Source organism: Syzygium oleosum, unplaced genomic scaffold (assembly GCF_021117445.2).
Source record: "Syzygium oleosum isolate NSW1041296 unplaced genomic scaffold, Sole_v2.1 Sole_v2.17, whole genome shotgun sequence".
Lineage (NCBI taxonomy): Eukaryota > Viridiplantae > Streptophyta > Magnoliopsida > Myrtales > Myrtaceae > Syzygium > Syzygium oleosum.
In genome coordinates this window covers 1498335-1642513 of record NW_026607501.1, presented here as the reverse complement: position 1 = coordinate 1642513, position 144179 = coordinate 1498335, and the positions used below count along the sequence as shown (strand labels likewise).

The following is a 144179-nucleotide window of genomic DNA, read 5'->3' as shown; positions in this document are numbered from 1 at the left end:
TGCAAGAAAGTGTTTTAGTAATATAAATTTTTATAAAAATCATAAGAAACAAGTTTACCTAGATTAAATTAAATATGGAAGTCTTCCAGTAATAAGGGTCGGGTCGGGTATGAGTTTGGATAGATATGTGACGAGAAATTTACGTTACAAATAAATAGATCATAAACGGGTTAATGGATCAATTTGGATCGGACAATTTATGACCCAATCTAAATTTGATCCGACACATTTATTTGACGGATCTACTTGGGTGGATCTCGATTCACCACCATTCTCTATTCTTCTATATCAATCATTCATGTTTTCTCAGGTCCATCCAAGAGGACCCCCCAGATAAGCTAAGCTCGCAAAATCAAAGACAACAATAATGAGCCAAAACAACGTTATCAGGTTATTAATGAAGTGCCAAACATGGAGACCCCACCAGCTATAAGCAAAAAAGGAGAAAAATCGGGGTTGTTTTGTCAATTTCGCAGTAGGTTGGTCCTCAACATGAGCTAAAGGGTCTATGACAAGGCTGTCTTTGTCCTAATACTGTGCGCTTACGTCAGGACAAAACCATAAGCTAGAGATCACGCCATATTCAAAGGCAGAAAAGTCTATACGAATGAATGGCTAGTCGAAGCTACGACCTGACAGATGGTATGCGGCCGAATTTGAATGATACACGGACCATGGGAAAAAAAAAAAAAGCTATCAAAGTGATCGGATTGATAAGGCAATCGAAATTGGTGACTATAATCACAATCATTTGCATGAAATTATAGAGATCCAAGTGGATGACTATGGATATAGCTTTCTTAGGCTATACAGTTCAGGTGATGAAAACTTCATAAAACGTTAACATAGATAAATTTATGGAAACTTGTGTCATTGCTAAACAGTTCAAGTGGATGACCGGCGTCATCACCCTCTTTTTTAGCTAGATTCCACCCAAGGTTGGTGCAATTGATTGTGGGTTTGGGATTTTCAGTTTGGGAATCAAAAGTCACACGTTAAATCCAACCACTAGCGTGCAAATTATCTCGAGTCATGGCAACTTGCAAAAGATGAAGGTCTAAACTTAATCGATTTATGTGATTTACAGGGTGTTTCATAGGTTTTCAAGTAGCTAGATCTCTCTAACCATGTCTTTGGATTGTAAAAAATAAACATTAATGCAGCAACAATTTCTAGATATTTTCATTAGGAGTTAGCCTTCTCCTAACCTTAAAACCTGCCTTGTCCCGAAAGCCATGGATCTTATATCGCATCACTATCGACTGAGTCAAAAAGGCTAATTAGGATAATCGATTGAATTATCATAGGAGCCTTCATCTAGAGAACTATATTTCGAATGAATTGAATTTTCTACAAACAATAGAGCGTGACAAAAGTTATACATTTTAACCCCTATAAGTGTATATTTATTGTTATATATGTTTCCTTTTGATCTTTGTTTTATTATTGTTATTATTGTTAGACATTGTAATGAATTAACATCCTCACTGTTTAATAATATGTTATAAGAAATCGTTAATCGTTTCTTTAATTGATTATATTTTTGAGAAAAAAGGGTTTGTCTAACATGGTAGGTGGTAAGAAGCAAGTATGAAGAAAGTATGAACAAGAGTGCCTGCCCCCCCTCTAAACTTTATGAAATACCAATCGCGCCAATACCAAAATCAAACATTTTTTAGTACTGCTAATTTCTGAAGACACTAAAAATAAACTTAAACAATTTGTGCATCAGAGACGACAACATCATCACGGAGCACACTGATTGGGGCACATCCACTAAAGTGGCCTTTGAACGTGACCTACTACCGGCTTAGGGGCATTTTCTACTCAAATGAGTGTGCCTAGAATGGGCTTTCGATCTCTAAAAGGATATACTATAACTATTCGATCTCGATCAAATGACTTTGGATCTCTTTCTACATCTTGAGTATCCGTATCAGGATATAGAACTCAATATCGATCCATCTTAAACTTGAACAAGTGCTCCATAGCTTCAACCACTATTGCTTCTAGCCAACATTGGCTGTGGATCACGCCCATCATCGTAAGGGCCTCTTGGTATGGACATAGAGCGTTAGTCCTGGTGACGGCTCTTTAGGACGCGTATGATAATCATTATATTTATCTGTTTTCCTATTTTTCTATTTCCGAGAACATGTTTGAAACAAAAATCCATTTGGTAACGCAATTTCATTATTCTATTACTGGAATAAATTTTTAGTCCAAAAATAGGTTTGGAATAGAAATGACAAGCAAAAATTTTCTACTTTTCAATTTATGAAACAAAAAGAGAAATAAAAACTCTTTTCATCGCTCACCCTTGCCTCCCGCCACTTGCTGTCAGCCCCCTGCCCATCGCCACCCCCCGCCGACCACCTATCAACCGTTGCCTCCCGCCAACCAACTGTTGCTGAACACCGCCACTGCCAGCCGCCGCCACCCGTCGATGAACGAAAAAGAGCATAAGAGGGAAAAATTTTACGTCATTATCAAATGAATTTCTGTTCCGAGAAGAGAAATTTTGTGTCATTATCAAACGCGTATTTTTGTTCAAAAACTCGTTCATGGAATAAAAACAAAAAAATCTATTCCTGAAACATAATGATTATCATTCGTCTCATCAACTAACCAAGTTAAGGGAATTGAAAGGGATGTTATTAGTAATGGATTGGTCCCTTCTGATCTAGTCGGATAAGCCAGACTTTACAAGACACGAATCTGGCCTTAAGGGCCAGACAAGGCCCCATTGAATTTAAACACAAATAGCTAGACAAATTTATAAGTACACTTTTCTTCATAATATATACATATATATTTATATTTATTTAATTACACTTCTGATACACTGATTAACATTAGTAGACAAGAAAATTGCATTGACACACCTAAAAAAATTTTCAGTGATTGGGTGGCCGTGAATGACGTCCAATCTCTCGTGGAGATTTGAGAAAAAACAAGTCTTGGTGGCTACTAAATTTGCCGCCAAAGCCTTTAATAATCCATGCTAAAGCCAAATCCTCGTCAAATGATTTAGTTTTTTTTTCCTGGGAACGAAATGAATCTAGTTAACGAAGAAAGAACTAAAATCCTTTCATAAACTAGGACAAAGGGGCGATATATCTGACAGTAGTTGCAATCAGTGACCTCGACAATGCAAGGATGACAAAGTGACTGGAGAGTGACCGTCACTTCGTCTGTAAGCAACTAACGTAATTTTTTTATGCGGAAAAAAAAATACGAAAAAACAGGATATTGCATTTTCATGATTTTTACAATAAAAAGGGATTAAGAAATACATTTATCCATAATGTTGCCCTTGAAGATAATTGTTATAGAAACAGACGAAATGTAGAAATCTGATATCTCTCATTTAACCCAATTTTCTCTTTACGTATCTTATCTGATGGAGGATAAAATATAACGTTCGTTCTCTCGCAGGTGGAGAGAGGACCAAACTCTATTTATATGGGCTATCAATAGGTGCCTGTTCATCAAAGCACATTCCATTTCGTAAGAGTCACACCTCTTCGTAGTCAATATGGTTATTATAGCATAATAATTATTAAACCATTGATTTAATAACATCATGTGGGCCACAATTATTCTTACATTCTCCCATTTGGACCATATGACATTCCTTTCATGGTTTAATAAAGACCATAATGTGCACAACATCATTATGCTAAAACCTTTCTTGAATTGGTTATCACATGATGATCACAATTAAGTAAAGAAACTAATGCGAGTCATAACGAGTGTATGTCATCAATCGACATAGGCCTTTCTATGTACTACAACTATAACTCTTTACTTAACATGATCCATAAATGATAAGTACAGTAATGGTCCGTCTATAATGTCTCCGTTAGAGATTATCTTGTTATACATTCATCTATTTCCATCATGTATACTAAATATAAAAAAGGAAATATCAAAAACACATAATTGAGATCAGAGTGTCAACTAAATAAACTTAATGCACTCATAATACAATCATTAATGACGTCCAATAATGCCCATCCTTTCAACATGTTCTTTAAATGTTTTGGGCGGCAGTCCTTTTGTTAAGGGATCTGCAATCATAAGATTGGTGCTAGTGTGCTCAATTGACACTCTTTGTTTCTGAACTTCTTCTTTAACGAACAAGTATTTGATCTTCATATGTTTAGTACCCTTAGAATACTTGCCGTTCTTATAATAGAAAACTGCTGAAGAGTTACCACAATAAATTTTCAGCGGCCTGGCAATACTGTTAACAATCACAAACCCTGAAATAAAGTTCCGCAGCCATAACTCATGAATAGTGGCCTCAAAGCATGCCACAAACTCATCCTCCATAATGGACGTACCAATACCTAATTGCTTTGCACTTTTCCATGAAATTGCCCCCCAGACAAAAGATACAAGTAACAAAAAGTTGATTTTCTTGTATCAATACATTCAACTAACTAAATCTGAATATTCAATCACCTCAATATGATTAGATCTTTTATAATTGAGCATATGATTCTTCGTTCCATGCAAGCAGAGAACTTTCTTTGCAGCTTTCCAGTGATCTAATCCTGGGTTACTTTGATACCTGCCCAACATTCCGAAAGCAAAACTGATGTCTGGTATGGTGCAAGTTTGAGCATACATTAAGCTCCCAACAACGGATGCATAAGGAATACTTTTCATTTGTTCTTGTTCCAATTCACTTTTCGGACATTGCATAAGGCTAAATTTGTCACCTTTCTGAATTGGAACTGCTCCTGCTGAACATTTATTCATATTGAATCTCTCTAAAATTTTATTAATATAGGCTTTTTGAGACAACTCTAACAATCTTTATGATCTATTACGGAATATTTTTATTCCTATCACACATGTTGCATCACCCATATCTTTCATTTCAAAATTCTTAGGGAGAAATTTCTTGGTTTCATGTAACAAACCAAGATCATTGGTAGCAAGCAAAAGGTCATCAACATACAAAACTAGAAAAATAAAGTTGCTCCCACTGACCTTCATGTGTATACACCGATCAACAGTGTTTTCCTTAAATCCGAAAGAAGTTATGGTATCATTAAACTTAAGATACCATTGCCGGGAAGCTTGTTTAAGTCCATATATTGACTTCTTTAACTTACACACCATGTGTTCCTTTTCTTTAACTGAAAAGCCCTCGAATTGATCCATATAAACTTCTTCCTCTAAATTCCCATTAAGAAAGACAGTTTTGACATCCATTTGGTATAACTCTAAATCGTAATAAGCCACCAAAGTCATAATGATTCTAAGTGAGTCTTTCTTAGAGACTGGTGAAAAGGTCTCCTTATTGTCAATGCCTGCTTTCTGAGTAAAACCTTTAGGAACAAGTCTGACTTTATATCGTTCGATATTACCTGTTGAGTCACGCTCGGTCTTAAAGACCCATTTACAACCGACCTTTTTGCATCCTTCAGGCAATTCAACGAGATTCCAGACTTGATTTTGATCCATAGATTTTAACTCTTCTTTCATGGCATTGAACCATTAAGTAGAATCTTCACATTCCATGGCTTGTGAAAATGAACCTGGATCATTACCAATTCCTAAGTCAATTTCTGACTCTTGTAGATAAACCACATAGTCATTAGAAATAGCCGACCTCCTTTCTCTTTGAGATCTTTTTAATGCTATTTCTTGTGGCTCAACTACTATAGGTTCAATATTGACATTTTCATTATGGAATATTTGATCATTTATTTGTTGTTCTTGATTATTTTTGGGTTGAACTATAATATTAGGAACAAAAACTTTAGAAGTTTTGGGTAGAGGAACTTCCACCCTAACTTCTTGAATGTAAACATCATGCATTCTTTCACTCCCGCTAATGTCAACATTTTCATTGAACCTAGCATTTCCATATTCAACAATTCTTGTACTATGATTAGGACAATAAAATTTATACCATTTGGATTTCTCTGCATAACTAATGAAGTAACCGTTGGTCGTTCTTAAATCAATTTCTTTTCATGTGGATTGTAAATTCACATTCTGCTGAACAACCCTTAAACATGCAGGTGTCGTAAATTAGGTGTCACGTCCCGACCCGGAATCACGATTGATGCTTAATGACCGAACATGACCTGAACGGAACCGTGACTCACAAAAATGTATTAGTGCGTCTCGTTTATTTTAATCAAATGCGAACGCGGAAGCAAATAAACATAAACGAGACAACACGAGTGAGATAAGCAAACATCGCACATTATATTTACATGATATGTGCTTATTTTTGTCAAGCCCTTCTCTCGGGCCCTTACAAGCCACACTTATATTTTACATGCCCATTTCAAGGGTGATTTCGCAAAAGCCAACTATCGAACAACAAAACTTTGGCTTGGGCTCCTAGCTTCATTATGGCTTCTCGTTCCTCCCGCTCCTCCCGCTCCTCGTCCGTTTGGCCATCTCACACCCCACCCCTAGTTTTCCTTGGAGCCGACCCGTCCATGCCGGTGAATGGACCGTTGAACCCGCGCAGGGGTCCAACCCATTCTCCGTTAGCTAAGCGGTACCAAGCCACGTACGGGTGAGGGACCAACTCCTCTCGACCCTCATCTACCATCACATACGTGGTGATTCTACGATAGGCTCGGTCTTCGCGGGCATCAATGACTGTGAGTAGCTCCGCTCTCATCTCGATGGGATTTCCGAACCGGGTTGGGGGAGATGCCATGCTACAGACCTGAAAAGAGAAAAAATAACGGGGAGTGAGTCGGGGAGACTCAATAAGTGAAAACACTAATATCAAGCAAGGACGAGACAATCGCCGTTCACATAAGTCGGCTCTTACCGTACCGGCATCAATGGCAAATTAATAGCAAAGTTCATGTTACGAAACAACAAAACAAACATCAAACATGATTGGCACACGTGAGCATCACTTGTCAATAAGAACAAGCTATAATCGACCAAGAAACCAAGAAACAGGCCAAGCAAATCATGCTACAACGTATCACAACTTCCTTTCCCGATATTAGGGAATTCACTTACTCAACAAACAACTATAACACGAGCTACTAAAGTAAGAAAGTGGTTGGTGGCTTGGCTTGAGCACGAAAAGAGCTTGAGTTCGGGAAAAACAAGGTTTCGGTGGTTCTCGAGTGTGACTTTCTAGGGAAGAAGAAGGTTGGCTTGAGTGTGTTTGGGCATTAATGAGGAAGCAAGAGGGCAAAAATAGAAGATGATGGCTGGTTCTTATGGGGGAGCTTCTCATGTGAGGGCTTCTTGCTCCCATTTTAAAGACAAGCAAGCTTGGAGAAGAAGCCAAGCTTTAAGTGCATTAATGCACTAGGACCAAAAGCAACGATGCATGGCAATTAAGGGTTTTCAATGTGATCTTAGCCCTTGGCCTCTCTCTCTCTCTCTCTCTCTCTCTCTCAGTTCTTCCTTTTTCCTTTTGGCCGAATGGCTTTCTCGTCTTCCTCCTTCACTTGGCCGATTGTCCCTTGGCTTGTGCCCATAATTGGTGGCCATTGAGTCATCAACCTGCCTTTAATGCATGGCACAACTCAGCTTGGTCAGCAATTATTGAAGGGACACCTAAGGAGGGGTCCAATTATGATGGCCTTAAATGGCCTTAAATGAAGCCTTTGATCAAGTCAACAAATTTGTCTTCTTTTCGTCTGCAAATTCTGAACCATGAGGGAGCTCTGGAACATGCTAGTTCATTCCCAACTACTTAGGCCAATCGGTTTACACAAAATCGGCTAATCGACACTACAATCATAACCCCGCATCACCCTTGTTCGCCTTATTTTCCGAGGGTTGTCCACATTTGGTGTACCCGTTCAACCTGAGGTTCGGTGTGAGAATGTCCTCAAAATTCACCTAACACAACCAAACCAAGGTCCAAGCAAAATGGAATAAACCCAAGCTAACCGAATGGCTGGGCATATGGCCGGGTCTGACTGGGCGCGTGGCCTAGTGCACTACCCTGCCACACGGGCACGCGACTCGGCCACACGAGCACAGGGCCGGGTACATGGCCGGGCCGCACGGGCACTGCGCCGGGTTGCACGGACTGCATGGGCGACATGCCGGGCACCATGCCGGCTGCACGTGCAACGTGCCGAGCACCATGCCGGCCATACGAGCGACGTGCCGAGCACCACGCCTGGTCACACAAGCGAGGGATTGGTTGATGGCCAAGCATGCGCAATGGCTTAGGAATGGCACGATATACGGCTCATGGCCATATGTCTTGGGCATGGGACTGGATCGGAACCGGACCTTACAGGTACAACGCCTGGAACAAGAGTCAGGCACAATGACCGGCACACGACCGGGCACGTAGCCGGTCCGTGGCCTAGCTGACGGGCACAATGGCCAATCACGTCCGGGCACACGGCCTGGCCGGCACGGTTGGCACATGGTCTAGTCCGTGGCCAAGCCATTGGGCTCATGGCCTGGCACATGGCTCGTCCATGGCCTACCTAACTTGGCACAATGATTCGTGGCCGATTCGCGATCGGTCCACGTTCGAGTATCAACAACTCGTGGTCGACCCTCGGTTGTCATGTGACCTTGTGGACATTCAGTGCTCCGGAATTAACTCATGGTCATCCGCGACTGATACATGGCCGTGCGGTATCACCCGCGACCGACACATGCCGACACCGAACTGATCCATAGCTATCACGGACCATTCCACTAACAGCCCTTATGGTCGAAAGGTCAATCCACAATCATATTACTCTAATCATGTTGCGAAATCAGGGAGTCGTTCCACTATCGATCCCTATGCCAATTCATGGACAATCTTTCGATCGAACCATGAACAACCCTCAGTACACTCGTTCCGACTAAATTGTCCGTTCCATTATCGACTCTCGGCTCTTAGGCCCAAAATCGGGGATGCCACATTAGGTTTCCTTCCCATCCACAGTTCAATGGGAGTCTTTGGAACTGCCTTACTAGGAACCCTATTTAATAAATACATAGAAGTCTTTAATGCATACATCCACAATGATAAGGGTAGAGATGAATAACTCATCATACTCCTAACCATTTTCATTAAAATACGATTACGCCTTTCTGCTACACTATTTTTGTTGTGATGTACTTAGCATTGTGTATTGAACACAAATACCATGTCTTTCAAGGAATTTAGCAAATGGACAAGACATTGTCCTGATTCATCATACTTTCCATAATATTTACCACTTCTATTTGACCTTACTATTTTCACTTTTTTATCTAATTGCCTCTCAACCTCTTTAATATACACCTCAAGTGCATTTAGTGATTAAGATTTATCTTGCAATAGATAAATATAACCAGAACCTGAAAAATCGTCAATAAAGGTGATTAAATAACTTTCTCCACCAAAAGATGGAATATCAAAAGAACCACAAATATCAGTATATATAATTTCAAGAAGCTCCGTGCTTCTTGTGGCACCTTTCTTAGTGTGTTTTGTTTGTTTACCTTTAATACAATCAATACACACTCCAAGATCAGTAAAATCCAAATTTGGAAGAATTTCATTCTTCAATAATCTTTGCATTCTTTCTTTAGATATGTAATCTAAACGTTTATGCCACAAGTAAGCAAAATTCTCATCCACTAAACTATCTTTAGTGCTATTAAGGTCTTAGCAAAAGCATTATCAAGTTTAAACTTTTAGAGACCATCACATAAGATTCAAGTTTCAATAACATTATTATTCTTATATAAACTGAAAGATCCATAATCAAACTTAAAAGAGAATCTTACTACATCAAGTTTTGGCAAAGAAACTAAATTGTAGGAGAATGTAGGTACATAAAGGGTTCAAAACAAATCCAAATAATACACAGTATCTAAGGATCAAACGATAAGTGCCAATACCTTCAATTGGAGCTTTGTTTCTATTCCTCATAAACACATAATTCTCATTTGGCTTTAAGGTTTGGATCGAAAGAAATCCCTACATCATATTTGAAACATGAGTGGTGGCACCAAAATCAATCCACCAAGTATTATGAGAAACTTCAATAAAGTTTGATTCGAAACATACTAAAACACAATGTTTACCTTTCTTTTCGAACCAAGCTTTACGCTTGAGGCAATCTTTCTTCTTGTCTCCAATTTTACTACAAAAGTGACACTTAAGAAGATTGTGTTCCTTCTTATGGATTTGAGAAGCCTTTGAAGAGTCATTCAGGTTGTGTAAACCTTTCTTGCTCCTTCCACCTCTCCTCCCGGAATTCTTTTCAGCTTCTTCATGACTTAGGAGATGAACAGAATAAGCCTTTTAATTCTTTATCCTTGTTTCCTCTTGAACAAGCATACTGGTCAATTCGTTTACATTCCACTTGTCCTTTATAGTGTTGTAATTAATTTGAAATGGCCATTATTATTCATGAGGCAAGGAATTAAGTATGAACTATACTAAAAAGTACTCATCCACGTTTATTCCCAAAGTCCTTAATTTTGCCGCTAAGTTTGTCATCTCAAGTACATGTTCATGCATGGTACGCGAACCATCGTATTTCATGGTGGTAAAGTACTCATCAATGTACCAGCAAGTGACTTATCAGCAATTTGAGAATGCTCTTCCACAACTTTTATAAATTCCTTAGCACTATCAGTTTTGGGAAGAGTGGTCTTTAAGTTGTTTGCAACTGTCATTCGCATAAACATTAAGCTTAATCTATTCGATATTTTCCAAGCTTTATGGAAAGACTTCTCATTATCGCTGCTGTCATTAGTAATAGCAGTTGGTTTCTCAACTTGAAGTGCTAATTCAAGATCCTAGACATCTAAGTGAAACTGGACTTGTTCACTCCAATCGGGGAAATTCATTCCATTGAACAAAGGAATAGACGAAGCATGCTAATGAAGAGAAATAGGTACATATACTTTAAATATGCAAGAATATATTCATACATTAATACTTTGAGAATATCACATTATCAAATTCAAATTAAATAATACATGTACATCATAGTTCTCCTTTGGGTGATCCTATGATATACAAACATACAATAAACCATAATGATGCTAATAAATTTTATTTGGTAATTATAAATACACCTCATTAAAATTTATTTGATATCTTTGGATATACAAATAAATCTAACAAGACATATTAATTACCAACTATTACGTTCATGAATTATAAGAAATTGATTAACCTTTGGGTCAATCCCTAAGTTCTTATAATAAATGAACTTCAATATACCCATGACACTAATAAGGATATGTAATATATCAATTTCTGTCATAGCATCAATTAGTCATGAGTAATTGAATGAAACATTATACAATTTCAAAAAATTCAATACATTATGGTTCGGCCACTTTGGTGACTAACAAACCACTCATAATTGAATTCTTGAAATTGTAAAACACAATAATTTTTTTATTAACAAACATTCAGCAAATTGTATGCCGAGGGCAAAACCGTAAATTAATGGGCAAAACTGTAAAATCAGAATTCTTTAGGGAGGAGGGCAAAACCGTAAATTCATCAGCCAGTGGTAAAATGAGCCTGATCCTTCCACGCACGCGCATCACGCACCTGCAACCGCAAAGCGCGCGTGGCTTCCACGCGCCTTCTTCATTGCGCCCATTCGCCAATTTTTTTGCCCCGTTCCGTCGCGCCTTCCATCATTTAATCTCCTCCAACAGCCCATCTTCGACCAAATAAATGAGTGGGTTTTGGAGACCAAGTCAGCGCAACCACACAGGTCCAAGATTCAGCGAAATGAATTAAAACAAGAAATCATTTCAACAACTTTGGCAAATAACAAAAAGACCAAAATCATTTGACGAATCCAAAACCCATAAACCATAATCGGAAAATCATGAGATCCTAAATCACGTTCTAATACCAATTGTAAGCAATTAATGTAATTCTTTTATGCGGAAAAAAAAATTCTGAAAAACCAGGATCGTACATCTTCATGATTTTCATAATAAGAGGGATTAAGACATACCTTTATCCATAGCGTTGGCCTTGAAGATAATTGTTGTAGAAATAGACGAAACGTAGAAATTTGATTTCTCTCCCTTAACCCACTTTTATCTTTACTTATCTTATCTGATGGAGGATAAAATACAATGTTCGTTCTCACGCAGGTGGAGAGACGACCAGACTCTATTTATATGGGCTATCAATAGGTGCCTTCCATTAAAGGACATTCCATTTCGTAAGAATCACACCTCTTCGTAGCCAATATGGTTATTATAGCATAATAATTATTAAACTATTAATTTAATAACATCATGTGGACCACAATTATTCTTACATCATCCCTTTCCGTTTACTCGGTGAGTATCCGAAACCAAAGGATTGTACCAATTCAAGAAATTGCCGGCTTGGTGCCCTATCATTTGTTGGAAACCATTGGACGAAAATATTCATTCTGAGTGGCAAATAGCGTTGTTTTCGTTGAAAGAAAGTCTCGGGTGATCGTGGTGCATGTGAGCCCAAGTCAAATGCATCCTTAGATCATGTCGGTGTCGTATGGGAGCAATCTCACACAATGGTGTAGATATTGTGTATAAAAGTTTGCGCTTGTCAAAACGGCGGAGGAGAGAATGCATAGTCATAAACCATCTTATTAAAACTTCAAAGTCAAGACAAATCACAATGGAGTTTTTGGTTCTCTGCATATAATTTATTGTAAGCACTTAATTCATCTTGATAAACCCTTTAGGGTTAGGGCCTAGTACCCAAAAAAACCTCCAACTTTAACTTTTGTCTCAATTCTACCTTTTGTCTCATAAAAAACCTCCAACTTTAGATCATCTCCCAATTCTACTCTAAACTTGTTTTTGTCCCGTAAAAAACACTCAACTTTAGGTCCAGTTCCAATTCTACCGTAAACTTTTTTTTTGTCTAGTAAAAAGCCCTCAACTTTAGGTACATTACTAATTTTATCCTAAACTTTTTTATCTCATAAAAAAATTTCAACTTTAGGTCAAGTTTCAATTTCACTCTAATTTTTTTGTCTCATAAAAGATCTCCATTAACCGTCCGTCAAAATCGCCCCTAGTGATTTTGCGCTTGTCGATCTCTTGTGCTTTGGAATGTTCCGTCTCTCGCAGTGAGAGAGTGCTCGGGATGCTCAAACAGCTTGTGCTTGAGAGTTTTCTATCTCTCGGTTGTTAACGAGAAATTTTGGACGGAGGTTTAATAGGGGAAAATTTGTAACTTAAGTAAAAGTTTATGGTTTTTTATGAGACTGTAAAAATTTTAAGGTAAAATTGAGACTAGACGATAAAATTGGGACAAAACCTAAAGTTGTGGGCTTTTCATGGGACAAAAAAAAGTTTAGGATAAAATTGGGACATGACTTAAAGTTGAGGATTTTTTATGGGATAAAAAAAAGTTTATGGTAAAATTGGGACTGGATCTAAAGTTGGAGGTTTTTTATGAGACAAAAAGTAAAATTGAGATAAACGTTAAAGTTGGAGATTTTTTAGGGTATTAAGCCTTAGGGTTAACACAGTTTTGTTGGGGTATTGAATGATTTCCAACTTAAGAATTAGAGTCATCCATTCGAATCCCATCAATTACGCGCAAATTACTCTAAGTTATGGTCACTTGCACAAACCAATGATTTGGACTTAACCCGTTCATATGACCAACGGGGTATCTCATGGACTTCCAGTATGCCAGATTTCCATGCCCATATCCCTGAATTATAAAATAAGTCAAATATAGAATAGCCATTAGATAGTAAAACTCACAAGCCTCCACCAATCTCTCACTTTTTGCCCTAAGATTGCACGCCCACTATCTCTTGTTCTCGATCCAATTAAAAACCCTTCTAACTCTATTTCCACCCACTTTACGTCGGAATAAACAGGAGGCCTTCGGATACGACCACTTCGAGTCCCTTTCAAGTTATTATCATGAAGGGAACGTACCCATGCTTTTCCATTAAGATATTGACTCACTCCTCCACTATCTTTTTGACAAATTTTGGCATCTTCACCACAAAAAATATTAGGAAAAAAGAAATTGTACTTTGCTATTTTTTCCCCTTAGTGACGTTCAAAAAGCACAATAAAGACAGGCTTGAAAATTTTTCCAAAGTGTGTCTCATCCTATAATACCTTGAGAACATGTGTCATAGAACAGCAGCATCCACTACCAGCTGAATGCATTATCAAAAGGTTTTCCCGTCAATTGTATTAACCATCAGTCTTGTTCCAAGTGTGATGTTTGCTATTCATTGGATAATATTTAGGTTTATACTTGAAAAAGCAATACGTTAACCAATGCTAACTTTGAATTGACTGTTCAATGTTAAAACATGAAAATTAAAGAGTGTAAGAATTATGTTTGTTTCACTAGGGTCAAGCCAACTCTGAATACCCATATATGGGGGTAAACAATTGAGGATGGATCTTACTTAAGTATAACATCACAAGTCCTGAATCATTTGCTATGGGATTTGAAATGTTGCAAACTCTCCCACTTAAACCAATGACACTCTTGTTAGTGTTACCCTTTCGCCCAGCGATACTATCCATATTCAAAGTGTGGCTGATCCATTCTTACCCATCCACTATTTTAAAAGCTTGCAAGAAGCCGCACCTTGTTTAAGCTCTATTGTTGTAGTAGCTCTCTTGCAACGATCACTCTTCTCCCTTGTCGGATTGGATATACCTAGTAAGTCCACAAACTACACCTATTGGAGGTGGTCTTGCTTTGATACATTATGAACAACCCGACTCCTTCCACATGGGTCAACCCCACCAAACAAAGTGCTTTGAGAGAGGTTATAAATGAAATGAGAGAGAAATGCACTTACATTGAGTCAAAGTGAGTGAGTTAGAGCCCCTATAGCTAAATTTGTTTACCAAAGGGAAATGTTTGAAAGCATATCCCTAATGATGGAAAGCTAAGGAAAATGATGCAAAACATAAGAATAATGATCGAAATTAATAAAATGCCGGTAATCGCAATATGGACCAAGAACTGCATGAATTAACCCTGTGATTGACCCAGTGCTGCATAGGCCCGAGCTGGCCAGGGGCGGCCCAATGCCTATGGCTTGATCACACAATGGGCACACGCAACCCAACCGGCGTCCATACCTCGACTAGAAAAAAGTTGTGACTTCCATGTGACAGTCGCTTGTTGGTGGTGCCGCCACTATCGACGGTCAATAATTTATCTCTAACAAAACTAATTTTATGTACTTTAAAAAGTGACCCCAACTTTGATCTCTCATAACTCTTTTGTTCAATTTCTTATTGACGCCATTACAGAAAGCTCGTGACATAAACTTCGTAAAAATAAAGCTTGATCTTTTAAAAATTAATGAGATCGTGAATTTTCAAGAATCTGGCCAAATAAATGTTTGTGATAATGTCATGCTTAATTATGAAAATTTAGATAATCACAGCTGTGAGGCACTAATATTATACTAATCATTATACTTTTTTTTGTCAAATGCTAATCATTGTACTTTGAATGATTTTTAATGCAATAAACAATTATGTATGACATATGTATTATTACATGAAACATATGTATCATTACATCAATCGCTTACTTATAATTCAATATTTTACTAATTAAGCATACTATATGTGGTTATGTCAAAATAATTATAATTGGGGTATCCTTAGATAAGTGATATAAGTTAATTAAATTACAACTGATCTAAATTTAACGTATATTTATCGAAATCTAATGTTTGTAGAGTGAACAGGAGGAAATAGACTATGGACTCATGGGATCGTTATTACAGCTGGGCTGTAATAGGGATTATGAAGTAATAGTTATTATCGCAAGCAAATATTAGAACATACAGAGAATCTCTAATAAACTTAAAAGTGCAATAACCATAACTATAATCAAACCTGCGGTTGGATTGATAGGAAAGGTAAGATCATTTCCTCGAGCTTTGATGATTAACCAATAGGAGTCCCAAAAATTTGTTCCAAAGGGATAAAAATCACTCCCATTGTAGTCCATCAAACCTTTTCCGCTGGACTCCAATTTTGTCAAACGTCTCCCATCACCAAGCTATCCTCATATCTCAACAGAGGTGACGCGGACACCAGCGATTGCCAAGTCAATGTGGGCCCCAACCTGCGGGCCCCACTGGCTTGAATGATTAGGATGCCAATGGGATCATTCCTTAGTTGGGTGTGAATCTTGATTTACCACCACCATAATCTATTATAATTTATATTGTTAATACCACGAAAAAATTTAAATTGATACATCTGTAACTAATTTTTTGACCAAAACTGGAACGCATGTAATAAATCTATCATGAACTAATTTTTTGATCAACAAAAACCCCAAACTGATAGACTTTTGACAAATTTACTATTCGTTAAATTGGATAAATATCACGAAAAATCACAAATTGATAAACCTATGACAAACAAAGGGGTAAAACTCTAAACTGGTACAATTATCAACTGTCACGCGTTATCCAACTCAGCGAATTAACGGTAAAATTTAACGGAAACTAACAAAGAGTAAATTTGTCACAAGTGTACCAATTTGTGATTTTTTATAATAAAAAAATTAGTTTAGGGTAAATTCGTCATAAATATACCAGTTTAAAATTTTTCGTAGTATTAACCCTAATTTATAATCCTATGTATTACTCAACGGACATGATGATGTGGACACAAGCAAGTGCCAAGTCAATGTGGGCCCCAGCCGAGGGCCCGACGGGATTGAATGATTAGGGTGCCATTAGGTCGTTCCTTGGGTGGATCTTTATTCTTCCACATCACTCAATACATGTCTCTTAGGACCTTGCGAGAGGACACCTAAGATAAGCTAAGCTCGCACGATGAAGACATGAATAATGAGCCAAAATAACATTATCAGATCATTAATGAAGTGCCAAACATGGAGACCCCACCACCTATATGCAAAACGCAAAAAATCGGGGTTGTTTTGTCAATTTTTCGTAGTAGGTTTGCCCTTAACACGAGCTATGGGGTCTACCACAAGGTTGTCTTTGTCCTAATAATGTGTGCTTACGTCTAAGACAAAACCCTAGGCTATAGATCACGCCCTATTCTAATTTTGGGATTTAGGCGCAAATTATTTATGTGATCGAAAGTTTGACGTTACTTCGAGTCACGTATCTCCACGTACATTTCGATGAATGACTTATGGAAGTTACGACCTGACTGATGATGTAATATTGAGTTGAACAGTATCAAGTAAAAAGTCAAGCTAAAGTTGAGTGGTGTGCCGCCGAAGTTAAATGATGCACGGACCATGAAGAAAAAGTTATCGACGCATCGGCTTGTTGAATGGGAAGAGATTGATCGAACGGAAAGCACAATCAAAATTGGTGACTATAGTCGCAGTTATTTACATGAAATTATAAAGAACCAAGCGGATGACTATGGATACTGCTTTCCTAAGCTATAGAGATTAACTGATAGGAACCTCATTTAACATTTAGATAGGTAAATATATGGAAACTTGTTTCATTGTAACATAAGGCATGGTTTTAAGACCCTCATCATCACCCCTTTTTTTAGCAAGATTCCAATAACACGGTAGGTAACCCCAAGGTCGATGCAGTTGATTGTGGCATTGGGGATTTTTAGTTTGAGAATCGAAGGTCACATGTTCGATTCAATCAACTGGGTGCAAATTACTTTGTGTTATGGCTACCTGCAAAAGATAAATGCCTGGACTTAACCGGCTTATAGAACTTGCAGGGTATTTCATGGATTTTCAATTAGCCGAGTCTCTTTGATCGTGTCTTTGGATAATAAAAGAAAAACATTAATACAGCAGCAATTTATATACATTTTCATTAAGAGTTCTCCCGACCTTAAAACCCGCCTTGTCCCGGAAGCCACGGATCTTTATGTTGCATCACCATCGAGTGAGTCAAAAAGGCTACTTAGGATTATCGCTTGAATTATCATAGGAGCCTTCCTCTCTTAGAACTATTTTTCAGATGAATTGGATTTTCTATAAACGATAAAGAAAGAGAAAAATTATACATAAAAAACCCTTTAAACGTATATGTTTCTTATATGTTTCTCCTTAACTTTTTTATTATTGTTAGTACTACTGTTATATGTTGTAATGAATTAACGTCCTCATTGTTTAACAATATGCCATACAACATTGTTGATCATTTTTTTTAATAGCTTAAATCTTTGAGAAAAGGGGTTTGTCTAACATGGTATTAAAGCACCTGTCAAGAATTTGGATCATGGCAATTCCTCTCATAAGGCATGCAATCGAGTCGAGTCAAATCGACACAAGGCCAGACTTGAGCTCGACTTTACTCGTAAACTTGAAGCTTAAACTTGATCGAGAACTTTTTTCCCGCTCAAACTCGACTTGATACACAAACCCTACTTACTCAAACTCATCTCGATCTTAAGCGATTAAAACTCAAATTCTCTATTTTTTCTTGCACGATTGAACTCGACTCGATTCGAAATACTCACACTCTCCCTTTGTGCTCGTGTTTAAAAAAAAAAAGATTGAAGAATGACAGTGTAATTACATAATTAAAGGTGATATTACAAGTAGATTTTACATTATATGTCACCATAATTAGAAAAAAAATAATTTTAATAAAAATATCCAACTAGTCTCGTGAGCCGATCGAGTCAAGTATTTTAGGCTCGAACTTGACTCGACAAGCTACTCGAGCTTGAAAAAAAATCTAGCCGATCTTCGGTACGTGACTAGTCGAACTCGAGTAGCTTGACTCGCTTGCACCTCTACCTCTCATGTTGCTACTCCCTGTAGTCATATTATTTTGCTTGTTTTTCTATTCACAGTTGTTTGCTTGATGCGTTTATGTGCACATCTTGTATTTTTATGTGTGAGAATTAGCTTACATGTGCAAGAGAACGTTGAGTAATATGTTATATAAATGGTAGCTCGCTCCCGAGTAACTTAATTTTGTGGGCAAAATCAGTTAGTCTAACATTCACAACCAAGGTTACATTTGCTAATCGACTTAATCATGTTGAGATTAGTGGAAATCACAACGTTTAGGTCAAGGGACGATATAAGTTCGATATGGCGAACCGAGAAATATATCTTTAAAATAAATGTCCATAATCAATATGGCAAGGTGAATTTTATGCCATCTAGCACCGACCAAGCTCCTTGATCCACCATTTCTTGAGACTAAGGAATTAGTAATGAACATTTTTTTTTCTGGGGTCTAATCTCAAGAGGTTGCGTCTTATAAGAATCGAACGTGATGTGAGAGAAAACTTAGCTACATCACTAACCTAAAATTTACATGACATCCAGCTATAGACGATCGTTCAAGTTGTTTCATGTACCACGAAAACTTGATAATAATGGAAAACGTCTTGCAAAGATCAATCTTCATTTGGTTCCATGACAAGAAATCTTCCAACAGATTTCCATTCCAAATACGAAACGAGATTTCCCGTTTAAGTTGTTTGGATTGCATAAAATTTTGGTCTTCAAAGAGAAGATACTAGTCATCCATGACAACAACCTGCTATCATCAGTCGACGTCGACTGGCTGCCGGCAACAAAGTTCGGCATCCAGCGATTGACAGCAGAATTCAGCAGCCGGAGACCAGTGGTGGTGGAGGCTAGCAGCCGACGGTGATAGTGAGAGGCGACGACGCCTGTCAGTGGTGAAATCGAGCTTTTGAAAGTTAGGTGGTTATAGAAACGTGGAATGGGATCTCAATCCTAACTATAGTTAGCTATCGGATTCACATTTTTTGAGGAATTTTATACCACGTGGAATCCAAATCAGTATTTTGAATCTTCCCCGAACATGAAAATTGTGGGAATTGAAATCCTATGTCTCGAGAAACCCGGTTCCGTATCGAACCAAACGACCCTTAAAAGCCATAATCTTTGCTTCGAAGAATTCCGATCGGTCCAATAAATCAGTCCCTAAGTGGGGAACATGATCCACGACTTAGCATGAGCAACAATCATCATCTCTTTGAAACTCCACGGGGCCAAGATCTATTTCGCTTTTGATCTTCTGCAAGTCGGGCCAAATCCAGGGAGAAGCAAAAGAGCAACTTCTATCATACGAACTTCCAAAAAACAAAAAAGGATTAATAACACGAAAAATTTCTGTGACAAATTTACTCCAAATTAATATTTTGACCATTAAAACCTCGATCCGGTACACGTATGATAAATTTACCCAAAACTAATTTTTTGATTACTAAAAACCTCTAAACCGGTATACTTATGATAAATTTACCCTACGTTAAATTGGATTTATACCATAAAAAAATCACAAATGGGTATACCTGTGACAAACGGAGGGTAAAACCCCACACTTGTATACCTGTCAAGTGTCTCGTGTCATCAAACTCAGAAATTTGATGGTAAAATTTATCGAAAATTAACGGAGGGTAAATTTGTCACGAGTTTACTAATTTGAGGGTTTTTTTTGGTCAAAAAATTAGCTTTGGATAAATTTATTGCAGGTGTATCAATTTAGAATTTTTCGTGGTATTAACCAAAAAAAAAAAATACAAACTTCCACAAACGTACGCTTTTGGAATTATTGTATTTTCCATCATCCTCTTAACTAGCCAAACAGTACCTCCCCCTTGGCCTATGTGTGGAAAAATATTAAACCTAAAGTCAATGCAACTTATTCCGCTTGTCCAAAGCAAGTGAAAATTATTGAAAGCTATTCAATACAGGACGATGGCCCTGACTTTGCGTGTACATCCTAGAGGCTAGCAATTATTGAATGCATCGACATTTATAAAACTTCGAAGCAAACTTTTATTAATAAAAATCGAAACAGATTGAAATTGACTTTCACGTGTTACTTTTTATTTTGATTTAGATTTTGCGGCTTACGCACTTTTGACCTTTTTGAAATCCGCGACACTGAAAACTTTTACTAGATACAAATATTGAAACTTTTGAGGAAGCGATCCTGGCTTGGAGGAGCAATCCCTTGCGACGAGGCGATGTTGGCTAGGCAATTTCGGTGTAAAATCTACAATTTTCTGAATTTTTTCGACTTCTTTATGTTTATAAAACAATTTCAAGAAAACACATACTTGCTTACTAGACCGAAACTAAACTGTTTCGTTTGGTTCTAATCGATTGGTCAAATAACTACAATCATACTCTAAAAAAGTAAGGTCGGTTCGAGTTTTGCCGGCCCATCGTCACTTTTACACATAAGTAATGTGTAATTAGAGACACATTTGACGGTTCGAAAACATAATCGCAAAAGAGGCCGTGCAAAATAAGGGGCATTGTGCTACGAGAGATTATAGGGCAAGATAGAATCCGGACTAAGTTCCCGGTTATTCCCATGCATCGTTTCGAATCATCGATGGCTAATCACCGGCGGCAAAACTGGGAGAACAACTCGCTCGGATCAAACCCGAGAGACGTCAAGTCAACAAACCGAATCATTTCAATTTGACAATCGTACTATATCGACATAGCGATCGGTCAATCATATCACGTCAATCGTATAACCCAGATGCATAAAATACCTTTCCTTTGGATTGGATCTGATCCGACTTTTTTCGAGTTCCGTATGCTTCTTTTCTAGAACTACCCGCCCCCTTAATAATAGACTTGTCCCATCAAAGCTAAGCTCACATAGGATTACTTCTTAATCACCATGTATTAATCGTCAATCTTCACATTATTACATTACACCATCATTTTTAAAAGAAGATTTTTTTTTTGCGGTGTTACATAACACGTGAGGACAAAAAAGGATGTCTCCATCAATCGGTCAGGCTTTTTGCCTAGGGACCTTTTTATTGCTCTCGGGATCCCCAGAGAGACCACGATCGTTCATCATGCCCGTCCCCCTTTATTACTTATTAACTCCGGCTGGGGCCCCCCATCGAGAAACCGCCGGTACCGATCGCGCGAGGGCACTTTGGTAAATTCACGTCGACGGGGACGGGGACGGCGACGGTGACGTGGCGTTCCTTTCCTTTTCTTGCACTTCGATTACGGGGGGCAATAATTCAGGGGCAAGTAGCGAGCGGGGGGAGATAACGACGCGACACGGGACTAGGAAAAACCGAGTGGGGCCCCGCACGGAGGGGGGCTTAGGTAGGCGTGGGGCCCAGTTGTTCGGACCCAAGGAATCCCTCTCTTTGGGAAAAAAAAAAGTGTTACCTTTTTCTTTCGTAGGTGGGAGTAAGAAAGCAATTTCTCATACGGAAGTCAAACAGTGAATTTTTTTCGGCCTTTCGTACTCTTGTTTTAAGGATAAATACATTGAAAATTCCAAAACTTATCACGAAAATATAATTGAATCTTAAAATTAAAAAAAAATGTAATCAAGTCCTAAAATTTATTGCGAAAGTGCAATTGAGTCCTAAAATTTTTAAAGAGTGCAATAAAAAATAGGACTTGATTATACCAATTTGACATGTTTCGGGACTTGATTGTACTTTTTGAAATTTTAGATTTCAATTGCATTTTAATGACAATTTTTAGAAATTTTAATACACTTATCCCTTTGTTTTTATGAAAAATGGGTAGTTTTTCCATCGGTTGATGATTTGATATAATATTATCATGCGTTTGATAGGGTTGTTACTCTCTCTCTCTTTTTTCCCCCTTTTTACTTGTCAAATAGTTTAAGAACTTGGACTTTATTTAATTATGTAACTTAGAGTATTTCCTATACATATCAACATTTACATGTAGAGCCGTGTAAGGTTTTTTTTAAATATTTTTTTGGGACTCGAAATGTGTTTTGATATCCAAATTTATAGAGAAAAGTAGTAATGACATTTTTAAGTCGAACCAAACAGGCACTTGACCCTTTCACTAAAGCACTAGAATGTCTCGAGGACAGCATGAAAAGCGATAAGAGAAATGAGATCGCTCTCAATCAAATTAATTATCATGCTCGTAGTCCTAGCTTACGCCCTCGCTCATGGATGATCCAATGCTAATTATCTTTGCCCACAAATTGTATGTAATCAAAATGCCCGAGAGCTAACTATCGAGATTTTAGTACACGACCCTCGTGAATACGATATACTTCAATGATAGTTTACTAAAACAATTTACCAGTAACAATAGTACAAGAGAAAATAAGAATACAAAGGATGGGAGTAGGGAACTGAAGAGTTTTTCAAACATTGTTCAGTTTGGGAGAATGAGACGCTCCATTATGATTGATACAATAATTACGCCAAAACAAAAGAAATAAGAATAATGCTTTTTTTTCACAAAAAATAAAATAAAATGTCCCAGGACCAGTTAGGTGTGCGTACAAAGGCCAAGAAGTTACGAACTTCACCCTTAATATATTCGGATCGTCGAACTTCACCCTTAATATATTCGGATCGTGACATTCGGGTACATCGGGTACATCTCTCTCTCTCTCTCTCTCTCTCTCTCTCTCTCTCTCTCTCTCTCTCTCTCTCTCTCTCTCTCTCTCTCTCTCTCTGCATCTAAGTCTCCGAGTGTATCGAGGTTGTGATATATAAATTACATTGCACGTCTTCATCTCAGAGTCAAAATACGTTAGATCAGTACTGTCGAAGTACCTAACAATATTGAATCACATGGCGTACAACCATTCCGCTATCTTTTTTTTTTCCATTTTCCCGATGAAAAGAAATAACCACTTACCAAAAACACCGACCTCGGTTTATCATTTATCAAGTACGAAAATCCTGATTTTGGGTATTTCCAATTTTTGGATTAAACTAATAGATCCACCCTTTATGCATTTCACCTTTTCTGTCCAACTTGTACTTATTTCACTCATAAAAAAAATCGCATGACTTTTTTTTTATCATAATATATATTAAATTGCGTATAGCGTAGGGGTTAGTACTTTTCTTTTTTCATTTTTTAAGTATTTGATGGGATGCAATTTGGGGTGTGTTGTGATGACGTGGAGGAAGTTGCCAGAGGGAGTCGTTGGGGGCGCAGCATAAGAGGATGGTCCGTCCGTGATCCCCTCCTCCCCACCCACTTCCCGCTTCGCTTTCCGGTACGAAGCCGGTGGGCCCCACACCCAACACCCCCGCGGCTTCCAATCATCGCCCTCCCTCCCTTGCTCTTCCCGCGGACCATCGCTCACCTGATCATCGCCCCCCCAGCCGAGCCGAGCCGAGCCGAGCCCTGCTCCGGGGCAGCGGCGGCTAGGCTCGGGCGTTTCGCACGGGGCTCAGAAAGCCTGTGGCGACCGATCGGCGCACCGGTTGTTGTACGGGGGGGACTGCAAATCTTGTCAGAGGCCCCGTGCGTCTTTTTTCTTTTTGTTATAGTTCTGCGTTTCATTTCGTGCCTTCGGAACACGTTTCCATCCTCTTTCGCAAGATCACTTTCGTCTGTGTATCCAAAGCCACCAAAAGCTTTTTCAGTCACGACGCGACCGGGATCCCTCCCTCGTTCCCGTCTTCGATCTCTGTCATCTCGTGCGGACATGCTTCCCCGGGGCTCCTCCCGGCACGCCGGCGGAATTACCGTGGCGGGTGGACGGACCGAGCAGTCGAGACCCAAACGAACATATCGTGATGCACGTGGACCGACGATTACAGGGTAGCCCCAGTCGGTTATCTCTTCCCACTAATCATGATCAGATGCGCCCTTGTTGGAGTAAACTTTCCCTCTCCCCGTCTTCCTATCATTGGGCACTTTCTTTCGATGGACGCGTCGTATGAATGCTGAGTTTTCCGAATTGACGTGGTCGATTGTTTTCTTTTCAATGTAATTGATCGTATGTTTCGTTGATCAATGCATCCTGCTCTGTTTTTAACACTCGCAGCAAGTGGGGAAGGAAAGCATTCCTGCCGTATCTTTTGCTCCCTCAAGTCTCAATCATTCTTAAAGATTATTATGGGTTATCCGTCATAGGATGGTAAAAAAAAACCATCGCCGCTCGATTACTTCGCTAAGTCGGACTTAATTTTATATAAAAGGATACGAGAGTAATATAGAGGGCAGATAATAAAGTTTGAAAGTCGGCTTCATTTATATAGTGTCGGTTTTGGTGAACAATTATAAGATGTGATGCCATACTTGTACAAAATTTGTCTTGCTCAATTTGAGGACATTATAATTTGAAAGTAGATATTATCAAACCTGTAATTTACACAGGGAAAACGACACAAATTATCCCTGAACTTTCATCTAATGTGCAATGTAGTACAAAAAGTCAATTTAGTTCCCGTACTTCATGAAAATATTCAATATTGTCCCTAAATTTAAATGAATGGAAGTACCATATTAAAAATTTTCATATAGTTTAAGGATTAAATTGAACACGTACCAAAAAGTTCGGGGACCAAACTTAACAAATTAAAATTTCATGGGTTATATTGTACCTTAAGTCAAAATTTAAGAACCGTTTGTTTTATTATCCTATTTAATTATGCAAATGGAAATACAAAAATTTGTCACGTCAAGATGTTTGTGGGCATTATTAGCCATCGCCCGTCTGCTCCCACAGAAGCTCCTCGTTTTCTTGTTTCGTCTTGGTAAGACAACGACGTGAACAGAACTGCCATTTTTAGAGAGAGAGAGAGAAAGAGAGAGAAGAGAGAGAGAGAGCGGTTTCGATCAGATGCCCACTGATTCCCATGCACGCGGAGTAGTTTATAATATCCGCCTCTCAGCACCAGCACCAGATATCCCATCCCCGAGCCGCTCTCCCTCCTCCTCCTCCTCCTCCTCCCCTCCTCTCCCCCACACCACCTCGCTTTCTCTGCAGCAATTCCTCCTCCAGCCGTGGCCCCTTGGGTCTTGGGATGAAGTAGAACAGACACTGCCCCCAGTAGATAGAGAGAGAGAGAGAGCAAGAGGGTCTTCTGCAAGTATCCCACTAGAGTGTTGAAAAACAGGGCAAAGAAAGGAAGAAGATTCTGTGTGTGTTTGTGTTTGTGTGTGTGTGTGTGTGTGTGTGTGTGTGGGTGAGAGAGAGAGAGAGAGAGAGAGGCTGGTTCATTAGCCATTTTGGGCTGCATTAATTCTTGATTGGAGAGTGGTTTGTCTGCATCTAGAGGCTTTCGAAACTTTGTGATGATAGAGAAACCATTCTCCTTACCGGAATAGAAATATTTTTGCCACAAGAGAGAGAGAGAGAGGGGGGGAGGGGGCGAGAAACGACGAAAACGTAACAAAGAGGGGAAACGTAAGAGGCTGAACCAGAGGCGGAGCTAAAATACAAAGCTTTCTTTGGTTCTGCTGTCCTGATAATTGATGATGGCCTCCTGAGGGCCTCTCTCTGCATGTCCCTTCTGAGATCAGTTGGATTCTTCTTCTTTCATGAGAAACCTGAGCTAGAACACTTGGGGGGGAAGAGGAGATAGAGCGAGAAAACCGGCGAAAAAGTCGAGCCTTTGAGCTTCCGTTTCTCTTGGGTTTGCTCTGTTTCTGGAGATGGAGGTAGGAGAAATCTAGCAGAGAGAGAGAGAGAGAGAGAGGAACTTCAACTTCATGGGCTCTTCCTCTGCGTAATTTTCTTGATTCTCTGGTGCTCAAAGAATGGCCTCTTTGACTGTACTATTGATAACCCCCCTCTCGTCCTTCATTCTCTGACACTAAACTTGAAAAAGAAGTAAAAGCCACGAACTGTCTGCAATTTGGTGGAGCATAAAGGCGATCCTGCTTGTGCCCATTTGAATTCACGGCTGTTCTTGCCTGAAATCTACAAATCTTTTCAGGTCTCTCTCTCTCTCTCTCTCTCGCCAAATATCTTTTTTCAATCCTTCTTTTTCATTTATAATTATGTGAGGGTCTTTGTTTCTTGGTGTTTCATCTTTGCAGATTGATCTGTTGTTGGGGCCGTATACACAGAGAGAACAGATTTTTCTCAAAGAGAAGCTTCTTTAATGGCGGAACTTAGTTCTTTCTCTTTACCATCTCCCAGAAATAATTACAAGAAAGTCACCGGATCATCTTTTTTCAGCTTGCCAAGGCTATTCACTAGCTTCACTAGCTTCACTGTGAAGGGGTTCTCTGAAACCGACACTGCGATTAGTCCTACTTCAATTCTTGACAGCAAACCATTCTCATTCTCGACCATCAGAAACTCCTTCTGGTCTGATAACACCAGCACTTCGTCTTCTTCACCCCGAAACACAGACACAGAGCACAAGCGCTCTTACTGGGAAAAGAAGAAGATAGAATCAGTAGGAATTGGCCTAGGCATTGTTGATGCTCTGAAAGACGAGAGCTTTGACCCGAAGCAGCCTAAACCCGAGGCCCGGCCTGTCGTCATCTTCGGATCGAAGCTCAAGATCCAAGTCCCTTCCCTGCCATTCTCTGTCCCTCCCAACCCCGAGTCGGCGAGCCCAAGGTCTCCACCCAATTTTGGGATCAAATCGAGGAATTCCCAGCTTGGTTTTGCATCACCACGCATTTCGCGGTCCCCAGATACGAAATCCCGTTCCGGGTCATCCTCCAATTCGCGTGGCCTGGGTGTGCCCGGCTCGCCCCAGATTTTGAGTGCCAGTGAGATGGAGCTGTCGGAGGACTACACTTGCGTGATCTCCCATGGCCCGAACCCGAAGACAACGCATATATTCGACGATTGCATTGTCGAGAGCCGCTGTGGTGTTTTTGGGGATGCCTCTGATTTGAAGGAGAATGGATTTTTGAGTGATGAGCAGAGTAGTGGTTCTTTGTCACAGAGTTTTCTTAGCTTCTGTTGCACCTGCAAGAAGAATCTTGGGCAGGGAAGTGACATTTATATGTACAGGTTAGTTCAAACTTTCAAGTTCTGCAATTTTGTTGGGGCATCATTTTGAGTGATTTTTGAGTGTGATCTATTGAATTTGAGCACTTTTTGGACACTTTTGGGATGAATGTGGAAAGAGAGCACGTGCAACTGAGAATCCCTTTCCAAATATGGTAACCAAGTTTACTTCATGTAGCTTCTATAATTGAAAATTCTTGTGATTCTGAAACCTTTTTAATAAGAAAATAAAGTTTCCTGCCACATGAATTTGAATTTTCCCTAATCCTGTCATACAAGAAGAAGCTGAGACTTTCAATTGCAACTTTGATCACTGCAGTTCTATTAGATTCACCTCTGGTAGGAAAATGGATCAATAGATACAAGTTCATGTTGTGATTCTAGCTCTATTTTATTGTTTTTTTATTATTATCATAAGATGGTTTGCTCAATACCTAGGATTTCATATCACTTTGCTCTGGTACCTCATTCTGGTCACAATTATTTGTATAGAGTGATTCGATGAACCAAAAAAAGGCATATCAATTCGTTTGCACCATTTATCTCCGAATCTTTTAGCTCATAGAGATTTGCATTTTCACCATTTTCAGGGGAGAGAAAGCTTTCTGTAGTGGAGAGTGCCGGTACCAGGAGATTCTCTTGGAAGAGGGGATGGGAAAATCAGAACCAGATGAATATGGCTTTTCTTGATATTGAGTGATAATCACCTTGCTTCAAAACAGAGCCTAGAAGAAACCAGCTTCACAAGGATAGATTAATCATTCTTAACATAATCTTTAGAGGCAGAGAGAGAGAGAGAGAGAGAGAGAGAGAGAGAGAGAGAGAGAGAGAGATAGACTGAACTTTCTATTGTATTGAATGGGTTGATGCTTGATATTCTAGCCTTCGGGGCTGTTTCTGCTACTGCTGCTTCTCTTAGCAATCTTTTTTGCTTTCATTTCCCATTTTTCTCTACTCATGATTTTTCTTGTACAATTGATTTCAATGAAGTGATGATTTAGGAGATTGCTAATCTGGTGCTTTGGTCCAAAACGCTTTTCTTGTTTGCATAGTGGTGCTCATAATGATGATAGGGTGACTGAAATTTTCCCCATTATCTTCCCCCAGAATAATTTATTGCTGCAAATCATCTTCTGGGCACATAAGGACAGATTACACCATTTGACGCAGAATCTTGCAGTTCTTTTTCCTTGCCTGTGAGGCTGTGATCCACCTCTGATCATACCCCACTTTGACAAGTTTTTGTCCCCTTCCATCAATTTAGTATTAGTCTAATGCAAGTTGGATGATCTTGATGGTAGCTCATTGATGCACGAATGATTGTTTGTTGTATTATTAGTATTATTATATGGTTGGAATCTTGAGGGGCTATTTCTTTTCAATTTTCTCAGGTACTCCCGTATTGAAAACCCCACCATTTGGTAAAATATGTTTTAAGTCCGTCACCATATTGTGATGCTGTACATTCTTCGAATTCTGCAACAAAGTATTATTCAATTTCAAAATGCTGCTCGAATCTGACCCAGTCCATTGTCATAGTAGAGCTACCCTACAAGCTCGATGATTAGTTTGAAGCTGGGGAAGAAAACGATTTGAGTTCTCTTTTGCATGTTTAGACAAAGTGAAAAGAAAAGTATATTCAATCACAAAATTTGGTGATTATCATTTAAGGAAAAAAATGGGGAGTAAGGTGTACTAATGATTGTAGCATTAGGCAAATATAGATCATCACATTCTTACTTCTTCTCTTTTTTTTGAATAATTTATGACACAAGTATGGAAATCCATATGCTTAGAGACCCATGGACATCTTGCAAGCCCTATGAACTAGTTTAATACAGACCTTTGATCTATGCATGTGGCCCTTATCTAGAGCCATTAAAAAGCAGTTGATGGGATTCGAATGAATGACCTTCAATTCTTGAGTTGGAAATCCCCCAACGTCCCAACAAACCATACCAATCCCGTGAGATCATTACACTCACTAACTTGAAAATATCAACTCTAAATTAACATAATCACTATTCAAATTAGTTCAAAATTATATGCTAGAGGCTAAGCATGCACTATGCGAGTGAATGAAGGGAGGAGATTATCATGTGTTAAAAGTATTGGTGGTTATTAAAGGAAGTGGATGAAGGGGTGCTTAATGAAAGATTACATGTGATCTAGTTGGTATTTCAGTATCTTGAAGATTAGTTGTGTCATTTCGGGCTTTTGCCCAGATTTACTTTCCCAAAAAAGGTGAAAACATTATTTTCTTATCCAATTGTTTTGAGGAAATATATGAACTGATAATACTTTGTTCAGATCAAGTTTTATCTTCCTTGTGATCCATATATTATACCATACAACATTCTAATAGAAAAAGACACTATCCCAAAAGGTTTTGGGCAATTTGATGCATATTGTGAAAGTTATGGTGTGATGACATAAAATAAACTTTGAGAAGGAAATCATTTGAAGAGATTAATTTTCAACGGACAATCTATATTTCTTCCTCATGTCTTTATTTCTAGGCAAGCTTTTCAATCATACTGAACGTGAGAAAGTTGGTAAGTTTTTCTTTTCATCTAAAAGCAAGTTGAGAATTTCTTGCTATAAGTAATAAGCAACTCCAAAATGATTCAATCACAAATATAAAAAATGTACTGAAAAACAAAGTAAAAGCCCCAGATTTTACCTTTAATTCCATGGCTTTGCTCATCGCCATCATCATTAATCAGTACAATTTGAATCACGCTGTCAATTGTATGGGAGAATTATCCACTTGAAGAATAACATATGGCATGAAATTAATACGAGAAAACTAAATCCGACCCCCCCAAAAAAAAAACATTAGAAAACTAAAGAATCTGGAAACGAACGATCAATTACTCCTGAATAAAAATTATCTTTCATGCATAATAAATAACTATAAGAGCTATCAGACAAACAAAATTACATGCATACCCACCCAATAGCAACCAAAAATGAACAAACAAGACAAGAATCGAGATACTTCACTTTCCTACTCTTAGAAATTAGTGACCTTTCGATGTTTTTTTTTTCCCGCTGAATGCTGAATAAATGTTATGATCATGTTAAGCCACAAATGAGGGAGAAACCTAATCACTGGTGATTGTGATTTATTGGTACAGGCTGATATTTTACAAAAGTGAAGTCACGAGATTGAAATCATTTATGACGGTAGTGCGTGTATCTCGTTATGTGCGATTGGTTCCATGCCTTTGGCATCCTCGTGGAGTTAAACTGTGACAGGACTTGCCTACTTCCAAAGAATGGATCGTGGGTGTTGCTGAATGACGACCTTCTTGGGATAAAAAGCATCTCATAAAAGACATTGCTTCGAATGTTGTCAAGAGATGGAGCCGGTATTTGTTGACACCTGAATTTTAGTCAACAATTCAAACTTTCATCATTATAAAAAGGTACAAAAGATAAAGAATAACAAGACAATGACAAAAACAAATAAATAAGTAATGAACAAATCAGCAAATAAAAAGAGGGCTTAATTTGGTCTTAGTCTGGTTTACGCAGCCCACGAAAGCTATCCTCAGAGCAGTCCGGCCCAAATCCACCAACATCAGAAATGGTCCACTGAATATAGAAGAACCCACCACATAAATAAGCCCAAAAAATCAAGCCCATAAACTCATAACTGCAGACCACCCTTGGCCCATCAAACGAGCTCAGCCCCCAACCCCCTCTCTCTCTATCTCTTGCTCTCTCAAGATGATCGACGCGGACGTAAAGTGCACTAGAAGTTTTAAGAGTAATTGAGTTTTAAAACTTTAAAAAAAAATGTAATCCAGTCTTTAAACTTGTTACAAAACTGCAATTGAGTTCCAAAACTTTTAAAAAAGGGAAAAAACCACCAAAAACCCCAAACTTTGCCATCTGTGACACATTTACCCCGAACTTTTTTTTGTGACACCAAAAACCCCGAGCTTTGCTTTTTGTGACACATTTACCCCAATGTATTTAGTCCATGGGCATTTTCGTCTTTTCTCGCTTTTCTTTTTTTTTTTTTTTTTTTCCTTCCGTGAGGGGGCCTCGCCGGCGTCGGCGAGGTTCGCCATCGCTGGGCGAGCGAGGGCGGCCCTCGCCCGACTCGAGCGAGGTCGACCCTCGCCGGCGTCGGGCGAGGGTCGACCTCGCTCGAGCCGGGCGAGGGCCGCCCTCGCTGGGCGAGCGAGGGCGGCCGCCGACCCGGCGAGGGTCGACCTCGCCCGAGCGGGTGAGGGCCGCCCTCGCTCGCCCAGGCGAGGGCGAGCCTCGCCCGACTCAGGCGAGGCCGACCCTCGCCGGAAAGGAAAAAAAAGAAACAAAAAAGAAAAAGCAGAAAAGACGAAAATGCCCATGGACTAAATACATTGGGGTAAATATGTCACAAAAAGCAAAGTTCGGGGTTTTTGGTGTCACAAAAAAAAGTTCGGGGTAAATGTGTCACAGATGACAAAGTTTGGGGTTTTTAGTGGTTTTTTCCCTTTAAAAAATGCAATCAAATTCTAAAACTTTCAAAAAGTGCAAACAAATCGTAAAATTTCTCAAATTGGTCCAATCAAATCCTTCAATTGATTGCACTTTTTGAAAATTTTAGGACTCCATTGCGTTTTCAAAAAATTTTAGGACTCGATTGTACTTTTTAAAAATTTTAGGATTCAATTGTACTTTTGCGATTGAGGCTTTTAATGCGGTAAGGATTTTAGAAGGCTGAGTCACGCACATGCTCGAAACGGAATCCGTTTTGCACTCTCAACAGAATCTGTTTTGGGCTCGCAACAGCCAACAGGATGGTTGCTCTCTCTTTCACGAAGCTCTCCTTTAATTCTCTCTCTCTCTCTGATCTGTGATCTCTACCTCGATGGAAGCTAAGCCGATCGAAGCTTCATCATTCATACACACATGACCGCCTTCGTTGTTCGCCATCTCCGACCATCGACGGCTACCGTCGAGCTTCCATTGACAGCCACCTCAAAGCTCGGCCACCACGTCCAGAAAAAAGAAAAAGGCGAAGGCGAACTAATCTATGCCCTGCGATCCGCTAGGTACGTTTTTCTGTTTAAGTTTTATCGTGATTAGCTTTCGATGTCAGTGAAGCTTGTAGGAAATAAACAGGAAGGGGAGAGTTTCCATTGTTCTGAAGATACGCACGCATGTTTAACATGATTACTTAGGCAGTGCTCATGGAATGCAATGATTTATGGGTGTTAGAATGGGAGATGTCAGCTGAAATTGTCTGCTATGAGTTACGTGGGAAGTAAAGATGGATTCCGCGACTGGATATAATCTCCTCGTTATTTTTGCTTAGTTTGATGCGGTATTTGACTGGAACCATGATTCATCTATACGTCATTAAGCATGGGCAGAAACTTAGAATTGTTTGCAGATAATGTTCTCTAACAAACAAACATGCATGCCAAGTTCAGCAACTCAGGAGATGCCTATTTGAGCGTGTGGTAATAAAAGATGTAGTCTCGTGGTACTCAATCGTTGCCACATGTGAACAGAACAATGATCCAATTACTTCATGATTGTTATCTGAAGAGACATAGAGCAATTGGACAGTAATTAGATTAGTTTCGAGTTTTGCTCAACTAAATTATTCGCGGGGTGGCAAGTCTCTTCATCATTTCACTCCGAGCAACAGCTGGCTTTCAAAAGACTCGATACTTGGGAATGCAGTAGTGGACATGCTGTGCTCAGAATAGTCCTGTAAATGCAGCAAATTCAAGCATAAACTGATGTGGGGGAGAAAATTGGCCTGAAGGAGACTATGATGGAAGATCAAGAAAATAGAGAGAGAGGATGCATGGATCCAATGTACGACTAAATGGAGGGCTCTCGGGTAGATTAAGTGCATGTGTCAAATGGTGGACTGGATCACGAAGACAATAATAGAATTGAAAATGGAATACAAGAATAACCTCAAATATGAGTATAGAAAATAGAATGTGAAGGTGCTAAACCTTCCACTTAAATATCTGGGCTAGAACATTTGGGTCACGGACAGCTTTTGCATCTTCATTGCTGTCTCCTTCCTCTAGCCTCTGCAAAGCTGCTCGAAGAGCCTGCAACTCACATTTTTCGTGGGAAAATCGGACATCCTTATGCTTTCTAGGTTTTGTTTTAGCAATGCTCGATAAAAATGATGGTGGCCTGTGAATTACGATTATTTATGAGCTACATAGCGAGTAGATAAAGTTAAAAAGTGATAGAACGAATATATTACTTTACTAGAGTCTAGTTAGAGAGAAGGAAGTAGCTCGACCTTAACCAACATAAGAGGTGTGAAGTTTCTGGTTCGATAGGACCAGAAAGGGAAAGTGTGACCGGAGTCGCCAACTACACTCTTTGTTGTGTGACATTAGGATATCCTAATTCAAATAGTTTGAGTCGGGATTTTGGGCTAAAATGCCATTTTCCTTCGTAGCCATCCATTTCAATCCTGGCATTTTTTAAAAAAGACCGAGAAATTTTCTTACATCGGATCTCCCTTCTTGAATTAACCCTCAAAGATGGCAAAAAGTATAGGAGCTCCTTTTTCCATTTTCACAATGCCACTATTAAGCAAATCGAGGTTGACTGGTTGTCCATCTAGGTTAGTATTGAACAGGGTATCTTTTTACTACTTGTGAAAGCATTCCTTCCTTTGCTCATTCACTCAGCTGAAGATTATTGTAATTCATAGGCCCCTCATTTTTAGCAAGCATTGCTTAAAACAAAACCTAGAAAGCAGAAGAATGTCCGATTTTCCAACGGAAAATGTGAGGTGAAAGCTCTTCGAGCAGCTTTACAAGGCTAGAGGAAGGAGACAGCAATGAAGATGCAAAAGCTGTATGTGACCCAGATCTTCTAACCCAGATAATTAAGTGGAAGGTTCAGCATCTTCACATTTTAGTTCTATACTCATATATGCGGTTATTCTTGTATTGTATTTTCAATTCGAGATGTGGTCTCTTTCTAATGTCTGGTGTAATTTGCACTGCTGCTTGATTGAAACAATGCTTTCCGACTGCACTCATGTTTTTCACTTAAGTGGAAAGAATAAGTAGGCTTTTAAGTTATCGAAAGCTTTGGTTCTATTTGTGGCCTAATGTGAGCTCGGACTGTAGATTAAGCTTCTTACCTTTGATCTGTTCCTTTATTTTTTAGCATTGCTGGCATTTCATTTCATTTTGTTTTACTTTATTTATTTATACTCGATGTCAAAAACTTAGACTCATCCTTCCCTGAGCTCCATAAGTATGAGGGCCAATGTAACCGTGAGTACATCCTGTATATCAGCAGCCATCCTCTCTTCGCCCTTTTCCCCTCTCTCTGTAGCTAAGCATCATTTTCTGTTTTGTAAGGTAATGTGACCCCGGTGAACCACTCTTTGCTGATGACAAGAACTAGATTCACCTGATTCTACAAGGACTTTTAAGTATCTTCTTACAATCCTGGAAATTCCCATGGAAAGGCGGCACCTTGCCTTGAGAAACACCCAGAGCTTGTCCGCGCTTCCGTATGTTAGATGCTGATCGTGACTAACTTGTAAATCAAGGCGAAAAGAGCGCAGTTAATTGTGAAAATGATCCGTCGTTGGTCAAATTGAAGTATTTTGGCAAGAAAATCAATCTCACCATCAGAATTCCTCCTTGGAACAAGACCAGACCTTCAATGAGCGCCTCAATCGCATCCAAATCGTACAGTTTGGGATAGTAAAAACCGTAGAATCTTACTCATCTATCCTTAGACAAGAATCCAACAATTTACAAAGCAAACACTTTAGTAGTCACTAGTCATTCAGGCAGATGTTAAAGTCCACATTTATAAACAAAGAAAGGTCCACATTAATGATGTGCAAAAGCCCAATACTACTTGGTATTATTGATTACTGCAATACAAAAACACTGATTAGGCTAGCATGTCTATGCTATGCCCAATATTTTTCAAGTTGGAACAATTGGATTGGTTTCTGTTCCATTATAAGTTAGATGTATGATGACAGAGGCTCCCTATAGCTACGATCACTAATTGGTTCTACTGTATTTTCAATGTAAAGACCAGAATCCGATAAGTTCAATTAGTGCAAGAACAATAACAAGCTAACTTAAAAAGTAATAGAATTCATAAGGTGGAGAAAAATGAGTAAAACTTACCAGATGATTGAATTGAAAAATGAGTAAAACTTACCAGATGATTGAATGGCTCCTCAAGCAAAACTTTGTGAGGTTTCTTGAAAGTTATTTTGGTAAATGCAACTCTGCTTTTTTGACCACCTATTTATATGGTCAAAGCACCATGTTATATGTGCAATAACATCCAAAACGCCTCGAAGGAAGTACACAGTGAACCACAATTCAGATTACAAACTAACTAACCTCTAATAGAGCTTCACAATGTCATACGAAAATTGCTTCAACAAAAAATTTACACGTGCAACAATAGCAGAGAGGGAGGAGATGTATCAGACAAGATACACATTTGTTGAAGCGCAAGATTTCCAGTTCCACCAGAGAAACCCGAGTGAGCTCGAAGCATTTGTTCTGGAACTACCTGCACACTGGTACTTTAAAGAACTGAATAGATTTGCCCCATTAATCAATGCTGACAATGCAAAAGCAGAGGTAGGCAGCATATCGTTACAATCTCAACCAAACAAGCATAAGTATATTGGCTAGAAATTTCTAGCAAGCAGTAAGTAATAGTTCCTAACCCCCCTGAGATCAAGACCTAAATGGAAGGTGTCAATGCTGTCATGAATTGGAGTTGTATCAAAAGCTTGGAACCATGAGCTGCCCCAGAATTTTATCTCAGATCGACTGCTTAATACTACGAAGAATCATCATCAACAAAAAGAAGGTTCACGATTCTAAATAAAAATACAAAAAAAAACTGCATCCCCTTTCTTCACAATCACATCACAGCTTCCACATAACTAATCACATTTTTAGATTTTGAAAAAGATTATTCTTATTTTTTTGTTAAATTGCAAAAAATGACACAAAACATTGATAGCATTAGCCCTACCTCAACAGTGTTCACAAGTGATCCTTCCAAGAGATTTTGCCAATGCATATTACAATGGTATCTGCAAAACAACTGGAGTGAATGAGCTAGGGCACAAGAAAAAGTTGTTAGGAAGAGAACATGCAAAAAAACGCTGAAAATGCAGAAAAATATGATTGTAGAACACTATGATTCTCCGTGATTCTCATGCAAAGCATAGTGCATTTTCATTCGCAATTTGTTTTGGCATCAAGCAGAGTTCAACATAGTCATCAATATAAAGGCAGCATTGTGAGTAATTCGTCCTTCACTGTATTGTGCATCGAAACATAGCCCATCCAACCCAACGTGGACACCTACCCAAAGGTCAATCTGTGACCATCAGTGGTTGGTTTTTGGAAATTCATGGGAAAAATCTCCATGGGGAAACTCAGTTTGTATTAAGCATCGAATTGAGGGAGCAGAATCGAAATTGATGCCTTCAAAACCGAAAACTTACCCGAACCCAAGCAAGGCGAATGAGAGGGATTTCTTGGATGAGGGGCCAATAGTCGCCAGTGATTTCTGAGCATCGATCTTCCAGAATCTCGCATCCATATATGTACAATTGTTGGAGGGAGGGAGGGAGGCCATCCTCTGGCAAGTACCTCAGCTTCGGGCAATCTTCAATGGATAACATTCGGAGAGAGGAAAGATGGTTGTGAAGACCGCTTGCTAGTCTTTCCACGTTCCTCATATTTTTCACCGCAAGAGTGATTAGAGAGGAAGGAAAGAGAAGACTCCACGCATCCTCATCCTCCTCAGAAGGAAACCACGCCTTCTCTCCCTCCCCTCCCATGCAAAAGTCAATTAGTAGAAATTGGAGGGTTGTGAGCAGATGTAAGCCCCATTCTCTTATTGGCTGCTTTAGATTTACGCACCTTGATATCTTAAGCTGCTTCAAATTGGGAGGCAAACCACCTGTGGGGAAGCATTTGATATTTTGGCAATTCTCAATGTGTACCTCCTCGAGGGATGTTAGATGAAGCCACTGATTTGGTAGAGACTTTATATTCGGACAATTATCAATCATAAGCCACGACAAGGTGATGGGAAGGGGAGGGAAGTCATCTATTTCCAATGCTGGACAGCATGATATATTCAAACGAGTGAGATGGGAGAGCGTGTGAAGGTATCGTGGTAGGCTTTCCAGATTTGTACAATTATCAATAGTCAAAAACGTCAACGATTCTACGGTGATCTCTTCCAGTGACTTCACTCCCTCGCACTTCCTAATTATAAGTGTCCTCAGAGCAGCAAGTTGATGCATCAGGTTATTTCCGGTGGAGTCATGTGAAGCGATGGTTAATCCCATGAGTTTTGGACACTTCTCAATTAACAAATCTTTGAGGATGTGCATCTTGCTGGGAAGCTTTTCTAAACTCGTGCATTCCCTCAGTTCCATTGTTTCAAGATTGGAAGGCAGCTCTATCTCTCCTTCTTCGGCCACAAAAGACGTGAATTGAGGACAACTTTGGATCGCTAATTCCCGGAGGCAAGTAAGATTTCGTGTTTCATTTCCATCTCGCCACAAGTATGTTAGCTTGTCACACCTTCCTATATGAAGCTCATTTAGGTTGACCAAGCAGCTCATAAACTCATGATTAAAGCAAACAAGCTCTGCAAGATTTTGAACTCTGAGAATGATTAAAGAAGTTAGGTTGACCAAGAACTTTAAGATCTCCTCGTGACAATCCTCAAGGTATAACTCGCGGAGAGATGGAAGACAAACCACACTGGTTGAGTTATTCAAACGCGGGCATGAATGAATTTCAAGCTTTATGAGACGATCAAGTTGACAAGGCAATGTCTTGACCAACGAAGGACAACTCCGGACAATAAGATGTAGAAGACAGGAGAATGGGAAATCTTCTTCTGGGCCGCCGACACAACGAGACCAATCTTTCCATGCCAACATCTCTTCAAATTTCAAAGTTGTTAAGGATGAAAATGGCCTTTTACCTCCGTAAAATTCAGAGCCTATCGTTCTTACCGCATGCAGACCTTTAAGAGATAATTCCTTAAGTGATGGTAGTTGTCCAAGTGGGGGTAGCAATATAACATTAGGACATCCCCACAAGCTCAAAGACACTATCTTAGAATAGGATGGACCATCAAACCATGACGGGAATATTGCACCACCATAACACGAGATAGTGAGATTTTCAAGATTAGTGTGAGGTTGCAGAGAGTGAAGCACCTGTGCTTCATGCTTATCATTCCGCAGATTTCCAAAATCTTCACTCCAATGCAAAAATAAGTTACTAAGGCCTTGCTTTCCAAACAAATTAGCATCAACAGCATCTCTAACTTCTTCTACCTTTTGCAATTCTGATATAAATAATTCTCCTTGAAGATGTGGCAAGTTCTTTAACTCCTTTAACCGTGACCGTTTCTCCAGTCCTACCACAAACTTGGACAAGATCATGAGATTTTTCAATTTACCGATACTCAATGGCATATCTTTTAAACTCCATGTATCTCTAATGTCAAGAAACTCTAAGCTGACCATTTCTGTGATCTCTTGAGGCAACATAGAAAGCTTTTGACAACCTCTCAATATCAAAGCCTGTAATTTGTGCAAGGCAACAATTGACTTGGGTAGCTGTTTGATATTAGTGTATGAGAAATTGAGATATCGAAGATGTTTTAAATCACCGACACAATTCGGTACCTCTGTCATGGAACAATGACATAACGAGAACACCCTTAAGTACTTCAATTTTGTTAGCAAGTCATGTAGCACTTTGTTGGAAATGTGGAATTTGTCGTCCCAACTAAATCTATCATGCAATAGCATAAAATTTCTTAGTACCTTCATGCCCTCATATGCTTTCAAGCTTTTTGATGTAGCAAATTGTTGTGAGATGAATGATGCATAACGAGCTTTCTTAAGAGATGCATCATCTTCATTATTGGCCAACCGAGACTCCCCTGAGCTAAAGCATGTCCCGCCTGCAATTGACTTTGCTAGATCATTCAAAAGATCATGCATAAAAAACTTAGATGCGTTGACACTTGATTGTTGAAGAAATGATCTGGATACTAACTCATCAAAGTAATTTCGTCCTAATCTCAAGTTATTTTTCTTTGCTTTTTGTCCGTCTAAAAAGCCCTCCGCTATCCATAAGAGTACTAGCTCATCCCTCTCAATTTCGTAATCCTTGGGAAACACTGCACAATAAACAAAACATCTCTTCAAATAAGAAGGAAGATGGATATAGCTCAATTTCAAAGCCGGAAAAACTTCATCATTTTGTCTCGTTAGAAGATCCCACATTCCATTATGTAAGATATCTTCCCATTCATTGGGATTCTTTTTATTACGTAGGAGACCACCTAATGCCTTCACTGCCAATGGTGAACCTTTACATTTTTCAGATATTTTCTTGCCAATTTTTTCAAGATCTGGGTGCCTATCAAAATTTTTTGCTCCAAGAGCATGAAAGGCTAATAAGCTTAAGCAATTATCAACGGACAACTCCTTCAAAGGATACGGCGAAGCTCCTATTATGGAAACAACCAAATGGTTGCGAGTTGTGACGATGAGCTTGCTTCCCCTAGCCCCCGCTTCAAATGGCTTTAAGAGGGTAATCCATTCTCCATACTTTTCATTCCAAACATCGTCTAAAACCACAAGAAACTTCTTTCCCGATAGATAGTACTTCAACTTAACTTGAAGCCAATTAAGATCTTTCTCCTCACAAGACAACTCGGTGATCGACTGCAAAACAGTCTTTGTTATGTCGAGAACATCAAAAACATCCGAAACACAAATCCATGCTCTACTCTCAAAGCAATTGCTCACATTGGCATCATTATATATTCGCTGAGCCAAGGCCGTCTTTCCAACACCACCCATCCCAACTATGGGGACTATGCTCAGTGTGGCATCAGAATTTTCGGCTTCACCCATCAATAATTTGAGTATCTCCGCTTCTTCCTTCTCCCTGCCGAAAAATTGAGTCTCCGGTAGACAAGTGCTGTTGAGCCTTTTGTTGTTGTAGTCAGTTCTGCCCATTGGGTTTGATGTCAAGCTTAGATAAGCCTTCCTGGCGACAATATCCTCCAACCTATCATCGATCTTCTGTACCTCTGTTTCAGACACGAGCAAGCGTGGGTTAGAATTTGATCAGGAAGATTTATGTTGGCTAAATAAATGAAACTTCACCTAACCTCTGCTTGTGCTAAATTCTGCCTTCAACTTGGCCTGAGCAGCTCTGATCGCGAACTCATCGAGCAAGTCTTCCATGTCATAGGCCAAGTCCCTAACATCGTCCAGCCATAGCTTCACTAGACGGTTACCGCTCAGTTGCCTGTCCTCTGCATCATCCAGTACCGCATCGATTGTGTCCAGCATCTTCTTCCACTCATTGAGACGGTCCGTGTTGATTCCAGAGAAGGGCGGTGCTCTGTCCCTTTGTGCATAGTTCACTCCTAGAGAAGCCAATTTGTCGAACAGGACTTGAAAGAAGGAAGTCAAGACGGAACCAAAAACGATTTCTCCAATGGCCATGGGTGAATCAATCACTCTAGACAACAAGGAAGGTTATGGTGAAGCAAAACGATAATGAACTAATGGAGAGAGAGAGAGAACTATGAAGTCTAGGAAGACCAAGACTTTTGAGGATGCTTTCTGTCCACAAGTCTTTCCACCATCAAATATCTATTCATGTAAATAAACCATAAACTCAGGAAGACCAAACTTTACTAGACATCATGTACTTTATGGTCTAGAAAGTGAAGCAAAAATGAAAAGGAGCTAATGGGAAGGAAAGTTCAATAAAATCCAGGACCATGACTTTGCAGGACGCAAATTGGTTTGGTGCTTCATTTTTCACGGTGAGGAAGAGAACACTGCTGAGAGGGGGGACGAGCGCTAGGTTCGGAGGTTCACGGTGTCTGCGTGTGAACTCAGCTACGGCAATTCGTGGCCACTGCTTGCAACGACAACAAGACAATTTTGATGGAGCTACGACTAGAATAGGTTCGTTGGCGATGGGCAGATCAAAGATGGCGTTGTGGAATAATCAACATCCTACCATTGGCGGTCAAGAAGAAAAATCAAAGTTTGGCTTCCAGGTCTCAGTCAACTTGGTTAATAAAGAAGGAAGAGAAACTGGCCGTGAATCATTCAAGTTGAGGCTGCAAGCTGTCACTTCTAGAAAACAAGTGTTTTTTTTTCTGGTCAAACTAGAAAAAAAGTTGACAAGTCGACTTGCCTTAGCCAAACCTTCCCTCCATTAGAAAACGAGTTGGCCTACTTGTTCCGAGTGAGTGTGCAATTCACGTAAAAGCCAAACCTTTCCACTATTATTACTCGAAGTGAAATAGCGTCATGCCTTGTATGTGCTAATTATTGTTATTCAGGAGAAGTCACAATTATGCACAATCGAAAGCATATTACCCAAATGATTTGCGACTTGAATTTGAATTGTATAATGAATTTGAAGCTAGAAATCTATATCCGAGGGCTCGAAATTATGTCAAGCTCCATCATTACATGGTTATCGTGGCAGCAGAATTCTGAAACTGCGATCTCTTGCCAACATATGCCTCCCGACAGCTCCTCGAGCATTAGGAGCCAAAATCGCGTCGAAGGATCACCGCTAAGTGGATGACTATAGCAACTTATACGACCATGAATGCCAATATTGCAGAGAGCAGCAGCAGAGCCAGAGAAGACAATCTGGTTCCTAGAGGACAGAACAATCCAACCGGCTCAAGTGATTTCAACATCAACCCAATATTGAGACAGATTCAATCAATTTGATAAGATGTTTGTTAGGAGTGCGCAGTAGAAGTCTGATACCTTCATCCAAGGAGATCACCAAGAGGGGGCTCAAGTTCGAGTCCATCAACATATCAAGTGGACCCACCTTCATTCAAAAGTTTAAGCCAATGAGTTATGGGCCAACTAAGATATATTAACTTCTCAATACCACACTGATTTTCCGATGAGTTCTCCGATGTGGGACTTTTCTAACATAATTCACACGTATATTTCAACAATCTCCCCCTCAAGTGTGAGCTTAGTGTTAGGTATGCTCTCCCTTAATTCAAGTATCTTTCTACACCAACATATCTCAAGTTGAATCTCCACATCATTGTAATGCATCTGTAACTATGCACAACTATCTCGCGTCACTAGACTAACTGTCCATGGTCACTTCTCGCTAGACCAACCGTGATGATAATTTCCACCCGAAACAAACGTCGATCATGAAATTTCTTTGTTGAGATATTTGCCAAACACTTGAACAGATTGGAGGCCCACCAATCAACTGTCGGCTCTCATACCATTTGTTAGGAGCATGCAGCAGAAGCCCGATATCTTCACTCGGGGAGATCACCAAGAAGGAGCTCAAGTCCGAGCTCGTCAACAAATCCAGTTGGATCCACCTTCACTCAAAAGCTTAAGCCAATGAGTTATTGGCTAACTAGGATATATTAACTGCTCAACACCACATCAATTCTCCTATGTGGGACTTCTTTAACACAACTCACATGTGTATTTCAACAATGTTGAATTTTTATTGCCTTCGTAATATTTGGTAAAATATAAATGTCTATAGTAAATGCAAAGGCAATCAGAGTCTGCTGCAACCCTCCCAAGCAGGACAAGCGAGTTTAAGGGCTTGTCGAACAGGAACATGCAATCCCTATAATTGAGGTGCTCACTCTTCTTCGGCGAGGGCTCTCCCAAACCCTAACCGCACAAGATGTTGAGAAATAAACTGAATCGGAGTCGTCACTAGCTTATTGGAATCGGCTAGGAGCCGATGGGAGAACATTCTACTTCCCACAAGCTAGAGATCCTAAGTTAAAGGATTTGATTACACTAATTACCTACCAGGTTGTTCATGCGGTATTTATCAAATTATGGATCCTAAGTATTCTCCATTATGTGTCCATATATGCTTGTTTGATTGAGATTGACTTGAAAGTGTAATCTACTCGTTGGATAAAGCTAAAGAAATCAAGTCACGAAATCAATATAATGAAAACAACATAACACATCAAAATGATAATAAAGAAGAGTAAAAATAAAGTGTGGAAAGTAAATCCGATACGAGATGCCTTATTATTAAATTCCGGGACATGAACCAGTGAGCTAATTTTCAAAATCAAGTCAGAGTCTAATTTCGGCTAAGGAGAATTGCCCATGGTTTCACTAATGATATTAAAGATGAAAACATCCAACGAACTAAAGTAATACTAACATAAAAGCAAATAATATTTTTTTATCTTATCATCATCATCATCATCATCATTATTGTTTTTTTTAATATATAATATATATTTTTTATTTATTTTTTCTTTTCTCCTTCCTCGGTCCCTTTCCAGGACCCACGTTTCTGCGAATTCCCGGCCATCAGACGCACGACCACGGCTTTGCCGAGTTGCACAGAGCATGGATGGAGAAATAGGAACACCACCGAGAGATCCACACAACCACCACTTGAAATCGACTCCAAGCCAATGTTATGTCCCCGGCGTCCCCCACAAATCGCCTAAGGAAAACACGAAACATAGAACAAATAAAACCAGGTTCAGTAACGCTCTTGGTAACTATGATATTGTTGACACCTTATTTTTGTTGTTAAATAAATAAAATGGTTAATACGACGAAAAATCCCAAACTGGTATATTTATGATAAATTTATCCAAAATTAATTTTTTGACCACAAAAAATCTCAAATTGGTACACCTGTGATAAATTCACCCCAAAATAAATTTTTCACCACAAAAAACCCAAACTGGTACAATTGTGCAAATTTACCCTCCGTTAAATTGAATTAATATAAAATATAATCACAAACTAGTACACCTGTGAAAAACGGAAAGTACAACCCTAAACTAGTATATTCGTTAACTGCCACGTGTCATTTAACTTAGCAATTTAACAATAAAATTTGACGGAAACTAACGGAAGGTAAATTTATCACAGGTGTACCAATTCAGGATTTTAGTTTGGGGTAAATTTATCATAGGTGTATCAGTTTTGGATTTTTCGTGATATTATCCCTAAATAAAAATAAAAATAACAAAAAATACAATAAAAAACAAAAGCACAAAAAAATAGCACAACAATAACTTTTTGTATTTATTTCTTCCTCATGTCATTATTTTCAACAGACAATCTATATATCTTCCTCATGTCTTTATTTCTAGGCAAGCTTTTCATATCATACAAAATGTGAGAAAGTTGGATGTTTTGTTTTATTTTATTTTATTTTAATGAATAACTAATTCATTTACGATCCATTTATTGATATATGGGTTAAGAAATGAATTTATGATCTATTTTGACAGGTCTAGTACTTATATAAAAAAAAATACAAAAATGCGAGAGAGGAGAAACCGAGAGAGAACGAGGTAACGTGGCTTCGAAAGGATTGACTGAGTCAACACACGCTCGCAAAAGAATCCGGTTTGCACTCGCAACAGAGTCTGTTTTGCACTCGTAACGGGATGGGCCGGAAGGTTATTCGTTCGGCTCTTCCGGGAGAAAAGAAAAAGCGAAACAAACTCTCTCTCCATGAGAAACTCTCTTTGCTCACTCATCCTCTCTCTCTGTTTCACGAAGCTCTTCACCAATTCTCTCACTCTGATCTGTGATCTCTACCTCGACGGAAGCAAGCCGATTGAAGCTTCATCATTCATACACACAAGACGGCCTTTGCCGTCTCCGAACATCAACAGCCGCCATCGAGCTTCCATTGACAGCCACCTCGAAGCTTGGCCGCCGCTAGGTACGGTTTTCTGTTATTCGGTAAAGCTCGATCAACGCGAGTGAGCAGGAGAGTGTCCTATCTTTACAGAGATAGTGTCACACCCCGAACACAACCAAAACGGGATCATAATACGGCCGTTTAAAAGGACGCAGCCTCAACTTACACAAAACCTGAATAACATCAGAGCTTTCTAAAACCATCAAAAGGTTGTATACAAATCCAACAAAAAGCTATTCCAATAGCTCAATGTCACTATGTACAACATACCCAAAATCCCACAATAAAAAGGAAATCCTTCGACTAACGCCCGCTCACGCCTTACTTGCGATCAGCAGAAGAACCTGAAAGGTATATAAGATAAGGGGTGAGCTACCACGGCTCAGTGAGTAACATATTTCTTCTAAGCGGATCGAATAATCACTATGCAATAGAATCAAAAATATCACAGCCCATAACTTAAACTCAATGTACAATATAGCCAAAAATATCTCAAAGGTATAATAATTTGTCAATAAAAATCATTCGTATCAGATTACTCAATCAAAACTCACTTAACACAATAGCCAATCATCAATGGTCTATCCATTGACTAATCTCATCACATAACACGTTGATGGTTCATCCATCAACCAATCTCATGCTCGTCATCAAACTATGGTCAAGTTTAACGCCGTGACAAAGGCGACCAAGTTTACCCCTCTTGGCAAGGTCTACCACTTATTATAAGCCGGCGGTTCGGCCCAGAAGGATATCCTGACGGTATGCATACTCCCCCCTCAACGGGTTCTCAACATAGGAATACGAGCAGCAGCAACTTATAACTAAATCCAGAAATCCATAATCAACACCAATAAATCCATTTCATAAAACATTTCGCAACAAGAATAGCCCTCGGCTAATCCTCTTCACAAAACCTTTAATATAAGCATTCACAAAGCTTCATTTCAATAACGTCATAAGACTTTTCAATTCATTTCACAATCGACAAAATGTAGTAAATGATTGATCCAATTTATGCAGAAAACATGCTCCGCTATATTAAAAATTATATCTCATTATCAAAACATGAATTTGTAAATTCATAGAAGATATAATGTCCTCACCTGGTAATCCACAACTAACCCATATGTGTTACTCGAGCCGACGGTTCCAAAATCGTATCAAACAGTCGGAAAAAGAATCAAAACCGAGTAATACTTCCCCCTAACGCGTGACTCGAATAAGCTAAGGCTAACTAGCCAATAATCTGACACCCACGTGCCTACGATGGCTTGCTCAATGGAAAAAAAATCTAATGCCAACCACAACGAACAACTCGCGCGCCAAATTTCCACGCGCCATAAATTCCTCCACTGGACTCCGTTTTGCACGCTCTTATAGTCAAAACGAAGCTCATCTAGCATACTATGGATGTCCCAACACAGCCAACCCAAACAACAGCCCAAAAACGACAATAAAAGCCCTGGAAAGTACTGTTCACGAAATTCCAGATTATGCTCTCAACTTGAAAATTTGATTCCGGACAAACCGTAACTCCAAATCGATATCCGTCAAAACACACGGCCCCACAACACCATAATCTTTCATTTTCATGGATATTTAAGGTTTGACAATCTAAAAACTTGGACTACGCAGCTCAAATCTACATAACTCTTATTTCCAAGCCCTAATCGAAAAATTACTCTGATAGGACTAACGATGTTGCGAGTACTTACTAGTCGTTGCGTTACGTAGTCGGAACGGCTCGGCGAGGACCCCCGCACACAAACCCTCCCTTTCACTTTTTCCCTTTCTCCTCTCCTTTTTCCTTTTCTTTTCCTCTGTTTTTTTTCTTCTGTCCTCCCGTGAGCAGCCGCTGCTTTCTTCCTTTTATCTTCACTTTTTAACTCTTTTTTTTTTTTTTAATCCTCCTTCAGCCTAAGTCTTTTGACCTGGTCAAAAGAAGAGGCAAATGTTACAGATAGATATCATTGCCGTCCTCTCCCACATGTTGTTTTCTCTCTTTTTCGCAAGTGCTCTGCAGATTCAATTAGCATGTCAATCTGAGATAAGTAGATCGTGTTAAGTTTAACATGATTAACATGTCAATCTGAGACAAAGGCTCATGGAATGCAATGGTTTCTGGGTGTTAGAATGGGAGATGTGGCTGAAATTGTCTGCTATGAGTTCCGTGGGAAGTAAAGATTGATTTCGTAACTGTCTATAATCTACTCGTTATTTTTGCTTAGTTTGATGAGGTATTTGACTGGAACCATAATTCATCTATACATCATTAAGCATGGGCATAAAGTTAGATTTGTTTGCAGATAATGTTCTCTAACAAACAAACATGCATGCCAAGTTCAGTAACTCAGGAGATGCCTATTTGAGTGTGTGGTAATAAAAGATGGAGTCTCGTGGAACTCAATCGTTGTCGAATATGAACAGAACAATGATCCAATTACTTCATGATTGTTACGTGAAGAGACATAGAGCAATTGGACAGTAATTAGATTAGTTTTAAGTTTTGCTCAACCAAATTATTGGCAGGGTGGCAAGTCTCTTCGTCATTTCACTCCGAGCAAGAGTTGGCTTTCAAAAGACTCAATACTTGGAAATGCAGCGGTGGACATGTTGCGCTCAGAATAGTCATGTAAGTGAAGCAAATTCAAGCATAAACTGATGTGGGGGAGCAAATTGGCATGGAGGAGATTAAGATGGAAGATCAACAAAATAGAGAGAGGATGCGTGGATCCAATGTGTGACTAAATGTAGGGGTGTAGGGTAGATTAAGTGCACGTGTCAAATGGTGGACTGGATCACGAAGACAATAATAGAACTGAAATTAGAATACAATAATAACCTCAAATATGAGTATAGAAATGGAATGTGAAGGTGTTGAACTTTCCACTTAAATATCTGGGTTAGAACATCTGGGTCACGGACAGCTTTTGCATCTTCATTGCTGTCTCCTTCCTCCAGCCTCTGCAAAGCTGCTCGAAGAGCTTGCACCTTACATTTTCCGTGGGAAGATCGGACATCCTTTCTCTTTCTAGGTTTTGTTTTGAGTCGTGCTCGAAAAAAATGAGGGTGGTCTGTGAATTACGATTATTTACGAGCTAAATAGCGAGTAGATAAAGTTAAAAAGTAATAGAACGAATATAATACTTTACTAGAGTCGAGTTAGAGAGAAGGAAGTAGCTCGACCTTAACCAACGTAAGAGGTATGAAGTTTCTGGTTCGATAGGACCAGGAAGGGAAAGTGTAGACCGGAGTCGCCAACTGCACTCTTTATTGCGTGACATTAGGATATCCTAATTCAAATCTTTTGAGTCAGGATTTTGGGCTAAAATGCCTTTTTCCTTCGTAGCCGTCCATTTCAATCGTGCCATTTTTAAAAAAGACCAGGAAAATTTTCTGACATCCGATCTCCCTTTGTGAATTAAACCTCAAAGATGGCAAAGAGTGTAGGAGATCCTTTTTCCATTTTCACACTGCCGGGAATTGAGATTGACTGGTTGTCCATCTAGGTGAGTATTGAACATTGTATCTTTCTACCACTTGTGAAAGCATTCCTTCCTCAGCTCATTCACTCAGCTTGGTAGCGGCAAATAATCGTAATTCACAGGCCATCCTTATTTTTAGCTAGCATTGCTTAAAACAAAACCTAGAAAGTGGAAGGATGTCTGATTTTCCTGCGGAAAATGTGAGGTGCAAGCTCTTCGAGCAGCTTTGCAGAGGCCAGAGGAAGGAGACAGAAATAAAGATGGAAAAGCTGTATGTGACCTAGATATTCTAACCTAGATAATTAAGTGGAAGATTCAGCACCTTCACATTCTATTTTCTATACTCATATTTGAGGTTATTCTTGTATTCTATTTTCAATTTGAGATGTGGTCTCTCTCTCTAATGTCTGGTGTAATTTGCACTGCTGCTTGATTGAAACATTGCTTTCCGGATGTACTCGTGTTTTTCACTTAAGTGGAAAGAATAACCAGACTTTTAAGTTATCAAAAGCATTGGTTCTATTTGTGGCCTAATGTGAGCTCAGACCGTAGATTAAGCTTCTTACCTTTGATCTGTTCCTTTATTTTTTAGCATTGCTTGCATTTCATCTTTATTTGTTTTACTTTATTTATTTATACTCGATGTCAAAAACTTATCCTTCCATGACCTCCAATCAAGTTTAAATCTCACATCTGCACCTTGTAAAAAAGTAGAGACATATTTATTATTCACAAAAGATGATTATCCAGTAAGATATTCAATTCAAATTTCTTTGGAAAATTTTAACGAATACCTGTCGGGCTAATTATAGCAACTACTACCAATACATATAACTACGATTCTAGCCATCTCCATATAATCAATCTCATAAAACAAATTGCTCGCCCGTCAGTGCAACAGCAATCTGTGGTAAGATTTTTCTCTCCTCATTATGCAAGAAAGATCAAATGCCACTCAATAGAAGAATCACCAGCTTATACCTTTGTCTCAAGTATATGCACATCATGCTAATAATCTTCCGGAAGAAAACACAGTGGAATTTTATAATGTCCTCACCATCCACACCTAGAGCAAGCAAATAAGATGATGTAAATGCCCTTAATTAGCATATGATTTGGATTCTCAGTAAGAGCTGCCAACCACCAATTCTAAGAACCTTCTTAGTCTGTAAATAGACGAAACACAAAGTCATATAGCTAAGGAAACCAGGGAAAAACTTCAAAGATATCGTGTTGCATCATTTAATTTATCTCCATCGTGCTCCCTATGTTTAGAAATGATAAAGCGCATGACGAACCATAAACAGCATTGGTGGTAAAGAAAACAAAATCCCACCAGAATCAAGCTAGATAGAATAGGCAAGTTCGAAAAGAAGGGAACTTCAAATCGATGAAGTCGACAGAGAGGCTAAAACCAATTCCCAAGTCACTCTGCAAATGCTAGTTTTCGCTCCTGAAACAGATTTAGTTGAGCAATATCCCAGCCAAAAAAGAAACGGGTATCGAAATCACAAATCCAGCGAACCTCTTGAAATCGGTTCGACAACTCAAAAAGCACAACGAAAGGGGCTTGGCTAGTTAGGCAGACGATGTCAAGCTGGCATCAAGCAGCTTTATATCCACTCATCAACTGAACTGGATGATCCTATCCAAATTTCTCCGAAGTAGGACGCCTAATGGCTAAAATGAGGACTCATCTCTCGAACTAGTTCTTCTTCGACTCAATTCATCGACAAAAAAACAGCAGGCAATCAACGAACAAAGTGATATTACCAACAAAAATTTAACGAGAAGAAACCGTGTTGCCTCGAGAATCAACAGCATCCAATCAGAATTTGCTGGAGCTCGATCTGATTGAACCTCTGAACCACAATTATCTTACACCAAGATAAGGCAACCGGCTGTGTAAGTAAGGCCAAAAGAAAAAACTACATGGAGCAACAACTGATCCATTACTAATCAAGAAAAGGGGCAAAGCAACTAAATAGCGAAACATTCAACTAAATCGAATAAGTCCATTGTAAGAAATAAATGAACTGACATTAGGCAGTAGTGGAGCTTCACCGATTTGTCATCTATGGTGTGACAAATTCAGGATGAACAACTTACTTAATCGTAAATGGTAAAACCATCTGGAAAGTCATGTAAAAATTGATTTACACGGGCAAAGTTCAGAGCAAATTCTTTGCTACCTTTTGCAAAGAAAACATACACCGAGTCTTGTAGACATACAGCTTGACGAGTCCTTTGTCCCTTCCTTAACCTCTACTTCTTGAAGGGAAAAATAACGAAACCTAATTTGGAGTTAGTTCTTACTTCACTCAAACGAACCGAACTGACCTTCATTTTCTCTTTCGTTTGACATGCTTATCTTATATAAGTCTTAAACAAGTTGAAGTGTGTTTAAGTATGGTCAAGTTTGTCTTAGTTTAGTGAGTTCAACATGGCGTCAAACTAATCAATCAAAAGATTTTATACATAATAACGAAAAAGAAAATCATTTGAGTGGTGATCTCACTCATGTAAATCAAGGAATCACCACTATATCTGGTGGCAACTTCCTGTAACAGCAAATTAGAGGGACTGTTTTTTTTTTTGGCTTAAAATAGTTCATCTCAGACTCCTGTGTCCATACTATTTTCGTACTTCGACTTTTCAAATTAAAAAGTTTTTTTATTTGATTTTCTGATTGACCAAAGTAATTTCCTCTGACAAGCTTTTTTTACCACTCTAAATAGTGAAAAACGAAAATAACAATTTTCGATTAAAATATTTTTCTGCAAACAAACAAAATCCTAGAAGAACTTTTCAAAACTCAGTCATAAAAATAATGCAGGGTCACATCCCTCCGGATTTTACTTATATTACAGATCATCCTCTTAGAACCAGAACTTTTTACGAATTTATTTAAGCCTCAACCATATAGTTACTATGAGTCTATGCAAGCACGGTATAACTTTTTAAATCAGAAACATTTTGATCATTCATGTTTCTTCTTCTTTGATAAAAATTTTCAGAAAACGAGTCCTATTTGGTTCCAAGACTGGTTTAATCTAATTTGGTCCAGGATCTCATATTTTCCCTCCATAGGTTTCAAATGGATACAATTACTTCTCTCGAAATATTCAAGAACCTCTTCATCTTCACATGTTAGATCTTGTTCAGTAGACCGTGGCATGCTCTATTCTTGAAAGACAATTAGAAAATTAAATGGTGGTCAAAATTTGCCCCTCCATTTGCAAATGAAGAGGCGTTTATGGTTCGCTGCAAATCCCACTTGGGTCAAAGTCGCAGACTACCAGAACAAACTCAATTATTCCTTAACAAAACTCAACATCAAGCTCCACTTGCAGCCGCTCCAGATCAAAAGTCTCTGCTAAAAGTAGTTCGGGAGACAATGTCTCAAGCAGGGTCTGACGATGTAGAAAACAGTTTTGCTCCTCAAGATCAAGATGATTGTTATGGCATAAACCTCATGAAGCAAGCAATAATTTTATCATGTAACAGAAGTGTCCGATAATAGAATTCATGCAACAGTATTCCTCAATGTTGTATATCATGAAGCCATAGTAGCAAGTTTCCTCCTTGGATCAAATTTCCTTCATCTGCTCAAACTCAAACTCAAGATATATCTTTAACATGTGAGGTCACGAGATCGAAACCATTTGCGATGGTAATGCATACATCTCGTTGCGTCAGAATGGTTCTGGACCTTTGGCACCTTGATGGGGTAATTGTGATGGGGCTTGCCTACTTCAATGAATTGGTCATGAGTGGTGCTAAGTGACGACTTTCTCGGAATAAGAATATCTCATTGCAGACACAAATCCTCAAAGCAACATCCAGATGGTAGCCACGGCTATCGATCCTCCCTCCCTCCCTTCCCCCTCCTGCACAGGAAATATAATATGTAGGTCTGCTAAAAATGTTGTCAAGAGATGGAGTAGGTATTTGAATAAAAGAAAGATAAACTTTAACCTTTGATCAGGCAACCAGCTTGTGAATGGGTTTTGACCAGCAGGGCTCATCAAAATCTAGCTGTCACATTCGCATATTCAAGCCTCTGTTTTCAGTAGCGTTCGTTCATCTGCACCATAGCAGTTGGAAGAAAGAAAGCTTCTTATTTCGATTATTGACCTGAGCATGTTAAAAGGATATTATCTAACAAATCCAGGCATTTATACAGAATTTCATTATAGTACTTTTTGGCTAGGCAAGGCCTACATTATAGCTAGTAAAAGCAATTCTGTACTTAGAGTTGAATATAGAGTTTAGTTGACTGTGATAATATTTTCATAATTAATTCTCCCGAACAGTGCCAAAGAATGAAAATAGGGAAAATATATTCATACAGCTTTATCAAAAAATAGATTGTCTTACAAAATAATTTACTGTGCTAAAATGGTTCTTTCGCAAATGATTAAATCATTTTACTGTGCATGGGAAAGCTGACTTCTGCGGCGATAGAGTATCAAACTTCCAGGGACACATCAAATGGACTTATTGCTAGGACAAAATGTGCAAAGAATCATAAATTATACCAGGACTGCAATCCCATCTCAGTTCTTAAGCTATTGCAAATGATACTGCATGCTCAATGTGAAAAACTTGGACTCATCCTTCCACGAGCCCTTATCAAGTATATATGACAAACGAGGGCCAGTGTGACTGTGAGTCTGACCTGTATATCAGCAACAATCCTCTCTTCGTCCTTTTTCGCTTTCTCTATGTAGCTGAGCCTCATTTTCTGTTTTGTAAGGTAATGTGAACCCATCAAACCACTCTCTCTTGATGTCAATAACTAGATGCACCTTATTCAAGGAAAACTGAAGCACCTTCCTATAGTCCTGGAAATTCCCGTGGAAAGGCGCCACCTTGCCTTGAGAAACCAGCCAGACCTCATCTGAGCTTCCAGCCATTAGATGCTCATCGTGACTAACCTGCAAATCATGGCGAAAAGAGGGCTGTTATCTGTGAAAATGATCCATCATTGGTCAAATTGAAGTATTTTGACAAGAAAATCAATCTCACCATCAGAATTCCTGCTTGGAGCAAGACCAGACCTTGAATGAGTGCCTCTGCCGCATCCAAATCCTACGGTTGAGGATAGGCAAAAATGCAAAATCACAGTCACTCATCCTTAGACAAGAAACAAACAATTTGTAAAGATAATACTTTAGCAGTCATTGGTCATTAAAGTAGAACTTGAAGACCAAATTTATAAACAAAAGTAGGTCCACAACCACATTAACTATGTGCAGAGCCCAATATTGCCTATAGGCACAGATATCAGAACTATTTGGTATAATGATTACTCTAATACGAAAAAACTGATCAGGCTAGCATAACTGTTCTATTCCGAATATTTTCCAAGTTGGAATAATTAGATTGGTTTATGTTCCATTATAAGTTATATATATGATGACAGAGGCTCTCTGTAGCTGTAATCACTGATTGGTTCTCCTAAAATTTCAATGTAAGAGCAGATTCCGATAAGTTCAATTAGTGCAAGAAAAATAATAAGCTAACTGAAAAGGTAATGGAAGTCATAAGATGGAAAAAAATGAGTAAACTTACCAGATGATTGGATGGCCCAACAAGCAAAACTATGTAAGGTTTCTCGAAAGTTATCTTGGCAAATGCAGCTCTGCTTTTCTGACCACCTATTTATATGGTCAAAGCACCATGTTATGTCTGCAATAAAATCCAAATAGCCTCGGAGTAGTACACAGTGAACTACAATTCAGATTACAAATTGACTAACCTCTACTAGAGCTTCTAAATTTCATGCGAAAATTGCTGCAACAAAAAAACTACATATGCAACAGTAGCAAAAGGGAGGAGATGTACCAGACAAGGTATACATTGGTTGAAGTGCACGATTTCCAGTTACGCCAAAGTAACCCAAGTGAGATCGAAGCTTTTCTTCCTGAACTCCCTACAGGAAGAATGCCACATAAGAAGGTATTTTCAGATAAAATGACACAATGTATGACGAAATCATTTTCTGCAGTGGAGTAAACGCAAATGCAAACCCCGAGGCAGGCAGCATATCATTACAATCTCAACCAAACAAGCAAAAGTATAATGGCTGAATATTTCTAGCAAGCTGTAAGCAATAGTTCCTAAACCACCAGAGATCAAGACCCAAACGGAAGGTGATTTATGGAATATCAATGCCGTCATGAATAGGAGTTGTATTGAAAGCTTGGAGCCACGAACTGCCTCAGAATATTATCCCAGATCGACTGCTTAATACTACGAAGGATCATCATCAACAAAAAGAAGGTTCTCGATTCTAAAGAAAACCATAAAAAAAAAAAATACTGTATCCCCTTTCTTCACAATCACGTCACAGCTTCCACATAACTGATCATTCACTAGAAGAAAATTTAGAACATATCAGTGGACCAAATAAATTTCACTGTTTCTTCTTCTTTCTTTTGGATAAATTGCAAAAAAATGACACAAAAACATTGACGGCATTAGCCCTACCTCAACAATGTTCGCAAATGATCCTTCCAATAGATTTTGCCAATGCAGATTACAATGGTACCTGCAAAACAACTAGAGTGAATGAGCTAGGGCACAAGAAAAAGATGTTGTCAAGAGAACAAACAACAAACGCTGCAAATGCAGAGGAATATGATTGCGGAACGCTATGATTCTCCATGATTGTCATGCAAAGCATAGTGCATTTTTATTCACAATTTGTTTGGGCATCAAGCAGAGTTGAAGATAGGTCATCAATATAGCAAGAGGAAGATCCAACCCAACGAGAAAACCCACCCGAATGTCCGTCTTTGACCTTCAATGGCTGGTTTTTTGGAAATTTATGGGAAGCATCTCCACTGGAAAGTATCAATTTGTATTACGCATCGAATCGAGGAAGCAGAAATGGAAATCGATGCCTCCAAAAACCATAAAACTCACGCGAACCCTAGAAAACCCACTGTACATGGCCGAATCAATTCACTGGACCCGATCGCCATCAATGAGGATGCTCGGGATGTCTTGGATGAGGGGCCAATAGTCGCCGCCGAGGTTTGAGCATCGGTCTTTCAGAATCTCGCATCCATATATCCACAATCGTAGGAGGGAGGGAGGGAGGCCATCCTCTGGCAAGTACCTCAACTTGGGGCAATCTTGGATCCATAACTGTTGGAGAGAGGAGAGACGGTTGCGAAGACCGCTCGACAGTCTTTCCACGTTCTTCATATGTGAAATATCAAGAGTGGTTAGAGAGGAAGGGAAGAGAAGACTCCACGCATCCTCCTCCTCGTTCTCCTCCGAAGGAAACCTCACCTTCTCTCCCTCCCCTCCCATGCTCCTTCCGTCAATTGATAGTCTCTCGAGGGATGTGAGAAAGGGTAAGCCCCATTCTCTCACAGGCTGCTCCAGATTCTCGCACCTTCTAATTATAAGGTGCAGCAAATTGGGAGGAAAACCTCCTTCGGGGAAGCGTTTGATATTTTGGCGAGAAATCCATATGGACATGAGGGATGTAAGATGATGCCACTGATTTGGTAGCGACTTTACCTTCGGACAATTACTGAGCCAGAAATATGACAAGGTGATGGGAAGGGGAGGGAAGTCCTCTATCTCCAATGCTGGACAGTCACATATTTCCAAACGAGTGAGATGGGAGGGCGTGCGAAGGCACTGTGGTAGGCTTCTTAGTTTCATACAGTTGTTAATAGTTAAATATTTCAACGATTCTATGGCAATCTCTTCCATCGACTCCACTCCCTCGCAATCACTAATTTTAAGTGTCTTCAGAGCAGCAAGTTGAGGCATCGGGTTAATACTGGTGGGGTCATCGGGAGCAATGATAAATCCCTTGAGTTTTGGACACTTCTCAATAACCAAATTTCTGAGGGCTTGCATCTTGCTCGGAAGCTTTTCTAAACTCATGCAATTCCTTAATTCCATGCTTTCAAGGTTGGAAGGCAGCCCTATCTCTTTTTCTCCTGCCACAAAAGACGTGAATTGAGCACAGCTTTGGATGGCTAATTTCTGGAGGCAAATAAGATTTCGTGTTTCATTTTCATCTTGCCACAAGTGTGTTAGCTTGTCACAGCTTGTTATTTCAAGCTCCTTTAGCTTGACCCAACCGCTCATAAACTCATGATTAAAGCAAACGAGATCTGCAAGATTTTGAACTCTGAGAACGGTTAAAGAAGTTAGGCTGACCAAGCACGTTAAGATCTCCTTATTACAATCCTCAAGGTATAACTCGCGGAGAGATGGAAGACGAACCATGCCGGTTAAGTTATTCAAATGCGGGCATGAATGAATTTCAAGTTTTATGAGAAGATCAAGTTGACAAGGCAATGTCCCGACCAACAAAGGACAGCTCCGGACAACAAGATGCTGAAGACAGGAGAATGGGAATTCTTCCATTGGGTCCCCGGCATAACGACCCCAATCCTTCCATGCCAACATCTCTTCAAACCTCAAAGTTGTTAAGGTCGAGAAAGGCCTTTTACCACCGTAAAATTCAGAGCCTATCATTCTTACTGCATGTAGACCTTTAAGAGATAATTCCTTAAGTGAAGGTAGTTGTCCAAGTAGGGGCGACGTGACATTAGGGACAGATCTCGCAAGTACAAAGACACTATCTTAGAATATGATGGACTATCTAACCAGGATGGGAGTTTTGCACCACCATAGTACGAGATAGTGAGATTTTCAAGATTAGTGTGAGGTTGGAGAAAGTGAAGCACCTGCGCTTCACGCTTATCATCCCGCAAATTTCCAAAATCTTCACCCCAATGCAAGGCTAAGTTGCTAAGGCCTTGCTTTCCCGACAAATTAGCATCAACCGCGTCTCTCACTTCTTCCACCTTTTGCAATTCGATATGAGTAATTCTCCTTGAAGATGTGGCAACTTCTTTAACTCTTTTAAGCTGTGACCCTTTCTCTATTCCTACCACAAACTTGGACAAGATTATAAGATTCTTCAAATTATAGATACCCAATGGCATCACTTTTAGACTATATGTATCTCTAATGTCAAGAAACTGTAAGCTGATCAATTTTGTAATACTTGGAGGCAACATAGAAAGCTTTCGACAACCTCTCAATATCAAAGCTTGTAATTTGCACAAGGTGCTAATTGACTCGGGTAGCCATTTGATATCAGTGTACGAGAAATTGAGATATCGAAGATGTTTTAAATCACCGACACAATGCGGTACCTCTGTGATGTAACAATGACATAACGAGAACACCCTCAAGTACTTTAAGTTTGTTAGCACATCATGTAGCACCTTGCTGGAAATAGAGAAAGAGCCCCCACTATATCCAACACGTACTAGAATTAAACTTCTTAGTACCTTCATTCCGTGATATGCTCCCAGGCATTTTGATGTAACATGCCATGTTGTCATGAATGATGCATAACGAGCTTTCTCTAGAGATGCATCGTCTTCATTACCTGCCAGCTGGGAGTCCCCTGATCTATAGCATGTCCCACCCGCAATTGACTTTGCTAGATCATTCAGAAGATCATGCATTGAAAACTTAGATGCATCGACCCTTGATTGTTGAAGAAATGATCTCGATACTAACTCATCGAAGTGATCTTGTCCCAGTCTCAAGATATCCTCATTTGCCTTTTGTCCATCTAAAAAGCCCTCTGCTATCCATAAGAGTACCAACTCTTCCCTCTCAATTTCATAATCCTTGGGAAATACCGCACAATAAGCAAAACATCTCTTCAAATAAGAAGGAAGATGGACATAGCTCAATTTCAAAACTGGGAGTACCTCATCTTTTTTTCCCTTTGGAAGATCCCATATTCTGTTATTTAAGATAGCTTTCCATTTATCTGGATTCCTTTCGTTACATAGGACACCACCCAACATCTTCGCTGCCAAAGGTAAGCCTTTACATTTTTTAGCTAATTCCTTGCCTATTCTTTCAAGATCTGGGTGGCTTTCAAAATTTGTTGCTCCAAGAGCATGAAAGGTTAATAAGCTTGTACAATTACCAAGGGACAGTGCTCCAAATGATACGGTGAAGCTCCTCTTATGGAAACAACGGGAAGGTTGCGAGTCGTGACAATGATCTTGCTTCCCTTGGCCCCGCTTCAAATGGCTTTAAGAAGTCAGTCCATTTTCCGTAGTTCTCATTCCATACATCGTCTAAAACCACAAGAAACTTCTTCCTGGATAAACCGTCCTTCAACTTAACTTGAAGTCCGTTAAGATCTTCGCCTCATGAGACAACCGTGATCGACCGCAAAATAGTCTTTGTTATGTCAAAAACATCAAAAACATCGACACACAAACCCATGCTCTCGTCTCGAAATAGCTTTTCACTCTAGCATCATTATACGGTAGTTGAGCCAATGCCGTCTTTCCAACACCACCCATCCCAACTATGGGGACTATGCTCAGCGTGGCATCAGAATTTTCGACCTCACTGACCAATCGTTTGAGTATCTGTGCTTCTTCCTTCTTCCTGCCAAAAAACTGAGTCTCCGGCAGAGAAGTGCTAGGGAGCTTTTGGTTGGTGTAGTCAGATTTGACCACAACATTCTCTCTCAAGCTTAAACGATCCTTCCTGATGGCAATATCTTCCAACCTGCCATTGATCTCCTGGACCTCGGTTTCAGACACGAGCAAGCACGGGTTTAGATTCGATCTGGAGGATTTATCTTGGCCAAAGCAAGAGAACTTCCAATTTATCCGACCTCTGCTTGTGCTGGATTTTGCCCCCGACTTAACCTGAGTGGCTTGGAGCGCGAGCACATCGAGCAAGTCTTCCATGTCATAGCCCAAGTCCCTAACATCGTCCAACCACAGCTTCACTAGACAATCATTGCTCAGTTGCCTGTCCTCTGCATCATCCAGCACTGCATTGATTGTATCTAGCGTCTTCCTCCAATTATTGAGCAGGTCGGTGCTGATTCCAGAGAAGGGCGGTGCTCCTTCCCTTTGCGCATTGCTCAATCCCAAAGAAGCTAATTTGTCGAATAGGACCTGAAAGAAGGAAGCCAAGACGGAACCCAAAACAATCTCTACAATGGCCATGGGTGAATCAGTCACTGTAGACAACAACAAAGGTTATGGTGAATCAAAGCGATAATGACCTAATAGAGAGAGAAAACTATGAAGTTGAGGAAGACCAAGACTTTCACCTACCAAAGAGAGGAAACGAAGATCAAGACTTTCGAGGATGCTTTCTATCCACAAGTGCTTGTTTCGTAATATTTAGAGATTATCCCAGATATTCGTAGTTTCCACAATCATATATCTGTTCATGTAAATAAACCATAAACTCAAGAAAATCAAGACCTTACTGGGTATGATGAACTTTTTTGTCGTGAAAGTGAAGCAAAATTGACAAAGAGCTGATGGGAAAGAAACTTTAATAAAATCTAGGAAGACAAGACTTATGGAGACTGATTATTATCTGACAATTAGCATTGATTATTGTTCTCTTGCTCAAAATCAACTAATTTTTGTCCAACTTTTGTCATTTTTAACCATGTTGTGATTTTTCGTTCATTAATCTCTATTGTACTTGTCTGTCAGAATTATGTCTAGATTTTCATTGATCTTTCCAAATTTAAGTTTAATAAATGAAAAAGGAGCAAAAAGATAAACTAAAAAAGATAAACAGCAAAAAACTGATAAAGAAAAAAAATGCAGGAATGGGGCAATAATACTTCGTGACTTGCGGAGAGTTCCACATCACATTTTTGTTTTGTTTTCTTTAAATGAAGATGCAATCTAAAGTTGTTAACATGCATAAAGATTGTCCTAGATTTTCCAATTTATAACATTTGATTTATGAAAGGAAACGTGCAAATATTACAATTAATAATAATCCACACCAAATGGCCTAGATGTGCATGATAATGCTTGTCCACGAAAATTCTAATTTTTCTAATATAATTGTCATGATACAAATATAATGCAATTCTATCTTAATATGTAATGAAAAATCATAAATTAGAGGTCAATTTTGGCTCGAACAAGTACGCGTGCAGATGTATCACCTCATTAAAACAACTAGGCCAAATTAAGATCAACAAATCACCATGAATTATGCAATCAAGCCACAACTTTAATCTGGCCAGCAAGTACTTGACATCAACCTCCCTTGCTGCATCAGTTTTGAGGGAAAAAGGGAGCAAGTAGATAGATGTCTCTTACCTATTTCGAGTAGACTTCCTCGAGTTGACTGGAAAACGGGTTTAGATCAACGAGTAGGCAGCTTGTTGTGACGACTCACGACGCCACTTAGCGATGATCACGGCAAGGCAGTGGTGGGAACGTAGCAATGAGGTGAGGACTCCGGCTTGACCACGGCAGCAGGTGAACTGTGATGGGCGATGGGCCTATCTCGAGCTGAATAACGGCTCTATCATGCCCAGTTTGAATGACAAAATATGACTAGCGATCTGGACAAATCAACAACAGCAATCCAGCAAGCACGAGCGCTAAGTTCGGATGAACAGAAGGAGAATACTATTGAGCAGGGGGACAAGCACTGGATTCGGCGGTTCACAGTCTATGCGTGTGACTTCAGCTATGGCAATGCGTGGCCACCACTTGCAACGACGAATAATAATATCAATGGAGCTACTACTAGAATAGCAGATCAAAGATGTTGGTGATTGGCGACAATCAACATGCATGCAAGACGGGAATTGAATGAAAGTGGAGTCTCTAGGTGTGAGTTTGATAATGATGGTGGTGGTGGTGGTTGAAAACAATTATTGGATCACGTTCACCAATTGTGACCAAAGATCGGTCCCTTCAATGCTAAAACAAAATGATTGAATTGGTAGGACCTTGCCTTAGACTTTTTTGTCACCATGTCCCATCAAGCATAGCATTAAGGACTTGACCCCTCCGAGGACGATGACCCCCCATCCGCCAATTGTTAAAGGCCTAAAAGCTACACACGATTGATAAAATCATATCTTGTTGCTTGATTCAAATAAAAATATTCGCCCGTTTTCCATTCCAAAAGAAGAGCCCTTAAGACTCGTATGGTGCTACGAATTGTTATCATAAAATTAGCCCATATTATTTCGGATACTTTTATCAATCATGTTTTAAATATCGGAAGTTATAAAAATCAACAAGAGTGGAGAATCTAAATATAATTGTCCTGATACGAATATAATGCAATTCTATCCTAATATGTAATGAAAAATCATAAATTAGAGGACAATTTTGGCTCGAACAAAGAGAAAAAAGAAAAACTAAAAAAGATAAACAGCAAAAAACTGATAAAGAAAAAAAAAATGCAGGAATGGGGCGATAATACTTCGTGACTTGTGGAGAGTTCCACGTCACATTTTTGTTTTGTTTTCTTTAAATGAAGATGCAATCTAAAGTTGTTAACATGCATAAAGATTGTCCCAGATTTTCCAATTTATAACATTTGATTTATGAAAGGAAACGTGCAAATATGACAATTAATAATAATCCACTCCAAATGGCCTAGATGTGCATGATAATGCTTGTCCACGAAAATTCTGATTTTTCTAATATAATTGTCCTGATATGAATATAATGCAATTCTATCCTAATATATAATGAAAAATCATAAAATAGAGGTTAGTTTTGGCTCAAACAAGTAGCGTGCAAATGTATCACCTCATCAAAACAACTAGGCCAAATTAAGATCAACAAATCACCATGATCAAGCCATGCAACTTTAATCTAGACAGCAAGTATTTGACATCAACTTCCCCAAAAATTTTGTTATTAAACTTGCAATCGGGATTATAGATAGACATGAATTCGGTTTGAGAACCAAAATTTTGTTGCTGCTGTTGCCTCTTCTTTTGCTCAAAAGATTGCTTTTCCCTCCATTAATTGAAAGATTTCCGAAACGATGGGTGGTTGCTTTCGTGTAATGAATTTCTACCAGATGCTTTAGTGAGCGAAGTTCTGGCTGCATCGGTTTGAGGGGAAAAGAGAACAAGTAGATAAATGTCTCTTACCTATTCCGAGTAGACTTCCTGGAGGAGACCGTTGAATGGGATTAGATCAACGAGAGCAATCCAACAAGCACGAGCGCTAGGTTCAGATGAGCAGCAAGAGAACACTGTTGAGCAAGGGGACGAGCATATGGTGAAGCCAAGTGATAATGAGATAATGGACAGAGAAAACTATAAAGTCCAGGAAGACCAAGACTTTTCACCTACCAAGACATGAAATGAAGACCAAGACTTTCGAGAACGCTTTCTATCCACAAGTGCCTGTTTTGTAATATTAAGAAATTATCCCAGATATTTTTGGTTTCCACGATCATATATATTTCTTCATGTAAATATACCATAAACTTAGGAAGACCAAGACTTTACTAGACATCATGTACTTTTTGGTCTAGAAGGTGAAGCAAAAGTGAAAAGGAGCAAATGGGAAGGAAAGTTCAATAAAATCCAGGAAAACCGAGACTTTGCAAGATGCATATTGGCTTTAGTGCTTCACTTTTTAAAATGCAGGTATGGGACAATAATACCCTTCGTGTCTTGCGGAGAGTTCCACTATACATCTTTTCTTTGTTGTTTTTTAATGAAGATGCAATCTTTAATTACTAACATGCAAGATATGATTTTCTCACATTTTCGAATTTATAACATGTGATTAATATAAGGAAACGTGCAAATAAATGAAATCCTATCCAAATATGTAATGAAAAATCTTCAATATGCCCAAATATGCAAATATGAACACATATAAAATTGTGAATATAACTTTCCCCAAAAATGTAAATGGTTAATATGCAATGTCCTAAATGTACAACACCTAATAAATCTACATGTGGTTTTATTAAGCATGCCCCCTAATATACAAATCTAGAATGCAACGAATGTATAGGCGATGTAAACATGAAAATTACATGTGAAGATGTGATCAAGAGTGACCTAGTGATATGCAATTTCATGAACACCGACGGCAAAAATATTCAACAAATCACCACGAATTATGCAATCTAGCCATGCAACTTTAAAATGGACAGCAAGTATTTGAACATCAACTTCCCCAAAAATTTTGTTATTAAACTTGCAATCGGGATTATAGATAGACATGAAATCGGTTTAAGAACCAAATTTTGTTGCCGCTGTTGCCTCTTCTTTTGCTCAAAAGATTGCTTTTCCCTCCATTAATTGAAAGATTTCAGAAACGATGGGCGGTTGCTCTCGTGTAATGAATGTCTACCAGATGCTTTAGTGAGCGAAGTTTTGGCTGCATCGGTTTGAGGGGAAAAGAGAGCAAGTAGATGGATGTCTCTTAGCTATTCCGAGTAGACTTCCTGGAGGAGACTATTGAACGGGATTAGATCAACGAGAGCAATCCAACAAGCACGAGCACTAGGTTCGAATGAGCAGGAAGAGAGCACTATTGAGCAGGGGGATGAGCATATGGTGAAGCCAAGTGATAATGAGCTAATGGAGAGAGAAAACTACCAAAGAGATGAAAGGAAGACCAAGGCTTTCGAGAATGCTTTATATCCACAAGTGCTTGTTTTGTACTATTTAGAGATTATCCCATATATTTGTAGTTTCCACTATCATATATTCTGTTCATGTAAATATACCAGAAACTCAGGAAGACCAAGACTTTATTAGACATCGTGTACTTTTTGGTCTAGAAAGTGAAGCAAAAGTGAAAAGGAGCAAATGGGAAGGAAAATTCAATAAAATCCAGGAAGACCAAGACTTTGCAAGACGCAAATTGGCTTTGGTGCTTCACTTCTCAAGAAGAAAAACCAAAATAGAAAAACAGAAAAAAACTTATAGAGAAAATAAAATGCAGGATTGGGATGATAATACTCTTCGTGGCTTGCGGAGAGTTCCACCATACATATTTTCTTTTTTTTTTTTTTAAGGATGCAATCTAAAATTACTAACATGCAAGATATGATTTTTCCTACATTTTCCAATTTATAACATGTGATTTACAAAAGGAAACGTGAAAATAAATGAAAATCTATCCTAATATGTAATGAAAAATCTTCAATAAGCCCAATTATGCAATATGAACACACTTAAAATTGTGAATATAACTTTCCCCAAAAATGTAAATGGTTAATATGCAATGTCCTAAATGTACAACACCTAATAAATCTACATGTGGCTTTATTAAGCATGCCCCCTAATATACAAATCTTGAATGCAACGAATGTGTAGGCAATGTAAACATGAAAATTACATGTGAAGATGTGATCAAGAGTGACCTAGCGATATGCAATTTCATGAACACCGACGGCAAAAATATTCAACAAATCACCATGAATTATGCAATCAAGCCATGCAGCTTTAAAATGGACAGCAAGTGTTTGAACATCAACTTCCCCAAAAATTTTGTTATTAAACTTGCAATCGGGATTATAGATAGACATGAAATCGGTTTACGAACCAAATTTTGTTGCTGCTGTTGCCTCTTCTTTTGCTCAAAAGATTGCTTTTCCCTCCGTTAATTGAAAGATTTCAAAAACGATGGGTGGTTGCTCTCGTGTAATGAATGTCTATCGGATGCTTTAGTGAGCGAAGTTCTGGCTGCATCGGTTTGAGGGGAAAAGAGAGCAAGTAGATAGATGTCTCTTACCTATTCCGAGTAGACTTCCTGGAGGAGACCGTTGAACGGGATTAGATCAACGAGAGCAATCCAACAAGCATAAGCGCTAGGTTCGGATGAGCAGCAAGAGAACACTGTTGAGCGGGGGAGGAGCATATGGTGAAGCCAAGTGATAATGAGCTAATGGAGAGAGAAAACTATAAAGTCCAGGAAGACCAAGACTTTTCACCTACCAAGACATGAAATGAAGACCAAGACTTTTCACCTACCAAGATATGAAATGAAGACCAAGACTTTCGAGAATGCTTTCTATCCACAAGTGCCTGTTTTGTAACATTAAATTATCCCAGATATTTGTAGTTTCCACGATCATATATATTTCTTCATGTAAATATACCATAAACTCGGGAAGACCAAGACTTTACTAGACATCATGTACTTTTTGGTCTAGAAGGTGACGCAAGAGTGAAAAGGAGCAAATGGGAAGGAAAGTTCAATAAAATCCGGGAAAACCAAGACTTTGCAAGGCACAAATTGGCTTTGGTGCTTCACTTTTTAAAAAGACAAACCAAAAAAAAAAAAGCAAAAAACTGATAAAGAAAATAAAATGCAGGAATGGGACGATAATACTCTTCGCGACTTGTAGAGAGTTCCACTATACATTTGTTTTTTTTTTTTTAATGAAGATGCAATCTTAAATTACTAACATGCAAGATATGATTTTCCTACATTTTCCATTTTGGAAACGTGCAAATATGACAATTAATAATAATGCACTCCAAATGGCCTAGATGTGCATGATAATGCTTGTCCAAATACTAATATAATGAAACTCTATCCTAATATGTAATGAAAAATCTTCAATATGCCCAATTATGCAAATATGGACACCCTTAAAATTGTGAATATAACTTTCCCCAAAAATGTGAATGGCTAATATGCAATGTCCTAAATGTACAACACCTACTAAATCTACATGTGGTTTTATTAAGCATGCCCCCTAATATACAAATCTAGAATGCAAGGAATGTATAGGCAATGTAAACATGAAATTACACGTGAAGACGTGATCGAGAGTGACCTAGCGATATGCAATTTCATGAACACCGACGGCAAAAATATTTGACAAATCACCATGAATTATGCAATCAAGCCATGCAACTTCAATCTGGACAGCAAGTATTTGAACATCAACTTCCCCCAAAATTTTGTTATTAAACTTGCAATTGGGATTATAGATAGGCATGAAATCGGTTTAAGAACCACAATATTGTTGCTCAAAATAATGATTGTGCCTCAATTAATAAAAAGATTTCAGAAAGAATAGGTGGTTGCTCTCGTGTAATAAAGGCCCACCAAATACTTCAGGTAGCAAAGTTCTGGCTGAATCGGTCACGGAAATGGGCGGCCACCGTTTGCAACTACAAAAGACAATATCGATAGAGCTACGACTAGAATCGGTTTGCAGGGGATTGGGCAGATCAAAGAGGGTGGTGTTGAATAATCTACGTCCTACCATTGGCGGTCAAGCAAGAAAAATCAAAGTTGGCCTCCGAATCTTAGTCAACTTTGCTTAATAAAGAAGGAAGAGAAACAGGCCGTGAATCAGGCTCCAAGCTGTCACTTTTAGAAAACAAGTCGACAGATCAACTTGCCTTAGCCAAACCTTTCCTCTATTAGATAACAAGTTGGCCTACATGCTCCGCGTGAGCGCACAATTCATATGAAAGCCAAGCTTTTCCTCTGTTATTACTTGAAGTGAAATGGTGTTATGCCTTGTTAATACGCAATGTGTATGTGCTAATTATTGTTATCCAGGAGAAGTCACAATCATGCACTATCGGAAGCATGTATCCAAATGATTCACGATTTGCATTTTAACTGTATAATGATTTTGAAGCTGAAAATCTATACCCAAAGGCTCGAAATTATGTCAAACTCCATCATTACATGGTAATCGTGGCTGAGGATTCTGCAACTAGTGATCTCGTGCCAACATATGCCTCCCTGGCAGCTCCTTGAGCATCGGGAGCCAAAATCGCGTCGAAGGATCACTGCTGAAGTGGATGACTTGAGCAACATATACGACCATGAAGGTCAAAGTTGCAGTAAGGAGTAGAAGAGCTAGAGAAGACGATCTGGTTAGGGCAGAACAATCCAACCGGTTCAAGTGATTTCAGGATCAACACAATGCAGAAACAAATTCAATCGATTTGATAAGATGTTGAATTTTAATTGCCTTCGTAATATTTTGGTAATATAAATGTTGATAGTTCGTGCAAAGGCAGTCAGGCTGTTGTGAAGCGGGATGAGCGGGTTTAACAACTTGTCAAACAAGAACGTGCAATCCCTCTAATCGAGGTGCTCACTCTCCTTTGGCGCGGGCTTTCCCAAATCTTAATCACTTACGATGTTGAGAAATATACTAAAAGGTAGTTGTCACTAGCCTATTTAAGTAGGCAAGGTACCAGCTAGAGAACGTTCTTTTTCCTACGAGCTAGAGATCCTAAGTTTGGAGATTTGATTACACTAATTACTTATTAGGTGATTCGTGTCGTCTTTATCAAATTATGGATTCTAAGTATTCTTCAATACGTGTCCATACATGCTCGTTTGATTGAGATTGACTCGAAAGTGTAATCTACTCGTTAAATGAAGCTAAAGAAATCGAGTCACGATATTAAAATAAAGAAAACAACACAACACAACACAACACATCAAAATGACAATAAAGGACGAACAAAAGTAAAGTGTGAAAAGTAAATCCGATACGAGACGAGCAAAGTATACGCTGCCTCATTTTTAAGTTTCGGGACATGAACCTGTGAGTTAATTTTCAAAGTCAAGTCAAAGTCTAATTTTGGCTAATGGGAATTACCTACGGTTTCACTAACGATATTAAAGACGAAAACATTCAACGAACTAAAGTAATACTATCATAAAAGCAAATAAGATTTTTTTTATCTTATTATTATATTCCGACCCAAAAAAATCTTATTATTATTATTATTATCCTCATCCTCATCATCATTGTTTTTTAATTTATAAATGTTTTTTTTTCTTTTCTCCTTTAAATTTGACAATGATATGTTTGTTCATCTTTAAACAGTGATAATTACTAGTATTCATTCTTCTTTTTTTCTGTGTAAACTCAACAAGATTGACGGATACCAGATATTTTACTCGAAAAGTAATGGGAAGTGGGTTGATGGGTGAGCAAGGCCGAATTATGTAAGTGTAACATCCTTAATCCATCCTTTTAATGTGGTATTTTATATTTTTGATTTGTTCTCTAACTTTAATTGTATGACTTGGAAAAGATGTCAGAGATGGGCACGAAGACGAATTCGGGCTCGACACGACACCAGAGACTGAGGATGAGGCATCATCGGTTGAATTCTTATGTCGATTCCTTGTGGTTGATCGTCGAGGAGGCTAGACCGCATGGTAATTGCATAAAATTTCTATTCTTGTAATAGAAAAAGAACATAAATGCATTTGATAACTGCACAAAATTTCTATTCCTAAAATAGAAAAAGAACAAAAATATATTTGGTACGACAAAAAAAATTTCTTTTCCCAATTTTTTTCATTTGAGTCTATATCTTTTACTTAACTATAAGTACAAGTTATAAGTGAAAAGACTAATATAATAAAAAAATTAGTAGGTTGCATATTACGTTTTTGCGGTTCGGTTCGGTTTCGAAAAAATTGAAACCAATTTAGACCACAGAAAACGGTTTTGTTCGATTTGTGAACCGGTTTTTCTCAAGAAAGTACTCAAACCACAGATTTAAACCTTTTTTTGGCTCACTAGTTAGAATTATACAATTTTTCTGAGGCATTAACGTTATGATGCGAATGTGCTACTTTTTCTCTCAATTCGCTCCACACTTGGATTGTCCATGGCAGCTTCAATATCAAACATCTTCAACAAGACTCTCCTGAGCGTCGGGTTGATTTTGCTAAGGTCGAAAAATGGGTCAAACTCGAAGGACTGGATTGAAGAAGAGCTTCCAATGACTCAGAAGACCTCGACATGTTTGCGTTACTTAAGTATTCTGAATCAAAATACACACTTTGCAAAGAAGCAATGTCGCAACGGGTATAGTTCAACTACATACAATACAATAAACATCCTGTCATCTGTCCAACGTAACACGGCGATGCCTAAGCGCGTTCACTGAAGAACCTCACAGGAGGAATCTTTCGAAACTTCTTATGACCAATTAATGCCCTTTTGATCCCATACGCCACTGAAAGTTACTGAACATCGTGCAGACATTTTCGAATCGCAGCTTGGAAATCATCGGACTCGACATCTGTGGGAGGAGGGTACATGCAAAAAACATACGAGATGGGCTTGGATACCACCATCAGTTTCTTGGTGGGTATAACATCCGACAGTTCCCCAAAGCTCTGCTCGGCAAAAGGAAATGACTGGGTGAGAAAGAAGAAGCTGCTCCTTCCCAGCTTCTCCACCTGGAACAATAATCACAAAGTTGTCAAAACAACACTGGGGACTAACAACGGATATCTACAAAAGATGTCTTGAACACACGATTATGAACTTTAGCAAAAGAGTTTAAAGATGCTACTCAAAACCGAGCTGAAAGATTCATCTGTGTAACTACCGATTAGCAAAGATACACTCGAGAACAAACATAAAAATCTAGTTTACTGGCCATGAATGGAAATTGCAAGCTCTCTACCAAGCCTGATCAGTTGATCACCTATTCCTTACAAGATCCCATGAGCAAGCAAATGCAGCAATGACAAAAAATTGTTACCATCTTTTAGAAACGGTAATTACCTGTAGTTTTGAAAACCTAAGGTTATTCATGGTAAGAACAACCGGCACTTCACATAAAGTGTCAGCAAGTAGCCGAATTGCCAGATACTCGAAGAAATTCTTCATGAAACTTATCTGTCCATCAAAATTTTTTTCAAGTCCACAAACTTCAAAATCAAGAAACCACAAGACGCATTTCACTGACTTCCACAGAACTTGACTCTCTGTAGATTTCCCTATGATGGTTTGGTATGGGTGATGGAGTCCCCACATAATCTTGACATGAGTCAATGACGGGTCAGACACGGAGGATTCCAGAAGACGTGTGGTGGCAACCATTCTAAAAGGATCATAACTCCGGGCAATGTTGGAGGTAAAATGGAAGGTGGTGTCATCCAAGATATGTAAACCATAAGTTCCTAACGCAGTTTGCAGGGACAACATTTATCCAATTCACAAGGAGGAGACTTTGCCAATCGCCATAGAGCTCATAGAAAATCTTCCCTACGTTACACTACCTAAGTTTTTATCAGATGAACTATCATTCTCACCGAAGTTCCAGATAAAACTGACTATGTACTCAAATTAGAAAATGCTTTGGCTGGTTAGGTTGACCTAATATTTCCTGATTCTCTAAAGCATTGCTTCTCGCGGGCTTCGTTTCATGCCCGGAGGAAATGGGTTTTTGCTGAACACTCAAGCGAAACCAGACTCCAAAAATTTTATCTATTCTCACACAGAAGAAGCTGCAATGACATCCATCCACCCATCCATCCGAATCCGGACACACACTCTACAGATCAACCAAAACATCAACATTGATTAATTACCGAATAGAGGTTGGACCACCTTTATGTGTTAAATATGATGTTTAGCTTCTTCTTTTCTTATCATTGAGGAGGTTGGACCCCTATGTGATGTATTGCTACATTTTGGATGTAATGTTTAATTTTGCATGTGTTAGATAGCCACAATAATAGAATTAAAAATATGTAGACTTGCAAATGGCACCTATAATAAAAAAATCAAAATCTGAAAGGACTTTTGGCAACGTACTTCATAGCATATTCACTCTTTTAGCCCCAGAAAATGACATGCAAATTAATACGATATTAACAACGAAATTTTTGTGGCAAAAGCTGCAAATATACTCACATGGACTTTTAGCCACCGGATATTTCGTGACCGTAACCATGGCAAAAAACATATGGACTTTTTAGCTACGAAATGTTTTATCGAGACGAATTTTTAGCTACGAAAATTTCATTGGCAAAAATGATTTTGCTCACTACTAAATTTGACACTTGGACCACGAACTTTTTCGTGTCCTTGTATCGTTAGCCATGGTGATCGATCCTCCCTCCCCTTTCCCTTCCTGCACTGGTACGTAAGATTGCTTCAAATGTTATCAAGAGATGGAGTGGGTACTTGAATAGAAGAATGATGAACTCAATTCTTTGACCAGGCCATCAAGTTCGTAAATGGTTTTTGATCCGCAGGGTTCATTTAGAATCTAGCTGTTGATTTCGCATATTCAAAAACCTCGGTTCTTTTTATTGGAAGATAAAAAGCTTCTTATTTTGGAAATTGACCTGATCATGTTAAACGGATATTATCTAACCAATTCAGGTATTTATACAAATTCCATTATAGAATATTTTTTGGCTAGGCGAGGCCTACATTATATTTACTAAAAGCAATTCTGTACTTAGTGTTGAAAGTTCAAAATTTTCGATGACCGCGAAAATATTTTCGCAATTAATTCTCCTAAACAGTGCCGATGGACCAAAATGGAGAAAATATTTTCGCACAGCTAATTTCTCGTAAAACAGACCCTCAGTTGCCCCTTTAGTATGCAAATTGGAATGGGGAATACGTACTCAACATCAACAAGTCCGCCTAAAAACTGGTGAATCAACATAAAAATTTAGGGACCACAAGATTTATAGGTATGAAACTAGAGCTTTTATAGGGCAGGCTACAAGTGGAATATTTTCTTGAGTCTCAACTCTCAATGCCGCTTGGATAAAAGCATGTTTCCACAGCACTCTTACAAAATTCCATGAGAAAATCTTTGCTTTAACTAAATCTTAAGAGATTGTTACTTTTCACTTAGAGGATGAAAGAGCGAATAGACCCTGTAGAGGCTCCCATAAAAGTTCCATACTTGCTGCGAACTACTCGGTTTAAGCCATAACCGTAGCTTATTTGACAATTCAGTTGCTATCGCATCACAGGATGCGAATGCAAATATGGCTGGAGTAGTGCTACAGTTAATACAAGCCAGATCAAAGCACAGGATGAAAAAGAGTTCCGGAGATCAAGATATAACTAGAGGATTAGCCCAGTTTGCTTTCAATTGGAATTGAAGAATTGCAAATCTGGATTTGATGTGTTCAGAGTTGGGATCCCAGAACAATAAAATCAAATTAATCCACAGACGCTGCCATTCAGAGATTCTGCACACTCAACCAATTTCTGCTACATTTTGGGATGTTTGTCCGCCACCGTTAGTGTAGACGATGAACAGAATAGCCCCGGAGATACCTTCAGGACTTCCAAACTCTTATAATCCTGGAAATTCCCATGGAAATCCACCACCTTGCCTTGAGAACCACCCAGAACTCGTCCACGCTTCCATATATTAGATGCTCATCGTGACTAACCTGCAAATCAAGGCAAAAAGAGGGCTATTAGCTGCGAAATGATCCATCCTAGAAACAAGACCAGACCTCGAATGAGCGCCTCAACCGCATCCAAATCCTACAGTTGGGGATAGGGGAAAAGGCAGAATCATATCTATCCTTGGACAAGAAACTAACGATTTCCAAAGACAACACTTGAGTAGTCATTGGTCATTCAAGCAAAACTTGAAGTAAACATTTATAAACAAGAAAAGGTCCACATTAATTATGTGCAAAGCCCAATACTACCTAAAAGCACAGACATAGGAACTACTTGGTATTATAGATTACTGTAATACAAAAACACTGACAAGACTAGCATAATTGTTCTATTCCAAACATTTTGCAAGTTGGAAAAATTAGATTGGTCTCTGTTCCATTAGAAGTTATATGTATGATGACAGAGGCGCCCTGTAGCTGTGGTCACTGATTAGTTCTACTATATTTTCAATGTAAAAACCATATTCCGATAAGTTCGATCAGTGCAAGTACAATAACAAGCTAACTGAAAAGGTAATCTAAGTCATTAGGTCGAGAAAAATGAGTAAACTTACCAGATGATTGGATAGCTCATCAAGCAAAATTATGTGAGGTTTCCTGAAAGTTATCTTGGCAAATGCAACTCTGCTTTTTGACCACCTATTTATATGGTCAAAGCACCATGTTATAAGTGCAATAACAATCAAAAAAGCCTCAGAGCAAGTACATGGTGAACCAAAATTCAGATTACACATCAACTAACCTCTAATAGAGCTTCACAATGTCGCACGAAAATTGCTTCAGCAAAAAATTTACATATGCAACAGTAGCAGAGAGGGAAGAGATGTCCCAGACAAAATATACATTGGTTGAAGCGCAAGATTTCTAGTTACACCAAAGGAACCCAAGTGAGCTCAAAGCTTTTGCTCCAGAAGTCCCTGCAGGAAGAATGCCACATATGAAGGAGGTAAAATGACATAATGCATGATGAAATCATATTTTGCGGTGGAGTAAACGAAAACAACTGATACTTTAAAGAACTGAATAGATTTGCTCCAGAGGTCACTGCTGACAATGCAAACACAGAGGTAGGCAGCGTATAGTTACCATCGCAAGCAAACAAGCATAAGTATATTGACTAAAAATTTCTAGCAAGCCAGAAGCAATAGTTCCTAACCCACTAGAGATCAAGACCCAAGCGGAAGGTGATTTATGGAATATCAATGCTGTCATGAATAGTAGTATTGAAAGCTTGGAGCCATGAGCCGCCCCAGAATTTTATCCCAGATTGACTGCTTAATACTGTGAAGGATCATCATCAACAAAAAGAAGGTTCTGATTCTTAAGAAAACCATTAAAAAAAAAAATGCATCCCGCTTTCGTCACAATCATATCACAGTTTCCACATAACTAATCATGTTTTTAGATTTTGAAAAGATTATTCTTATCTAGATCATATTTACTAGAAGAAAATTTAGAACATACCGGTGCACCAAATAAAATTAAACTCTTCTTCTATTTTTTAGTTAAATTGCAAAAAATGACACATAACATTGACAGCATTAGTCCAACCTCAAAAGCGTTCGCTAGTGAATGAGCTAGGGCACAAGAAAAAAGATGTTTGTAAGAGAACCCACGGCAAACGCTGAAAACGAAGAAGAATATGATTGCGAAACGCTATGATTCTTCGTGATTCTCATGCAAAGCATAGTGCCTTTTCATTCACAATTTGTTTGGGCATTAGGCAGAGTTCAAGATATTGTCCAACGAAACAGAGCCGATCCATCCCAACGAGAACACCACCCAAATGACAATCTTTGACCTTCAGCGGCGGCTGGTTTTTGGAAATTAACGAGAAACATCTTCATTGGAAAATATCAATTTGAATTACCCATCGAATTGAGGAAGCATAATCAAAATTGATGCCTTCAAAACCGAAAAACTTACCCGGACCCTAAAAACTGATTGTACATGGAAGAATCAATTCATTGGATCCAATCATTGTCAATCTTGATGTAAGGGATGTCTTGGATGAGGGGCCAATAGTCGCCACTGAGTTTTGAGCATCGATCTTTCAGAAACTCGCATCCATATATGAGCAATCGTTGGAGGGAGGGAGGTAGGCCATCCTCTGGCAAGTACCTCAACTTCGGGCAATTCCTAATCCCTAACACTTTGAGAGAGGAGAAATGGTTGGGAAGACCACTTGATAGTCTTTCCACGTTCCTCATATTGTAAATAAAAAGATACTCTAGAGAGGAAGGAAAGAGAAGACTCCACGCTTCCTCGTCTTCCGAAGGAAACCACACCATCTCTCCCTCACCTCCCATGCTCAAGTCAAGCGATAGAAAAGTGAGGGATGTGATCATGGGTAAGCCCCATTCTCTCACTGGCTGTTTTAGATTATCGCACCCTCTTAATACAAGGGACCGCAAATTGGGAGGCAGACCTCCTTTGGGGAAGCATTTGATAGTTTGGCATCCCCAAATTCGTAGCCTCTGGAGAGATATAAGATGATTTGGTAGAGACTTTATCTGTGGACAATCCCAAAGTGTGAGAGTCGACAAGGAGATGGGAAGGGTAGGGAAGTACTCTATCTCCAATGCTGGACACTTCTTTATTTCCAATTCAGTGAGATGGGAGAGCCTATGAAGGCACTGTGGTAGGCTTTCCAGATTGTTACAGCTTTCAATGTGAAGTGTCTTCAGAGCAGCAAGTCTACCATCAGCAAACGGAAAGGATGTCAGAGAATCACATTGACCTATCCATAGATATTCAAGTTGAGACATCGAGTTATTGCTGCTAGGGTCACTTGGAGAAATGGTTAGTCTCGTGAGTCTTGGACAATTCTCAATCTTCAAATCTCTAAGTGTGTGCATCTTGCTTGGAAGCTTTTCTAAACTCGTGCAAAACCTCAATTCCATCCTTTCAAGGTTGCATGGTAGCTCTATTTCTCCTTCTCCAGCCACAAAAGATATGAATCGAGGACACCTTGTGATGACTAATTCTTGGAGGTAAGTGAGATTTCGCATTTCGTTTCCATCCTGGCACAAATATGTTAGTTTGTCACATTCTCCTATATGAAGCTCCTTTAGATTAACCAAGCAACTCATAAAGTCATGATCAAAGCAAACGAGCTCCGAAAGATTTGCAATTTTGAGAGTGGTTAAAGAAGTTAGGTTGACCAAGCTCTTTAAAACCTCCTTGTTACAATCCTCAAGGTATAACTCACGGAGAGATGGAAGACAAACTACACTGGTTGAGATATTCAACTGTGGGCATGAATGAATTTCAAGCTTTATGAGACGATCAAGTTGAGAAGGCACCATCCCGATCAACGAAGGACAGCTCCGGACAACAAGATGCTGAAGACAAGAGAATGGCACTTCTTCTGGGCCCCCGGGATAATGAGACCAATCCTTCCATGCCAACATCTCTTTGAACTTCAAAGTTGCTAAGGATGAGAAAGGCCTTTTACCTCCGTAAAATTCAGAGCTTATCATTCTTACTGCATGTAGACCTTCAAGAGATAATTCTTTAAGTGAAGGTAGTTGTCCAAGTGGGGGCAATGATATAACATAAGGACAGTCTTGGAAGCACAAAGACACTATCTTAAAATAGGATGGACCATCTAACCATGATGGGAATTTCATACCGCCATAGTTCAAGATAGTGAGATTTTCAAGATTAGTGTGAGGTCGTAGAGAGTCAAGCACTCGTGCTTCGTGCTTATCATTCCGTAAACTTCCAAAATCTTCACCCCAATGCAATAATAAGTTGCTAAGGCCTTGCTTTCCAAACAAATTAGCATCAACAGCATCTCTAACTTCTTCCACCTTTTGCAATTCCGATATAAATAAATCTCCTTGAAGATGTGATAAGTTCTTTAACTCTTTTAATTGTGAACCTTTCTCTGGTCCTACCACAAACTTGGACAAGATAGTAAGATTCTTCAAATTACTGATACCCAATGGCATCTCTTTTAGATTTTCTGTATCTCTAATGTCAAGAAACTGTAAATTGACCATTTTTGTGATACCTGGAGGCAACATAGAAAGCTTTTGACAACCTCTTAAGATCAAAGCTTGTAATTTGCACAAAGCAACAATCGACTCGGGTAGCCTTTTAATACTTGTGTACGAGAAATTGAGATATCGAAGATGTTTTAAATCACCAACACAGTTCGGTACCTCTGTGATGCAACAATGACATAATGAGAACACCCTCAAGTATTTCAATTTTAGTAGCAAGTCATGTAGCACTTTGTTGGAAATAGAGAATCTTATTGAGCCCCAAGTAGATCCAACACGCACTAGAATTAAACTTCTCAGTACCTTCATTTCATGATATGCTCTCAAGCATTTTGATGTAACAAAATACGACGACATGAATGATGCATAACGAGCTTTCTCAAGAAATGCATGATCTTCATCACTTTCTAGCTGAGAATTTCCTGAGGTAAAGCATATACCACCCGCAATTGACTTTGCAAGATCATTCAAAAGATCATGCATTGAAAACTTAGATGTGTCGACCCTTGATTGTTGAAGAAATGATCTAGATACTAATTCATCAAAGTGATCCCTTCCCAGTCTCAAGATATCCTTCTTTGCCTTTTGTCCATCCAAAAAGCCCTCTGCTATCCATAAGAGTACGAGCTCATCCCTCTCAATTTCGTAATCCTTGGGAAATACGGCACAATAAGCAAAACATCTCTTCAAATAAGGAGGAAGATGGACATAACTCAATTTCAAAACAGGGAGAACCTCATCTTTTTTCCCCTTCGGAAGATCCCATATTTTGTTATTTAAGATAGCTTCCCATTTATCTGGATTTCTTTCATTACATAGGGCACCGCCTAACATCTTTGCTGCCAAGGGTAAGCCTTTACATTTTTCAGCTAATTTCTTGCCCATTGCTTCAAGATCTGGGTGGCTCTCAAAATTTGTTGCTCCAAGAGCATGAAAGGCTAATAAGCTTGTACAATTATCAAGGGACAACTCCTCCAAAGGATACGGCAAAGCTCCTCTCATGGGAACGACGGGAAGGTTTCGAGTCGTGACAATGATCTTGCTTCCCTTAGCCCCCGCTTCAAATGGCTTGAAGAGTTCGGTCCATTTTCCATAGTCCTCATTCCAAACATCGTCTAAAACCACAAGAAACTTCTTTCCATAGAGACTATCCTTCAACTTAACTTGAAGCTCGTTAAGATCTTCACCCTCGCAAGACAACCCGGTGATCGACTGTAAAATAGCCTTCGTTATGTCAAAAACGTAAAAAACATCTGACACACAAACCCATGCTCTCCTCTCGAAACAACTTTTCACTCTGGCATCATTATACAGCCGTTGAGCCAAGGCTGTCTTTCCAACACCGCCCATCCCAACTATGGGGACTATGTTGAGTATGCTCAGCACGGCATCAGAATTTTTGGCCTCACTGATCAATAGTTCGAGTATCTCTGCTTCTTCCTTCTCCCTGCCAAAAAACCAAGGCTCCGGCAAAGAAGTGGTGGGACCCCTTTTGTTGGTGTAGTTGGATCTGTCCACAACATTCTCTCTCAAGCTTAGATGATCCTTCGTCGTGACAATTGCTTTCAACCTGCCAATGATCTCTTGTACCTTGGTTTCAAACACTAGCAAGTGTGGGTTTGGATTCAATCTAGAGGATTTATCTTGGCCAAAGAAAGAGAACTTCCATTTCTCCATACCTCTACTTGTGCTGGATTTTGCCTCTGACTCAACCTGAGCGGCTTTGATCGCAAACTCATCGAGCAAGTCTTCCATGTCATAGGCCAAGTCCCTAACATCATCCAACCACAGCTTCACTAAAGGGTTACCATTGAGTTGTCTGTCCTCTGCATCAGCCAGCACTGCATTGATTGTGACCAACATCTCCTTCCACTCCTCGAGCAGGGCGGTGCTGATTCCTTCCCATTGCATATAGCCCAATTTGAGAGAAGTCAACTTGTCGAACAGGACTTGAAAGAAGGAAGCCAAGAAGGAACCCAAAATGATCTCTCCAATGGCCATGGGTGAATGAGTCACTGTAGAGAACAACAAGAGCGTTATGGTGAAGCAAAGTGAAAATGAGCTAATAGAGAGAGAAAACTATGAAGTCCAGGAAGATCAAGACGTTCACCTACAAAAAGTATAAAAAAAGACCAAGACCTTCAAGGGATGCACAACAAAGGTTAGACAAATCAAAATAAAATAATTTTTGTCCGCAAGTGCTTGATTCGTCAATTGCTCTCCTTTATCTTCAAATCAAAGACTTTTGGCTGTTGAACCTTCACTTTTGGCCATCCAGACAGACTCTTCATGCGACCAACTTAGAGTGCATGCATATTTTCATCAGAAGTGTTTTCATTAGTATTTTGTTGGCTTTTTTTTTTTTGCATCCGTATATTCTCAGTATCCTTATGATTTCGATGTCTTTGTTTTCTGCTTTATTGGTGAATGTGAGATCAATGAAGGCTTTTACGTTGCAGTTATAGTGCCAACAATTCGTAGCAAGATGGGCGGCGATGATCTACCAAAAGGTGCTGAGGTAGTTGTTGATAATCGGGAATCGCCTTGATAAATCGTGTTAATTATGTGATGCGTACATAATAACTTGCAGTAGATTATATATTGTTAGTTGGTAATTTTTGACTCGCTTACCAATTACAGAGTAAAATAACGCAAGTTGCTTAATGGATTAGTTGGTGTGCCCGACCCTTTTTCTTGTTTCGCCCAAAGCATGTGTTTATGTTTTCCTTATTGAACGGACAAAGTTAGCCGTCTTTGATGACTTGCAGATGTACCACAGAAAATAAGATTCCATTCTTGGGTGTATCCTCAATATTTTAGGTTTCAAATCGTTTATTTTACTCGGTGCAAGTTACACAAAGATGCTTATTTGCCAGTCCTAAAAATTGTAGTCCTAATAATTGTGGTCCGATTCATTCATCGCCAAACAAGCAAAAGGGTTAAGCACACCAATCCCAACTAATCCATTAAGCAACTTCCTTTGTTTTGATCCAGAATTGGTAAACGAATCACAAATCACCAACTAACAGTGTCTAATCTATTGAAAATTATACTTTATGCAACGCACTTACAAACGGGAAAATCAATGTTTAAAGGACCATGATTCTCCTATCAAGCGATTCCTGATCATCAACTACTAAATCATCGTCACCCTTCAACAGATATTGCTACATCTTTTTTTTTCGCTCACTTAAGTGCCACATTGGAGTAAAATCGATTATTTGAGTGCCATTTCCGGCAAATCGTTCTATGTGGATATTTTACCAAATTTTCCATCCCATGTGGATTTTTTTAATCTTTTGATTTTTTTATTTTTCTTTTCCTATTATTTCTTTGCTTTTTTTTTTGTGCCGGCAAGAGTCAATGGCGGTCCTCGCCGGCTGCGAAGGCCGCACCCTCGGCCGGTGGAGTCGCGAAGGCCCTGGGTAAGGCCATCGTCGGCAGCGAGCTTGGGCCTTCGCGGCCCCGCCAGCCGCGGGTGAGGCAGGCTCGCCTAGTTTGGCTAGGGCCTTTATGCCCTTGCTAGCAGCAGGCAAGGTCACGAGGGCTTGCACAGGGCCATGGCGGCGTCACTGGCTGCGGGCGAGGTCGCGAAGGCCCTTCCCAGATCTGTGCAAGGCTACCTCACCCGTGGTTGGTGGGGCCGTGAAGGCCCTAGCCAGTGGCCTCGCCCAAGGACTTCGCGGCCCCATTGGCTGCGGGTGAGACCTTTGTGGCCGGCGAGGGTCGTCGGTGACCCTCGCCGGCATAGAAAAAAACAAAGAAAAAAAAGCAAAAGATAAATGAAATATTCAAAAAAATAAAAATTGGTCCATGTCAGTGTCGGCAATGCCACGTAAGACAACCAATGTCCACGTCGGATTTTTTAGCAAGGCAAATCGCCAATGACACTTAAGTGATCGATTTTTTAAATTTGTGGCATTTAAATGAGTGAAGAAAAGTTATGTTACTCAAGTGAGCACTGTTCGCAAGTTATGGCACTCCTGCTGTTTTTATCCCAAAATAAAATTTAATAAAATCCAGGAAGACCAAGACTTATGGAGGCGCAAATTGGCTTTGTTGCTTCGCTTTCCACACACCTCCTCTTCTATCAGTAGAATTTCCACGCGTTACATGGGTTCTATTTTTTTTGTTTGAATGAAATATTTTTTGACAATTAGTATCGATTATTGTTCTCTTGCGTAAAATTAACAACACTATAACTTTCGTCCAACTTTTATCATTTCATTCATATTGTGATTTTTCATTCATTAACCTCTATTTTAGTGTACTTGTCTATTGGAATCATGTCTAGATTTTCATTTATCTTTTCAATCGATGGAGCTACGACTAGAATAGATTTGTAGGGGATTGGGCAGATCAAAGATGGTGGTGATTGGCGACAATCAACAAGTCTGTGGGCGTGGGTTTGATGCTGATGATGGTGGTTGTAGAAAAAGGGAGGTGGTGTGGCTTTAACGAAGCGAGCAGGAGAACCAAGATGGATTCTGTCGTGTGTGTTTTTTTCTCAGAGGTTCCCATTTTCTTTTTTTCTTTGCGAAATAAATTCGCAGGAACCTAATCCTATTTGTCAAAATTCTGTATATGCTTATAAAATTCTTTAATTGCAATAAACTCTTTTTTTGGAGGAAAACCAAATCCAATTTTTAAAAACTTATGAAAACAACATTTGGGCAAATTTTAGGTATGAGCAATTTTTATCCATCAAATGTTTATTTTTGAGCTATTTATACTTACTTTGGTAACTTGAGGTTTCTTAATTTTAGGTGGTTTGGGATGGTTGGATGATCCTTCCTAGACAGGGTTGTAACCGTGTGCTTATTGCCTATGTTTCGCCTCTCTTTGAAGAGGAATGGCAATGCAGGTTTGGACATTGGGATCTGTAACTGATTTTTAATGGGGAAATTACCAAAAAAAATCCGGATTAATACCATGAAAATCCCAAACTTGTACACCTGTGATAATTTTACTCCGAACTAATTTTTTAACCATCAAAAACCCTAAATTGATACACTTGTGACAATTTTACCTTGAACTAATTTTTTGACCATTAAAAATTCAAAACTGGTACACCTGTGATAATTTTACCCAAAACTAATTTTTTGACCACTAAAAACCCCAAATTGGCACATTTGTGATAAATTTACCCTCCGTTAGTGTCCATTAAATTGGATTAATATCACGAAAAATTACAAATTGGTAAACATGTGACAAATAGAGGGGTAAAAACCCAAACTGGTACACCTATCAACTACCACGTGTTATCAAACTTATCAATTTGACGGTAAAGTTTAATGGAAACTAATTGAGGGTAAATTTGTCACAGGTGTATTGGTTTGGGGTTTTTGGTGGTCAAAAAATTAGTTCGAAATAAAATTGTCGTAAGTGCACCAATTTCAAAAAATTAGTTCTGGGTAAAATTGTTACAGGTGTACCAATTTGGGGTTTTTTGTGATAAAAAAAATAGTTTGGGGTAAATTTATCACATGTATACAAGTTTAGGGTTTTTCGTGATATTAACCCAAAAATTCATAAACCTTTTAATTTGGCTAATTGAGTCATAAATCTTTTGAAAATTTGCCAATGTAGTCCATCTAGGTAATTTTGGCCAGAAATTACTGACGTGAACGTCGGCTGTCCAACGTGGCACCACCGATACTGACGTGGACAATTTTTTGTAAATTTTTATTAATTTTCTGAATTTTTTTATAATTTTTTAGTTTTTTTTTCCTTCTTCCTCCACGGTCGTTAGCCTCCTTGATGGTCGGCGAACGGCCACAAGCGAGGACCGGTGCCTTGCTGGCCTCTAGCGAGGCTCGCCCTCATAGGGGCGAGGTCACCTCGCCAGTATCTGGCGAGGTTCGACCTCACCGGCCTTGAGCGAGGAAGGCTACGTATATGCTGAAACAATTATTGGGTCATGTTCACCAATAGTGACCAAAAATCGGTCCCATATATGCTAAAAGCAAAGATGTCTTGCACGATCAAGCATGGCATTAAGGACTTGACCCCTCCGAGGACCATGACCTCCCAACTAATGCACTAATTTGTAGTTCATCCGCCAATTATTAAAGGCTGAAAAGGTGCATGCGTTTAATACAATCATATCTTCTTGCTCGATTTAAATAAAATTGTTGACCGTTTTTCATTAAAAAAACCGAGCACTTAAGACTCATGTGGTCCTACTGATTGTTATCATAAAATTAGCCCATACTATTCCGAATACTTTTATCAATCATGTTTTAAATATTGCAAGTTATAAGAATCAACAAGAGTTGAGAATCTAACTATACATGAGCAAAACATGTGATGCGCGTGGACATGGGATATCTCAAGGGGTTTTACGACCTCACGAACTTGTGTGTGTGAGAGAGAGAGCAATCCTATTACGTCAAGTTGGAGTCTTGCATGTCTTGCACGATCTTGTTTTCTTAAAGCAAAATTCGTTTCTCTTTTTTAAGTGGGGATGTCTTTGACGATCTTGCTTTCTTAAAGCAAAGATGTCTTGCACCATCGTGCTTTCTCAAAGCAAAATTCGATACTCTTTTTTAAGTGGGGAGACTAATTTGATATGGAAAATTTTCTTCACAACAGAAGGATTAACTACAATTTTAGAATTTTGAGAACGATTCAACTTATTTTGAGTTAGCGCACGAATTAGTATTATGCCTTTCTTCTATTATTACTTGAAGCAAATTGGTATTATGCCTTGTTAATATGCAAAGCATATATGCTAATTATAGTGATTCCGGAGAATTCACAATCATACAATATTGGAAGCTCGTACACAAACTATTCGAGACTTGAATTTGGATTGTATAATGAATTTGAAGCTGAACATCTATATCCGAAGGCTCGAAATTATGTCAAACTCCATCATGACATGGTACATGTCGTATAGGATTCTTGCAGCTAGCCATCTCGTGCCAACATATGCCTCCCCGGCAGCTCCTCGAGCATCAAGGGGCCAAAATCGTATCAAAGGATCGCCGCTATGTCAATGTTTTTGAAACCTAAATTATCAAGGATACAGCCAACAATGGCATCTTATCTTCTGTTATACATTTACAAGTCATCAAAGACAGCTCAGTTTGTTTGTTCCATAAGGGAAACAAAGTCACGTGCTTTGGCCAAAAGAAAAGGTCCTCTGTTTCAAACGACATCCAAAAGTCTTGATCTAGAGAAAAAGGAGAACAATCTAACTCGAGGACATAACGTGCATCAACTTTCTTGTGTAGAAAGGGAAGCAAAAGGGAAAAAGTGATGATGGGAAGGAAACTTTAATCAATTCCAGGAGGACCAAGACTTTGCAAGATGCAACTTGGCTTTGTTCCTTCACTTTTCACATCCCTCGTCCATCCCTATGTGAATGTCTCCTCTTCCATTGCTAGTAGAATTTCTACGCCTTACATATAAAATTAACAATATAATTTTCTTCCAACTCTTTTCATGTTTAATCATTTGGGGTTTTTCATTCATTAATCTCTATTGTACTTGTCTATTAGAATTATGTCTAGGTTTTCATTTATGTTTACAAGTTTAAGTTTGATAAATGAAAAAAGGCAAAGTGAAAAAGCAAACAAGAAAAAACAGCAAAAAACTGAAAAAGAAAAAAAAAACATCAGGAATGGGGCGACATTGATAGCGCCACCCATCCCATGGCCATTGCCACGCCGTTGTCGTCAGCACCTCCGCAGGACGACTCATTTGAACCCCATCGCCACCGTCGCAGCTGGCGGTAGTGACCGGACTAACCATCACAACCAATTACCTTTAATTACCTAATGACTAACCTAACTTAATCTATAGGTATATTCACAATGGAAAGAATGAATTCTAGAATTTACAATTTCTCATGTGCACCGTGAAAAGTTGGGTCCAATGTGGAGCTCACATCGTTCAATAGTGGATGTGAGCTGGGCTCAATTGCTCCGGTTTCATTCAAAAAATTTCCCTCATCCTGTGTCTAAGACTTTACCAATAGTTGCTACAAAAAGAATGGGTCTTTCTTTTTCAAACAAAAGAAAAGGACTTAGGCTCAAGAGAACCGAATCATAATTTATTACGCCCATGAAGCCCAACAGGCTGACTTCCTTCAGCTACGTCAAAATTGTTGTAGTTGGCTGAACGGGGAAAAGAGGAATGGTTAAGAGAGAGACAGAAGAATCAAGATAACTGGATAAGAAGTGAACCGCGCGCTGGAGATCGAAAGGGTTCAGTTCAAGTTCGCCGGGGACATCTTAACGCGTTGGATTTATGTTGTACGTGAAGCACTTGATAAGAATTTAAAGACTTAATTCACCTACTTGAAAATTTTCTAGGTTAAGCTGTAATTTCAATTCCATTTTGGGTTTCAGGTTGCTAGGTTGATTCTAGAGGTTGTTAAGTTATGAAATCATGTTGTAATGAAACTTTGTGTGGCGTGAAACTGTAGGATTTATGGAAGTCAACTTGGGATTACGGTTTGGTCGGGGTGAACTTTTGAAGTTTATTGCGCACTGTTGGAACCAGATTCAAACTAATGTGTTTGGCGCTGGTTTTCGCTCGTTTACGGACCTCTTTTGGGTCAAAGGCGAGTTATCCTTTTAAGCATGGTGAGTTAGTTTTCCAATGACTTCGGACCTACTTAAAACAGGCATCGGTAGTGTTTGTTTTTAAAATTTTTACACGTGAGATGCCAGAGTACAGTGGACAACAATAGTTGTTCTACTTTGGGTGAGCTTTTCATTGGTGCATTTGAATTGTTTTGTTACCGAATAAGCTTACTTTGTTGAGTCTTAGTTAATGTACTTACTAATTAATTTTGATATCCGTTTCTCACTTAATTGATTGGATTTTGCGTTTCTTTGTTTGAGGTAGCTATCGTCATTTGGTTCGTACTTTCAGGTGAATGGTGATTCTCTCTTCTATGATTTTTGAACTCATGTCCTGAAAATAACATAAATTAGATATGTCATAAGTTATGAAAGAGGCATTGCACAATGTTTAGAGCATATTTGTTGCATGAAGCTGGATTGGACATTGACTATCCTTTTGTTAGTTGAAATGGCATAGCAAAGTATATCTTGAAATAGTTTGAGAGTTGATTATTTGTAAAATGATTTGAGAAATGCTATGTGAAATGTATCCTTCTTAATGGAGGAATTGTGAAAGGATACTTACATTGATTTGTAAAACTGGTTTACGAAATGAATCCTGAAGTTTTTTGACTCGTTGGAGGATTGTGTTGATGGTTTTATGTTGCGAGTATGCATACTGTTCTCCAGACTTCCTATATCAATCGAAACACCGGCTGATAATAAGGTGGAGATCTACATTAAAAAGGAATCTTGCTAGGCCTCATCAAGGAGCATTAAGCGTGGCCGTAATTTAATATTGAACGTTAGATTGATCAATATACTAGACCATTGATGTGCGCTTTGGTATCATTGATTGAATGAGTATTTCCAGTACATATAACAATTTTGTTGAAGTGATATAACTCATGTTTGATCTTGTATGTATATTATTTACTGAATTTGGATAAATGTGTTCCGCTAAGAATATTAATCTTAATTGCTCATACCATATAAGAAGAATAAAGAAAAATATGGAAAGAAATTCACAAATAAAAGAAATAAAGAAGTTGTCTGTTATACGTGAGGTGGAAAGTGTCATTCTAGTCAAATTACAAATTAAAAGAGAAAGAAATGGGGACTACCGTTAGTGAGAGAAGAGAGTGCCAAAAAAGAGAGGAATGCAGTGACTGTAAATAATATGCAGAAAATAGAGAATATATAAGAATTGTATATTTTGATTATGAATTATGTTTATTACAATAAGTGATAACTTCTATATATAGACACTTACAAAGAATCTCAAGTAATAAATATTGACAAAAGAATTGGTAACCCCCAGCGGAGACAACATTTAAATTAATCTCGCACTACAAAAAAAATAAGGTTTTAGCCACGAATTTTGCCACGAAAAATTTGGCAAAATTCGTTGCTAAATGAATTTGCGACGAATTTTGCGACAAAAAAAATTTCGTCGCTAATACGGCGTCGCAAAATTTAGCGACGAAAAATTTCAATTTTCGTCGCTAAATTGTGACAAAAAAAAATTCGTGGCAAAATTCGTCGCTAATTTGCCACGAATTGTATTTGTTGCTAATTATTTGTGGCAAAATTCATGGCTAATTTGCCACGAACTGTATTCGTCGCTAATTTGCCCCGAAAAAAAAAATTCTATTTTTTTATAAAAAAAATTTCGTGGCAAAATTCATGGCTAATTTGCCACGAACTGTATTCGTTACAAAATTCGTCGCTCATTTGCCTCGAAAAAGCAAAAAAAAATATTCTATTTTTTTAATAAAAAAAATTCGTGACAAAATTCGTGGCTAATTTGCCACGAATTGTATTCGTCGTTAATTTGCCCCTAAAAAACAAAAAAATATTCTATTTTTTTTATAAAAAAAAATTCGTGGCTAATTTGCCACAAACTGTATTCGTTGCTAATTTGCCCAGAAAAAACAAAAAAAAACATTCTATTTTTTTAATAAAAAAATATTCGTGGCAAAATTCGTGGCTAATTTGCCACGAACTGGATTTGTCGCAAAATTCGTTACTAATTTGCCCCGAAAAAACAAAAAGAAATATTCGTGGCAAAATTCGTGACTAATTTGCCATATTCGTCGCTAATTTACCACGAAAAAACAAAAAAAAATTATGAAAAAAAATTCTATTCTCTAGCTGAGAAATTAACAGGCATATAACCAAGAAACAATTAAAACCGTCTATTTCTCTGAGACATCTGAGAAATTAACTAGCCGGTGAAGGAAAGATTACTATAGCAATGTGCAAGTTTGGTATCAACGCCTAATAACCAAATCTCCTGTAAAAACACTAAATGGGATTATCTATCGCTTGTCACATATGTAATGGATTTATCTCGAGTTTTTTTTTTTTTGCTGCATATCTCAATACTTGACTTTGGCTAAATTTCTCAGGTAACTTTAGACCTAAAAGAATCCATCATGTAACTTCTAACCGCATCCTTTTGTGTACATGCTTATTCTGGCTGCGCCTATAATTTAATTCCAAGACATCTTACAAAAAGTATTTCCTTTGCATGACTTTCAAGCATCCGAAATAACTCCACAAATTCTAACAATATGTTGAAAGACCAAGCAGTTCCATTCAATGACATAGATATAAACAGCAAGTACCATCTATGTTCAAGGAAATGGAGATGTAAATGTGACAAATTCGGAGGGTAATATAAAAAGCCAGTTCACATAACTATTAATTGTCAAACGCAAACAATAACAACCAATTGACTGAAGAGAACTTAATGAGATCAGAATTATAGTGTCATGAGACCTACCTAAATGACAAGCATAAGAACAAAAATAGTCACTAACATTTTCTACTTGTTGAATTCAGATCCTATATACATTCAAAAAGCAACAGTCGACACAATAATATAAGAGCATGAAACTACCTTGACTCCCCCTTAATTCAGAGATCATAATAAGATATGCCCACTTCACCTACAAGTCAAAAGACATATTTATTGGGAAGGATGAACATGGTTACCAACAAGAAGCTACAACATTAAATCCTCAACTTAAGATTATTTCCAGTGATATCATGGACTATATGCAAAGTTGATATTATTCAAGTAATATCCACCATTTCTTGGAAAATAATCTCACAAACGACATTCAAGAACTACTCAATTCGAAGACTCTGATGCTATGACATAATTGTCAAGAGGGTAAATCTCCCATTATGAAGAAAGCATAGTAGGGTACAATGCGAGAAGCCACTGGTTCCGAGCTCCGAGGGGGCGGAAACCACCGGCGAGAAGCGAGAACAATGCGAGAAATCATCTCACCTAACATCATGAACTATGGTGATGGGACTGAGATTTTGCACCACAAATTTGAGTTATGCAGACATTAAGCCCTAGTCTAGATGGAAAAGAATGCTGATGACCCGAGAACAAGATAAAGCTTAGGAATATGTAATCAAAATTGCAAGCTTCACAGCAAAGATATTACATGGAATCAGATCCATCTCTATGAGCAATTAAACCCCTTCCATGACAACCAGGGCATGGCGTCATCTGATTTTCTTTATAAAATCCATATTCCTGATCTGCATTGCAAGTGGGACACACTCGATCTCCCCGTCCATCACAACCTGCACAACTTTCCTCAAGCTATGCTAGTTCATAAACAAAGCCACATATCACATGACTGATCGTGATCACGACATAAGTAGAACTTCCTCGTCCTTTATGTCTTGTTTTTAACCTACATAAAATGATTATCATAGACGGCACACAGCAGATAACAGAAAAATGCTACAGAGAAGAAGGATAAAGATGGGCAGTATCACAAATGGAAACATCCTTATATGAAAAGTGGTAAAAAAATATTTATCCTAAAAACTACCTCAGCATTTCTCTATAGTCTCAGAATGAGGAACTTTTGTCCGTGTCTCCTTGTAGGGAACAAATAGGACAGGAAATTGAGACCTCAGATCCAATTCCCAAATTCCCAGTTCACGACCCTTATCCTTTCCGTCGATGTTGCCACCACGGTGGGGTTCTGTTTCTCTTATAATTTCTCTCTCCTCTATAAAGGTATCTAAAGTTCCCACGTAAACATTGCAATCTTCAACTGTGTGAATTTTCCAAGTGCAAAAAGGACAACTTCCCCAACAGCAGCGATGACCAACATGATCAATAAGCAACTCCCGTATCTCTACTTCATCCAGTATTTGCCTACATAAGGTGACACAATGAGTAGACCATTGTTTCAGAATGCAATAGGCAAGACTTTTTAACATAACTTATCACAAAGGATAATTAGAGTTACACGTTAAAGTGTCACTATAACCATGTCAAACACTGATTTCGTATGGCGAGCAATAAGGACACCTTTCAACTTTTTCTAATCGAGTTCAATACAGGATGGGATTCTGTTGGCCTTACTAAAAGGTACTTGCTATAGTTCCACACAGCGAATGGATGATAAGCCAATGTTATCACTCTTGAAAAATAACATAAAGGAACAAAGGCATGGGTTGCAAATTGCAGCATGAAAGCATGCTGCAAATCATCTACTTGGTCCATACAATACTGATTGAACAGGGCAACAAGGGACCTTGCGTTTTCTCGACCAGTATAATACCTAAACCCTGTTAGAAGTTCAATGAAAGGAAAAATCTCCATCCCTAATATTAAAGGAAAAAGTCGTTTTTCCACTAAAGGTTCGGAAAAACAGAACTCACTTTTTTGGATATACCAACTTTCCTGAAGAGACACAACAGCGTGCTTTATTCCAGGACAAGACTGAAACTTTACGGAATTTCGAAAGACCAAAAAAAAAAAAAAAACTTTCCCATAGGAATTGGCCGGCGAGATTTGGTTATTCCTCAAGGTTAACAGTAGCACTCCCAGTAAACCAAGCTTTCTATATAAATGTTGCGAAAGTATTCTATTAACATTATGAATGTACCAATAGGCATATGAAAATTAAAGAAATTAATTCATTAAATGTTTGCAAACCACAGAAGTGTCATGATCTTGCAAGCTGATCGAACAAAAGGGCGAGAGCACCAGAAAATATAACAAGATGAAGATGTTTCAGCTGAGCTGGATGGACAACCGAAACTATAGCAACAACATAAGTAATTTGAAGTATAGAAGGCTGGAAGCACAAGAAGATGAATGAAACCTATGTGTCGCAACTCGTAAGGGTATGCTTGTGGAAAAGCAAAATGGTTTCAGCTAACTATTACACACATGAAAATGATCCTCACGAAAAGCAAGGGCGACTTCAACAGATCGTACCTCTGAAATTCACTGGTGGTTGTTAGAAATTAAATCAAATTTGTTAGTACTTGTTTCCTTTTTGAGTCTGTTCATATTTCCATATTTTGATAGATATTGTTAGATATTGTTTCTAGTTATATTTTAGGAAAGTTTCCTAAGTCAAGTAGGTTTCCTAATTAGAATAGGTTTCCTAGAAAGAGGTTTCCTATTTCGAATCAAACTATGGTCTATATATAGTCTATTTCTCCGTAATTGAGACATGCAATAGAAAACGCGAATTGCGATTGTTTCACCTTCAAAATTTCCTTTCATCAAATCAATATTGTTGCCGCGCCTCGACGCTCAACAAATTGGTATCGAGCTTACGGTTCGTGATCATGGCCTCAACGAACAATCAGCTTCCTCTTCAATACCCTCGTCTTACCAAAGAAAATTATGATAACTGGGCTGTTAGAATGAAAGCTCTACTCGGTGCCTACGGTGTGTGGGAATTTGTTAACACCGGCTATGATGAGCCGGAGGATGAAGCCACGTTGAACCAAATCGAGGAATGCCTTGGAGAAGGCTCGAACGAAAGATCAATATGCCCCTGTCGATCATCTATCAAGCGTTAGATGATTCCATGTTCTAAAAGTTTCGAACGCCACTACCGCTAAAGAGGCATGGGAGATTCTTCAAAACACACATCAAGGAGTTCAGAAAGTTCGGAAGATTCACCTTCAAACCTTGAGAGGCGAATTCGAGGTAATTCGTATGAAAGAATCTGAATCGATTGCTGATTATTTCACGAGAATTTTGGCAATTATTAATCGATGAAAAGAAACGGAGAAGACGTTTCCGATGTTCGTGTTGTTGGGAAAATACTTCGGTCCTTAGACAAGAAGTATGATTATATTGCGATTGCAATCGAAGAATCCAAAGACTTGGATGTCATGACGGTCGATGAACTTATGGGTTCATTACAAGCCCATGAAGAAAGGTTTAGAAAGAAAAAGATTGAACCGGTGGAGGAAGTTCTCCAAACGCAGTTGACCATACGAGATGAAAACGAGCAAAGAAGAGATCCCGTACAAAATCGCGGGACAAATCAAGATCGTGGCCGAGGTCACTTTCGAGGAAGAGGTCGCGGACGGCGGGAGATCCCGCTCGAGTGATGGAGGATACCGATTACTAAAGAAGTGTTCGTGGAAGAGGAAAGAACTCGACAAGCCAATGGTATGATAAATCTAAAATCCGATGTTATCATTGCAATAAACTTGGCCATTATGCTTCTAACTCGCTGGAATAAAGAAAGTAGCGAGACTGACGAAAAGGCCAACTTGGTAAATAATGCTGATCAAGTTCTCTTATTGGCATTCAAAGAAGATGAAGAAGGTCAAAGCGATACGTGGTATTTGGATACCGGCGCAAGTAATCACATGTGGGAGAAAGGAGATGTTTGCGAGTTAGATGAGACAACTAAAGGGAATGTCTCATTCGGTGATAACTCTAAAATTCTTGTTGAAGGGAAATGTACAATTTTGATTCGCTTAAAGAATGGTGCACGTCGGTTTATTACTAATGTTTATTATGTTCCAAAAATGTCAAGCAATATCTTGAGTTTGGGACAACTTCTGGAGAAAGGTTATACTGTTCATATGAGAGATCTTAATCTTATGTTGAGAGATCGGAATAATAAATTGATTGCAAATGTGAAGATGTCGAAGAACAGGATGTTTATTCTTAATATAAAGAGTGAGATGCCTCGATGTCTAAAGACGTGCATAGATGATCCTTCATGGTTGTGGCATTTGAGGTTTGGCCATCTCAATTTTGGCGGACTCAATTTGCTTTCTCGCAAGAAGATGGTTTATGGCTTATCACATATTGATCATCCCGATCAATTATGTGAAGGGTGTGTTATCGGCAAGCATTCCAGAACTAGCTTTCCGAAGGAGGCGACTTATCGAGCGAAGAAGCCGCTTGAGTTGATTCATTCTGATTTGTGTGGCCCGATCAATCCTCACTCATATGGTAATCATCGATATTTTGTTACTTTTATTGATGATTTTACTCGGAAAACTTGGGTGTATTTTTTGAAAGAAAAGACAGAAGTGTTTGATATTTTCAAACAATTCAAGAACCTGACCGAAAAGGAAAGCGGCTATTTTATCAAGGCTTTGAGGACCGATCGTGGTGGACAATTCACCTCAGCCATATTCAACAAATTCTGTGAAAATCATGGTATTCAGCGTTTCTTGACGGCCCCGTATTCTCCTCAAAAAAACGGTGTGGCTGAACGGAAAAATAGAACCATTCTTGATATGGTTCGAAGTATGTTGAAGAGCAAAAATTTGTCCAAGGAACTTTGGGCTGAAGCTGTTTTGTGTGCCGTCTATCTTCAAAATAGATGTCCCACATATGGACTTATTAAGCCCTAGTCTAGATGGAAAAGAATGCTGATGACCCGAGAACAAGATAAAGCTTAGGAATATGTAATCAAAATTGCAAGCTTCACAGCAAAGATATTACATGGAATCAGATCCATCTCTATGAGCAATTAAACCCCTTCCATGACAACCAGGGCATGGCGTCATCTGATTTTCTTTATAAAATCCATATTCCTGATCTGCATTGCAAGTGGGACACACTCGATCTCCCCGTCCATCACAACCTGCACAACTTTCCTCAAGCTATGCTAGTTCATAAACAAAGCCACATATCACATGACTGATCGTGATCACGACATAAGTAGAACTTCCTCGTCCTTTATGTCTTGTTTTTAACCTACATAAAATGATTATCATAGACGGCACACAGCAGATAACAGAAAAATGCTACAGAGAAGAAGGATAAAGATGGGCAGTATCACAAATGGAAACATCCTTATATGAAAAGTGGTAAAAAAATATTTATCCTAAAAACTACCTCAGCATTTCTCTATAGTCTCAGAATGAGGAACTTTTGTCCGTGTCTCCTTGTAGGGAACAAATAGGACAGGAAATTGAGACCTCAGATCCAATTCCCAAATTCCCAGTTCACGACCCTTATCCTTTCCGTCGATGTTGCCACCACGGTGGGGTTCTGTTTCTCTTATAATTTCTCTCTCCTCTATAAAGGTATCTAAAGTTCCCACGTAAACATTGCAATCTTCAACTGTGTGAATTTTCCAAGTGCAAAAAGACGACTTCCCCAACAGCAGCGATGACCAACATGATCAATAAGCAACTCCCGTATCTCTACTTCATCCAGTATTTGCCTACATAAGGTGACACAATGAGTAGACCATTGTTTCAGAATGCAATAGGCAAGACTTTTTAACATAACTTATCACAAAGGATAATTAGAGTTACACGTTAAAGTGTCACTATAACCATGTCAAACACTGATTTCGTATGGCGAGCAATAAGGACACCTTTCAACTTTTTCTAATCGAGTTCAATACAGGATGGGATTCTGTTGGCCTTACTAAAAGGTACTTGCTATAGTTCCACACAGCGAATGGATGATAAGCCAATGTTATCACTCTTGAAAAATAACATAAAGGAACAAAGGCATGGGTTGCAAATTGCAGCATGAAAGCATGCTGCAAATCATCTACTTGGTCCATACAATACTGATTGAACAGGGCAACAAGGGACCTTGCGTTTTCTCGACCAGTATAATACCTAAACCCTGTTAGAAGTTCAATGAAAGGAAAAATCTCCATCCCTAATATTAAAGGAAAAAGTCGTTTTTCCACTAAAGGTTCGGAAAAACAGAACTCACTTTTTTGGATATACCAACTTTCCTGAAGAGACACAACAGCGTGCTTTATTCCAGGACAAGACTGAAACTTTACGGAATTTCGAAAGACCAAAAAATAAAATAAAAAACTTTCCCATAGGAATTGGCCGGCGAGATTTGGTTATTCCTCAAGGTTAACAGTAGCACTCCCAGTAAACCAAGCTTTCTATATAAATGTTGCGAAAGTATTCTATTAACATTATGAATGTACCAATAGGCATATGAAAATTAAAGAAATTAATTCATTAAATGTTTGCAAACCACAGAAGTGTCATGATCTTGCAAGCTGATCGAACAAAAGGGCGAGAGCACCAGAAAATATAACAAGATGAAGATGTTTCAGCTGAGCTGGATGGACAACCGAAACTATAGCAACAACATAAGTAATTTGAAGTATAGAAGGCTGGAAGCACAAGAAGATGAATGAAACCTATGTGTCGCAACTCGTAAGGGTATGCTTGTGGAAAAGCAAAATGGTTTCAGCTAACTATTACACACATGAAAATGATCCTCACGAAAAGCAAGGGCGACTTCAACAGATCGTACCTCTGAAATTCACCGGTGGTTCCGCCATAGTCCTCTCCATATCCACCTTGATATACAATTGCTTGCTCCACAGAGCATAAAATTCGATAGTGACAAGAACTAAATTAACCTGCACACGTCCTAAAGTTTCGACTTTCGAGCATGAAGAGTCAAACCCAAAATCAATCAAGCCAAAGGATCGCGCTTTCCTTAGTTTCGTAAGGCGAACAATGATCATAATTACAACGCTTAGCAAGTAATCACCTAACCCACCTTCTTTTGAGAGAGGTATTAAGCGAACTCAGATAGACATCGACTGGAAGCGATCTCAGATACGCTCGACCCACAACCCAAAACTCGAAGATAGCCACGCACGTACCGCTGGGATCGGGATCGGGCTCGGGCTCGGAGACGAGGGCGGCGTGAATCGAGGGCGGGTAGCGATCGGAGGCGGCGGCGGCGGCGGACCGAATCTCGTCGACGCTGACTTCGGTGCCGGCTAGAGACGCGGTGGTGGGGATCGCGAAGCCGGTCCTCCCCAGGTACTGGTACGAGCACCACTTGTCGGTCTCCTGGGGAGGGGAATATTGTTGCCGTCCATCGTCGGAAGCGCCGCCGAATCGATCGGGTTTGGAGCCGATTTTTCGTCGCTAATTTTCCGCGGCTAAATCCTTGTTTTTTTGTAGTGTAATTCCATGGCTTTGCTCATCGCTATCATCATTAATCAGTACAATTTGAATCACGCTGTCAATTGTATGGGAGAATTATCAACTTGAAGAATAACATATGGCACGAGATTAACATGAGAAAACTAAATCCGATCCCCCAAAAAAAAAACATTAGAAAACTAAAGAATCTGAAAAGGAACAATCAATTACTCCTGAATAAAAATTATCTTTCATGCATAATAAATAACTATAAGAGTTATTAGACAAACAAAATTACAATCAGAAATGGTCCACTGGATATAAAAGAACCCATCACATAAATAAGACCAAAAACTCAAGCCCATAAACTCATAACTGCAGACCACCATCGGCCCACCAAACAAGCTCAGCCCTCCCAACCCTCTCTCTCTCTCTATCTCTTGCTCTCTCAAGATGATCGACGCGGACGGAAAAGTGCACTAGAAGTTTTAAGAGTAATTGAGTTTTAAAACTTTCAAAAAAATGTAATCCAATCTTTAAACTTATCACAAAATTACAATTGAGTCCCAGAACTTTTAAAAACTGCAATCAAGTCCTAAAACTTTCAAAAAGCGCAAACAAATCCTAAACCTTCTCAAATTGGTCCGATCAAATCCTTCAATTGATTGCATTTTTTGAAAATTTTAGGATTCAATTGCTTTTTTAAAAAAGTTTTAGGACTTGATTGTACTTTTTAAGAATTTTAGGACTCAATAGTACTTTGCGATAGAGGCTTTTAATGCGGTAAGGTTTTTAGAAGGCTGAGTCACGCACATGCTCGAAACAGAATCCGTTTTGAACTCTCAACACAATCTGTTTTGGGCTCGCAACAGCAAAACAGGATGGGGGCATAAGGAAGCGAAATAAACTCTCCATGAGAAACTCTCTTTGCTCTCTCTTTCACGAAGCTCTCCACTAATTCTCTCTCTGATCTCTGATCTCTACCTCGATGGAAGCAAAGCCGATCGAAGCTTCATCATTCATACACACATGACCACCATCGTTGTTCGCCATCCCCGACCATCGACGGCTACCGTCAAGCTTCCATTGACGGCCACCTCAAAGCTCGGCCACCACGTCCAGAAAAAAGAAAAAGGCGAGGGGCAAACTAATCTATGCCCCTGCGATCCGCTAGGTACGTTTTTCCGTTTAAGTTTTATCGTAATTAGCTTTTGATGTCAGTGAAGCTTGTAGGAAATAAACAGGAAGGGGAGAGTTTCCATTGTTCTGAAGATACGCACGCATGTTTAACATGATTACTTAGGTAGTGCTCATGGAATGCAATGATTTCTGGGTGTTAGAATGGGAGATGTCGCTGAAATTGTCTGCTATGAGTTACGTGGGAAGTAAAGATGGATTCCGTGACTGTATATAATCTACTCGTTATTTTTGCTTAGTTCGATGAGGTATTTGACTGGAACCATAATTCATCTTTACATCATTAAGCATGGGCAAAAACTTAGATTTGTTTGCAGATAAGGTTCTCTAACAAACATGCATGCCAAGTTCAGTAACTCAGGAGATGCCTATTTGAGTGTGTGGTAATAAAAGATGGAGTTTCGTGGAGCTCAATCGTTGCCACATATGAACAGAACAATGATCCAACTACTTCATGATTGTTATCTGAAGAGATATAGAAAAATTGGACAGTAATTAGATTAGTCTTGAGTTTTGATCAACTAAATTATTCGCAGGGTGGCAAGTCTCTTCGTCATTTCACTCCGAGCAAGAGTTGGCTTTCAAAAGACGCAATACTTGGAAATGCAGTAGTGGACATGCTGTGCTCAGAATAGTCCTGTAAGTGAAGCAAATTCAAGCATAAACTGATGTGGGGGAGCAAATTGGCCTGAAGGAGATTAAGATGGAAGATCAACAAAATAGAGAGAGGATGCGTGGATCCAATGTGTGACTAAATGGAGGGGTATAGGGTAGATTAAGTGCACGTGTCAGATGGTGGACTGGATCACGAAGACAATAATAGAATTGAAAATTGAATACAAGAATTACCTCAAATATGAGTATAGAAAATAGAATGTGGAAGGTTGAACCTTCCACTTAAATATCTGGGTTAGAACATTTTGGTCACAGACAGCTTTTGCATCTTCATTGCTGTCTCCTTCCTCCAGCCTCTGCGAAGCTGCTCGAAGAGCTTGCACCTTACATTTTCCGTGGGAAAATCGGACATCCTTTCTCTTTCTAGGTTTTGTTTTGAGTCGTGCTCGAAAAAAATGAGGGTGGTCTGTGAATTACGATTATTTACGAGCTAAATAGCGAGTAGATAAAGTTAAAAAGCAATAGAACGAATATAATACTTTACTAGAGTCGAGTTAGAGAGAAGGAAGTAGCTCGACCTTAACCAACGTAAGAGGTATGAAGTTTCTGGTTCGATAGGACCAGGAAGGGAAAGTGCGGATTGGAGTCGCCAAATGCACTTGTGTGACATTAGGATATCCTAATTCAAATCGTTTGAGTCGCGATTTTGGGCTAAAATGCCTTTTTCCTTCGTAGCCGTCCATTTCAATTGTGCCACTTTTAAAAAAGACCAGGAAAATTTTCTTACATCGGATCTCCCTTCGTGAATTAAGCCTCAAAGATGGCAAAAAGTCTAGGAGCTCTTTTTTCCATTTTCACAATGCCACTGCTAAGGGAATCGAGATTGACTAGTTGTCCATCTAGGTGAGTATTGAACAGGGTATCTTTCTACCACTTGTGAAAGCAATCCTTCCTGCGCTCATTCACTCAGCTTGGTATCGGCAAATAATCGTAATTCACAGGCCAAAGCATTGCTTAAAACAGAACCTAGAAAGCAGAAGGATGTCTGATTTTCCCACGAAAAATGTGAGGTGCATGCTCTTTGATCAGCTTTGCAGAGGCTAGAGGAAGGAGATAGCAATGAAGATGTCAAAGCTGTATGTGACCTAAATGTTCTAACCCAGATAATTAAGTGAAAGATTGCATCTGTATGTGACCTAAATGTTCTAACCCAAATAATTAAGCGAAAGATTCAGCACCTTCACATTCTATTTTCTATACTCATATTTGAGGTTATTCTTGTATTCTATTTTCAATTCAAGATGTGGTCGCTCTCTAATGTCTGGCGTAATTTGCACTGCTGCTTGATTGAAACATTGCTTTCCGGCTGCACTCATGTTTTTCACTTAAGTGGAAAGAATAACTAGGCTTTTAAGTTATCAAAAGCATTGGTTCTATTTGTGGCCTAATGTGAGCTCAGACCGTAGATTAAGCTTCTTACCTTTGATCTGTTCCTTTATTTTTTAGCATTGCTTGCATTTCATCTTTATTTGTTTTACTTTATTTATTTATACTCGATGTCAAAAACTTATCCTTCCATGACCTCCAATCAAGTTTAAATCTCACATCTGCACCTTGTAAAAAAGTAGAGACATATTTATTATTCACAAAAGATGATTATCCAGTAAGATATTCAATTCAAATTTCTTTGGAAAATTTTAACGAATACCTGTCGGGCTAATTATAGCAACTACTACCAATACATATAACTACGATTCCAGCCATCTCCTTATAATCAATCTCATAAAACAAATTGCTCGCCCATCAGTGCAAGAGCTATCTGTGGTAAGATTTCTTTTTTTTTTGGTAAGGATATCTGTGGTAAGATTTTTCTCTCCTCATTATGCAAGAAAGATCAAATGCCACTCAATAGAAGAATAACCAGCTTATACCTTTGACTCAAGTATGTGCACATCATGCTGATAATCTTCTGGAAGAAAACACGGTCGAAATTTGTAATGTCCTCACCATCCACACCTAGAGCAAGCAAATAAGATGATGTAAATACCCTTAATTAGCATATGATTTGGATTCTCAGTAAGAGCTGCCAACCACCAATTTTAAGAACCGTCTTAGTCGGTAAATAGACGAAACACAAAGTCATATAGCTAAGGAAACCGGAAAAACTTCAAAGATATCGTGTTGCATCATTTAATTTATCTCCATCGTGCTTCCTATGTTTAGAAATGATAAAGCGCATGACGAACCATAAACAGCATTGGTGGTAAAGAAAACAAAATCCCACCAGAATCAAGCTAGATAGAATAGGCAAGTTCGAAAAGAAGGGAACTTCAAATCGATGAAGTCGAGAGAGAGGCTAAAACCAATTCCCAAGTCACTCTGCAAATGCTAATTTTTGCTCCTGAAACAGATTTAGTTGAGCAATATCCCAGCCAAAAAAGAAACGGGTATCGAAATCACAAATCCAGCGAACCTCTTGAAATCGATTCGACAACTCAAAAAGCACAACGAAAGGGGCTTGGCTAGTTAGGCAGACGAAGTCAAGCTGGCATCAATCATCTATATATCCACTCATCAACTGTACTGGATGATCCTAACCAAATTTCTCCGAAATAGGCCACCTAGTGGCTAAAATGAGGATTCATCTCTCGAACTAGTTCTTCTTTGACTCAATTCATCGACACAAAAACAGCAGGCAATTGATGAACAAGTGATATCACCAACAAAAACTTAACAAGAAGAAACCGTGCTACCTCGAGAATCGACAGCATGCAATCGGAATTTGCAGGAGCTCGATCGGATTGAACCTCTGAACCACAATTATCTTACACCAAGATAAGGCAACCGGCTGGGTAAGTAAGGCCAAAAGAAAAAACTACATGGAGCAACAACTGATCCATTAGTAATCAAGAAAAGGGGGAAACAAATAAATACCAAACATTCAACTAAATCGAATAAGTCCATTGTAAGAAATAAATGAACTGGCATTACGTAGTAGTGGAGCTTCACCGATTTGTCATCTATGGTGTGACAAATTCAGGATGAACAAGTTACTTAATCGTAAATGGTAAAACCATCTGGAAAGTCATGTAAAAATTGATTTACACGGCCAAAGTTCAGAGCAAATTCTTTACTACTTTTGCAAAGAAAACACACCGAGTCTTGTAGACATACAGCTTGACGAGTCCTTTGTCCCTTCCTTAACCTCTACTTCTTGAACGGAAAAATAACGAAACCTAATTTGGAGTTAGTTCTTACTTTACTCAAACAAACCGAACCGACGTTCATTTTCTCTTTCGTTTGACATGCTTATCTTATATAAGTCTTAAACAAGTTGACGTGTGTTTAAGTATGGTCAAGTTTGTCTTAATTTAGTGAGCTCAATATGGCGTCAAACTAATCAATCAAAAGATTTTATACATAATAACGAAAAAGAAAATCATTTGAGTGGTGATCTCACTCATGTAAATCAAGGAATCACCACTATATCTGGTGGCAACTTCTTGTGACAGCAAACCAGAGGGACTCCGTTTTTTCTTTTTTTTGTTGCTTAAAATAGTTCGTCTTAGACTCTTGTGTCCATACTATTTTCGTACTTCGACTTTTTAAATTAAAAATTTTATTTTATTTGATTTTCTGATTGACCAAAGTAATTTCCTTTGACAAGCTTTTTTTTTTTGGTAAGGATTTTGACAAGCTTTTTTTTACCACTCTAAATAGTGAAAAACGAAAATAACAATTTTCGATTAAAATATTTTTCTGCAAACAAACAAAATCCTAGAAGAACTTTTCAAAACTCAGTCATAAAAATAATGCAGGGTCACATCCCTCCGGATTTTACTTATATTACAGATCATCCTCTTAGAACCAGAACTTTTTACGAATTTATTTAAGCCTCAACCATATAGTTACTATGAGTATATGCAAGCATGGTATAACTTTTTAAATCAGAAACATTTTGATCATTCATGTTTCTTCTTCTTTGATAAAAATTTTCAGAAAACGAGTCCTATTTGGTTCCAAGACTGGTTTAATCTAATTTGGTCCAGGTTCTCATATTTTCCCTCCATAGGTTTCAAATGGATACAATTACTTCTCTCGAAATATTCAAGAACCTCTTCATCTTCACATGTTAGATCTTGTTCAGTAGACCGTGGCATGCTCTATTCTTGAAAGATAATTAGAAAATTAAATGGTGGTCAAAATTTGCCCCTCCATTTGCAAATGAAGAGGCGTTTATGGTTCGCTGCAAATCCCACTCGGTCAAAGTCGCAGACTACCAGAACAAACTCAATTATTCCTCAACAAAGGTCAACATCAAGCTCCACTTGCAGCCGCTCAAGATCAAAAGTCTCTGCTAAAAGTAGTTCGGGAGACAATGTCTCAAGCAGGGTCTGACGATGTAGAAAACAGTTTTGCTCCTCAACATCAAGATGATTGTTATGGCATAAACCTCATGAAGCAAGCAATAATTTTATCATGTAACAGAAGTGTCCAATAATAGAATTCATGCAACAGTATTCCTCAATGTTGTATATCATGAAGCCATAGTAGCAAGTTTCCTCTTTGGATAAAATTTCCTTCATCTGCTCAAACTCAAACTCAAGATATATCTTTAACATGTGAGGTCACGAGATCGAAACCATTTGCGATGGTAGTGCATACATCTCATTGCGTCAGAATGGTTCTGGACCTTTGGCACCTTGATGGGGTAATTGTGATGGGGCTTGCCTACTTCAATGAATTGGTCATGAGTGGTGCTAAGTGACGACTTTCTCGGAATAAGAATATCTCATTGCAGACGCAAATCCTCAAAGCAACATCCAGATGGTAGCCACGGCTATCGATCCTCCCTCCCTTCCCCCTCCTGCACAGGAAATATAATATGTAGGTCTGCTAAAAATGTTGTCAAGAGATGGAGTAGGTATTTGAATAAAAGAAAGATAAACTTTAACCTTTGATCAGGCAACCAGTTTGTGAATGGGTATTGACCAGCAGGGCTCATCAAAATCTAGCTGTCACATTCGCATATTCAAACCTCTGTTTTCAGTAGCGTTCGTTCATCTGCACCATAGCAGTTGGAAGAAAGAAAGCTTCTTATTTCGATTATTGACCTGAGCATGTTAAAAGGATATTATCTAACAAATCCAGGCATTTATACAGAATTTCATTATAGTACTTTTTGGCTAGGCAAGGCCTACATTATAGCTAGTAAAAGCAATTCTGTACTTAGAGTTGAATATAGAGTTTAGTTGACTGTGATAATATTTTCATAATTAATTCTCCCGAACAGTGCCAAAGAATGAAAATAGGGAAAATATATTCATACAGCTTTCTCAAAAAATAGATTGTCTTACAAAATAATTTACTGTGCTAAAATGGTTCTTTCGCAAATGATTAAATCATTTTACTGTGCATGGGAAAGCTGACTTCCGTGGCGATAGAGTATCAAACTTCCAGGGGCACAACAAATGGACTTATTGCTAGGACAAAATGCGCAAAGAATCATAAATTATACCAGGACTGCAATCCCATCTCAGTTCTTAAGCTATTGCAAATGATACTGCATGCTCAATGCCAAAAACTTGGACTCATCCTTTCACGAGCCCTTATCAAGTATATATGACAAACGAGGGCCAGTGTGACTGTGAGTCCGACCTGTATATCGCAACAATCCTCTCTTCGTCCTTTTTCGCTTTCTCTATGTAGCTGAGCCTCATTTTCTGTTTTGTAAGGTAATGTGAACCCATCGAACCATTCTCTCTTGATGTCAATAACTAGATGCACCTTATTCAAGGAAAACTGAAGCACCTTCCTATAGTCCTGGAAATTCCCATGGAAAGGCGCCACCTTGACTTGAGAAACCAGCCAGACCTCATCTGAGCTTCCAGCCATTAGATGCTCATCGTGACTAACCTGCAAATCACGGCGAAAAGAGGGCTGTTATCCGTGAAAATGATCCATCATTGGTCAAATTGAAGTATTTTGACAAGAAAATCAATCTCACCATCAGAATTCCTGATTGGAGCAAGACCAGACCTTGAATGAGTGCCTCCGCCACATCCAAATCCTACGGTTGAGGATAGGCAAAAATGCAAAATTCACAGTCACTCATCCTTAGACAAGAAACAAACAATTTGCAAAGATAATACTTTAGCAGTCATTGGTCATTAAAGTAGAACTTGAAGACCAAATTTATAAACAAAAGTAGGTCCACAACCACATTAACTATGTGCAGAGCCCAATATTTCCTATAGGCACAGATATCAGAACTATTTGGTATAATGATTACTCTAATATGAAAAAACTGATCAGGCTAGCATAACTGTTCTATTCCGAATATTTTCCAAGTTGGAATAATTAGATTGGTTTATGTTCCATTATAAGTTATATATATGATGACAGAGGCTCTCTGTAGCTGTAATCACTGATTGGTTCTCCTAAAATTTCAATGTAAGAGCAGATTTTGATAAGTTCAATTAGTGCAAGAAAAATAATAAGCTAACTGAAAAGGCAATTGAAGTCATAAGATGGAAAAAAATGAGTAAACTTACCAGATGATTGGATGGCTCATCAAGCAAAACTATGTAAGGTTTCTCGAAAGTTATCTTGGCAAATGCAGCTCTGCTTTTCTGACCACCTATTCATATGGTCAAAGCACCATGTTATATCTGCAATAAAATCCAAATAGCCTCGGAGTAGTACACAGTGAACTACAATTCAGATTACAAATTGACTAACCTCTACGAGAGCTTCTAAATTTCATGCGAAAATTGCTGCAACAAAAAATTTACATATGCAACAGTAGCAAGAGGGAGGAGATGTACCAGACAAGGTATACATTGGTTGAAGTGCACGATTTCCAGTTACACCAAAGTAACCCAAGTGAGCTCGAAGCTTTTCTTCCTGAACTCCCTACAGGAAGAATGCCACATAAGAAGGTATTTTCAGATAAAATGACACAATGTATGACGAAATCATTTTTCGCAGTGGAGTAAACGCAAATGCAAACCCAGAGGCAGGCAGCATATCATTACAATCTCAACGAAACAAGCATAAGTATAATGGCTGAATATTTCTAGCAAGCTGTAAGCAATAGTTCCTAAGCCACCAGAGATCAAGACCCAAACGGAAGGTGATTTATGGAATATCAATGCTGTCATGAATAGGAGTTGTATTGAAAGCTTGGAGCCACGAGCTGCCTCAGAATATTATCCCAGATCGACTGCTTAATACTACGAAGGATCATCATCAACAAAAAGAAGGTTCTCGATTCTAAAGAAAATCATAAAAAAAAAATACTGCATCCCCTTTCTTCACAATCACATCACAGCTTCCACATAACTGATCATTTTTTTAGATTTTGAAAAAGATTATATTCACTAGAAGAAAACTTAGAACATATCAGTGCACCAAATAAATTTCATTGTTTCTTCTCTTTCTTTTGGGATAAATTGCAAAAAAAATGACATAAAAACCATCGACAGCATTAGCCCTACCTCAACAATGTTCGCAAATGATCCTTCCAATAGATTTTGCCAATGCAGACTACAATGGTCCCTGCAAAACAACTAGAGTGAATGAGCTAGGGCACAAGAAAAAGATGCTGTGAAGAGAACAAACAACGAACGCTGAAAATGCAGAGGAATATGATTGCAGAACGCTATGATTCTCCGTGACTCTCGTGCTAGGCATAGTACATTTTTCATTCACAATTTGTTTGGGCATCAAGCAGAGTTGAAGATAGGTCATCAATATAGCAAGAGGAAGATCCAACCCAACGAGAAAACCCACCCGAATGTCCGTCTTTGACCTTCAATGGCTGGTTTTTTGGAAATTTATGGGAAACATCTCCACTGGAAAGTATCAATTTGTATTAAGCATCGAATCAAGGAAGCAGAAATGGAAATCGATGCCTCCAAAAACCATAAAACTCACCCGAACCCTAGAAAACCCACTGTGCATGGCCGAATCAATTCACTGGATCCGATCGCCATCAATGACGATGCTCGGGATGTCTTGGATGAGGGGCCAATAGTCGCCACCGAGGTTTGAGCATTGGTTTTTCAGAATCTCGCATCCTCCTATCCACAATTGTTGGAGGGAGGGAGGGAGGCCATCGTCTGGCAAGTACCTCAACTTCGGGCAATCGTAAATCTCTAAATATTGGAGAGAGGAGAGATGGTTGCGAAGACCGCTCGACAGTCTTTCCACGTTCTTCATCTGGTAAATGCCAAGAGAGGTTAGAGAGGAAGGGAAGAGAAGACTCCACGCATCCTCCTCCTCCTCGTTCTCCTCCGAAGGAAACCGCACCTTCTCTCCCTCCCCTCCCATGCTCCTTCCGTCAATTCCCAGACTCTCGAGGGAAGCGAGCATGTGTAAGCCCCATTCTCTCACTGGTTGCTCCAGATTCTCACACATTCCAATTATAAGGTGCAGCAAATTGGGAGGAAAACCTCCTTCGGGGAAGCGTTTGATATTTTGGCAATTGATAATATATAGATACCTGGAGGGATGAAAGACGATGCCACTGATTTGGTAGAGACTTTACCTTAGGACAACTACGGAGCCAGAAACACGACAGGGTGAGGGGAAGGGGAGGGAAGTCCTCTATCTCCAATGCTAGACAGCCACGTATTTCCAAACGAGTGAGATGGGAGGGCGTGCGAAGGCACTGTGGTAGGCTTCTTAGTTTCATACAGTTGTTAATAGTTAAATATTTCAACGATTCTATGGCAATCTCTTCCATCGACTCCACTCCCTCACAATCACTAATTTGAAGTGTCTTTAGAGCAGCAAGTTGAGGCATCGAGTTATTACTGGTGGGGTCATCGGGAGCAATGATAAATCCCATGAGTTTTGGACAATTCGCAATAACCAAATTTCTGAGGGCCTGCATTTTGCTCGAAAGTTTTTCTAAACTCATGCAATTCCTTAATTCCATGCTTTCAAGGTTGGAAGGAAGCTCTATCTCTTTTTCTCCTGCCACAAAAGACGTGAATTGAGCACAGCTTTGGATGGCTAATTTCTGGAGGCAAATAAGATTTCGCGTTTCATTTTCATCTTGCCACAAGTGTGTTAGCTTGTCACAGCTTGTTATTTGAAGCTCCTTTAGCTTGACCCAACCACTCATAAACTCATGATTAAAGCAAACGAGATCTGCAAGATTTTCAACTCTGAGAATGGTTAAAGAAGTTAGGCTGACCAAGCACGTTAAGATCTCCTTATTACAATCCTCAAGGTATAACTCGTGGAGAGATGGAAGATGAACCATGCCGGTTAAGTTATTCAAATGCGGGCATGAATGAATTTCAAGCTTTATGAGAAGATCAAGTTGACAAGGCAATGTCCCGACCAACGAAGGACAGCTCCGGACAACAAGATGCTGAAGACAGGAGAATGGGAATTCTTCCTTTGGGTCCCCGGCATAACGACCCCAATCCTTCCATGCCAACATCTCTTCAAACTTCAAAGTTGTTAAGGTCGAGAAAGGCCTTTTACCACCATAAAATTCAGAGCCTATCATTCTTACTGCATGTAGACCTTTAAGAGATAATTCCTTAAGTGAAGGTAGTTGTCCAAGTAGGGGCAGCGACGTGACATTAGGACAGTCTCGCAAGTACAAAGACACTATCTTAGAATATGATGGACTATCTAACCAGGATGGGAGTTTTGCACCACCATAGTATGAGATAGTGAGATTTTCAAGATGAGTGTGAGGTTGCAGAAAGTGAAGCACTTGCGCTTCACGCTTATCATTCCGCAAATTTCCAAAATCTTCACCCCAATGCAAGGCTAAGTTGCTAAGGCCTTGCTTTCCTGACAAATTAGCATCAACCGCGTCTCTCACTTCTTCCACCTTTTGCAATTCTGATATGAGTAATTCTCCTTGAAGATGTGGCAACTTCTTTAACTCTTTTAACTGTGACCCTTTCTCTATTCCCACCACAAACTTGGACAAGATAGTAAGATTCTTCAAATTACTAATACCCAATGGCATCTCTTTTAGACTTTTTGTATCTCTAATGTCAAGAAACTGTAAGCTGACCAAGTTTGTGATACCTGAAGGCAACATAGAAAGCTTTCGACAACCTCTCAATATCAAAGCTTGTAATTTGCACAAGGTGCTAATTGACTCGGGTAGCCATTTGATATCAGTGTACGAGAAATTGAGATATCGAAGATGTTTTAAATCACCGACACAATGCGGTACCTCTGTGATGTAACAATGACATAACGAGAACACCCTCAAGTACTTTAAGTTTGTTAGCACGTCATGTAGCACCTTGTTGGAAATACAGAAAGAGCCCTCACTAGATCCAACACATCCTAGAATTAAACTTCTTAGTACCTTCATTCCGTGACATGCTCCCAGGCATTTTGATGTAACATGCCATGTTGTCATGAATGATGCATAACGAGCTTTCTCTAGAGATGCATCGTCTTCATTACTTGCCAGCTGAGAGTCCCCTGATCTATAGCATGTCCCACCCGCAATTGACTTTGCTAGATCATTCAGAAGATCATGCATTGAAAACTTAGATGCATCGACCCTTGATTGTTGAAGAAATGATCTCGATACTAACTCATCGAAGTGATCTTGTCCCAGTCTCAAGATATCCTCATTTGCCTTTTGTCCATCTAAAAAGCCCTCTGCTATCCATAAGAGTACCAGCTCATCCCTCTCAATTTCATAATCCTTGGGAAATACCGCACAATAAGCAAAACATCTCTTCAAATAAGAAGGAAGATGGACATAGCTCAATTTCAAAACTGGGAGTACCTCATCTTTTTTCCCTTTGGAAGATCCCATATTCTGTTATTTAAGATAGCTTTCCATTTATCTGGATTCCTTTCGTTACATAGGACACCACCCAACATCTTCGCTGCCAAAGGTAAGCCTTTACATTTTTTAGCTAATTCCTTGCCTATTCTTTCAAGATCTGGGTGGCTTTCAAAATTTGTTGCTCCAAGAGCATGAAAGGTTAATAAGCTTGTACAATTATCAAGGGACAGCTGCTCCAAATGATACGGTGAAGCTCCTCTTATGGAAACAACGGGAAGGTTGCGAGTCGTGACAATGATCTTGCTTCCCTTGGCCCCCGCTTCAAATGGCTTTAAGAAGTCAGTCCATTTTCCGTAGTTCTCATTCCATACATCGTCTAAAACCACAAGAAACTTCTTCCCGGATAAACTGTCCTTCAACTTAACTTGAAGTCCGTTAAGATCTTCGCCCTCGCAGGACAACCCGGTGATCGACCGCAAAATAGTCTTTGTTATGTCAAAAACATCAAAAACATCTGACACACAAACCCATGCTCTCGTCTCGAAATAGCTTTTCACTCTAGCATCATTATACAGCCGTTGAGCCAATGCCGTCTTTCCAACACCACCCATCCCAACTATGGGGACTATGCTCAGCGTGGCATCAGAATTTTCGACCTCACTGACCAATCGTTCGAGTATCTGTGCTTCTTCCTTCTTCCTGCCAAAAAACTGAGTCTCCGGCAGAGAAGTGCTAGGGAGCTTTTGGTTGGTGTAGTAAGATTTGCCCACAACATTCTCTCTCAAGCTTAAACGATCCTTCCTGATGACAATATCTTCCAACCTGCCATTGATCTCCTGGACCTCGGTTTCAGACACGAGCAAGCACGGGTTTAGATTCGATCTGGAGGATTTATCTTGGCCAAAGCAAGAGAACTTCCAATTTATCCGACCTCTGCTTGTGCTGGATTTTGCCCCCGACTTAACCTGAGTGGCTTGGAGCGCGAGCACATCGAGCAAGTCTTCCATGTCATAGGCCAAGTCCCTAACATCGTCCAACCACAGCTTCACTAGACAATTACTGCTCAGTTGCCTGTCCTCTGCATCATCCAGCACTGCATTGATTGTATCTAGCGTCTTCCTCCAATTATTGAGCAGGTCGGTGCTGATTCCAGAGAAGGGCGGTGCTCCTTCCCTTTGCGCATTGCTCAATCCCAAAGAAGCTAATTTGTCGAATAGGACCTGAAAGAAGGAAGCCAAGACGGAACCCAAAACAATCTCTACAATGGCCATGGGTGAATCAGTCACTGTAGACAACAACAAAGGTTATGGTGAATCAAAGCGATAATGACCTAATAGAGAGAGAAAACTATGAAGTCGAGGAAGACCAAGACTTTCACCTACCAAAGAGAGGAAACGAAGATCAAGACTTTCGAGGATGCTTTCTATCCACAAGTGCTTGTTTCGTAATATTTAGAGATTATCCCAGATATTCGTAGTTTCCACAATCATATATCTGTTCATGTAAATAAACCATAAACTCAAGAAAATCAAGACCTTACCGGGTATGATGAACTTTTTTGTCGTGAAAGTGAAGCAAAATTGACAAAGAGCTGATGGGAAAGAAACTTTAATAAAATCCAGGAAGACAAGACTTATGGAGACTGATTATTATCTGACAATTAGCATTGATTATTGTTCTCTTGCTCAAAATCAACTAATTTTTGTCCAACTTTTGTCATTTTTAACCATGTTGTGATTTTTCGTTCATTAATCTCTATTGTACTTGTCTGTCGGAATTATGTCTAGATTTTCATTGATCTTTCCAAATTTAAGTTTAATAAATGAAAAAAGAGCAAAAAGATAAACTAAAAAAGATAAACAGCAAAAAACTGATAAAGAAAAAAAATGCAGGAATGGGGCGATAATACTTTCGTGACTTGCGGAGAGTTCCACATCACATTTTTGTTTTGTTTTCTTTAAATGAAGATGCAATCTAAAGCTGTTAACATGCATAAAGATTGTCCCAGATTTTCCAATTTATAACATTTGATTTATGAAAGGAAACGTGCAAATATTACAATTAATAATAATCCACTCCAAATGGCCTAGATGTGCATGATAATGCTTGCCCACGAAAATTCTAATTTTTCTAATATAATTGTCATGATACGAATATAATGCAATTCTATCTTAATATGTAATGAAAAATCATAAATTAGAGGTCAATTTTGGCTCGAACAAGTACGCGTGCAGATGTATCACCTCATTAAAACAACTAGGCCAAATTAAGATCAACAAATCACCATGAATTATGCAATCAAGCCACAACTTTAATCTGGCCAGCAAGTACTTGACATCAACCTCCCTTGCTGCATCAGTTTTGAGGGAAAAAGGGAGCAAGTAGATAGATGTCTCTTACCTATTTCGAGTAGACTTCCTGGAGTTGACCGGAAAACGGGTTTAGATCAACGAGTAGGCAGCTTGTTGTGACGACTCACGACGCCACTTAGCGATGATCACGGCAAGGCAGTGGTGGGAACGTAGCAATGAGGTGAGGACTCCGGCTTGACCACGGCAGCAGGTGAACTGTGATGGGCGATGGGCCTATCTCGTGCTGAATAACGGCTCTATCATGCCCAGTTTGAATGACAAAATATGACTAGCGATCTGGACAAATCAACAACAGCAATCCAGCAAGCACGAGCGCTAAGTTCGGATGAACAGGAGGAGAATACTATTGAGCAGGGGGACAAGCACTGGATTCGGCGGTTCAGTCTATGCGTGTGAATTCAGCTATGGCAATGCGTGGCCACCGCTTGCAACGACGAATAATAATATCAATGGAGATACGACTAGAATAGCAGATCAAAGATGTTGGTGATTGGCGACAATCAACATGCATGCAAGACGGGAATTGAATGAAAGTGGAGTCTCTAGGTGTGAGTTTGATAATGATGATGGTGGTGGTGGTTGAAAACAATTATTGGATCACGTTCGCCGATTGTGACCAAAGATCGGTCCCTTCAATGCTAAAACAAAATGATTGAATTGGTAGGACCTTGCCTTAGACTTTTTTGTCACCATGTCCCATCAAGCATAGCATTAAGGACTTGACCCCTCCGAGGACGATGACCCACCATCCGCCAATTGTTAAAGGCCTAAAAGCTACACACGATTGATAAAATCATATCTTGTTGCTTGATTCAAATAAAAATATTCGCCCGTTTTCCATTCCAAAAGAAGAGCCCTTAAGACTCGTATGGTGCTACGAATTGTTATCATAAAATTAGCCCATATTATTTCGGATACTTTTATCAATCATGTTTTAAATATCGAAAGTTATAAAAATCAACAAGAGTGGAGAATCTAAATATAATTGTCTTGATACGAATATAATGCAATTCTATCCTAATATGTAATGAAAAATCATAAATTAGAGGACAATTTTGGCTCGAACAAAGAGAAAAAAGAAAAACTAAAAAAGATAAACAGCAAAAAACTGATAAAGAAAAAAAATGCAGGAATGGGGCGATAATACTTCGTGACTTGCGAAGAGTTCCACATCACATTTTTGTTTTGTTTTCTTTAATGAAGATGCAATCTAAAGTTGTTAACATGCATAAAGATTGTCCCAGATTTTCCAATTTATAACATTTGATTTATGAAAGGAAACGTGCAAATATGACAATTAATAATAATCCACTCCAAATGGCCTAGATGTGCATGATAATGCTTGTCCACGAAAATTCTAATTTTTCTAATATAATTGTCCTGATATGAATATAATGCAATTCTATCCTAATATATAATGAAAAATCATAAAATAGAGGTCAGTTTTGGCTCAAACAAGTAGCGTGCAGATGTATCACCTCATCAAAACAACTAGGCCAAATTAAGATCAACAAATCACCATGATCAAGCCATGCAACTTTAATCTAGACAGCAAGTATTTGACATCAACTTCCCCAAAAATTTTGTTATTAAACTTGCAATCGGGATTATAGATAGACATGAAATCGGTTTAAGAACCAAATTTTTGTTGCTACTGTCGCCTCTTCTTTTGCTCAAAAGATTGCTTTTCCCTCCATTAATTGAAAGATTTCAGAAACGATATGGGTGGTTGCTCTCATGTAATGAATGTCTACCGGATGCTTTAGTGAGCGAAGTTCTGGCTGCATCGGTTTGAGGGAAAAGAGAGCAAGTAGATAGATGTCTCTTACCTATTCCGAGTAGACTTCCTGGAGGAGACCGTTGAACGGGATTAGATCAACGAGAGCAATCCAACAAGCATGAGCGCTAGGTTCGGATGAGCAGCAGGAGAACACTGTTGAGCAGGGGAGGAGCATATGGTGAAGCCAAGTGATAATGAGATAATGGAGAGAGAAAACTATAAAGTCCAGGAAGACCAAGACTTTTCACCTACCAAGACATGAAATGAAGACCAAGACTTTTCACCTACCAAGATATGAAATGAAGACCAAGACTTTCGAGAATGCTTGCTATCCACAAGTGCCTGTTTTGTAATATTAAATTATCCCAGATATTTGTAGCTTCCACGATCATATATATTTCTTCATGTAAATATACCATAAACTCGGGAAGACCAAGACTTTACTAGACATCATGTACTTTTTGGTCTAGAAGGCGAAGCAAGAGTGAAAAGGAGCAAATGGGAAGGAAAGTTCAATAAAATGCGGGAAAACCAAGACTTTGCAAGACACAAATTGGCTTTGGTGCTTCACTTTTTAAAAAGACAAACCAAAAAAAAAAAAAAGCAAAAAACTGATAAAGAAAATAAAATGCAGGAATGGGACGATAATACTCTTCGCGACTTGCGGAGAGTTCCACTATACATTTGTTTTTTTTTTTTTAATGAAGATGCAATCTTAAATTACTAACACGCAAGATATGATTTTTCTTCATTTTCCAATTTGGAAACGTGCAAATATGACAATTAATAATAATGCACTCCAAATGGCCTAGATGTGCATGATAATGCTTGTCCTAATACTAATATAATGAAACTCTATCCTAATATGTAATGAAAAATCTTCAATATGCCCAATTATGCAAATATGGACACCCTTAAAATTGTGAATATAACTTTCCCCAAAAATGTGAATGGCTAATATGCAATGTCCTAAATGTACAACACCTAATAAATCTACATGTGGTTTTATTAAGCATGCCCCCTAATATACAAATCTAGAATGCAAGGAATGTATAGGCAATGTAAACATGAATTTACACGTGAAGACGTGATCGAGAGTGACCTAGTGATATGCAATTTCATGAACACCGACGGCAAAAATATTCAACAAATCACCATGAATTATGCAATCAAGCCATGCAACTTCAATCTGGACAGCAAGTATTTGAACATCAACTTCCCCCAAATTTTGTTATTAAACTTGCAATTGGGATTATAGATAGGCATGAAATCGGTTTAAGAACCACAATATTGTTGCTCAAAATAATGATTGTGCCTCAATTAATAGAAAGATTTCAGAAAGAATAGGTGATTGCTCTCGTGTAATAAAGGCCCACCAAATACTTTAGGTAGCAAAGTTCTGGCTGCATCGGTCACGGAAATGGGCGGCCACCGTTTGCAACTACAAAAGACAATATCGATAGAGCTACGACTAGAATCGGTTTGCAGGGGATTGGGCAGATCAAAGAGGGTGGTGTTGAATAATCTACGTCCTACCATTGGCGGTCAAGCAAGAAAAATCAAAGTTGGCCTCCGAATCTTAGTCAACTTTGCTTAATAAAGAAGGAAGAGAAACAGGCCGTGAATCAGGCTCCAAGCTGTCACTTTTAGAAAACAAGTCGACAGATCAACATGCCTTAGCCAAACCTTTCCTCTATTAGATAACAAGTTGGCCTACATGCTCCGCGTGAGCGCACAATTCATATGAAAGCCAAGCTTTTCCTCTGTTATTACTTGAAGTGAAATGGTGTTATGCCTTGTTAATACGCAATGTGTATGTGCTAATTATTGCTATCCAGGAGAAGTCACAATCATGCACTATCGGAAGCATGTATCCAAATGATTCGCGATTTGCATTTTAACTGTATAATGATTTTGAAGCTGAAAATCTATACCCAAAGGCTCGAAATTATGTCAAACTCCATCATTACATGGTAATCGTGGCTGAGGATTCTGCAACTAGTGATCTCATGCCAGCATATGCCTCCCTGGCAGCTCCTTGAGCATCGGGAGCCAAAATCGCGTCGAAGGATCACTGCTGAAGTGGATGACTTGAGCAACATATACGACCATGAAGGTCAAAGTTGCAGCAAGGAGTAGAAGAGCTAGAGAAGACGATCTGGTTAGGGTAGAACAATCCAACCGGTTCAAGTGATTTCAGGATCAACACAATGCAGAAACAAATAAGATGTTGAATTTTAATTGCCTTCGTAATATTTTGGTAATATAAATGTTGATAGTTCGTGCAAAGGTAGTCAGGCTGTTGTGAAGCGGGACGAGCGGGTTTAACAACTTATCAAACAAGAACGTGCAATCCCTCTAATCGAGGTGCTCTCCCAAATCTTAATCGCTTACGACGTTGAGAAATATACTAAAAGGTAGTTGTCACTAGCCTATTTAAGTAGGCAAGGTACCAGCCAGAGAACGTTCTTTTTCCTACGAGCTAGAGATCCTAAGTTTGGAGATTTGATTACACTAATTACTTATTAGGTGATTTGTGTCATCTTTATCAAATTATGGATTCTAAGTATTCTTCAATACGTGTCTATACATGCTTGTTTGATTGAGATTGACTCGAAAGTGTAATCTACTCGTCGAACGAAGCTAAAGAAATCGAGTCACGATATTAAAATAAAGAAAACAACACAACACATCAAAATGACAATAAAGGACGAATAAAAGTAAAGTGTGAAAAGTAAATTCGATACGAGACGAGCAAAGTATATGCCGCCTCATTATTAAGTTTGGGGACATGAACCTGTGAGCTAATTTTCGAAGTCAAGTCAAAGTCTAATTTCGGCTAAGGAGAATTACCTACGGTTTCACTAACGATATTAAAGACGAAAACATTCAACGAACTAAAGTAATACTATCATAAAAGCAAATAAGATTTTTTTTTATCTTATTATTATATTCTGACCAAAAAAAATCTTATTATTATTATTGTTATCCTCATCCTCATCATCATTGTTTTTTAATTTATTATTTATTATTATTTATCTTTTCTCCTTTAAATTTGACAATGATATGTTTGTTCATCTTTAAACAGTGATAATTACTAGTATTCCTTCTTCTTCTTTTTTTTGTGTAAACTCAACAAGATTGACGGATACCAGATATTTTACTCGAAAAGTGATGGGAAGTGGGCTGATGTAGTGGTGGCCACGGGCCGGTTTCGGCCCGGAACCGGACCGGTCAAACCCGGGCCCGGACCGTTGACCGGGCCCACGGTTTGGAACCGGGCCCGAACCGCTGGCCGGCCCGGTTTGACCGTCCGTCCGGCCGGTTCCGGCCGAAACCGCCCGTGGCCACCAACAAAACTTCCCATCACTTTTCGAGAAAATATCCGTATCCGTCAATCTTGATGAACCGCTGTCGCCGGTTCGAAAAAAAAAAAAAAACTAAAAACCGCGCAGCAGCAGAGTCGCAGAGTCGCACTGCACTCACTTTGCAGTGCAGTGACCGTTGGCCTAACGGGCAAAGTTTTTTAAAAAAAAAAAAAAAAAACCCCCCGGGCCCCCCCCCCCAGGCGCCCGCAGCAGGGCCTGCACTGCAGGCCCTGCTGCGGGCAAAATAAAAAAAAAAAAAAAAATCCCCGCAGCAGGGCCTGCACGTCTGCAGGCCCTGCTATGGGCTTGCGGCCCGTTGGCAACGGGCAAAAAACTATTAAAAAAAAAAAAAGATAACCATTGCAAAATTGCAATGGTTATCTTTTCTTTTTTTTTTTAATTCTAAATTTTCTTCTCATTTTTTTCTTATAAATTCTCTCAATAGTCGAAATTCTCTCAAATTCTCTTAAATTCTCTCAATTTTCTCAATACACGCAATTCTTTCTTAATTCTCCCAATTAATTCACTCAATTCTCTTAATCCACTCAAAAAATGGCAAGTGGAAGTCGAGTGCCAACTGGCAAAGGTAAGAATATCGCGACGGAATCCCATCATTCTTTTGATCCTCGTGAATATGCAGATTTTCAAGATGATGAAATCAACATTTTTCCCGATGTGGAGCGCGTCCCGGCGCAAGAAAGTTTTCATCCTCCTGCCGAAATATCTACAACAAAGGAAGTGGAACGGGAATTTACATCTGACATTTGGAATCATTTCACGAAAATGGAAAGGTTTGATATTGGTCAAAAAAGGTATGATATAATTTGTAAATATTGTGGGAAAATATATAAATATACAGGTGGACAAGGATATGGAACATTTAAACGACATCTTACGAGCAAACATCCAACCGAAACGGGAATCGATATCGGGCAACAACAAATTTCCGGGTACGTCAATCCTAACACTTTCCCTTTATTTCGTTTTAATGAAAAAACTTATAAGGAAGAATTAGGCAAATTTATTTCCGTTGAGCATTTAGCATTTAATTTTGGAGAAAGATTTGGTTTTAATGAATTTGTACAAAAAGCATGTGCTCCACAAGCAAAACGTGTTCCTAGAAATTCAATTAAACGAGTAATTAAAGATCTTTACAAAAATGGAAGAAAAGATTTACAAAACTTTTTTATGCAATTTAATGGATGCGTGCATATAGGTAGTGATATTTGGAGTGATCATTGGCAAAATCATTCTTACATGGGCATAACATGTCATTGGATAGATGACGAGTGGAGTATTCAAAAAAGAGTTATTGCATTTAGAGTTTTCGATAATAAGCATACGGCAAATAATATTTATAGAATAATTAGGCAAATTTTAGAAGAATATTATTTGCTTAACAAAATTTTTTCAATTGGTTTTGATAATGCTGCGGCAAATACCGCTTCAATTGCCGATTTAGAAAATATTTGTAAACCCGCTTTTGGTGGAAAATTTTTTCACATTAGATGTGCTTGTCATGTTTTAAATTTATGTGTACAAGATGGTTTGAAAACTCTTGATATTTTTCTTCAACCAATAAAAACGGTGATTCAATTTTTATGGAAACATCCCTAGAAAATGAAAGAATGGGGTAGATTTTGTAGAGAAAATGGCAAAAGGCCAAAAAGATTTCCAAAAGATGTTCCAACTCGTTGGAATTCTACTTTTCACTTGCTTAATGAATCTTTAGCATATAAAGATTTATTATATGCATTTATTTCTAATAATATACCTGAGATTAATTTATACCCACAAGAGTGGGATATTTGCCAAAAAATTTTAGATGTTTTAAAGGTTTTTAATGATTCAACTTATACTTTGTCCGGTGTTTATTATCCTACTACACATTTATTTTTAGTAGAGTGTACTAATATTGTCGGAATTTTTGATGAATATGAAAATGATGTTGAATTGCAACATACTATAGTTGCAATGAAAATGAAGTGGCTACATTATTATAGGGAAATTCCCATTATTTATTTAGTTGCTTGTGTTTTTGATCCGCGTTGCAAATTGGATGGCTTAAATGATTTTTTGCGTACGTATTATCAATGTTTACATTATGATGCGATAAATGTTACAACCATAATACGTGAGGTTAAAAATGTAGTAATAGAATTATATAATGAATTTTATGCTAAATATAATTTAGGTGATATTGGATCTTCTCGATCTACGGAGATACAAAATGACAGTACAGGTAAAATTAGTAGAGGGTACCAACTTTTATTACATAGACAAAAAAAACAAAAGGGAGTAATAGGAAATATTTCTGAATTAGAGATTTATCTAACCGTTTCATTTGAGTTTACTGAATCCGAAGGTGGTACAGATTTTTTAATTTTGGATTGGTGGAAGAGGCACGCAAGCCAATATCCAATCCTTTCTCTTATTGCAAAACAGATTTTTTCAACCCCTTGTTCCACAGTTGCGGTCGAACAAGCATTCAAGGCGGAGGTAATATTTTGGACGAACATCGTTCAAGATTATCTCCAAAATCAGTGCAGATTCAAGCTTGTGTTGCTGATCGGACGAAGGCTCAATACCGCAAAAGAGATAGATCGGAATAATGAATCCGAATTCTTTAACGACGAAGATACTACCGGTACGTGCACGAACGGAATAGTGACGATTGAGGGTAAAAGAACTATTGGAGTTGGCAAATATTTTCGGGAACCCTTGTTTCTCATACCGGGTACGCCCACGTGAGCTTAGGGAAACCGAAATATAATCCGACGACATGTGACCTCTGGTCCCCTGCGCACGGAATGCTTAGGTTTTGGGGTCATTTTAGGGCATATATATTGTGCTCTTTTTTTTTATAAATCGTTGTAACGAATTATAATGTGCTAAATGATAATTTATTAAGTTCAAGCCCTCTCTTGTCTTTTTGTCCCCAAATTTGATTACAATTTACATTTTAATTACAATTTTATATTGAATAATGTTCCGTCACCGGAACATTAACTTTTTAATTTTTTATTATTTTCTTTTCTTTTTTTATTTTCCTTTTCTTATTTTTTTTTCTTTTCTTCCTTCGCCGGCCATAGCCGGGCCGGCGGAGGAGGTCGCCGGCCTCGGCGAGGCCGCCCTCGCCGCGTCGGGGGCGAGGCCGACCTCGCCTCGCAACCGGCGAGGCCGGCCTCGGCCGGCGCCGGCGAGGCTCGACCTCGCACGCAATCGGCGAGGCCGGCCTCGCCGGCCGGCGAGACTCGAGCCGCCGGCGCCGGCGAGGCCGACCTCGCCCGCTGACCGGCGAGGCCGGCCTCGGCCGACGCCGGGCGAGGTCGAGCCTCGCCGGCCCGGCAAGGCCGGCCTCGCCCGGCCCGGCGAGGGCGGCCTCGCCCGAACCGCGAGCCGGGCCGAGGCCGGCGAGCCCCTCGCTCGAGGCCGGCGACTCCGCCTCGGCCCCGGCTATGGCCGGCGGAGGAAGAAAAGAAAAAAAAAGAACTGCCCACAACCGGCCCTCGAACCGATCGGTTCAACCCGAACCGGGAACCGGAACGGCCCGGAACCGGACGGTTCCGGTTGATGCTTGGCCATGAACCGGAACCGCCGGTTCCGAACCGGAACCGGTCGGTTCCGAACCGTGGCCATGACTAGGCTGATGGGTGAGCAAGGCCGAATTATGCAAGTGTAACAGCCTTAATCCATTCTTTTAATGTGGTACTGTATATTTTTGATCTTTTCTCTAACTTTAATTGTATGACTTGGAAAAGATGTTAGAGATGGGCACGAAGATGATTTCGGGCTCGACACCAGGAGAAAGTATTTGGTGGTTGTTGAGGGGCGTTTGGAAAGTTGCAAAAAAGTGAACATTTCTGATCTTTTATTCTCAGAATCAGTTTGGGACAAGAAATTCATTTTTTAAAATTTTTGTACCCGGGAATAAATTTACAAAAAATTGTTTCCAGAATCAGTTTTGGAACAGAGTCAAGAAGCAAAAAAAGGTAGCTTCTTGATTCTGGAACAATTTTTCCATTTCTGATTCTTCTTGGTTTTCTTCTTCCTTTTTGGTTTGTTCTTCTTCTTCTTCTCGGTCTGCCACCGTTTGCCGGCGACCGGTATGTTCAAACTAATCCCTAAAATTTTGGTACATGTTCAAACTAATCCCTGTATTATATGTTCAATGTTATTTTTCCATTAATTTAAGTTTTAGGGACAATATGAAATATTTCCATATAGTTCAAGGACTAGTTTGAACATGTACTAAAAGTTTAGGGATCACATTGAATATATTAAAAATTTAGGCATCACATTACATATTGAGCTAAAGTTCAGGGACCACATTTAATAAATTAAAAATTCATGGATTATACTGTACATTGGATTAAAGTTCAAGGACCATTTACAACATTTTTCCCAAGGAAAGAAAAATGGTTAATATCACGGAAAACCCCAAATTGGTACGCCTATGACAATTTTACCAAAAACTAATTTTTTGACCACGAAAAATACTAAGCTGGTACACCCGTGATAAATTTACCCTCAGTTAGTTTCTGTTAAATTTTACCATCAAATTGTTGAATTTGATGACACATGACAGTTAATAGGCGTACCAGTTTGGGATTTTACTCCTCTATTTGTCATATGTTTACCAATTTGTGATTTTTCGTGGTATTAATCCAATTTAATAGAGGGTGTATCTGTCACAAGTGTACCAGTTTGGGATTTTTGGTGGTCAAAAAATTAGTTTGGGGTAAATTTGTCACATGCGCACTAGCTTGGGATTTTTAGTGGTAAAAAAATTAGCTTAGAATAAATTTATCACGGGTGTATTAGTTTGAGGTTTTTCGGGCATTAACCCGAAAAGAAAGAAAGACGCGAGAGGATAAATGGAGAGAGAACGAAGTAACGTGGCTTCGAAAGGATTCTAGGAGGCTGAGTCACCCACGCTCGCAACAGAATCCGTTTTGCACTCGTAACAGGATGGGGCGGAAGGATATTCATTCGGTTCTTCACGGAGAACAGAAAAAGCGAAGCAAAACTCTCTCTCCATGAGAAACTCTCTTTGCTGTGCTCCCTCATCCTCTCTCTCTCTCTCTTTCACGAAGCTCTTCACTAGTTCTCTCTCTCTGATCTCTGATCACATTGGCCCTTTTCTTTATTTGGTTTCTTCTTCTTCTTTTTTCTCGTCTGGGACAAACTGGTGTCTCTCTTTTCCAAACAAATAATAGTTTATTTGACAGATGGCCGACTAGTTATTTTGCTAATTCAAGGTGTTAGTTGTGTCTGTAGTAGTGAAATCTGAGGTGGAAAAAGTGCGATTCTAAATTTTTTGTATTGAAAAAAAAAATTCGGGCAAGTTAGGGCACGAACATAAAGGGGAGCCCGAAATCTCAGCCGAACCTATTTCGATCGAAAAAAATCGGCTAGTCAAATCAAGGTCCATACGGGCTTTCAAGCATTTTTGCTCACCCTATAAAATAAGTGTCATGCTAGATAAAGTGCTACATAGGGGGAACCACCTCTTGAACCTTATAAGGGCCAAATGCTACATGGTGGGAATTACCTCTTGATTCTTGAACCCGTGGGGGCCATAAAAGTATTGAATATATTTGAACTTTATTAGAATGATCCCTCAAATTTTAGTTTTGAAGACGATCTACACACAACTACCAAATGATAACTCTAGTGAAGTCAAAATTAATAACAATTAAATATCTATGGGTGAAATAATTATATTTGGCATAACAAAATAAAAACCATTTGAATAGCTTCAACGATTGTCAAACAAACTTCAAGACAGTTTGCAATAATGCTTAACGAAGACTTCTATGTAATTTAGAGAAGAAATGATGGTGGAATAGGGAAATAAGTTTCCTATAATTGATCTTGCCCCATTGATCTTTTTATCCTTTTTGACGGACTTCATGCTGATGCTGATTCCACATTTATTTAATGACATGACGAGTGTCACATAGCGAGCCATTTCATTTCGTAAGAAATTCTAGTAAAGTCTCCGTACATGTAACGTTATTCATATTTCAACGTCTTGCCTGATTTCACTCCCATTACAAAATAATGAAAGAGAAACTCAGATACTAAGGCTATTTTATAAATTTGACATAAAAAGTGATGTGGCATATTGTTATAAGTTATTGAATGTCCATGCTTATTGTCCACTTATAATTTGCCACGTGGTTCAATACACTAATATTAATTATATAACATAGTACTCTCCAACAGGAGGAGAGAGAAAGAGAGATCAAGGTAACAACGAAGAAGAAAGGGAGGGGGATACCAAATGAATAAGATGGGTCCATATGAAGGACAAATTGGTGCCTCATATTCAACCAAAGGCCATTACGTGAGGATTGGGAAGTCAACGGAGACGAAGACCCAACGTTCCATCGAATGCGCCGTGTAAGCAGACGACGATAACCCAACCAAAAAGAAGAAAAAAAGAAGAGACAAGTCCTTCAATACCCCGTCAACTACGGGAGCATCCACAAGTCCATGGAATTTGCAGGCTCGATAGAGGCCGAAATAGAGGTCCAGGCCGGTTCAGGATGCGCCCGAATTTTATCTCCATAAAAAAAAAGATCAATTATTAGATTTTTCACCTCAAATATCACTTTTTTTTACGTGTTTATTTTTTAACTTATTTATGACTTTACCAAAGTACTTTGAGTATCGATAAGGGGGAACTCGAAATCTTGGCCTGTGCCTATACGGACTTGAAAATTCCGGCCATTTGATCTGGCTCAATGTCACGCCCCGTACCCCACGAAGCATGAGCATCCCGCTTATAGGTCGAAATAGTAGTGCGACGCTCCTAGGACACGTCGCCGACCCAAAACCCAACACAGAGATCAAGTCACAAGCGAAAGCACGATATATAAATAAATATATATCACTCAGGCAAAATAAACACAAGCCAAGGATAGCCGCACACGAGTGATCAGCAAATAAAAACAATTATACTCTTTTATAAACATATAGAAGCTTATACAAAATCCATTTACAAAGAGCCAAAACCAAAAACGAGTCGCGGCCAAGACGAACAAAAAGGATCAGTGGCCGGGGTACTAAACTGAGCTAAGATGGGCTTCAGTCAAAAAGATATAGCCCATACTAAAGTATAGTATCTAATATACGCATTCCCCTCCCCTACTGGATGTACAGAAATCGTCTTCTCAATGAAGTGGGGAATCCCAAAACGCACGAGCGGCTCCGCCATCTTTACTGCCGGAGGTCTGAAATATCGGTTTTCCAACAACCGTGAGATAAAACTCAGCAAGTACAAAACCCCTAATCCTAAACTAGGCTAACGTGCACCTCCAGACAGGTAAATCGACACAATAAATTCATGAACCAGTAAATCACTATAAATTCGCCCGGGCTCACAGCCCAATTTATTATCTCAGCCCTGCAAGTTAGGCATTTGAATTCAATATGAATCATGCACAATTATAACGACCCGAAGGCCCACAATTTGATAAAATGACCCGTAGGCCCGACTCGAAGGCCAACAGTTAATAAAACGACCCGTAGGCCCGACCCGAAGGCCACAATTGAATATAACGACCCGTAGGCCCGACCCGAAGGCCAACAGTTAATAAAACGACCCGTAGGCCCGACCCGAAGGCTACAATTGAATATAACGACCCGTAGGCCCGACCCGAAGGCCACAGTTGATAAAACGACCCGTAGGCCCGACCCGAAGGCCACAATTTAATAAAACTCAAGCATGTACTTCAAAGCACTCAATTTCACTCATATCACAACATACTTTGCGAACCACAAACCCGGGAATTCAAGCCAATTGCCAATGCCCGAATGCCAAACACGATCATTCACCGATTAAACAAATTTAACGCATTCTCGGCACTCCCAATTATCTCCATTCGAGTCCAATCAATTCAACATTTACTCCGCACATTTATTACAAAACAATTTAATGCGCCTAGGGCCCGCCTTGGCAAATCGGTCTTGAAAGTCGATCTCACAATCATGGGGTCATTCAATAGAATTTATTCAAGTCCCAATCGACCCTTAAAATGCCTAAATTCCCGCCATCAGTCCATTGTCCATTAAATACTCAACTTGGACAAAATAAGGCATTTTCGGTACTGAATGGACAGTACCAGGGCTGATTATGCCTTAGTCACTAAATCACACTTAAACAATCTCATTAGGGCCTAAACACATACCCTAATCATCCAACCACCAAATACACTTAATTAAGCCTTGTCTAAGCCTAATTAGCCTCTCAAATGCTTAATTCAAGGCCTTAATCCATGAACCCACTTAATGCACAACTTAAGCCATTTTATTGCAAATTCGGTACTGATGAACAGTACCAGGACAGCAGACTAATTAGGCCCTAATTCACCTCTAAACCATATCATTAAGCACTAATTAGGTCCCCTAATCACCCCACACAACATTAGACACGATTAGGCCACGATTAAGCTTAATTAACTTCCTAATTACCCTCTAAAAAGCACAATTAGACTAATTAAGGGTTTAGGGGTTTGTACTCGCCTAATATTAACTCGGGATGACGGGAACGAGTGGTCGATCATCTGCATGCGGTAAAAATCGACGGCGGCGTTCTGGGGGCAAGCCGGCGGTCACGGCGGCACCGGCGATGGCGATTTGCTGCTGGTCTTTTCTGTTTGGGCTGGAACCGGGGTTGAGGGTGGTGGTTCAGGGGCGAAAGTGGCTGATGGTGGTGTTGGACGGTGGCTGGTCTGGCGGGGGCGGCTCCGGCACGGCGGTCCGGAGTGGACGGTCTTCCCGGCGATGATGACGTCAAGAGGAAGAATGGCGAAGAAGAAGGAAAATGGGGGAGGGGTGTCTCGGCTGATCAGAAAAATGGGAGAGAGAGAGAGAAAATTCAGGTCAAATCGGGTCAAAGATGGTTTAGTGGAAGCCAAGTGTCAATCATCCAAGGGCTTGGACATTTTTGCCCTTAATCCAATGGCTAGTGTTCATCCATATCCAATAATGCAAGGGGCAAAGGGGTCATTTGTCCTTAACCATGGCTGACCAGACCTGATTTAGTCCCATTTAACCTTGGTTAGTCCCCAAAATTTTGATCAATTTTCGGAATTAAAGAAAATGGCCTTAGGGGCATTTTCGTAATTTTTCAATCCCGAACAGAAATTCCAATTTTTGTCCATACCGGTCCTATATATGCATGGCCAACATAATACGGTGTCGGATCCTTAAAAATCATCCTTTAAGCCCTCAAAAATTAGTCCGGAAATTTTGAGGGGTAAAACCGTAAATTCTCATTTTTCTCTCACCAAACGGCGTCGGATTAATTCCGATCCTTCACGGAACTTCCTCGCCATAAAATACTGGTTCTAAAAACCCAACTTGCGTCCCGATCGGCCCATCACGACCCCATGAACAGTAGATCACAGCCACTGTTATTTTCTAATTTCCAATAATTAATGCACGAATTAAATCCCAAGGCCCGCCATAAAATTTTCACTACCAATTCATACAATTCCGCACCTAACTTTATACAGATTTCGCCCAAAATCGCCCGCCGATACCCGAAGTCCTAAATTGTATTTAGAGCGCGACTTACTAAAATCAAACGAGCATTAACATACACTTTATTGGTCCCGGTAACGGGCCAAAATTCAGGATGTTACAGTCAATCCAGTCTTTTTTGCTCTCCCCTAAAACTAAGTGTCACATGAGACGAATTTTTATATCGTGGGAGCCACTTCTTGATCCTTATAAGAGCAAAATGCTAAATAGTGGGAACCACCTTTCGAACCGATGGGAGCCACCCCTTCAAGTGCGACCACCCAGGTATATCAATGGGATTGGTTATGTGGTTTCACTACAAAAAAACTGGATTTTTGCCACGAAAATTTGCGATGAAAAAATTTTCGTCGCAAATTTGCGACAAATTTTCCAACGAAAAGTAAATTCGTTGGAAATTTCCAACAAATTTTCCCACGAATTTAAATTTTCCGGGCAATTATTTCAGTGTGTACAATTTTCGTTGGAAAATTCGTTGGAAATTTCCAACGAATTTTCCAACGAATTCAAAAAAACCCGGCATTATTCGGCATTTTTTATATTTGTTGGAAAATTCGTTGGAAATTTCCAACGAATTTTCCAACGAATTTCAATTTTCCGGGCAATTATTTCAGTGTGTACAATTTTCGTTGGAAAATTCGTTGGAAATTTGCAACGAATTTTCCAACGAATTCAAAAAAACCCGGTATTGTTCGGCATTTTTTATATTCGTTGGAAAATTCGTTGGAAATTTCCAACGAATTTTCCAACGAATTTCAATTTTCCGAGCAATTATTTCAGTGTGTACAATTTTCGTTGGAAAATTCGTTGGAAATTTCCAACGAATTTTCCAACGAATTTCAATTTTCCGGGCAATTATTTCAGTGTGTACAATTTTCGTTGCAAAATTCGTGGGAAATTTCCCACAAATTTTGCAACGAAAACCTTACTCCTTCCTTATTCAATATTTTCGCGCTCATTATTCCCGCAACTCTCAATTTCCACATATTCTCTCTCTCTCTCTCTCCCTCGCTTCGCCTTCTCCCTACGCGTCCCCCTCCGCCTCCTCCCCCGCCGCCTCCCCTTCTCCTCCGGCTCCGGCGCCATGGACACCAAGATCGGGGCCCTCAACTCCTGCAAGCCCCCCTCGGGCGACGTCGGCTCCCTCCCCAAAGGCGCCGCTGCGGCCATCCAGGGCCAGGCCCCCGCGGCGGTCGGCGCCCCCGACGACACCATGGGCCGCCACCTCGCCCGCCGCCTCGTCCAGATTGGCATCACCGACGTCACTCCATCCCCGGCGACTTCAACCTCACGCTCCTCGACCACCTCATCGCCGTCGCCGGTGAGCTCGAGGTCGCCCAGATCTGGCCGAGTTCTGGGCGAGCTTGGCCCTCGCCATGGCCGGCAAGGGCGATTTTTCGACCAAAAAATTTTTTTTTTGGAAAAAAAAAAATTGAAATTCGTCGGACGAATTATTATTGAAATTTTTTCGTTGGAAAAAACTTTCCAAGATTTTTCGATCAAAAAAACAATTTTGTAGTTTTTCCAACGAATTTAGCCACGAGTTTTCCAACGAAAAAAAATTCGTCGCAAATTTCCAACGAAAATTGAAATTTTTCGTTGGAAAAATTTGCGACGACGAATTACCAACGAATTTTTTTCGTTGGAAAATTCGTTTTCCAACGAATTTTTCCAAATTTTTCGTTGGAAATTTCGTCGGAAAAAACATGTTTTTTTGTAGTGTTTGCATCATCGAATATCATCTAGTATGAAGCTAAACTTTGTCATTTATATGCAGCAAGTTGATGCATCTAGTACGAGGAAATTGAAGAATAAAGGGGTATGGAGAGTTAGTGTCGCGACCTAAAATTCGTCATTTTTCGGGCTAATGGATTATTAAGACTAATCTTAACTCGGGCCCTCCCAAGCCCTACCAATTCGCAACTTAGAATTTAAGTTTTTAACATGCAAAAGTTTTTATGCTCGGAGTCGCCACTAATCAATTTATGGTAGGTTGATTAGAAACCTAAATAAAACATAGGGAGATATGTTTTATTCCTACGAACTTAGAGATTCTAAGCCCGGGGACTTGATTACGCTAGATCCGGTCTAACGCCCTTTCGGTACCTTTTCTTTTCAAAAATGTTTTGGCGAGCGGTTTGGATCCATTTCAACTTAGTTACTAACATGTGAGGTGTTCATGCGAGTGCGCAAACCACCAATTTAACACCCAGAAATCATTAAATAAATTGCAAGTTTGGAAGAATTACTTACCTGGAAGCAACGTAAGCATCTGCATTATTAGCTAGAAAATCACATTGACACCCTAATATGATTTCTAATTAACAAGCAATTCACTCAATTTCTTTTTTGGATTTTCACTTATTTAAATGAAATCTAGCCTATATGCAATGACATGCGAAAATGACATGCGATTAATGCAACCTAGCATGCAAACTATATGTCGTGCGACGACGTGACCTATTTCTAATGACAGGACGAATGATTATTTTTGGTATTTTCTCAATTTAAATTCGGAATAATAAAAATGCCTAAATTAACATGCAAACTATGATGACTTAATCTACCCTAGCATGATTTCTCTTTAGGATTTTTGTTAAAATTCGAAATAATGAATAACCTGAATAATCTATTAAGATTAGAATATTACTTAATTTAAACGAGGAAATAGATCATCTCAAGTCCTAATTTAAATTAAATAACTACTCTATCTTCTAGATACATTTAGGATTCCTAGACATACAAAAACTCTAATTCAAATCTAATTAATATTTTTTTGAATTTTCTATTTATTTGAAAAAGGAAAGCAATTAAATAAACAAGGATAGCAACCATATTCAACACGTCCACGCGATCCGCCATATTTGTTTCAAACTCGGATTAGGCACAAAAATCAAACTATCGGTCATATCTATAGGGTTATAGATATCGACGGAAAGCCGATTATTCAAATTTGGAAAGCGGATAAAAATCATTATCGTACCCAAGTGGTTATGGATAGGATAATAATTTTCCGTATCGCCGCGTATCGAACCTTAGGGATAAGGTCGGATAGTCGTCCAGATACGTTGCTAAATTAGGAAGTTTTCCTAATTTTGAATATTTAAAAATATTGCGGATATATCGAACATTATCCTAAGATATCTAAATATCCACATGATATTCACGAAATATTCAAACACCCATATTAGGAAATTAAATATTCTGAAAATATCGGATAATGTTGAATTACCTAATTTGCAGATAACTTCCAAATTCGAATTGTGGATCGGGATCGGACTCGGACGACGGGCGACGCGGCGTCGGCGCGGCAGCTCACGGTGGCATCCGGCACGTTGGTACAGTTCACGAACTTGCTGGATCGTGTGGACTTTCAATTCGGTGGGGGTGTTCGGTGGCTTGTGTGACTCGGCGATGATGTCCGATGGTGGCTCACGATGTGGTGTCTCGGCCAAAGCTCGCGGTGGCACGGCGATGCAGCAGTGCTTGGGAGTTCTCCGTAAAACTGTGAACGTCGGGCTCGTGGCGCATCTGGACAGCAGCTTCGTGGCTATAGCACGCCAAAGTGGCTGGAGTTGCTGGAATGTCGTGATGGGGGCTTTGACTTTCGGCAACGAAGTATGCAAGTTCGCTCGGTGAAGGAGCGGAAACCGAGAGAGGAAGTCTTCGCTTGTGGCCTTCGTTGACCTGCAGGAAAAGACTCGATTCTTCCCCCCCCCCCGCTCTCTCTTTTCAATTGTGACTGTGTCTTCTCTATTGTCAAGAAGCCACCCACTGATCACGATTTTTTTCTCTCCGTAAGGTGCTCTCTCGGAATTGTGTTCTGAAAATTATGAGTCCCCCCTAAAATCCTGACCTAATGATGTATATATAATACTAATCTAGGTCAATTAGATGGGCTCTCTAGTCCTAATGGGCTTAGGCTTGGGATTAGATTTTAATTTAATTTAAATGGGCTGAATTAATTAAGGATAATGGGTTGAATTAAGCTCAAATTAAAACAACCGAGCCCGTTTGACTTGTAATTCCCGGCCCTTGCATTCCAAGCGAGCCGAGTCTCGTTCGATGAAATTTTAAGCTCATTCGTCACTACCAATCTGATGTAAAAAATGCAATTAAATTAAATGGACCTCAACTATATGTTTATGCAATTTAAATATTTTTGTTTAGGGGTTAAAAATTTAATCCCTAATTTTCTATGCAAATTACACTAAATGATACGCCAAAATTTAGGTGTCAACAGCTGCCCCTCTTTGAAGGTAAGCTCGTAGAGGTTGCATTCAAAGACTAAATGATACCTAAATTTCAACCATGCAAATGCAATGAATGTTGTTTTTGTCGGGATTATGAGTCCCATTTTAAAATGCATTAAGAAATGATGTATGCTAACATGAGTGGAAAACATACCTGGAATTACTTACCTGACAGGAGTGAGATAGCGCAATTCGAGGCACGACTCGGACTTTGTATGTTGTTTGGCAAATGTCTAGGCTCATTTCCATAGGTATTGCCTGATATACGTTGATGAACTTCGGTGATCTGCAGTTAAGTCAAAACACACGAAGAAAGCTCGACGTATCCAATCATCATCTGGATTCGTGAGAACAGTTCCGATCTTTACCAACTACCTATACATCTCCATAGGTGTTTGCAAAGATTTGGCCGCTTCACTTATACCTGCTCATAAGTGAATTGCAGGGAGAACTTTTGAAGTCAAGAGGATATTCCGACCTTTACATATACCTGCTCATATGCAAAAATTTGGCCGCCTCACTTATACCTGCTCATAAGCGAGTAGCGGGGGAACACCTGGGGTTGAAAGAATATTCCGACCTTTACATATACCTGCTCATATGCAAAGATTTGGCCGCTTCACCTATACCTGCTCATAGGCGAGTAGCGGGGGAATACCTGAGATTTGGGGAGAATTCCGACCTTTACATATACCTGCTCATATGCAAAGATTTGGCCGCCTCACCTATACCTGCTCATAGGCGAGTAGCGGGGGAATACCTGAGATTTGGGGAGAATTCTGACCTTTACATATACCTGCTCATATGCAAAGATTTGGCCGCCTCACCTATACCTGCTTATAGGCGAGTAGCGGGGGAATACCTGAGATTTGGGGAGAATTCCGACCTTTACATATACCTGCTTATATGCAAAGATTTGGCCGCCTCACCTATACCTGCTCATAGGTGAGTAACGGGGGAATCTTCTCGAGATTGTATGAAAATCTGTGATTTGGTGAACAAAGGGGCTAGCCCAAGTGTTCAAGGGTTCCTTGACAAAGTACCTGGATATCATCAGAGGTACCTGAAAAAGCTTGACCAATAGACATCTAAACATCATCAAAGGCATCTAGAGATTGCAAAAATGATCAAATGTGGGTCCTGACGATTGCTCGAACAGGTTAGGGACACCTAGATAGTCATAGACATCCTAGGGATAGAGATATACTTACCTGGCGATACCTCCAACTCTGAAGGTGTGTCTCCTGTTAGACACGGATTTAAGTAACATGTAATATGCATTCGCATACTGTCAAGAACACATATATACATGCACTATGATTTTTAACTGATTTTCATGCACGATGGTTTTGTCAAATCGGTATTACAAACTCTGCTGGGGAACAATCATGACAAGACAATCCGAACTTACAAGTGGGTGTCTTGAAAATGCCGAATGAGGGACTTCCGATCTAAAAGGGCTTTCTCTCATTCTCATTGAAAAAGGCTGATTTATGAGAATCACTCCATCTTACCTTCATCATGTGGACAAGGGTCCGAGTATTCTCGCAAGCGGTACGACCTTACCAATCTGAGAGGTCTTTGTTAGGACCGTAACATGGGCTTAGTCAATGGCTTAGCAAAAGGGGACTCTTTGAGTCAAGGCTATTGAAAGAACAATACTCCGCAATCGTCTCCGGGTTTACAAGTCAAGAACCCTGCAAAACGAGATAGAAATGGACTTGCTCGCACTTCTTCGAGCTAAGCTTATAAACATCTGAATCCTACATTAGTTCAAGTGCCCTGATCTGAAGAGACTTTACAAGGGACGTAATGTAGGCTAGGCTCATGAGTTGAGAAATGAATGGATCATTAGGCTCAAAATGTGTATAATTTGGATGAATAAGTTGGTGATCATCTCGGCATTATCACCGGTCCTCTTTTCCGCCAGGGATTGTCTTCTCGGTAGATGCTCCATTGGCCTCGAGAGCTTATCACTTGACTCCTTAAGACTGTGGATGACTTTGACACATCTCAACATTTTCTACTCCGAAGTTCTCTCCTTTTTCTTCATTTTTTTCTTTCATTCTCTTCCTCTTCTTTTTTTTTTTCACGGGCATTGGCCTTGCTTTTACCAGGCACACTGCTTTTTCACGCCCCCTAATTTTTTTTTTTTTTCATTTTTGACTTTTGACACACACTGTCAACAATGCATATATTGGCCAGCCACCCTTTGGCTTGTTTTGATCGAATGATTAACATTTGGACTTTCAGGGCCTTCGTCTTCTATCGGCGCTCCGGATATGTCTGCGTGGACAGTGATGACTTTTACCTTGCCCCGGTGTGGGGATGATCACCAACTGGTTTTTATGAAATGAAATTGCGGGCTCAAGTGGGCTATACAATGGATATAAGTGTGTATAGGATAGAGAAAGAAATGCTCTTCGTCATCCTAAGGCACTTGAACTTCGTAGACATTCATCTGAAAAAGCAACACTCGAAGATTGATGCAAGTGAGAGCAAGACAATCTCTATTCATTTTTCACCTTATAATGCTGACTTACCTCAGTAGGATCGAATCATAGGATCTTTTGTACAGCTTTTCACCACTGACAAAGAATTTTGAAGCCATTTTCATTATGTACTTCCTGTCAGCCGGGGTGCTTCCCTCAGGAAATTCTTGTTTCTGGATGTAACTCATGATATCATAATACCATGGCTTCTCGTCAGGTTCTCCAGTCACAACCATACAGTAGGCCGATTTTGTCAGGACTTCAATTTTCAGGGGTTCTACCTCTATTCCACCAGTCACTTGCAGCATGGATGATAATGTAGCTAGCGCATCAGCGAACTGATTATGGGACCTCGACAAGTACTCAAAAGAGATATCCTCGAATTCCTCTATGATTTCTTCGAGGTATTCATGGTACGGCACCAGTTTGGTGTCTCTCGTCTTCCACTCCCCTACAGTTTGGAGAATAATCAGAGCGGAATCACCAAACACTTTCAACTTGGCTATCCCCATTTCCACTGCAGCTTGGAGTCCAAGGATGCAAGCTTTGTACTCGGCTATGTTGTTGGTACATGGGAACACCAACTTTGCTGCTACTGGATAATGTTGCCCATCTGGGGATATTAAAACTGCCCCAGTGCCAGAACCAGCTAAGTTTACAGCTCCATCAAAAAACATGGTCCATGTATCTTCCTTTATTACCAAAATGCGATCTTCTGGGGAATATCTATCATCATCAGGGATTTCAGGATTTTCGGCTAACACATCAGCAATTACTCGGCCTTTAACTGACTTCTGCAACATCGTCTGGACATCAAATTCTGAAATGAAAATCTGCCACTTGGCTAACTTCCCTACCAAAGCCGGTTGATCAAGTAAATACTTGATGGGATCATTCTCAGTCACAAGCAAAGTCTGGTGATGCAATGTATATTGTCGCAGCCTATGGAGCACCTATACTAGTGCAGCGCAAGTCTTCTCGGCTTCAGGATAATTCAACTCCGAGACGGTGAACTTCTTACTCAGGTAATAAATGGCTCGCTCTTTTCCATCTTCAGGACTTTTCTGGGCTAGCATCGCACCCAGAGACTCGCTATGAATCGTGAGGTAAAGGATCAAAGGCTGGCCCGGCATTGGTGGGATTAGCACTGGTGGTTTCATCAGGTACCGTTTTAATTCATTAAACGCTTCCCGACAATCATCGTCCCATTCTACTTGAGCATTCTTCTTTAGAAGTTTGAAAAATGGCTTAGCAGTTTCAGAGAGCTGGGAAATAAAGCGGGCTATGTAGTTCAACCTACCCAGGAGGCTTCGCACTTCTTTCACGGTCGATGGGGGTTGTAACTCACATATAGCTTTCACTTTGGAAGGGTCAACTTCAATGCCCTTGCTGCTTACTATGAACCCGAGTAATTTGCCCGAGGTTGCTTCGAATATGCATTTCGCTGGGTTGAGACGGAGTTTAAACTCACGGAGTCTGTCGAACAATTTTTTCAGGGAATTAACATGACTCTCTCCGGGTTGAGACTTGGCAATCATGTCATCGACATAGATCTCGATCTCCTTATGCATCATGTCATGGAAAAGCGTCACCATTGCCTGTTGATATGTTGCCCCGGCATTTTTAAGGCCGAAGGGCATGACCTTGTAATGGAATGTCCCCCAAGGGGTAATGAACGCCGTTTTTTCTTTATCGCCGTCTTTCATTTTTATCTGATTATAACCCGAGAAACCATCCATGAAGGAAAACAGCTCGAACCCAGCGGTGCTGTCCACCAAAACATCTATGTATGGCAAAGGGAAATCGTCTTTAGGGCCGGCCTTGTTTAGGTCGCGGTAATCGATGCAAACCCGAACTCGACCATCTTTCTTCATGACTGGCACGATGTTGGCCACCCAGTTGGGGTATTGGGTGACTTCGATGAATCCCACTTTCAAGAGCTTCATGACCTCCTCCTCTATTTTCTTCGAAAGTTCAGGCTTGGTTCTCCGTAGCCTCTGTTTCTTGGGCGACATGTCTGGATTAGTAGGTAGACTATGCTTCACGATAGAAGGGTCTAAACCCGGCATATCGGCATACGACCGTGCAAAGATATCCTGGTAATCCTTCAGCAGTTGGACCAGGCGTTTTGCTTCACCTTCGAGAAGGGTTGCTCCTATCTTCACCTCTTTGGGTTCTCCGGAATCACTCAGGTTGACGGTGATAGTTTGGTCTACCGTCAGGACTTTAGGTCTTTCATGATGCTCTAGATCGCGCTGAAGATCCGAGGAATCTTCGAGTTCGTTGGTGTCATCAAGATCAGGCTCGGCGGCACATAATTCATCAGATTGGACCGTTCCCATACCTTCACGCGTCATAAGATTGCCCCTGAAACATAAAGTAAGGGATTCACAAGGACAAACAGGGGTAAACCTTGCATTTTTTCTAAATTAATTTTTTTTTGAAATTCTTTTCAAAAATATTGTAACACGAAGGAACATGAAGAAGCCCAGGCCTCAGAATTCTCCTTGGACTATATTTTCTTTTATCGGTTGGATATCATCACTAGGCTGGTTTGATGTACCTCAACATGTCCTCAAAACGAAAATAACTTGTAATTTCATTGATTATTTCAAAATGAATTACATTTATTGAATGGAAATTGCAACAATCAAATCCTAGAAATGAAAATGGAAAGCAGCGCCCGAAATGGGGCAAGTCCTAAAAAGCAGTAAAAATTCCCACGCAGGGGAGTGTGCGAAAAAGTAAAAGTTTTACTCTTGTGGGCCTGTGCCCATTCCCTCTAACGGTCCTTCTTCGATAGCTCCAATAAAGAAATCATCGAACAGGGCAGTGATTCCCTCCATTGCATCATAAGGATCTTTAGTCACTAGAGGTGTTGGATCATCCATACCTCCCCATCCATCGGGGATAATATCACGTGGGTCAACATAGAAGCTTGGGGGCGCCGAGTATTTCACATAATAATCGAACTTGCCGCTCGGTTGCCCCAAAGTGTCGATCACCTCTTTTTCTTCATGCATCATTCTTGCAGGGCCCAGAAATGTGGTCCGGATGTTTGGAACTATGAGAAGATCGTCTCGGCCTTGGCAAAGCCACGAAGCACGGAATGTGAATGCCCCAGTATCTAAGAGGTCTTGAACCTTGTGCTTTAGAACATAGCAGTCATCAGTGGAGTGACCGACTTCTCCCAAGTGATAGTCACACTTTTTGGATGGGTCGTAGTTGGAGAACCGCTCAGGATTAGGCCGCTTCGGCTTAGTGGAAAGCAAGCCCTTTTCCCGGAGGATCGTCAATACTAGGGATAGAGACCCGGGGAGAGGAGTGAATTGTCTTCTAGCGCCTTGTCGTCGATTAGAGAACGGGTGTCTCGGTGGGCTATCTTGACATCCAGGGAGTAGTCGTGCTTTGCTTTGCTGGGGGCGCGATGTTGGAACGAGTGGATCCCGATTACCTTGTTTGTGCTTTACGAACTTTGGATGCAGGGTGCTCAACTCCCTAGGATCAGGGGACTTAATAGTATTGTCAGGTACGACTGCTTTGTCATTTGGGTCGGTGCTGAAGGGCTTCATTTGAATCATCACCCTTGGCCCTTGAGGAAAGGGACGGGTCATGGTGAGTTGTTTCAAGCAGTCCGACAGATGCGCAGTTTGCCTCGTGAGTTGTTGGAGGATGACAGAGGCCTGCTTCAGGTCCTTCTCGATATTAGCAAGGCGGTTCAGCACTTCACTCTGATTACTTGTTTTCTCTCGTGGCCAGGTGGGAACGGCCGGTGTTCGACGATCCATGATCACTTAGCTCGAGTATCAACTTCCTCGCGGTGGTGGCTCACAGCTAGGGGCGTCTCTGCTTGGCGGCTAGCAAACGTATGAGGCTCCGAGAAACAAAGACACGGACGGCGTTTATGTAGAGAAGCCGCAGTCGCCGCGAGAACAGCAAGTGGTGGACGGAGCTGCGGTTTGTGCCGGGCGATGAGCTCACGGTGGCGGAGGAGCAACAATGAAGGAACTCGGCGAGGTTGCCCCTTAGCGAGGCTCGAGCGACGGATCGATAACTGTGGATGATCCGTAGTCACCTAATTTAAGAGAAATGAACCAAATAAGCACATGGTCAAGACAAGGTTGGTCCATGACACGCTTTCTAGTCTTTTTCATTCTTCGTTTATTCATAAAAATACTCGTATATGAACGAGACTTTATGGAAAAGTGCTCTAAGCAAAGAAATATAAATAACACTCTAGACACAACCTAGGAAATAGACGCATCGAAATCCCCAATCATAAAATTAGGAAAACCAAAAATTAAGACTCCCTAGAAACTATGAACTGAAAACAAATTCTCTGAAGTTTTTTTTTCGCCATTTTTGTTATAAAAACGATAACAACCTCTTGTGAAAATAATTACCTATGACACACCAAGGAAATAAATTCTCTAAAAAAAGGCTTTCTTTCTTTCTTTCTTTTTTCTTCTCAAAGGATTCAATGATTATGGATTTCAAATTAAAACCTACCTAGACCTGTCATGGACCACCCAAAAAAATACGAGAAAATAAGTAAACTGCAAGATAAAGGTTCAGAAGACTTACTTCACCTGGTAGGACCATGGCAACCACATAGACATGCGCATGAAATGTGAGGTTCGATTTCTATCTAGACTCTGGCTTGCAAAGTGGAGACGCGAGGATTACCGAGCTAAACCAGTCATGGTGGTGGTTAGGCTGGGATTCCCCTGACTCCGGCTTAGTCAAGGAGCCGACCCGGGTTGCAAAGGGTGCAACCGTGGTGGGAACTCAATGACACCGTGAAAGAACTTTCGGGACTAAGGAGGGTGACCCGTACCACGCGGGTGTGGTCGGGGTGTCCGCTGTCTCAGTACCATCCTAAACCTGTGCCGCCCAGGTCCGGCAGCGGGTAGTGTGTGCGGTGTAGTATAAATGCAAGGCATGCACAACAGGTTATATCATACAGCACTTCGTGCATAAAATAAACCATACATCCAAACACCTCCCTGCAAAACAAGGGTTAACAATCACGCCTCCCCTTATACCTCCCATTCTGCAAAAACATTTAACACCTAAAATGTTAGGGACGTACCTGGGATCCTCGCTGCCAAACAAAAATATTTTTTGAAAAGAAAAACTGGCCTAAGTCCACTAAGAGTTTTAACTCAAGTCCCCAGCGGAGTCGCCAAGCTGTCGCGACCTAAAAAAATTCCTCATTTTTCGGGCTAATGGATTATTAAGACTAATCTTAACTCGGGCCCTCCCAAGCCCTACCAATTCGCAACTTAGAGTTTAAGTTTTTAACATGCAAAAGTTTTTATGCTCGGAGTCGCCACTAATCAATTTATGGTAGGTTGATTAGAAACCTAAATAAAACATAGGGAGATATGTTTTATTCCTACGAACCGAGATTCTAAGCACTGGGGACTTGATTACGCTAGATCTGGTCTAACGCCCTTTCGGTACCTTTTCTTTTCAAAAATGTTTTGGCAGGCAGTTTGGATCCATTTCAACTTAGTTACTAACATGTGAGGTGTTCATGCGAGTGCGCAAACCACCAATTTAACGCCTAGAAAGCATTAAATAAATTGCAAGTTTGGAAGAATTACTTACCTGAAAGCAACGTAAGCATTTGCATTGTTAGCTAGAAAATCACATTGACACCCTAATATGATTTCTAATTAACAAGCAATTCACTCAATTTCTTTTTTGGATTTTCACTTATTTAAATGAAATCTAGCCTATATGCAATGACATGCGAAAATGACATGCGATTAATGCAACCTAGCATGCAAACTATATGTCGTGCGACGACGTGACCTATTTCTAATGACAGGACGAATGATTATTTTTGGTATTTTCTCAATTTAAATTCGGAATAATAAAAATGCCTAAATTAACATGCAAACTATGATGACTTAATCTACCCTAGCATGATTTCTCTTTAGGATTTTTGTTAAAATTCAAAATAATGAATAACCTGAATAATCTATTAAGATTAGAATATTACTTAATTTAAACGAGGAAATAGATCATCTCAAGTCCTAATTTAAATTAAATAACTACTCTATCTTCTAGATACATTTAGGATTCCTAGACATACAAAAACTCTAATTCAAATCTAATTAATATTTTTTTGAATTTTCTATTTATTTGAAAAAGGAAAGCAATTAAATAAACAAGGATAGCAACCATATTCAACACGTCCACGCGATCCGCCATATTTGTTTCAAACTCGGATTAGGCACAAAAATCAAACTATCGGTCATATCTATAGGGTTATAGATATCGACGGAAAGCCGATTATTCAAATTTGGAAAGCGGATAAAAATCATTATCGTACCCAAGTGGTTATGGATAGGATAATAATTTTCCGTATCGCCGCGTATCGAACCTTAGGGATAAGGTCGGATAGTCGTCCAGATACGTTGCTAAATTAGGAAGTTTTCCTAATTTTGAATATTTAAAAATATTGCGGATATATCGAACATTATCCTAAGATATCTAAATATCCACATGATATTCACGAAATATTCAAACACTCATATTAGGAAATTAAATATTCTGAAAATATCGGATAATGTTGAATTACCTAATTTGCAGATAACTTCCAAATTCGAATTGTGGATCGGGATCGGACTCGGACGACGGGCGACGCGGCGTCGGCGCGGCAGCTCACGGTGGCATCCGGCACGTTGGTACAGTTCACGAACTTGCTGGATCGTGTGGACTTTCAGTTCGGTGGGGGTGTTCGTTGGCTTGCATGACTCGGCGGTGATGTCTGGTGGTGGCTCACGATGTGGTGTCTCGGCCAAAGCTCGCGGTGGCACGGCGGTGCAGCAGTGCTTGGGAGTTCTCCGTAAAACTGTGAACGTCGGGCTCATGGCGCATCTGGACAGCAGCTTCGTGGCTATGGCACGCCAAAGTGGCTGGAGTTGCTGGAATGTCGTGATGGGGGCTTTGACTTTCGGCAACGAAGTATGCAAGTTTGCTCGGTGAAGGAGCGGAAATCGAGAGAGGAAGTCTTCGCTTGTGGCCTTCGTTGACCTGCAGGAAAAGACTCGATTCTTCCCCCCCGCTCTCTCTTTTCAATTGTGACTGTGTCTTCTCTATTGTCAAGAAGCCACCCACTGATCACGATTTTTTTCTCTCCGTAAGGTGCTCTCTCGGAATTGTGTTCTGAAAATTATGAGTCCCCCATAAAATCCTGACCTAATGATGTATATATAACACTAATCTAGGTCAATTAGATGGGCTCTCTAGTCCTAATGGGCTTAGGCTTGGGCTTAGATTTTAATTTAATTTAAATGGGCTGAATTAATTAAGGATAATAGGCTGAATTAAGCTCAAATTAAAACAACCGAGCCCGTTTGACTTGTAATTCCCGGCCCTTGCATTCCAAGCGAGCCGAGTCTCGTTCGATGAAATTTTAAGCTCATTCGCCACTGCCAATCTGATGCAAAAATGCAATTAAATTAAATGGACCTCAACTATATGTTTATGCAATTTAAATATTTTTGTTTAGGGGTTAAAAATTTAATCCCTAATTTTCTATGCAAATTACACTAAATGATACGCCAAAATTTATGTGTCAACAGTTAGTACACGAATTTAGGGAAGAATCAGCAGTTCCAGCTTGATTCAAGCTCGTTTTCATGGAGAATTGCTTTTTAAGTGCTTTTTAAGTACTCATGCTTTGATATAGGTCCAACACATTCATAGAAATAACATAAGTGCCAACATTCTCGAGATCTTAAGTGATGAAGTTTATATGTTAACATGGATAAAAATAGCATGTAAAAATACCAACATATGCAGATAAAACATTTACATTCGGGTATGCATATGCAAAGCGCGGATATTGTAACCTGTTACAAAAGAAATCAAAACTTCTAGTGTAAAGAGAATAATTTTCTCTTAGAAATAGGAAGTAAATATTTGGAATTTACTTATACCTCGACCAGCAACATTAGTCAAATAATCACAATTGGCCTGTTTGTGGATGAACGTGGCTCACCGGTGACTAGAGCTAGGTCGTAATGTCTCAACTTTGGCCCTAAATAAAATAGAAATTAAGAAAATAAATTTATCAAGATTTTTTTATCTACATATGCCGACAAAAAAGAAGCGATCTTATCAATTATTTTCCATTAAACAATTTTATTGAAATAGATTGAATATAATGTTAACATACGAAGGACGAAGTCATTGATTATTGTTTTTTTAACATGCATGCACAGTTCTACTAATGAATGTTAGAATCAAGAGTTGCCAATGAAATGAATAAAAAAATTATTGTTTCAAGCTTTTTAACAGATTGAACGAGCTCTGACTTGAGCTCTTTTTTCTTATTCCCCAAATGAAAGATCAGACTTATTACGCTGTTATCATAAAAAAAAAAGTCAGTGTAATTAATTTTTTAATATGAGGAATCGTCCTCGTCTCTCTTGCAGAAAGTGAAAACAACATATCGGTTGTTTCATAATCTAAATGTTTCATAATCTAAATGCAAATCATAGTACACTATTTAATTTAGGTGAATCCAAAGCTCTTGCCTCACAGAATGGGGCATTATTTTGACATTATAGTTCATCATTCGACATACAACTTATTATTGTAATTACATAAGGCTTCTGGCCTACATAGTTCCCGGGAGGATCGTAGTTACAAGTGACCAAAGCACCGCCCGTCGCACATTGGATCTTTGCGCATCCGAGCCTAACCGAGTTGCCCCACACCACCTGAGTGTAATGCCCACAGACCTTCCCCGGTGCGCATGAGTTGGAATTGTAGTCATAGTCGGGCTTTTCCCCGACCCACATGTTCACCGCTCATGTGCCAGTAAGATTGGGGGAAGCCCATGCAAGGTTCTCCCCATAGGGTCCGCCTGAATGAACGAGCCGCGTGCAGTCGTTGGCATGCTTGTTGGCATAATCCCTGGCATAGCCAGCCATGCCCTCGTCCCACGCAATTGGGCCCACACTGACCTGAAAGCGGGCCGCATTGTGGGCCGCGACATAGTCTTGGGGCAAGTCCTGGGCGATGGACAATGGGATCGGCACTATGCTTAGCGAGATGAGGAAAGTAAGACGCAGGGGGACTGTCACACGGGAACTCATATTGTGAGAGACCAAAAGAAATTTGACAAAGGATGGATCTTAGTTGCTTGATGAAGAGATGAGCAAAAGCTAAAAGGTTATTTATAGGATGATCATGAGGAAAAATCTGTGCATGGAAAAGTCAAATGTTCAAACTAGGCCACGATGACCAGAGAGTTGCCCGTCAAATTGATTGATGACTGAATGTCACCTTCACGTGATTATTTTCATTCTCTGTAAAACGTTAGTTTTTTGCTATAGATGTTCATTAGACACGTTAGAAGGTAATTTATCTTGAAACTCTTCTCTCTTTCCACGAAAATCCTTTACATATGTCGTCTCTTGGGTAAATCTCTACTCTTGATTGTATCGTTTGACCTTTTCCACGAAATTGGTTTCGAGTCCAAGTCTATCATGAGTCAAGCAATAAAGGACGAAGCGTCAAGCTCAGGCAGTCAAGTTGATGCATTCTCGATTTTTCTATCTAATGTTTGCACGAAAGCGAGTTTAAAAAATATCGAATACATGAGTATGATGTTTATTTTTGGTTATAATTAGAAATTTCACCATAACTTCCGAAGATATTATATGCTTTGACAAAGCAATAGTTGGTAATTTTTTTAATTTAGTCATAAACCTTTCAATTTCGTCAATTGACACCTAAATATTTTCACGTTTAACTAATTGAGTCTATCCGGTCAATTTTAATTGGAAAACGCTGACGTGGATACTGGCTATCCTACGTGGTATGACCGATACTGATATGAACAATTTTTAATAATATTTTAATATTTTTTTCCGAATTTTTTTTATTAATATTTTTTTTTATTTTTCCTTTCTTTCCTTTTCCTTTCCTTTTCTTTTCTTTTCTTTTCTTTGTTTTTTATAAACCTCTGGCCGGCGAGGTCGTCGGTTGACCATCGCCAGCCATAGGCGGCTGGGCGAGGGCGCCACTATCCTCGCTACGCACAGGCGGCTGGCCGAGAGCGTCATGGTCCTCGCTAGCCACAAGTGAGGGCGTTGAGCCCTTGCCCAGATCCAAGCGAGGGTGACGCGCCCCTCGTTGGCCAAAAGAGGAAAGAGCATCCAAAGATCGCCGGGAAAAGTAGGCAATCGATCTTGCACCCGGATTATACAGACATAAATGGAAAAGGAGAGAGAGAGAGAGAGTCGGAGCCCGACCGTGCAGATCAGTAGGTCAATGGTGGTGGTTGCTTCAGCTAGAGAAAGTAGATTTTTGCCCGAGTAGGTGATGGACACCCTCGCCTGTTGGTCGACGAGGGTTGCGATGCCCTCGCTTGGTCTGGGCTAGAACATTTGGGGGGAAGAGATAGAGCGAGAAAACCGGGGAAAAAGTTGAGCCTATTGTTGGAGTTGGCGAATACTTCGGGGACCCTTGTTTCTCACACCGGGTACGCCCACGTGAGCTTAGGGAAACTGAAGTGTTATCCGACGACATGTGACCCCTGCGTGCGGAATGCGGGGGTTCGGGGGCAGCGCCCCCAACACGGGTGTCCCGCTGCCCGGTCAGCGGGCGGGGGTTCGGGGGTAGTGCCCCTCGACGGGGGTTCCGCTGCCCGGTCAGCGGACGGCTGCCCCGCTCACCGGTGAGTGGGCGGGGGCTCAGGGGCAGCGCCCCCGAAACCTCAACGGAAGCAAGCCGATCGAAGCTTCATCATTCATACACGCAAGACTGCCTTTGCCGTCTCCGAACATCAACAGCCGCCGTCGAGGTTCCATTGAAGGCCACCTCGAAGCTTGGCCGCCGCTAGGTACGGTTTTCTGTTATTCGGTAAAGCTCGATCAACGCGAGTGAGCAGGAGAGTGTCCTATCTTTACAGAGATAGATATCATTGCCGTCCTCTCCCACATGTTGTTTTCTCTCTTTTTCGCAAGTGCTCTGCAGATTCAATTAACATGTCAATCTGAGAAAAGTAGATGGTGTTAAGTTTAACATGATTAACATGTCAATCTGAGATAAAAGGCTCATGGAATGCAATGATTTCTGGGTGTTAGAATGGGAGACGTCGGCTGAAATTGTCTACTATGAGTTCCGTGGGAAGTAAAGATGGATTCCGCGACTGCATATAATCTACTCGTTATTTTTGCTTAGTTCGATGAGGTATTTGACTGGAACCATAATTCATCTATACATCATTAAGCATGGGCATAAAGTTCGATTTGTTTGCAGATAATGTTCTCTAACAAACAAACATGCATGCCAAGTTCAGTAACTCAGGAGATGCCTATTTGAGTGTGTGGTAATAAAAGATGGAGTCTCGTGGAACTCAATCTTTGCCACATATGAACAGAACAATGATCCAATTACTTCATGATTGTTATCTGAAGAGACATAGAGCAATTGGACAGTAATTAGATTAGTCTTGAGTTTTGATCAACTAAATTATTCGCAGGGTGGCAAGTCTCTTCGTCATTTCACTCCGAGCAAGAGTTGGCTTTCAAAAGACTCAATACTTGGAAATGCAGCGGTGGACATGTTGCGTGGATCCAATGTGCGACTAAATGGAGGGGTGAAGGGTAGATTAAGTGCACGCGTCAAATGGTGGACTGGATCACGAAGACAATAATAGAATTGAAAATAGAATACAAGAATTACCTCAAATATGAGTATAGAAAATAGAATGTGAAGGTGCTGAACCTTCCACTTAAATATCTGGGTTAGAACATCTGGGTCATAGCCAGCTTTTGCATCTTCATTGCTGTCTCCTTCCTCTAGCCTCTGCAAAGTTGCTCGAAGAGCTTGCACCTCACATTTTCCGCGGGAAAATCACACATCCTTATGGTTTCTAGGTTTTGTTTTAGCAGTGCTTGATAAAAATGATGGTGGCCTGTGAATTACAATTATTTACGAGCTACATAGCGAGTAGATAGAGTTAAAAAGCCATAAATCGAATATGTTACTTTACTGGAGTCTAGTTAGAGAGAAGGAAATA

The 144179-nt window shown here is 39.5% G+C and overlaps 6 protein-coding genes and 3 pseudogenes across 7 annotated transcripts; 1 reads left to right on the top strand and 8 right to left on the bottom strand.

The window, feature by feature from the left end:
- Window positions 1–25530: 25530 nt before the first annotated feature.
- LOC115667352 (FCS-Like Zinc finger 8-like) lies at window positions 25531–28665 on the top strand. Its single transcript, XM_056319248.1, has 3 exons — window positions 25531–26619; window positions 26723–27656; window positions 28244–28665. The coding sequence occupies exons 2-3, from the start codon at window positions 26788–26790 to the stop codon at window positions 28341–28343; spliced, it is 969 nt and encodes a 322-aa protein (XP_056175223.1). The 5' UTR covers window positions 25531–26619; window positions 26723–26787; the 3' UTR covers window positions 28344–28665.
- Window positions 28666–36671: 8006 nt separating this feature from the next.
- On the bottom strand, window positions 36672–112650 carry LOC130134646 (putative disease resistance protein At3g14460). Of its 2 annotated transcripts, XM_056318995.1 has the most exons (7): window positions 112512–112650; window positions 65496–65599; window positions 62885–62988; window positions 60063–60174; window positions 40866–41219; window positions 37150–40784; window positions 36672–36732 (listed from the first exon to the last, which is right to left on the bottom strand). In XM_056318995.1, exons 5-7 carry the CDS (start codon window positions 41203–41205, stop codon window positions 36721–36723), a joined length of 3987 nt encoding a protein of 1328 aa, XP_056174970.1. In that variant the 5' UTR covers window positions 41206–41219; window positions 60063–60174; window positions 62885–62988; window positions 65496–65599; window positions 112512–112650; the 3' UTR covers window positions 36672–36720. The 2 variants fall into 2 exon arrangements, 1 of the variants encoding a protein (XP_056174970.1); XR_008818222.1 differs by lacking the exons at window positions 36672–36732; window positions 37150–40784; window positions 40866–41219; ... (1 more) ...; window positions 65496–65599; window positions 112512–112650 and adding an exon at window positions 60915–61327 and having other exon boundaries at window positions 62885–63329.
- LOC130140207 (ABC transporter F family member 3-like) lies at window positions 53236–105661 on the bottom strand (annotated as a pseudogene).
- On the bottom strand, window positions 54074–58902 carry LOC115669717 (putative disease resistance RPP13-like protein 1; annotated as a pseudogene).
- LOC115667640 (DExH-box ATP-dependent RNA helicase DExH8-like) lies at window positions 69486–70846 on the bottom strand. The gene is made up of 2 exons (XM_030589200.2): window positions 70279–70846; window positions 69486–69947 (listed from the first exon to the last, which is right to left on the bottom strand). Exons 1-2 carry the CDS (start codon window positions 70699–70701, stop codon window positions 69729–69731), a joined length of 642 nt encoding a protein of 213 aa, XP_030445060.1. The 5' UTR covers window positions 70702–70846; the 3' UTR covers window positions 69486–69728.
- LOC130140204 (disease resistance protein RGA2-like) lies at window positions 74906–77260 on the bottom strand. Its single transcript, XM_056318999.1, has one exon. It carries the CDS (start codon window positions 77258–77260, stop codon window positions 74906–74908), a length of 2355 nt encoding a protein of 784 aa, XP_056174974.1.
- On the bottom strand, window positions 105801–108472 carry LOC115669613 (putative disease resistance RPP13-like protein 1). The gene has a single exon (XM_030590778.2). The coding sequence runs from the start codon at window positions 108335–108337 to the stop codon at window positions 105938–105940; it is 2400 nt and encodes a 799-aa protein (XP_030446638.2). The 5' UTR covers window positions 108338–108472; the 3' UTR covers window positions 105801–105937.
- LOC130140274 (putative disease resistance RPP13-like protein 1) lies at window positions 108453–109581 on the bottom strand. Its single transcript, XM_056319286.1, has 2 exons — window positions 108525–109581; window positions 108453–108475 (listed from the first exon to the last, which is right to left on the bottom strand). The coding sequence occupies exons 1-2, from the start codon at window positions 109579–109581 to the stop codon at window positions 108453–108455; spliced, it is 1080 nt and encodes a 359-aa protein (XP_056175261.1).
- A 28047-nt stretch (window positions 112651–140697) lies between the features above and the next one.
- LOC130140209 (pathogenesis-related protein 1-like) lies at window positions 140698–141255 on the bottom strand (annotated as a pseudogene).
- Window positions 141256–144179: the final 2924 nt, after the last annotated feature.

Coding starts and splice junctions, on each gene's coding strand:
- LOC115667352 (XM_056319248.1), top strand. CDS start 26,788: ATGGCGGAACTTAGTTCTTTCTCTTTACCATCTCCCAGAAATAATTAC. Junction 27,657..28,243: donor AGTGACATTTATATGTACAG/GTTAGTTCAAAC, acceptor CACCATTTTCAG/GGGAGAGAAAGCTTTCTGTA.
- LOC130134646 (XM_056318995.1), bottom strand. CDS start 41,205: ATGGCCATTGGAGAAATCGTTTTTGGTTCCGTCTTGACTTCCTTCTTT. Junction 40,785..40,865: donor AGAATTTAGCACAAGCAGAG/GTTAGGTGAAGT, acceptor TGTCTGAAACAG/AGGTACAGAAGATCGATGAT.
- LOC115667640 (XM_030589200.2), bottom strand. CDS start 70,701: ATGTTGTCCCTGCAAACTGCGTTAGGAACTTATGGTTTACATATCTTG. Junction 69,948..70,278: donor TTAGGTTTTCAAAACTACAG/GTAATTACCGTT, acceptor TTATTGTTCCAG/GTGGAGAAGCTGGGAAGGAG.
- LOC130140204 (XM_056318999.1), bottom strand. CDS start 77,260: ATGAAGGTACTGAGAAGTTTAATTCTAGTGCGTGTTGGATCTACTTGG.
- LOC115669613 (XM_030590778.2), bottom strand. CDS start 108,337: ATGGGATCTTCCAAAGGGAAAAAAGATGAGGTACTCCCAGTTTTGAAA.
- LOC130140274 (XM_056319286.1), bottom strand. CDS start 109,581: ATGGCCATTGTAGAGATTGTTTTGGGTTCCGTCTTGGCTTCCTTCTTT. Junction 108,476..108,524: donor GCAGCTGTCCCTTGATAATT/GTACAAGCTTAT, acceptor AAATTTTGAAAG/CCACCCAGATCTTGAAAGAA.